The following is a 144,179-nucleotide window of genomic DNA, read 5'->3' as shown; positions in this document are numbered from 1 at the left end:
CAGTTCTCATTGCAGATCCTTATGACCCTGGCTAAGTCTCTTAACTCTCCATTGCCCCAGGTACAAAAGCATCTTAGATTGTGAGCCCATTAGGGACACAGAAAGTACCTGCATATAGGACTGGATTCCATATAAGATGCCGCAAGTAGCATGGCCAATTTATGTTCACTATTCAATTGAATAACAAGCCAATCAGTGATAACTGGCCAATAACTAGTTATCACTAACTGGAAAGAATTAGATTTTATGCACACTTCTTTTTAGGTATATTCTAAAAAGAGGCGCATGTAAATTGTAACACAGATAGCTGAAAAGGGGGCGTGGCCATGGGAGGAGTGTGGGTGTGTCAGGGGCATTTATGCACATTGTTACAGAATTCGGGAGAATGTATCTACATTTAAGGGTATTTACACCAAGTTTTCAGTGGCACAAATGGCCACGTCAAAATGTAGGCACTTTTCCCGGTCCTATGCGCTAGTCTATACACCACACCTAGCTTTATACACATCATAGAGAATAGCGCTAGATATTAATTGGACACTTCTAGATTTTAGATGCCATTTACAGAATCAGGCCCATAATGTGTACAGCGCTGCGTAGGTCTAGTAGCACTATAGAAATGATAAGTAGCAGTAGGAAATGCAGTGCTGTTTGTATTTCTCTTGTATTGCATACAGAGTGTGGTTTCTTGGGGCTGCAGTTTAATTTTTGTCTACATATATCTAATTTTAGTTTGCAGTAATTTATTCTGTACTTCATGAGGGTCTATCTGTGTGAGGTCTATTAGCATAGAGTTTCTAGGCAGGGCTGACCTTATAGAGTGCAACCAAGGCAATTGCCTGCGTGCCTGAAATTCTTCTCCTCTCCGCCGCTGTTTCCATCCAGTGTCTCCCCTTTCCCCATCCATCCAGCATCTCCCCCGCCCCCTTTGTAGCATCTCCCTCATTCATCCCCTTCCATCCAGTGTCTCCCCTTCCCTCCAGCATCTTCCCCTTCTATTGTGTTCCCTTTTCCTTCCAGTGTCTCCCCTCCCCCTTCCATCCAGCATCTTGTCCTCTCTCCCTCTTTACGGCATCTCCCATCACTCTTGTTCATCCCCTTCCATCCAATGTCTCCCCTTTCCTCCAGCATCTTCCCCTCTATCTCCCTGCCATTGCCTCCCTTCTCTCCATCTTCTTCCATTTAATGTCTCTCCCTTCCATCTAGAATCTCCTCTCTCTCTCCCCCTTCCTTGTTACAGTCATCCAGGATTTCTTGTTCCCCGCCTCGCCTCTCGCTCACTTTCTCCAGCCCATTCCCTGCCTCTCACTCACTCTCTCCACCCCCACCCCCCTCATGGGCAGGGGCAAGGACCTTGATGCCCAGCCCAACCACCACTAACTTCTCCTCCTGGCCACTGCTGTGGTGGCCTTGAGGAATCGCGAGCTTCCATGCTCTGCTCTGCCCTTCCCTGCCTCTCTCTCTCCACCACCCCTGCATCCCACCGCAGCTGCAAAAAAAAAAACCCAAAAGGAAAAATGTGCGCGGGGCTGTAACCCTGCATGTTACCCTCAGTATTCTTTTCTTCACCCATCGCCGGCAGCACTGCCATTCATTCACACAGGCAGCTCCGCTCCCCTTTGCCGCGTCCATCCAGCCGTCTCTGATGCACTTCCTGTTTACGTAGGGCCAGATGGACGCAGCAGAGGGCAGCGGAGCTGCCTGTGTGAATGAATGGCAGTGCTGCCGGCGACGGGCGAAGAAAAAACAATGCGGGTACCGATGCAGGGACCGAGGCAGCACCGGCTGGGAGGACATGCGAGGGGATGGTGAGTGGGCGGGCTGGGAAAGCGCGGGGTACAAATGTAAGAAAAAAAAAAAAAGAGGCAGGGGCAGCCTGACCATTAGGCCACCTGAGGTGGGGGCCTCAGGTGGCACTCTTCAGGAGTGGCATCTCGGGGGAGCGGCATTCCCATACACTGCCCTGCCGCCAGCACCTGCCTCTTCCCTTTACTATAGCTGCCTTTCTGATGTAACTTCCTGTTTCATTAGAGGCTCAGGCAGCCGCAGTAAAGGGAAGCGGTGGGTGCCGGTGGCAGGGAAGTGTATGAGAATTGACAGGTTTGGAATGTGATGAATTAAACGCTGCAAACGGGCTACAGGTAGGAAGGGGGGCAGCATCTCAGCCCGGGAGAGGGTGACATCTTGGCCTGGGGGGGTGGGGTGCATCTTAGCTCCGCCTCAGGCAGCATCTTGCCTTGGGCCAGCCCTGTGAGATGTATAATTTTATATAGGTAAGGGAAGTGGTGACGTGTGCCTGAAAAATGGACCACCTAATATTACTAACAGACTTAGAAGCTGAAGGTTTAACAATGTTTGTACAACTTATATTCTATATATTATTGTTGTTATATCTCTCATCCTTAAAATTACAAAAGCAAGAAAAAAGACCTCAAATGTCCCAGTATGGCAGCAAGCTATAAAATCTTTATGCCAGCACATTTTGGACTCCAATCATGTCACTGGTCTTAAAAAAAAACCTCCTTGCAGAATTTCTTATCAATTTTGTGTGTGATTTTTTTAAATTTTCTATTATATATCGTACACTTAATCTTCTTGCAATATATCTTTATCGTATTCTATTTAGATATACAAAGTTTAATATTAAGGCACTTAGCTCTTCATTCTTTCACCGACAGGGCTCTCCGTTTCACTTATAAATAAGCTTCCTCAGGGGACTAAGTGCAAAAATCAAATCAAGTAGACCTATACCTATAAAGATGTAATATAAAATGTATCAGTGCCTTCGATATATATACTGTATATATAGATAATACTATACATGATATACAAACTTACTTATTTAAAGCTGGCGCCAGACTTCAAACATGGTGCTTACTGGCTCCCTCACGCCAATAATTCTCATAACTGGAAAGGGAACTTCACTGTTTAAAGCTCTTTAAAGTGACGTCATTATCATGGATGCCAATGCAAACAAGAAACATTATCCAGAACACTAAACTTGCTATCCATAGCCTCATTCTCTTCAAAAACTATTATGTCGCTGCTGGAGATAAATCTTTGGACTTAGAGAATATATCAGCAATATTGGAACAGACATAGTTTCGTTCGTTTTTGAACAGGACCTTAATGCAATGTTGCGTTTATATTTCCGAAATTCATCTACTCTATTTGCTGGTGCCAAAGTTTGGATGTTTCAGGATGTCACAAAAACTACTCAACAAAGAAGGAAATTGTTTCTAGAGATGAAACAAAAAACTTTGGAAGTGGGAGGAACTTTTCTACTGGCTTATCCCTGTAAATGCATAGTACGGTTAGGATTAACGAAATATGTCTTTTTTTGTACCAGACTATTTGAAAGTCTTTCTAGATTCTAAAAGCTTGAATAGTAATGTATAAGCTTGGGAATGCATGAAGCAGGGGTGTAGCCAGACAGCAGATTTTGGGTGGGCCTAGGCAAGAAGTGGGTGGGCACAAAATGTTCTCTCCACCCCCACATCAAAACAATATCTCAGCTGTTGGGGAAATGCTTCTCTCCAGTCTCCACCTTGGTAGTCTGCAGTGGCATGCGCTGAAAACTGAGCATGCGAAGGTGCCAATATTGTGGAGAGCAGCATTTTCATGACCATGTGCTACTGTTGGATGGGCTTGAGCCCTAAGTGGGTGGGCCCCGGCCCACCCAGGCCCACCTGTGGATACGCCACTGGCATGAAGCCTTACTTTTGAATTAGAATATGTAAGAATTCTTCTCTATTATGTTTGACTACCCCCCCACCCTCCTTTCTCTAATTTTGTGGTCTAAGGAAGCAAGAGACTGTTTGATTATAGGAAAGAATAATAATAATGACAAATTATCTATTCTTCTTTAACTTTTCTTTAAATACTGGAACTAATCATTATTTTATATTTAATGGTTAATATGGTGCTGTTTTGCTTTGACATTGTAATATATTACTTGTCATTTATTTTGAAAAATATAAAAAAAAAAAAAAAACAATTATGTCCATTCAGTGTGTAAGTTCAGTCCCCCCACGGTTCCAGGGATTGAAGAGTATGTATCGCGATAATGTTTTAATATGGTATTCAATCGATATCATATTAAAATACACCTCCCCTGACATAAGGAGGAATCTGATCAGTAGCAAAACATTTAAAGGAATCAAAATCATGGGCTTTAGATATACAGTGTGCTACCAAAGGTGCCCCTAGTTTCTGCCGTTTAATACACAAATGGTGTTCTATAATTCTTGTGTGTAAACTTCTCGTAGTCTTCCCCACATAGAATTTCTGACAGACACACTGCATGGCAAGATGTGTCCTGTTTATAAAATAGACTTATCGTCTCCCACTGAAGCACACCAGTGAAAAGGTTTGTTGTCCATATAATTCTACATGATGTGCATGCACAGAGACATCATTGAAGTGGCCCATTGAGCAAGAAAGCCTAATTTGGGTGTTGCAGACACCCTCCTCCAGGCCCAGTTGATGGTGAGTCAGGAACAAAAAATGCTTCCTACCCAGGGACAGGGCAGGGAACTTAAATTCATGACCCAGCATGGGAGTGCCTGATCTAGTGGTATCAGCCATGCTTCATACTGCAGAAAGGTAAGAGTCTACAAGAAAGTGCACTCAGGAGCCACAGGGTAGCCATAATGAAAGGGGGCCACTGAGGGTGACAATGTGAAAAGCAATGCTATATAGGTTGGGATGCATGTTACTAAGAACCCAGACAAATCCTCTGTCCTCTACAGGCACACAGCTCTCAGGTAGACACTGCCCTTACCACCTAGCTGATGCCTTGGTCATTGGGAATACTAAATAAGGCCCAGTTTTAGACAAGGTGGGCCCCAGGGCAGAAGGGGGCCCCTGATTCCTGATCCCCTGCCCCCCCCCCCCCGATCTCCCCACCTGCATTGCTACTATGTGATCCGGGCATCTCATCCCCTTCTCCCCACCACAGTCCCTCTCCCTCCCTTCCCCTCACCTTGCACTTTTCTTTAAAAGTTTTATTTCCCTCTCAGAGGGGCCCTCGGCACGGCAGCCATCCTGACAAGATGCCTCCAGCTGTCCCGAAGCTTTCCCTCTCTGCTGCAATCTGCCCAGACAGAAACAGGAAATTTAATGTAGTCTTTCTTCTAGTTTTGAAATGTCCCCCAAAACCAAACTTTCATAAGTGTAGATAAGGGGATTAGTGGGGTCCCGTGGTTGCCATCTACTCTCTCTCTCAACAATAGACATAGCTGCACTGTTTGCAGTCTTAGTTGAAAAATAGTCAATTACTTTTGGATAGATTTTAGATAGATTTGTTTTCTTTTGTGTGTTTTCAGTGGAGAGAGAGATAGTTTACTGAACAGAAGTGGCATGTGTGTGTGTATATATATATATATATCCATAGTAAATCATCTGAAACTTTACTGGACCTTATTCTGTTGAACTGAACCTTGGGAGGAGGATGTACATGGTGGGCTGAGGCCCACCAGTAGCCCCGGTGACAGGACGCTAGACACTTGGCCTACACCATCGGGTAGGCGGTGACAAGACCACAGGCACTCGGCCTATACCATTGGGTAGGCGGTGAGACGACTACAGACACTCGGCCCATAACCTTGGGTAGGCAGAGGCATCGCACCTACACGCTAAGGCCACTTTTACCGTGGCTGTGAAAAAGAGCTATTTTCCAATTTGGGTTTTTTTTTTCAATATTTGGCTATGCATTAATGTTGGCATCAGTGTGCAGGAAGGAAGGAACAACCACAAAGGTGGAGGAACACTTAGACTGGGGGACGTATGTGCAACTATAGGTCTTCATTGAAAAATGTGATTTGGAAGGAGCCAGTCTACCCCACTCCTTCTTTCTCTTGAGCATCAGTGTGTAGCCATTTAGAAAAATGACTGCAGGAGCACTTGCCACCACCTACTTAGGAGGAGCTAAGGGCTCTCGTGTTAACTACGTACTCACCAGTTTGCGCTCGGTAAAGCTGATGCTCTAACCAGTTAGTATAGAAAAGCCCACTTTCTGTCCCTGATGTGTCCCATCAAAAAATAATTACTAAAAAAACAACTACACATGCCAAAACTAAAGTGGAACACTTTAGTACATTCCACATTCAATTATTTTTGTTAATTGAAGCACGCGTTAATGTTTAACACAGCTTAGTAAAAGGACCCCTTTGTCACATTCGGACATAATTCTTTGAAATCCTGGTGGATTCTGAGTCATTTTCCATCCCACCCTACTCTTCTTTACCTATCTGCAAGTACATGGCATACAGCTACTCAAAATGAGTTCATGTACATTGATCATCAAAATGTTCACATATACAGTACAATCAAAATATGTGCATAATTCTCATCAATAGAGGAAACATATATATTCCTTTAAGCCTGTTTGAGTTTGGATTATATGTGACTGTTTCTAGCAAAAAAACCCAGATACAAATAAAAGTTAGAAAAAAATGTGTGCATACTGACCTATGCACATTTATAGTTATGCCTGGTTTTATCAAATCACTAGCCGTTGAGCCCGTGAAAACGGGCTACTTTTGGAATGGGAGGTTTCCGAGCCCCCCCCCCCCGAGGTCGGCACCGCCCCGCCGCCCCCGGATTCGCCGCTGCCGCCCCTCCACCTGGCCCAAGCAGCACTGTAAACTTACATCACCACGCAGCAGCAGGCACATCAGCAAAGCTGCCGTCGAGGCGGGCTTCCTTCTCTGCCTGTGTCCCGCCCTCGTGTGACGTAACGTCGGCGAGGGCGAGACAAAGGCAGAGAAGGAAGCCCGATGGCAGCTTTGCTGATGTGCCTGCTGCTGCGTGGTGATGTAAGTTCAAAAGTGCTCGAGCAAGATGGAGGGGCGGCGGTGACTCCGGGGGAGGGGGAGCAGTTCCGACGCCTGCAGCATGCCAGTAGAGACTTCCCTCTCTGTCCCGCCCCCGTCATCACGTATTGACGCGGGGGCAGGGCAGAGAGGGAAGTCTCTACTGCGCATTTGCGAGTGAGTACGGTCACTCGCCGTTTATATGTTTGATGATCAGTAATCCCTGGTTCAAACATTATTTTATTTTTATTACATTTGTACCCCGCACTTTCCCCTCTCATGGCAGGCTCAATGCGGCTTACATGGGGCAATGGAGGGTTAAGTGACTTGCCCAGAGTCACAAGGAGCTGCCTGTGCCTGGCCCTTGCAGATCACCAATGTGGCCGCGCAGGCTTCTACATGGAATGTTGCTAGTGGAATAGCAACATTCCATGTAGAATCTCCAATAGTAGCAACATTCCATGTAGAACCTCCAATAGTATCTATTTTATTTTTGTTACATTTGTACCCTGCGCTTTCCCACTCATGGCAGGCTCAATGCGGCTTACATGGGGCAATGGAGGGTTAAGTGACTTGCCCAGAGTCACAAGGAGCTGCCTGTGCCTGAAGTGGGAATTGAACTCAGTTCCTCAAGACCAAAGTCCACCACTCTAACCACTAGGCCACTCAACGTGGCCACGCAGGCTTCTGTTTCTGTGAGTCTGACGTCCTGCACGTGCAGGACGTCAGACTCACAGAAACAGAAGCCTGCGCGCAGGGCAGGCTTCTACATGGAATGTTGCTAGTGGAATAGCAACATTAACATTCCATGTACAATAGTAGCAACATTGAATCTAGAATCTCCAATAGTAGCAACATTCCATGTTGTTGTTACATTTGTACCCCACGCTTTCCCACTCATGGCAGGCTCAATGCAGCTTACATGGGGCAATGGAGGGTTAAGTGACTTGCCCAGAGTCACAAGGAGCTGCCTGTGCCTGAAGTGGGAATTGAACTCAGTTCCTCAGTTCCCCAGGACCAGAGTCCACCACCCTAACCACTAGGCCACTCCTCCACAGGCAAGGTTTATTGCCCCCCCCCCCCTCCCCAAGAAACAAGAACAAAAATGATTAATTTCCTGGTCGTATTGTGCTCTTTCTGACTCCCGGGCACATGACGCCAGCAGAACACAACAGTGTGAAAAAAATAAACTGCTTTCTCACACCTAGTGAATTCTATCTTGATGGTAAAGATTGAGAGGAACAGATGGATCTGTGTTGGACTTTTTATAGAAGTTCAAGATCTGTGAGCCTATCAGCTGAGTGCCAGAAGGTAAGTGGGGTGGCTGGGGGGGGGGGGGGGGGAGTTTTTTTTTTTAATTATTATTAAGCTCCTGTGTTTGAATATCTGTTCTTACCCCGAACAGGTGCATTGTTTGACAGAGTGATTGTCAACTGCAAGATGCCCCATCAGCACTTCCTCTCACTGACACATTTACAGCTAAGGATTTTGTATAGCCTGGCTCACTCTGAATGAACGCCTTCCTCAGAGGGAAACAGAATGTACAAAACTCTTGTGAACACTGACCCCACTTACCAAATGTACACTATTTTGCTTTCACATGTCAAAGTCAATAATCCCCCTAATTCTATATACAGTGCTCAAATTGTGCATGTGATTTAATCCTTAATGAGACAACTGGTGCTAATAACTGGGCTCTAACAATCAATTACTACTACTTATCATTTCTATAGCGCTACTAGACGTATGAAGCGCTGTACACTTGAACATGAAGAGACAGTCCCTGCTCGACAGAGCTTACAATCTAATTAGGACAGACAAACAGGACAAACAAGAGATAAGGGAATATTAAAGTGAGGATGATGATGAAATAAGGGTTCTGAACAAGGGAGTAAGGGTTAGGAGTTAAAAGCAGCATCAAAAAGGTGGGCTTTTAGCTTAGATTTGAAGACGGCCAGAGGTGGAGCTTGACGTACCGGCTCAGGAAGTCTATTCCAGGCATATGGTGCAGCAGGATAAAAGGAACGGAGTCTGGAGTTAGCAGTGGAGGAGAAGGGTTCAGATAAGAGAGATGTACCTACTTAGCGGAGTTCCTGGGGAGGAATGTAGGGAGAGCTGAGAGTGGAGAGGTACTGAGGAGCTGCAGAGTGAATGCACTTATAGGTCAATAAGAGGAGTTTGAACTGTATGCGGAAACGGATAGGAAGCCAGTGAAGTGACTTGAGGAGAGGGCTAATATGAGCATAACGACACTGGCGGAATATTAGTCGTGCAGCAGACAACAGAGAGGAATGAGAGGAAAGGGTAGCTCCACCTAATCCACTCCAAGGCTTCCCTCAAAAAATGGGTTGCTGACTAGGCCCCTGCAACAGCCAATGAAGTAGCCTAAGTGCTCGTACCTTAAGTTAGGTATGTAAATAAGGACTTATTGCTAGTGTTCTATAATGACAATTCTGTGTGCAATTGCTGATATAGAATTTGTGTTTAGCTCACATCATCCCAGTACCTAACTTTAGGTAATCTATAGAGTACATAAGTATTGCCAGACTGGGACAGATCAAATGTCCATCAAGCCCAGCATCCTGTTTCCAACAGTGGCCAATCCAAGGCACAAATTCCTGGCAAGGTCCTGAAAAAGTTCAATACATTTTATGCTGCTTATCCCAGAAATAAGCAGTGGATTTTCCCCAAGTCCATTTAATAATGGTCTATGGACTTCCTTTAGGAAGCCGTCCAGACCTTTTTAAAACCCCGCTAAGCTAACCGCCTTTACCACATTCTCTGGCAATGAATTCCAGAGTTTAATTACATGTTGAGTGAAGAAACATTTTCTCCGATTCACATTAAATTTACTACTTTGTAGCTCCATCGCATGCCCCCTAGTCCTTGTATTTTTGGAAAGAGTAAACAAACAATTCACATCTACCACTTCATGCCTACCCCTAGAATTACCCCTAAGGTTTTTTCTCTCCTCAACATTGCCCTTTAGACATATCACACACGTCTGCCCAGCCTTCCGCATTCAGGAGACGACTACCACTCTGACGGGTCTCTCCCACACTTTCGCTGGGTAGCCAAGATCTCCCACTCAGCAGCCTCCCCCTCCATTGCAACAGGATATGGATTAATAAGATGTCATCTCCTGCTGCCGTGAGACCAGTCTTGCAATAAGACCTGCAAAACCTCACAGTTATCATGAGATTGGTCTGTGGCAGCAGATGACATTTTATTTAGGTGTCTCCTGCTGCCGCCAGAGAGGGAGGTGGCTAGTTGGTCAGTGACAGCCCTACCATTAGGCTAACTAAGGCGAGGTCCTCAGGCAGCACTCTTCATGGAACATCATCCTCCCACATCTCTCCCCGCCCTTCATTCTTCAACCCCCTTCCCAGAATCTACCTTCTTTTCTTGTTTTCCAAAAGTTGGCTGTGGCAGTGCCCATAGGCTGCCCTGCCGCTGGCACCAGCCTCTTTTTACTTCAGCCTGTCTTTCTGACGTAACTTTCTGCCACAGTAGAGAGAAGAGGCTAGTGCCAGCGGTAGGGCAGTCTATGGGAATCGCTGCCACTGCTGACTTTTGAAAAACAAAAAAGGAAGGTAGATTCAGGGAAGGGGGTTGAGGAAAGAAGGGGGAGATCCCAAGAAACAACAGGGTAAACAGTCTGCAAACTCCAAGGTGCAACAAAGGCTAGCAGACCAGAGGTATGGTTAGCTAAAAATCTTTAATGAGGTATAAACCTAGAAAAACGCCCAACACTGGCCGTGTTTCGCCCACACAAGGGCTGCTTCAGGGGCTAAAGAACAACAAATACATATCAATGTATATAATGATATAAATACATAATAAAAACATTAATACTGAATATTCATTTAAAACATCATGACATGTATAGTGGTATAAATACATGATAAAAACATAAACAATAAGTATTCAAATAAATCATAACATGCATCGTGACTAAAATATAAACATCATTATTGACAGACAAAAGATCATATATAGCTTAATTGACAGTGATAGGATAAAAACAATATCAAGAAAAAAACAGAAGTGCTATATATAACTTACATACAGTGACTAAGCATGCAAATGCTTAGGCAGTGAATAAGTGACTATATATGAAACCATCCAGCGATAAAGCATAGCCAGAGAAACAATAGAACAAGACATCTTACCTATGTGGTATTAACAAAACACATCACCACCTTACTAGACTGAAGAAAAGTACACAGATACTACATCAATACTTGCACTTACAAAAATATAAGTAAAATAAACATAAAAATTGGTTGAATGGAAGGAGACAGAGGGTAGTGGTAAATGGAGCTTGCTCTGAAGATAAGGATGTTATCAGTGGAGTACCACAGGGATTGGTTCTAGGGCTGGCTCTTTTTAACATCTTTGTGAGTGATATTGCGGAAGGGCTGTCTGGTAAGGTTTGTCTCCTTGCAAATGATGCCAAACTCTGCAACAGGGTGGACACTCCGGAGGGTGTGGATGACATAGCAAAGCTTGACGAATGGTCTGATATTTGGCAACTAAGATTTAATGCTACAAAATGCAGGGTCAAGCACTTGGGTCAGAAGAATCCAAGGGAATGGTACATTATAGGGGGTGAACTGCTTCTGTGTACAAATGAAGAGCAGGACTTGGGGTTGATTGTGTCTGATGACCTTAAAGTGGCCAAACAGGTAGAAAATGCAATGGTCCAAGTTAGAAGGATGCTTGGGTGCATAAGGAGAGGGATGACCAGCAGGAAGAAAGAGGTGATGGTGCCCTTGTATAAGTATCTGATGAGGACCCATTTAGAGTACTGTGTGCAATTCTGGAGACTGCACCTATGGAACGATATAAACAGGATGGAGTCGGTCCAGAGGGCGGCTACAAAATTGGTAAGTGGTCTTGGACATAAAACATAAGGACAGGCTTATGAACCTCAACATGTATATGCTGGAAGAAAGGAGGGAAAGAGGAAATATGATAGAAACATTTAAATATCTCAGGGGCATTAGTGTATTTTATTTATTGCATTTGTATACCACATTTTCCCACCTATTTGCAGGCTCAATGTGGCTTACAATACATGATGAGTGGTGGAATATGTTAGAAAATAGACATTTAGTGTTATAGAAGGATCTTGGACAACATGATAATGAAAAAACATAATAGTAGTACAACAAGAAGGATTTGGGGTAACACTCTACCAAAACCCTCATCCACACCCTTGTCACCTCTCGTTTAGACTACTGCAATCTGCTTCTTGCTGGCCTCCCACTTAGTCACCTCTCCCCTCTCCAGTCGGTTCAAAACTCTGCTGCCCGTCTCATCTTCCGCCAGGGTCGCTTTACTCATACTACCCCTCTCCTCAAGACCCTTCACTGGCTCCCTATCCGTTTTCGCATCCTGTTCAAACTTCTTCTACTAACCTATAAATGTACTCATTCTGCTGCTCCCCAGTATCTCTCCACACTCGTCCTTCCCTACACCCTTTCCCGTGCACTCCGCTCCATGGATAAATCCTTCTTATCTGTTCCCTTCTCCACTACTGCCAACTCCAGACTTCGCGCCTTCTGTCTCGCTGCACCCTACGCCTGGAATAAACTTCCTGAGCCCCTACGTCTTGCCCCATCCTTGGCCACCTTTAAATCTAGACTGAAAGCCCACCTCTTTAACATTGCTTTTGACTCGTAACCACTCGCCTCCACCTACCCTCCTCTCTTCCTTCCCGTTCACATTAATTGATTTGATTTGCTTACTTTATTTATTTTTTTGTCTATTAGATTGTAAGCTCTTTGAGCAGGGACTGTCTTTCTTCTATGTTTGTGCAGCGCTGCGTACGCCTTGTAGCGCTATAGAAATGCTAAATAGTAGTATTAGTAGTAGTAGTAGTAATATAACGTGATAGTAGTATAGTAAGCAGATATTGTAAGACAGTTCTGTATGTATGTGGAGGAGTTATGTATATTCACATTGGCTGATCTTTTTGGTATGCCTTGTTAAAGAGATGGGTCTTCAGTAGTTTGCGGAAGTGCGTTAGTTCGTAGATCGTTTTTAGATTGCGCGGCAGTGCGTTCCAAAATTGTGTGCTCAAGTAGGTAAAGTAGGTAAAGTGTACAGGAAGAGAGCCTTTTTCAAATGAAGGAAAACTCTGACATGAGGCATACGATGAAGTTAAGAGGAAATAGGATTAGGAGGAATCTAAGAAAGTATTAATTTACGGAGAGGGTGGTGGAAGCTTGGAATGGCCTCCCAGTGGAGGATGTGGAGAGGAGGACTGTGTCAGAGTTTAAGAAAGCATGGGACAGGAATGTGGGATCCCTGAAGAAAAGGAGTTAAGGGTTATGGAGGATGGGTAGACTGAATGGGCCACTTGGCCTTTATCTGTCGTCATATTTCTCTGCTTCTAAAATGATCAATCTCAAGAAATCTGAAAAGCAGATAGCTTACACGCAAAGCACTCACAGTCCACACGATGGCAGCAAGCACCTAGACAAACAGCATTGATTCAGCAAAAACTAATGCGTAGAACAGCTGAGGCTACTTAACTGGCCGGATGGGGGTCAAAGTTCAAAACGCCAAATGAAGAAAAATCCTACAAACCTCAAAAAGGGGGGGGGGGTTGAGTCTATAATAAACTACTACTCCTAAAATTAAAAAAGTATCCTTACAAAAAAAGAAAAGAAATAGTCCAACAATGGAAGTGAAAAAAGATACAAACATACAATGGAGGATAAAAGAAACTACAAATATATAATAACATCAAATTAATTATAAAATCCAAAATAAATATATGAGAATATCAATCAAAGAAAAGGAAAGAATTAAAAAAGGTGCTCTGAATGACTTCAGTATGTTGTATCGATATCTTTTATGTTTCAATTTTTTTGCGTTCCAATTATCATTTATATCACAAATATAAAAGCACCTCACAGCTGAAACCACGTCATTTAAAAGTTAAAACACAAAATCAATACAAAAAAAAAACCTCATAAAATGATAACTGGAATGCAAAAAGTTCGAACGCAAAGATGTCGATACAACGTACTGACGTCATTCAGAGTGCCTTTTGTAATCCTCCATTTTCCTTTTTTGTAACAATAGTTTTTTATTTTTCAGAGCGATAGTTATCCCCCTTTCTTTATTTTGTAATCATTTTTGGTTTTTTTAGGATTTTTCTTCATTTGGCGTTTTGACCTTTAACCCCCATCAGTTAAGTAGCCTCAGCTGCTCTGTGCATTAGGTTTTTCTGAATCAATACTGTTTGTTTAGGCGTTTGCTGCCATCATGTGGATTTAGTGTGCGTTGCGTGTGAGCTATCTGCTTTTCAGTTTTCTTCAGATTGTTCTTTATATTTATTTTACTTATATATTTTTAAGTGCAAGTACTGATATAGTATCTGTGTACCTTTCTTCAGTCTACTAAGGTTGTGATGTACTTTGTTAACACCACATAGGTAAGATGTCTTTTTCTATTGTTTCCCTAGCCATTGTTTATCGCTGGATGGTTTTCTAAGTAATCATTTATCCATTGCCTAAGCATTTGCATGCTTAGTCACTGAATGTAAGTTATATACAGCACTTCTGGTTTTTTCTTGATTTAGTTTTTATCCTATCACTGTCAATTAAGCTGTATATGATCTTTTGTCACTCAATAATTATTTTTATATTTTAGTCACTATGAATGCTATGATGATTCATTTGAATATGATTTATGTTTTTTTATAATTTATATCACTATACATGTCATGATGTTTTAAATGGATATTCAATAGATATGGGTTTATTATGTATCTATATTATGACATACATTGAGGTATTTGTTGTTCTTAAGCCCCTGATTAGCCCTTGTGTGGGTGAAACAGTTTATACCTCATTAAGAAAGAGGGGAGATGCCAGACTGTGGTGGTGGTGGTGGGGGAGTTGGGAGAGAAAGAAAGAATGCGAACAGAGAGATGTGGGGAGGGGGACAGGGCAGCATCTCACCCCTCACCTCAAGCGGCAGATTCCCTTGGGCCATCTCTGTTGTTGGTGCCAAGCAGGAAGGGTTGGAGGAAGAGCAGGTCATGGAATTGAGGTGTGCCTAGGTTGGAGCCAGGAGATGATGTATGCAGGGCTGAGCAGAGTGAGGTAGGGCTGGAGGTGTGTCCTAAAATTCCTGAAAATTTGAGCCCCCTTGGCAGCTCTGCACATCTCATTCTTTTCTCAGCATATGATCCACGGGGGTTCAGATGCCACTCAAAGTTTGCAGACACCCTTAAGGGAGACAGGATGCCACTTACATACAGGAATCTTAATACTGCACAAGGAAAACTAGTGTGGTGGTGTGTGTGTGGGGGAGTATGGCAATATCCCTACAGCTCTAAGAATTTGTCTGTCTAATTGGTGAATTGGCCAAAAAAGTAACTGCAGTCTAAATTTTGAACTATACCACTCTTCAAAAATAGTCCTATCCAAACCTAAGGTGGTAATCATGCAAATACTGTGCACCTTACTTAATTCTTAAGAATTAAGTAACCACCTTAGGTTCAAAAATGTAACTGCTCATTAATCTGTTGATAATGGTAACCCTACGGGCCGGTCCACACCTAATTTTGATGTAGGCATTTACACCAAGTTTTACTTGGCATAATTGGCCATGACTAAATTTAGCCATGCGGATGGGTGCTAGGCATATTCTGTAAACTGTGCCTAATATTAGACATAGTTTATAGAATATGCCTAGGTATATATTTTTTTCTGTGCCACTTTTTAAGGCGCCATTTATAGAACCTAGCCCTATGGGGGTAATTCTACAGTACAAAGTAGGTGCTAACAGTTATGTGTGGGCTTCTGCCAGGTACTTGTGACCTGGCTTGGCCACTGTTTGGAAAACAGGATATTGGGCTAGATGGACCATTGGTCTGACCCGGTGTGGCTACTCTTATGATATAATAAAAGCAGATCATGGCATGAGTTGGTGAGGGGAAATAGATGGGGCACAGAATGAGTTACCCAAAATTGGTCTAGGTATGACTCTCTTCAATAGAAATATAAACCAATCTCACCCTAGTTTAGCTGGTTTAAGTAAGGTTTGAAAGGGTACTACTGGACTTGATGGGCCATTGGTCTGACCCAGCATGGTACATATGATCCTCAGAGGTCTTGGAGTGTGACAGCTGACTCAGTTATTCACCATTATGTTTATTTTTATTCCAGATTTGATATACCACTTCTGTCGGTTAGGATCTCGGTGATGTACAATAAAATCAAGATCTATTTTTAAAAAAAGGGAAAAGTGTGCCAATAAATAGAAAAGAATATAGCCAGTCACATCAAGACACACACACACACACACATACGAAATAAATAAATAAATAACATATATACATATAAACCAGCTAGATTTCATAAGAAGCAGTCGTGCTACTCCAGACTATGCCCCTCAAATGCGATTCTAAAAATTAGGCTTTTAAGAAAGACTTAATGTACTGCTGCTTCTGCTGCTCAAAGTACCCCATATGCACCTCGCAATCTCCCTGCCTCATTCTGCCTTGGTGTAAAGGAGAGGCGGGAAGGATTTCATGGAAGAATCTCAACAACAATGTTTGTGTGCACAGCACAAAATTAAGCCTGGATGTTTGTGCCCTGCATTCTGCCATTTCCAGAGCTCTAGAGCTCATGCAAAAGCTGGGAGTGATGTACTTATTCATGAATACATGTGCAGCATGCTGACACTAGACACTGCTGAACTGGTAGCTTTCACTGTGCAGTATGTGAAGATCAGCTGCTCTTAGACATCGAAACACAGAATCCAACAGCAGTATATGGAGTCAGCTCAGTCCCATGCAGGGGCGTAGCCAGACCTATCGGTGGGAGGGGGCCAGAGTCCAAGGTGGGGGGGGGGCACATTTTGGTCTGCTACCCCCCTGCCACCTCGCCCCCCCCCGCCTCCAGCCGCCCTGCCACTCCTCACCCACTGCCGCAGCAGAATCAGGGGACCACAGGAAATTTGGGGGGGGGGGGGGCTCAGGCCCCCGTGGCCCCACGTAGCTAGGCCACTGGTTCCATGTACCCCAGATCTTTTCCTTTCAACTCACTTAGGGGTCCTTTTACAAAGCCGTAGTAAAAATTGGCCTGCGGTAGTGTGAGTGCGTCTTTTGGGCATGCACTGGGCCACTTTGTACCACAGCTGGGGGAAAAGGCCATTTTTTAATGGGCCGGGAAATGGGTGTGCGCACCTATTTATGGCTTGAGCCCTTACTGCCAGCCATTGACAGCACACAGGACATCAGGACTCACAGAAACATATCAGCGAAGGCGCCGGAGACCGTTGCTGAAGACTTCAGCTGGTGGGGGTTGGGGACCCCTGCCAGCAAAGGTACCAGGCAGCGGCGGCGGGGGAGGTTCGGTGGCAGTGGGAGGGGGATCGAAAGTGGCGCGGGGTCGGCGGCTGGGGGAGGCGAGCTAAAGTGTGCCCCCTGACCTCGGGCTCTGGACCCCCCTCCTGCCGAGGTCTGGCTACACCCCTGAGCATAATACTAATAAAACATCTAATATGCACACATTAGAACATTCAAATAACAGAGATACGATACTAATTCTACAACAGAGCTTACCAAGTAGCGGAGGGGACATGTGCAGGATGGGTGGTACCAGGGCCGCAGAGAGACTAAGCCGGGCCTGGGGCAAGGCCACCCCCCCCCCCCCCACTGTGCCGCCACCCCCCTGCTCTCAGGCTGCCGGTGCAGCAGTCCCAAGTCTCCACCCGCCCACCCCCAGCCACAGCTCCGTCGACAGCCCCCCTGCGTCCGCCACTGGGCCCCCTGCATTCAAATCGGCAGCGCCTCACCTCCGTATGAAAGCGGCAGATCGCCTCCCTTCGGGCCTTCCCTCACTGTGTCCCACCCGCATCTGATGTAACTTCCAGTTTCCACGAGGGCGGGACACAGGGAGGGCCCGAAGGGAAGCGATCTGCTGCTTTCATATGGAGGTGAAGCGCTGCCGATTTGAATGCAGGGGGCCCAGTGGCGGACGGAGGGGGGCTGTCAACAGAGCCGAGGGCAGGCAGGTGAGACCGGGGACTGCAGCGCTGGTGGCCTGACCCCGGTTCCGGGTCCCCCTTGGAGGTCCAGGCCAGTGGAATCTTGTCCCCCCTGCCCCCCCCTCTTGGCGGCCATGGGTGGTACAGAGTCAGTTGGGATAAATAGATGGGTGGCTGAACTGTAGGCAAGTGCTTTGTAGAATTAGAATTAAACAAGATATAAAAAGAACTGGTTTAAGGTACATTGTGTGTAGCTTATCCAGGTACAGAGTGGTGTGTAATCAGTCAACCTATGTATTAAAGCCTTGGGAGAAGCAACTCGAAATCCTCTGTGCTTATGTCTTGCTTTTTAACATTCCATTACTATTTTTATCTCCACCATCTCTTCTGGAAGTCACTGAGTGCATCCACTACCCTATCTGTGAGGAAATATTTCCTGAGGTTACTCTAGAATCCACCCCCTTGAAGACTCATACTGTGTGATCTCTTATTCTCCTCAAAAGCTTGGTTTCTTGTACATTATTTATATCTTTCAAGTAATTGAATATCTCTACCGTCTCTCCTCTCCTGTAATATGTACAAAAAATTAGGCCCTTAAGTAACGTCCCACATGGCTTTTGGTGTAGACCACGGGTGTACAGAGCAAACATTTTTTCATTCTGTTTAGTTTCCCATATCATTTGTAGGAGTTTTCAGTTGGTTTAGTTTTTATGCCTCTCCTCATCTACTACATTCTATTAATTATATTACACTATAATATTATATTTCCATACCGCTAATACTGTAAAATTCACAGCAGTTTACAAAACTAAAGAGAGTAACAAAAGTCATACACTTGGGAATCACATTGAAACAAACTTCTTTAATGATCAGAGATTGGTTCTTCATGTGCCCAGTACGAACTGACAAGACACAGTGCAATTTTCTTTTTGACTCCCTCTCTCTCTGGAATAATTTACCTCTTGACTTGCGATCAGAATTATAAACAGCTTAGAGGTAGGTTGAAGACCCACTTGTTTAACTTGGCATTTGGTGACTTTGGCGCGCTGATTGATGGGTGACGCCAGCATCCATGGTAGTATTGATGTGAGGTACTTCTTTAATGATACGAGTGCTTTCTGTCTCTTAGAATGATTTGAGTTCTTTCTTTTTATTCACTGGAGTTCCGTTTCCATTTTTTTCTTTTCTTTTTAGTTGTACTACCAAGAGTGGCAATAAAGGAAATATCCTGCCTTTGTAAAATTGAGATTTGGATGTCCATGCAATGTGGCTGTCTACATGCTAGTTTTGAGATATCGAAAATAAGAATTGACCTTCTAAATTAACCACCATAGGCATGCAAGAGGCACATAAATGCAGACATTCACTTATAGAACTGGCCTTCACATGGGTGATTTATACATGGGTTAAAAACTTATTACAGAACATACTGAGGGGCCCTTTCACTAAGGCACGTAGGTACCTACACGCGTCCAACATGTGTCATATTGGAAGTACCGCCCAGCTACCGTGTGCCCTGGGCAGTAATTCAATTTTTGACGCGGGTCCAAAACACGAGGTAGAAAATATTTTCTATTTTCTACCACATGGTGCTTACCCGGCGGTAATCAGCAGTTTATTTGTGCTGATGCTTACTGCCTGAGACCTCACCCCTAAGTCAATGGGTGGCGGTAAGGTCTGAGGCCGAAAATGGACACGCGGCAAAATTTTGCCGCACGTCCATTTTCGGCCACAAAAAAGGGCCTTTTTTCCAGGCATGCTGAAAAATGGACCTGCGCGCGTCCAAAACATGCCTACACCAGCACAGGTCACTTTTCGGTGCACCTTAATAAAAGCCCCCCCTGAAAGAGAGAAAACTGATTTCACATGAAAGCAAGCACAGATATTACACTGTGTGTGCTGGGGTGAAATAGCAAACAGGTTACCAGAAGGTGTGTTGAATATGTACTCTACATTGGGGCTGATACTTCTTTGGCAGTGACTGCAATCCAAAGGGGAAGGGCCCCCCCCCCCCCCCCCAAGTTGTGTGTTCTTCAATTCCTGTTCCCCTTCTGCCTCAGAACAACAGTGGGATATCTGTAATCCAGACACTGAGCCAGTTGAAAGATTTCACCCTGGCCACCATATCTGAGGCTATCCTGAGTTGCTGCAGCAAAACCTCAGTCTATATGGGGAGACAGGGTTCCCTGATGAATGGAAAGGAAGTGGCAAGTGGTTAGAGAACTGGAGAAGCCGGGGTTCAAGTTCTGCTTGCACCCCTGACACTCCTTGTGACCTTGGGCACTGCCTCAAGTACCTATTAGGCTGTAAAAGAGTTTAGACTGTAAACTCTTTTGGACAGGGACATGTTTACCGGAATATTTATCTTCACTGCACAGCACTGTATGAGTCTAGTAGCACTATAACATTTATTCAGTCAGAGTTAATTGAGTAGGAATGGCTCCTGCCGATGGGTCCTGTCGTGGTATTTAGCGACAATTAACCAGATTGCACTTTCGTTTATAACTTTTGAATGTTTTCAAGTCATGGGAATGGTATAAACATATATAAGTAAGTAAATAAATAAATTTGTCTGACCAGTGGCACAAGTGGCAGTCTTACCTTGCCCGGATAGCTATCTGGGTGATGGCTCTGAATTTCGGCGGTACCTGGACAACTTCCAGCAGCTGCCTAAGACCCAGATAATCAGTGCCAGTAGCCAGATATGGCCTAGCACTGAATATTCAGAAGAAACAAACAAACAAACAACGACAACAAAATACTAACTGCCACAGGCTGAATATTGACTGGGATAAGCACTGTTATTACAATTATATAATGACCTATGTAAATTGTGTTCTGAAGTCTGATTAATAATAACCACACCTATGGTTGGAAAGTATTCCTGCTGGTGACCGGCATTGAATATCCAGTTTATTTTTGTCCGGATTAAATTTAATTGGCCAAGCCAATATTTAGCGCTGGCCAGTTAAGTTTATAGTGGCCAAATATGGGCCTGCTATTTGGGTGGCCCAGGTTGGTCGCCAAACTTAGCTGTCGATGCACTGAATATTCACGAATAGCCAGTTATATCTCGTGATATAACCAACTAGCCGCTATCCCCTAGGTTCTATATAGTGTGCCTAGAGATCTCTAACAATGCACTTAGGTGCACAAGTTGCTAAGAGTATTCTGTAACGATGAATGCCAAAGTCTAACGCGTGCAGGCGAAAGGGGCGTGGCTCTGGGTGAGGACACGGACGTTTCATGGTGTTCTGAAATTTACATGCCTAGTGGAGACAAGTGGTGTATTGGATACCACAAACATCATGACAGTTTGAAGAATCGTATGGCTTTATGAGTGCAATGGCGACTTTTTGGAGACACGCTGCTGGCAGAGAATATTCTCCAGCGAGGTGATGAATTGATGTAGCCCCATGCGAGGGATTCAGCGCATGAAGTTTGTGACACCGATCGTGGGACTTTTGAAAACTGCCTGACTGCTTATAAGAGTACAGACAAATAAAAAGGAAGTGGTAACACATTGAATATACTCCAGCGAGCATATTTTTGCATGCTGGACAATTGTTGGACAAACTGCTCTTAATGTGCCCTGAAGAGGACAGGTACAAATCAAGGTAAGGTATACACAAAAAGTAGTACATATGAGTTTTATCTTGTTGGGCAGACTGGATGGACCGTGCAGGTCTTTTTCTGCCGTCATCTACTATGTTACTTTGTAATAGAACATAAGCTTCTTTGTGGTTTGCTGCCAGGTGTGTCTACAATGATATGATTAGTTTTAGTGTTGTTATAGGATTTGTTGATAAAATTTGATGTTGGATGTATGGAAGGTTGTGGAGTGATGTATGAGTGGTGAGAGTGGAATATGTTTGAGTAGCTGTATGGAAGAAGGAGGATAATGTATTTGATAATAGCAGTGGCGTACCAAGGGGGGGACGGGGGGAGCAGTCCGCCCCGGGTGCACGCCGCTGGGGGGTGCCGCGGCGCGCGCCTGTCGGCTGTGAGTTCGAATCGCTATGCTAAATTCTCTCGTTCGCTGCAGCTCCATCCCTCTGCCCCGGAACAGGTTGTTCCCGGGGCAGAGGGAGGGAACTGCAGCGAATGAGAGAATTTAGTGTAGCAATTTGAACTCGCAGCCGCCAGGCGCACACCGCGGCAACCCCGCCTAGCGGCGTACACCCGAGGGGGGCGTGTCATTTTGCGGGGGGGGGGGGGGCACGCTACGCCGAGGGAGGCGCTGCACCCGGGGGGGGGGGGCGCATCGGCGATCCACCCCAGGTGTCGTCGAGTCTAGGAACGCCACTGGATAATTACTACTACTACTACTATTTAGCATTTCTATAGCGCTACAAGGTATACGTTTGTAATTGCCCATAGCTGTGATTGTTGGTATATGTGGCAAGGACTTGTGACTGCCACGTCCCAAACACAGTCTGTAAAGTTTTCTTTCTCACTCTCTCTGGGCCAGCCAGGCCTCAGAACCGGGTTCACAAGTGTTCAGTTGAAAAGGTTGGCTTACCTCAGCCAGTTCATAGTAGCTAGATGTACATAGTGAAGGCGTATGCTGGAGATCACTTCTTCCATCCCAGTTCCTCCTTAACTCCACTCTGGCTCTGCCTTGTATAGTTCCTGTCCTTTCAACTCTACCCCTCCCGTTTCACTTCCTGTATAGGCAAGACTATGGTTTCTAAGGTGGTTTGAATTACCTGAGGGACCATTCTTAAGGGTGAGGGGCAGTGTTCACTTTACACCAGCCTAGTGCTGACTCTGTCCCTGAACACTCCCAAGATAGCCGGTTTAGCATTAGGCGCTAACTGGTCATTTTCAAGGGAACTAACCGGTTAAGTGCCACTGAAAATGAATGGTTAGCCCCGAACAAGCAATTTAACTTGCTAAGACCGTTTTGGGCTTGTTAAATCGCTTTGAATATCGACTCCTAAGTTTGTAGCTGAGGTAATGGAAGGTTAAAATCACAAGAAACAGCACTGGGATTTGAATCAGGCTGCCCTAGCTGTCAGTTGGGTGCTATCACCTAGAAAGTCTAATAAGCGCAGGGATTCATTTCTTCCAGCGGTGTTACATGAGTTCTACATTCCAGTATGCTATAGTTTGTGTTCTGCTCGGGTAGGATGAGTCCTGGGACATAAAAGAAATAAAGAAGAGCCTTGTGATCCATTTGGTCTATGTTTTTTTTTTTTTTTTCCTGCTTCTTTCTTCTGCATGGTGACATCCACATGAAAAAGAAGCTATGTATGTGAGATGAAAACAAGAAAAGGGAAGAGAAAGAAGGCTGGGAGGTTGTTAAATCCAGAGGAGAGGGACACAATCTAATTTTGTGCCTGAGCCAATGGAGGGTTAAGGGGTCCTTTTACAAAGGTGTGCTAGCATTTTTGGCATGTGCTAATGATTAGCACATGCTAAACACTAGAGACGCCAGTAGGAATATACCGTATGAGTGTCTCTTGAATTTAGCATGTGCTTATTTTTTTAGCACGATTTAAAAACGCTAGTGCACTTTTGTAAAAGGACCCCTAAGTGACTTGCCCAAAATGCAGCAGCAATAGGATTTAAACCGGGCACCCCTAGCTGTGAAGCCCAATGCTCTAACCACTAAGCTATTACTTCAGTTAAGGAGCCGAGTTCTAAACCTAGGGGCGTGATATTCAGCTCATGAGAGTCAGCATTTTCTAAAACGCTGGCTATTGTGGGTGAAAAAAACACTGGGTATTCAGCGCTGGTATCCAGTTAGTGGCGATATGCAATCGGCTAACCAGCTAACTTTATACAGTTAGCTATCCAGTTAGTGGTCTGATCATCACTGCTAACTAGGTTACCTTTGTCTCTACCAAAGTACACGGACCATCCTGGCACTGTCCAGATAGTACTGAGGTGGTTAGAGTGAATATTGACGAACATTGTCTGGTTTATGACACTGAAGGTCCTGTTTGGTACCAATGAATATTGGCTGGCTATATCGGGGTAGTTTTTAAGGCCCTAGGCATACGTGCTATTGCTCCCACTCTTCGAAATCCCTGATCCAAGCGAGCTGCTATTTAATGCTTATGCATGATTCAGAGATGTAAATGCCGATGGGGAAATTTTATGAAAGATATGTATTTTTCCCTTGTAAAATGGGAATTACATGTACATAATGTTCCCCCATACCATGCCCAGAATATGTTCCCTTGAGATCTGCATGCTGTGGATATACACCTGTAAACACTACCCAACCCTACTCAGATCATTTCTTCCCTTCCTTTACATTTTTTCATGGTGGCACCAGGCAGGTACTTCAGTAGAATGTGAAAACCCTGCATACTTCCCTAACTGACAGGAGAAAAGAGCAGAATGCCAGAACCTTAATGCATCATTCCAGAGCTGTGACCTCCGCCTGCCTGGATTTGTCTTTTCTTCCACTGGTTCAGGATCATGGTCTCTGGATTTGAATGCAGAAGACAGTATAAATGTAATTATTATTTTTTGTTACATTTGTACCCTGTGTTTTCCCACTCATGGCAGGCTCAATGCAGCAGGCAATGGAGGTTAAGTGACTTGCCCAGAGTCACAAGGAGCTGCCTGTGCCGGGAATTGAACTCAGTTCCTCAGGACCAAAGTCCACCACCCTAACCACTAGGCCACTCCTCCACTGTTGCTACTATTTGAGATTCTACATGGAATGTTGCTATTCCACTAACATTCCATGTAGAAGTCGTCCCTTGCAGATCACCAATGTGGCCACGCAGGCTTCTACATGGAATGTTGCTAGTAGAATGTCCAATAGTATCAACATTCCATGTAGAATCTCCAATAGTATCTATTTTATTTTTGTTACATTTGTACCCTGCGCTTTCCCACTCATGGCAGGCTCAATGCGGCTTACATGGGGCAATGGAGGGTTAAGTGACTTGGCCAGAGTCACAAGGAGCTGCCTTGGCCTGAAGTGGGAATCAAAGTCCACCACCCTAACCACTAGGCCACTCCTCCACTCCACTTATAGCAGTATCCCAAGTTCTTCCTCATTTGGGCCAGCTTCACTTATATATTAAAAAGGAAGAAGGAAACAAAATTGTCATTAGCACAGCTGTTGCTATTAATATAGTCATTTAAGCCCTGATATAAGCAGAAGAAATAATTCCAAAATAATAGTTCATTATGGGCAATTATCACTTCATAACAATTGACAAGAAAAAGAGGAAGAAGTAGGACAGTTACCCCAGTCGTCTTCTTGCCAGAGACACTAACTTTTGGGGTGTGAGCCAGAAATTATTTTGTGATATCTCGTTTCTTGGGTCATTTCCAGGAATACTAGGGGTACTTTTATTAAGAGGCGATAGGCACTAATGCGTGCTTAACGCAAGCTAAAAGGCTGAGGCATCCCACAGTAGTTCTCAGATCAGCATGCGCAAATCCTGTGCTAAAAAATATATATTTGTTAGTGTAGAGAGGCATATTTAGGGAGAAGAGTAGGCGTGTCCTGCGCTAATCAACAAATCACTGTGCACTGCCGACTGGTGCAGGTTTAGCATGGGAGCCCTTACCACCTCATAAATAGGTGGTGATAAGGGCTCTTGCGCTAATGGCCATGAGGTAATTGGGAAATTAGCACATGTCCATTGATGGGGAAAAAAAAGAAATTATTGCTATTTTACAGCCATGCAAAAAGTGGCCTCGGCATGGGAAATCTACAAGCTAAAATTAGCACATTTTAGCACCGCTTAGTAAAAGGGCTCATTACTACTACTGTTACTCTATTTTCCACTCTGTATATATTCCCGGAGTTGGTACTCTCCTCTCTGGAACCTGTAAGCCACATTGAGCCTACTGCAATGCGGGAAAACAAATGTGGGATACAAATGTAATAAATAAATAAATTCGTTTTTCCAAGTTTTTCTTTTATTTTGCCATTGTCGTTAAAGAGTGCATGCTCTTTTAGAAAGAGCAAACATTCTTTCTGAAACTGCGCACTTTTTCAGAAAAATAATTACATAAGTATTGCCATACTGGGACAGAATGAAGTCCATCAAGCCCAATATCCTTTTTCCAACAGTGGCCAATCCAGGTTACAAGTATCTGGCAAGATCTCAAAATTGTACAATACATTTTATGTTGTTTATCCTAGAAATAAGCAGTGGATTTTCCCCAAGTCCATTTTAATAGTGGTCTATGGACTTTTTCCTTTAGGAAGCCAGCCAAACTTTTTTTTAAACCCTGCTAAGCTAACCACTTTCACTACATTCTCTGGCAACAAGTTCCAGAGTTTAATTACATGCTGAGTGAAGAAATATTTTCTCTGATTCATTTTAAATGTACTACTTTGTAGCTTCACTACGTACCCCTTAGTCCTACTATTTTGGAAAGAGTAAACAAACGATTCACGTCTACCCGTTCCACTCCATTATTTTATAGACCTCTTTTATAGACCTCTATCATATCTCCCCTCAGCCGTCTTTTCTCCAAGCTGAAGAAGCCTAGCCACTTTAGCCTTTCCTCATAGGAAGCCATCCCATCCCCTTTATCATTTTCGTCACCCTTCTTTCAAACAAGAACACACTCTGAAATAGGGCATACTCTTTGCAGTGTGTGTTCATCTGGAAGCTTGTGCACTACTGACAGCACACACAAAAAAAAACCCATGTGTTTTTTTGGGGTGGGGAGGGGGGATTTCTGCTTATTTTCATTTGCCAACCACATGGCAAATGTTGCTTCAAATGAATGCACAACTCTACTAACCTTAGGGATTTGGGATGTGTGTTCAATAGTGCGTCTTAACATTTTAGGTAAAATGTAGAACTTTCAATTGACTACAACACCCACAAAATGAGACAAAGAAACTACTCACAAGTATCCAAACTATTAAAGTTTCATTCTATGTGTACACTGCAGATCGCAAATACAAATAATCATGTATACTGCTAACACCCAACAATCTGGTTCTGTGCAGTCACAAATCATAAAGAGGCTAGAACAGTACTAGAAAGAAAATAAGACATATTACATCATTTATAAAAGCTCCTGAGTGCCAGGACATTAAGGGCAGGTTTTTTTTTTTTTTTTGAGGGGGTACGGAGTACCGGCATCTTTTCCACTGTCTGCTAAACTTGACCCATGGTTCTCATATTTTAATGAAAGAGCTCAGGTTCTACATACAAATTCTGCCTTGTCACAGATTCTATGACTGGTTGCAGGGGTCCTGGCTATTGTGTGGTGAGTCCCTCACTGATCACTCCACCCCTGAAGGGTGGCCTGGCATTTGAGTACTGGCACTTTTTTTTGCTAGACAAAATGCACTGATTACGGGGCTCATTTTCGAAAGAGAAAACATTTAAAAAGTGGCATAAAGCAGCATTTGGACGTTTTGCTTGCCAAAATGTTGACATCGCTATTTTCAAAACCTATTTTGCAGACATTTATCTATGCATTTTGTCTGCAGTGCACCCAAATCAGATAGGAGTGTGTCAGGGGCAGGATTAGGGTGTGCCTATCACTTGGACGTTTTTCTGCCGTAATGGAGCAAAACAACATTGTCCAGGACTAAAACAAAGGCCTTGCATTAAAATCTATCTCGTGCATATTTGTTGTGGATATCCTGAAAACCCAATGGGACTAGATGTGCCCTGAGGACCGAGTTGGGAACGGCTGCTTTAGAGAATACTGTAAGATATGAACATATTCACAGAATAACGCTGATGTAGAGTTTTGGTATGTACTGTATGTATGTAGGCCACTGTTCTAGTGATTTATACGTGTACGAGGTGTCTGAAGCAGGTATTCACTTTCTACAATTACTCTGGAGAAGTAGCCTAATATTTAGAGCAGGAGGCTGAAATCCAGGGGACCCTGGTTCATACCCCACTGCTACTTCTTGTGACCTTGAGCAAGTTACTTAACCCTCCATTGCCTTGAGTACAAACACAGATTGTGAGCCCTCCGGGGACAGAAAAATACCTTCTGTATCTCAATGTAGACCACTTCCATAGCTTTCAGGTTGTACAGAAGAAAGCAAATACCTACAAGTGATCAAGATGTCAGTTTACCCATAGCTTCCATCCTCCAGGATCCCTAATACGTACACGTTTACATCCCATCCTAAACCTTTTTACTATGGATCATTTTTCCATATCTGCTTCCCTCCGGACATACCACTAATTATATGTAAAAATGTACCAGTATCCCTATAAACCTTTTCAGCAATCACACTTGGCCCCAGTAAATTTTTCCTTAATTCCGAGCGTCATGTACTTTGAAATACCTGTAAAAAGAAGATATGGGTTGGATTCAGCACTCGTTGTATTTACCAGGAGTTTGAGGCCCTTAAGACATATCAGTCCCTGAAACACCACTTGGCCGAGATAACATCAGGATAAAATATTCCAGCGAATTGCAATATCAACCTATCATCCACCCTTTTCTTTTTCCTTGTTATGTCAGTCTTTTATTTTTAATCTTCCTTTTGGTTATGCAATGTGTTCATGAATAATTTTATTAAAAAAAAATCAATTAGTAGTTAAGCCTACCCAAGTTTTAACCTACTTTCCAGTGGAAGAAATGTAAACGTACGATAGCATCATGTGTACATGACAAAAACCCACACTAGCTGCTTAATGCGAGTAAGAGCATTAAATAGGTGTGACTTAGGTGGCTTGGAGGAGCGGCTGGCTATGACAGCTAGCACCCAGGTCAGTACCTCGTGCTAGCTGTCACACCTGCCGACAACATGGCTGCACTTAGTGCCATCAAAGGGATGTACTACATACAGCCACAATATTAGTGTGATTGCTGGCCAAACTAGTTCCATGGTGGGGCTTCCCCCCTGCACATCCAATGCCCTCTTCTGACACCACCTTGATCCAATCCCTCTGCAGTCAAAACTCTGCCCCCTGGGAATCAGCTCCTCCTCCCATAGCAGTCCCTTATTCCTCCTCCCCTGACACCCCTGGAACTTACCTGGGGATCACCAATGATATTTCTAGTGGGCCTGGGTTTGGGCGGTGTCCGCTCACATCCAGGACTGTGCTGGGATCCAAAATGGTGCCGATGACCCCGACCGGTACTGACTGCTGCCAACTGAATATTGACTGGATTGCTTCCAGACATCCCTTAAAGCAAATAACATCACCATTGAAAAATCCAGTGGCAGAAAAGAGATAAAGGCAGGAATGGGCATGGAAACCTACCCATGCCTCCTGCCTTTCATCTTCTCTTGTGTTAAAGACCAAGACAGGATCGAGGTATGCTAGGGCTGTATGAAGGAAGCACATTCAACACTTGTTCACACTGTACCTGCTCGGAGGATCAGGGCGTAGGGCCCCTTTTACTAAGCTGCTTAGGCGCCTACGCATGCTGAACGCATGCCAAATTTGAGTTACCGCGTGGCCCTTGTGGTAATTTCAATTTTGGTGCGCATCCACTACGCGCATCTGGAAAATATTTATTTTCTGGTGTGCGTAACGAACGTGCGCCAAGTGGCATTTGACATGTGTAGGTCATTACCGCCCAGATTCTTTACTGTTAGGTCTATGGCTGGCTTTAAGGTCTTGGACCCAAAATGGACGTGCATCAATTTTGATTTTGCCACACGTCCATTTTCAGCAAAAAAAAAAAAAGAGGCCTTTTTTACAGGTGTGCTAAAAAATGGATTGGCGTGCGCCCAAAACCTACGCCTACACTACTTCAAGCCATTTTCAGCGTGGCTTTGTAAAAGGACCCCTTAATTGGGGGGGGGGGGGGGGGGGGGGGAGCCTGAAACATAGTTCTGCCACTTCTTTTTCAGACTCTACATCAGCATAAGCATTTACTCCGGGCCTTCTTTTCCACGCAATGAACAGTAGGGGTGGCCTGGAGCAGAGCAGAGAACAATTCCTCAGCTTCCTAATCCAGCCCCTCTTCTCAGGTTGCACTTGCCGTGCCCCCTCTCCTAGCTCAACAGTTCCACTTCCCTTTTTGTAAACAAATTAAGCCCCAATGAAGATAAAATGGGAACGTTATTCAGATATTTTTCATATCATCATTCAATAAAATATCATGTATATATAAACAGATCAAGTTTACACAGGAATCAAAACAGCAGACTACAGAGCTGCCAAGTTACCCATTCCAGGAGGGAGACTGTTTGGCTGGTCCTGGATTTCTGCCAACCTCATCCTGGTGTATTATGGTACCTGCAGCACTGATTTCAATGGATAGAATCATGGACTACAAGTCCCACATTGCTTTGAGATGTAAGTTTAAAACTCTGAGACTAAGCCATGACAACACAATCCAAGGTAAGGGACTACATACAGTGAGACAACATAATAGTGGACTTATTAGGTGTTTCATTGGTATCATACTGGCATTGTATTATATCTATGTTATTTGAATATTTTTTTCGTGCTGTCTATTAATGTATCATTTGTACTGTACTGACATTTATCATATTTTTGCTATATCAGTGTTCTGCAGTGCTGTTAAATGTGTATAATTCTGATACTGTTTCATGTTAGTCCTATTGCTAGGTTTCAATTTGCTGTTTCCAAGTTTATCTCATTGATTGAAATTTATATTTATGTTTAGCCATTTTACTATTGTTATGCTGTTAACAAAATTGTAAGTTTTATGTTAAATTGTACCTGCTGTACACCACCTTGGGTGACTCTCTTTATAACGGCAGTTAATAAATCCCAATAAATAGTCATTCCATAAGGACAAGAGGAGAAAGGGAGGAAAGCTCCACCATGACTCTGAATGGAAGACCATGCTGGAGAAGAAATACCAGAAGGAACAAGGACACCAAAGAGAGGAAATCAATAAGAAAATAGGAGGCTTGCCAGAAAGAATTGATCTGGGCTCTTCAGGACAAAGGTAAGGGAAACTAAATAAAGACTGGTTATGTTGTGACGCCTGCCTTGAATTTATCATGAGAGGACACCACCCTAGAATTCCCAATGGAGGGTGCAAGAGAACTAAAGGCTGCACCACATGCGGCCTCAAATCTTTTCCTGGAAGTGGAGGTGATCACTAGGACCTTCATTGACCAAGGCTATCATTCTGCTGCCTTTTATCATAGTTCACTAAGAAGAAAGATATGAATTATTGGAATTCTCTGCTGAGCAAATGCTGGGTGGCAAAGGGCAAGTACAAAGCTGTCGCTATGGCCATATCGTATCATATCATTTTGTTTGTTACTATAGGGACAGGATTTTCATCTCCTGTACACCATTGAATCCATAAGGTGTTATTATGTCTTTGAGTATTAACATTGCATTCCCTTTCCTATGCTAGTAATTCCACCCAGGTAATTAGGATGTAGTAACTAATAAATGCCTGGTGTGTATCGCTGTGTAATTACAGGCAACCAAAGGGGTGGAGGTAAGAGACATAACAGGGTGCCATGGCTCACTGTATGATGTGCAGTTTAATTTTCAATACCCTTTTTATAACGATATATTAAGGGGGAGGGGCAGGGGTGTGCTGGTAAATTGTTAACAGGGGGCTCTCTCTCGCCAGCAAAGTAAAAGAGAATTCAGGAGGGGCCCAAGCCCACATTTTGGGATCCATTTGTTAAAGTAGCCATGGAGAACTGGCTCCCAAAATTCTTAAAAACTTAACAAACAGCTCTCGAGAGCCTGTGAGAGCCTGCTCCAGCACACCACTGGGGAGGGGAGTTATCAATGTGGGTTGCTGTTAAGTCGGGTTATTTTACTATAAGTTGGGGATATTTTAAGCACAGGGTCTGATTGCATAAAATGGGACCCTTTGCTAAAATAACCCAATTTATGCTAAAATAATCCAGCAACAGTAGTCCATGTTGATAACTTCCCTTCTAAATGTTAACATGGAAAAATGGGTGTTAGCACAGAAAATAGTGAAGGCTGCATTGTGATAGGTTAACACTTTAATACACCATTGTGAATAGTGTGCAAAAGTCCATGAAGTGACATATCAGTATAGACAGCTGTAATCCCATAGTGATACTGCTCTTGGTAAAAGTCAGAATTAGCTTTGTCTAATGTCAGACTTGGTATTCCGCTCTTTTAAAGGGGCCCTTTAACAAAGTGGCAGTAAGCCCAATGTGGGCTTACTTCATGCTAATCTGGAGTTCTCATCAGTCGGTGGTACTTCCAGCCCAGCGTGTGCCATTTCCCTTGCTGGAGAAAAATAGGGCTGTATTTTTTAGCGCAGCACTAACCCAGTGGTGATCGGGCAGCGCCGCGAGCTACCCAGTTACCGCTGGGTTAGCGTGGGAGCCCGGGTGGTGATACGTGCTCCCTTTCACATGGCCGTGCGGTAAGAGCAATCTTACTGCATGGTCATGGCTATTTTTAGCCTTTTCTTTACCAGCTGTGGTAACAGGGGCCTCAGCGTGCAGCAAAAATGGCCCCCACTGCTAGTGCAGGGCCCTTTTTTTTTTTTACCACAGCTTGGTAAAAGGACCCGTAAATAAATATCCCAGAGAGGATCAGAATGCAAACATATATAGAAATAATACAAAATAGATAGATGTATTCTCTGTGGTCTTCCCATGGAATGGTGGTGGATCAAATTTTAAAGACTGCAGCGCAGAGATTACCGCGTAAGAGTTTTACTGCATTTGTAATTGTGCCCTTTGTCAGCATCTTTTTGGGTTATCTGGGATTTGGCATTCTCCATTGAATGTTAGGCATAATGGGACTTTGTGACCACTGTCAGACCTCTGACACAGGTGGTTTCGCTGAAACACGGACCATGTTGGGTACTGTAGCTCTATTATACTGTTTTTTCCCCCCTTCTCCTTTCCTATCCAAATGGAATTCTATTTCTTTTTCTTCTTAATTTATTGTATTGTTAATGTATGTAAACCACTCAGACAAACTTTGAAATAAAGAGACTTGAGATCTGAGACTAGATATACAGCAAAACCTCGGTTTTCGTTGACTTCAGTTATCGTCGGTTTCGGTTTTCGTTGATTTTTTTCCGTGAAAACTTTGTCTCGGATTTTGTCAGCGTGCCCATATGACCTCGCTGCTAATTTTGCAAAAACACGTTCTCCTGCTCAGTGTGGCGGCGTTTCTCGCGTCTAGCCAAACAATTCCATTGCTTTCCAGTGTTTTTTTGTGCTTTTTTTATTCATATGGAAATAATTGCCTCGGTTTTCGTCGGTTTCAGATTTTGCTGATTGTTTTCGGACGGATTATCGACGAAAACCGAGGTATGACTGTATATGCACATATGCATTATTCTAACGCATCCATAAATGTGGGCACCTAGAAATAAAAGAATTGCCCTTTAAATGGACTGGACGAGTTATTCAAATGACAAATAATCTTCTCTACGTACTGACGAAAAGCAGTCCCATTTAACATCAGAAATTATGCCAATTTTTAATTTTTATTTTAATTTAACAAAAATACAATCAAGTAATCCACTTGTATGGGAAAGCAAAAGAAAAGAAAACATGTACTGCACTAATACATGAATGACATTTATCAAGGTAAATCATCTAAATTAAAAAAAAAGAAAAGAGAAAATACTACTATGGTGGGGGTGGACAAGAAGTAGCAAAGTGATTCACGGGCAATAATCCGAACAAATCAAAAATGGCTCAAAAATAGACACGCCAAGCGTCCAACAACTCATTGACTACTAATTCCCAAATTTCCCGTACATTCGGAAGGTTCCATTTGTCCTGACTGATGCGATGTGAGCCCTGGGGTCCCCCAGGAGAGCGTAAGGTATGCCTCAATGTTCCCCCAAAGGACAGCCGCGCACCCCGACTTCACCCGCGGCGACCACCGTTCACCAGAGGTTGAGCCCCCAGCTGCTGGTGGCCAACGGGACTTCTGGAACCGCGGGGGTGGCCAGACTGACCGGACACAAGGGAACCAACCCCAGCAGGGGAGAGGAGCAGGCAAGGAGCAGAGTAGTCCAGGGACCGGCAACAGGTCAAGGCAAGCGGCGAGCAGAGTAGTCCAGGGACAGGCAACAGGTCAAGGCAGGCGGCGAGCAGAGTAGTCCAGGGACAAACAGAAGGTCAAAACAGGCGACACGCAAGTAGTCCAGAAATCACCACTAATCTGGAGCCTCACTGAACAGAAGCCGAAGCAATCTGCCTGCCGGAGATGCAGCTTTAAATACCACTAGCAATCAGTAAGCGAGGCTCAGCTGGCAGGGGCGGAGACTTCGGGGGAGCTCCCTCGAGGAACCCTTCGGAGTGGTTCAAGGCCGGTCTTCCGGTGGAGACTTGGTCTCAACCACCCAATCAGGGTCCTCCAGGGCGGGATCTTGATTCCCGCGTTCACTAGGCGGAAGAGACGCTGGCCCCAAGTTCCTGGCGCCATCTTCCCTGCCGGAGTGAGCGCAACTTCCATAGCCGGCGATGGAGAACCAGAAGTCATAGGAGGCCGGTCTTCGGCCGCAACCTCGGCGGCGGCCGGCCCCCGCTCTTGGCCGGCATCGCCTCGAGACCGGAATGGCCGGCCATCGGGGCGAGGAACCGGCGCATCGCTCGGCGGCGGGATCAAGGCCGGCCATGGCCGCGGGCCGGCCTCGGGGTGAGCACAGACGGAGTTAGCGAGGGATGTGACACCATTACCTTCTTTCTAGTAGACAGGAAAGTAAACACATGAGCAGTATTCATTAATCATTCTGTAATAACACTGCACCAAACAACCTTGCAACTGAAACACATCAATGTAATCATCAATAACTGTTAAATGTAAGCCACATTGAACCAAAACTTGTGTTTGGAAAATTGTGGGATATAAGCATGAATAAACATTAACAGATACGTACTTAGAAGACTGATAGTTCACAATACACTTACATTGAAATTTTAGGAAAAAGGTCACCCCAATTGAAGAATTTCTGAACGGGGTAGCAAAAAAAATTGCTTCCCCCATACTTGTGTTTCCCGAGATACATCTGGATATACCCAAATCGTTTCATTCATTAAAACTTTAGACCTATTTCTAAAATATAAGGAAAGCATTCTATCTCTATCAGCTACATGCAAGACGGTCACAAGAAGTGTAGCCTCAGAACGTTCCATTATATCATCCTGATCTGATTATTTTCCAAAACATCTACTGTGAAACCTCCCTCATTTTCTGAAGAACTCACTTTTTTTTCCCCAGGCAGAAAATAAGCCTTCACTCTAGGTGGAATATCCTCCATAGCTATCTGAAGTATTTCATGAAGGCGTCCTTAGGTGAAAGTTTCAGTTCAAAATTCTAATGTTTGTGCTTCTCAGAGAATTTTAAAAAGCTTCCAGTTTTTAAGCGAATACTGTTAAATCATTTATCATATTAACTTGTGATCGTTTGAGCATTCTTTAAAGCTGGTTCAAAACCCTTGTTCTCTGAGTCTACTTTAGAGGCAGAGATTTGGTTGTGTATATTAAGCACTTTCTACGGAACTGCCCCAGCAAAATTCTGGCTTTTCACCTGCATGTCCAAAGATGGTCAGCCCTATCTGAGGTCAGATTTTGTACAACTTCGGATAATGTTTTTGACTGAGAAGTCAAATACAGAAGAACAAAAGTCCTCCACTTAGGAAAACCACAGCAAACAAACACGGCGGGGGTCACACGCAAGATGATGTGGTCATGCTGTCTGTTTAGCAGCAACTCTGATTGTTTGGCGCATCTGTTACCGACACATAAAGATGAGGTTTACTTTGGCTGCTATTCCTTTAGAACGCTGAGTAACCACATATTTACAGTTCACAGGGACTCCTGAAGCAGGCCTTTGGGACCGAAACACGATTCACGTTGAGTCCATTGCACTTTGAATAAAGCTTCTGATGTGAACTCTTTGAATCCATTGGTGTTTGTTTGCTTTGGCTGAGAAGTTGCACCTTCAATGAAATGATCAAAATAATCTCTTTTTACAAGAGTTACCTTCGGCACCTTCAGTGAAATGATCAAAATAATCTCTTTTTACAAGAGTTACCTTTGCACGATACAAATGCATACACTGATAGTATGAAGCCTAGGTAGTTCCAATGAGACTATTGCACTACCGTCATTCAGATCTCCTTACCTCCTTCTTAGACACTTTTAATTCAGCAGAATACCATAAGGCAGGTTGCCTAGGATTAAAAGAAATATGTTTACGGGGAGCTCCGGTATTCTTCTAAACTGGTCATCCCCCTCCCCCAAATAGATATCAGTGAGACTTGCACAGCGCTATATCAGACCACAATAAAGGGTGAAACATATATCAAGGAAGTTATAATATATGGGGAAACAAGAGGAAAAAATAACTTAGCAGGATAATTTGTCAGTGCTGCCTATGTAACAAAGGTTAAAAAAAGATTGCTCACCTGGGCTGGCAGCCTGATGTTTTGGGGAGCTCAGAAGGCTGTGGCTAGTAATGACAGTGTGTAGGAGTGATTGAGAAGTGTATTTTATTAAGTTCTGGAAAAACAATATTTTTGAGGGAGAATGAATATTTTTATGTGCAAAAGCTGTATGTCTGGCTCTGCAGCTTTTGGAGTTCTGTACTGCACATGTTATCTGAGGAATCTTGGGCAGCACAGCTCTGAGGTAATCAGGAACTACAGTTTACAAAAAGTTCAGTTAGAACAACTAATTCAGAGGTAATGCAGCAGAAGAGGCTGGCTGTGTGTGAGAGGAGAGGCAGGTTTAGGCTGGATTTGTGGAGTTCTTTGAAAATAGTCTTTGGTAAGAGCTTAAACAGAGTGAAAGTGTTATTGGGTTTAAGAATTCTATAGCAGAAAGGGTACGGTCAAAAGCGTAGCCAGGTTGAAGGCTCCGGGGGAGCGGAAAGCGGACTGCTGCCAGCTTGGCGCCTTTTTTACATGCAACAGATTGAGTAAAAAAATAGACGCCAACACTGGCACCCTCCCTAGCTACGCCTCTGGTAATGGGTATGGATGTTTCTGCTTTGTTCCATTATATCTCTGTCCAAGTTTTGGGAACACCCAAATCCTGCCCCCAACATGCCCTCTTGTGATTTGGATGCATTGTAGAGAAAAAGCTTCTCAAAACCAAGCTTCAAAAATCATGATTTGGACAATTTTAGGAGAAAGCCACCCAAATTCCACACTATGCCGCTTTTGAAAGGTTTTTCTCTTTTGAAAATGAGACCCATTACTTTTATATTTTTCCAACAGTGCAAGATTTACATTATAGAAAGCCTTTGGATAGATTGTTTGCATATCAAGCATCTTTGGTTTGGAATAGTCTTCCAAGTATATTTTGCTCCCAAACATCCTACTTGATTTTTCACCGTCAACTGAAAACTTTTTTTATTTTGAAAACTTTTTTCTTCATTTAGATTTTATATATTTTTCTGACTGAGATATTGTAATAATAGAGAAATTTTGTAATTGGTGATATACTCTACTGGTTACATTATTATAATTTGCTTTGGGGTTTGGCAGAATATAAATGAATGGATTAGATTAGATTAGTTTAGATTAAAATTTCCCCTGGTTTGAGTGTTTTTACGTGTCTTGCCACTCTAGCTTAGACCCATAACTGGTTGAATGTGTTGCTGAGTCTGTCTTTTCTAAGCATCCAGTGCTGTTCTTTCTTTTTGTGTAGCATCTCCAGGACTCCCCTGACCCTCCAGAACAAGAGGCAGGAAACATGTGCTTATGTACATCTCTTGAATATACATGCATAACTTGACTTGCAGAGGTGCGACCACTTAAACATTAGGCCTGCTATTTCAGCATGTGGACATTGGTGCATAGTTAATGTGTCCAGCTACTGAATATGGCCATTGTGCATCTAACTTTTAGACCCACCCCTATAAAGCCTCTGAGCCCGCTCCCTTGAACCGCATTCCTTTTATCCATAAATTTGATTTATGCATCCAAAAGTTAGTTGACCTGGGAAATTCAGGTCAAAACACTGATGCAATCATCATCTGCTGCCGATCACATCATTGCTTTCAAACATCAGTCCTTAGATTATTATCAGGTGTATTGATAGATAACAAGTTCCTAGATAAAGACATTGGAACTAATTAGTCCCGGCTTGCAACTCTTCAAGTCTGATCTCATCCATGGCCACAAACCGCAAGAATCCATTTAACTTGTAAATACATGTAAAGTCCATACAAAAGAGAAAACAACATGTAATCCCCTGGGAAAACCAGAATGGGGTTGGGTCTGGGTGAGGGATTACTGGATTATATCTGGCTTCTAATCAGGGGCTGGGAGGGGTGATGACAGATTATTGGCTGGTAGGGGGAGGGTATATCCAGCCAATTGGTATGTGGTGGTGGTGGAAGAGTACAGTTTGGTACATTAATATGACAGAAAAAATGATACTGTAATGATTGTCAGACCAATGTCATGGGGGGGGGGGGGGTAGTATAAAACTATTTGCCATTTGGAGCACAGGGTCTTTGCTCAGACACCCACTGGGACCCATAGAGTGAGGGGGTATCCTACCTGGCACAATATGCAGGAACTGCAGAGATAGAGTAATCTCTGCTGGAAGAGGAGGAGTCGAAGCAAGAAGACTCCGGGGGGGGGGGGGGGGGGGGTGAGAGAGAGAATATCTTCCTCATGAGTGGAACAGGAAGAAGCCTATTTGGGACAGAGGTGGGTGACAGGAACTTCACCTCCGATGAAGAGGGACAGACAAGGAGGTCTGGTCTTGGATACAGTCTGGCAGCTGGGGAAAAGCCCAGTGGGATGCTTGTCTGGCAAAGGAGTGGATGGGCTCAGAGGGTTGAGAACTGAATGGACACTGAAAGAGACAGGTCAAGAGTTTTTCCATCTGACTAGTGCCCCATTATTACCCCCCTGAGGGAATAAAGAGTGGACACTGTTAAACTGACTTGTTGCTGAAAGTTCTTGTTAAAAGTTCTGAAGGTCTGACAGCAAATGTTCAAGAGTTTTAAAAGCCGCTTCTGGAATGAGAGTGCATTTTGTTTTTCTGGGACTGTGTTAAAGGATAAATGTGGTGGCTTGAACCCCTCGGCCTACTGGGATATACTCCGACCCTGGCCTGTGCCCAGCTCAAAAAGAGACTTTATCTTTTGTACACCCTGATCCGGGTGCCTGACACCAATGCAGTGTTTCTTCTTGTGCATTACAACTGTGAGGCCTATGAATGTAGAGTTTGGCCATGAATAGGGAGGAGTAGCCTAATGGTTAGTGCAGCGGCCTGAGAACCAGGAGAACTAGTGTTTACTCCCACTGCAGCTCCTTATGACTTTGGGTAAGTCACTTAACCCTCCATTGCCCCATGTATATAATATGTAAACAGCTTTCATTGTAACCACAGAAACACAGTACAGTACAGTCTCAACTATCCAACATAAACAGGACCAGCCCATTGTGACATAAGTAAAAAGTCTGATAATATAGAAAACACTGTATTAACCCCTCAAACAATGCATAAACAAAGGCATAGAGTTCCCAATTTTCAAAAATTGTTCTAAAACAAAGCTTTTTAATGGACATAAATAAATAAATAAATAAATGAATTGACATCACTGGGGGGGGGGGGGGGGGGGGGGGGGTCTGTTGGTTATGCCAGATGGTTGGATTAGTGAAGATCGGATAATTGAAACTGTACTGTATAATCAAATCCCATCCCTTTTCAACCAGTATATACATATTTAGGTTATTGAGAGGGTAATTTTCAAAACTGCTTCTGTGGGTAAAGCAATGCTTTGCAAGAAGACATTGGATTTATTTATTTATTTGTAGCATTTATATCCCACATTTTCCCACCTATTTGCAGGCTCAGTGTGGCTTACATTGTTCCGTAATGGTAATCACCAATTCCAGAAAGGAGAAAATACATAGTTAAGATGGAGGTGACAGAGTGGATTAGATATTCAGGTAAAGAAAGTTCATTTTATAGAACTGACTTCCTGATAAGAATGTAAAGATATGCATATACTCCTGTAAGCACATCATTTTATCCAGAGCAAATGGAGATATTTTTCAAAGGTGTGGCTGGGGGAATTGCTGTGTCTATGCCTACTTAGAAAATAGATGTGCAAATTAACCAGCATGCATGATCAGGAGAAGGTGTAAATGTCAGCACACAAGACTCCTGGGGTCATTTTCAAAGCAGAAATACACATGTACTTACTTTCTTAAAATATTACTGGTACCCATTATAGAACAGAAGAATAGCCGTACTGGGCCAGACCATTGGTCCATCTAGTCCAGTATCCTGCTTCTAACAGTGGCCAATTAGTAGCAACATTCCATGTTATCAATCCCACGGCAAGCAGTGGCTTCCCCCATGCCCATCTCTATAACACACTACATACTTTTTCTCCAGGATCTTGTCCAAACGTTTTTCTTAAATGCGCTGTTACCACATCCTCTGGCAGCGAGTTCCAGAGCTTAACTATTCTTTGAGTGAAAAAAAAATATTTCCTTCTATTTGTTTTAAAAGTATTTCCATGTTATTTTATTGAGTGTCTCCTAGTCTTTGTACTTTTTGAAAGAGTGAAAAATTGATTTACTTCTACCTGTTCCACACCACTCAGGATTTTATACACCTTAATCATATTCCCCCTCAGCTGTCTCTTTTCCAAGCTGGAGCCCTAATCTCTTTAGCCTTTCCTCATATAGGAGGAGTTCCATCCCCTTTATCATTTTGGTCGCTCTTCTTTGAACCTTTTCTAATTCCACTATATCTTTTTGGAGATATGGCGACCAGAATTGAATGCATCACTCAAGGTAAGGTCACACCTTGGATCAATATAGAGGCATTATAATATTCTTGGTCTTATTTTGCATCCTTCTTCTAATAATTTCTAGCATACTGTTAGCCTTTTTGCTTACCACTGCAAACTGAGCAGAAGATTTCAGCATGTTGTCTACAGTGTCGCCTAGATCCGTTTTCTTGAGTGCTGAATCTTACGGTGGACCATAGCATCAGGTGACTGTGATTCAGATTATTCTTCCCAATGTGCTTTACTTTGCATTTGTCCATATTAAATTTCATCTGCTGTTTGGATGCCCAGTCTTCCAGTTTCCTAAGGTCTTCATGCAAGTTTTCACAATCCACATGCGTTTTGACAACTTTGAACAGTTTTGTGTCATCTGCAAATTTAAAGCTATGCTATTGGAGTTTTCTATACTGCTATTTACCAAATGAATTCAAAGTGGTTAACATTTTAAGAAGATACTCCAATAATAATGAAAGAATAATAAATACAACACAAATTCACCAAAACTTAAAATAAAGTGAAAATTCTAAAATACAAGATTATTATTCAAATAAATGCATTTTTAACATTTTCCTGAAAGAATGATAAGAAGTTGCTAGCCTACTTCCAAAGAACGCTTATTCCATGGTCTAGCCCCTAAAAAAGAGAAAGTGGCCTCTAAGATAAATTTAAACCAAATCTTTTTAAGGAAGAACCCCAACTTCAACGTCTTTGAAAAAACCCAAGGTTCTTTCCACCGATGGAAAAAACAAAAACTCAATTAGACCCTCAGAATTCAAACCAGATAATGACTTAAAAATCAAACAAAATCTTAAAATCAATTAACCAATGGAAATCTCAATAAATATGAGAAACACTATCAAATCACCCAGCCCCACTAATCAATCTAATAGCAGTGTTTTGCATCAACTGCAATCGCTTTAGCTATTTTACTGAGATACAACAATGAAGTGAGTTGCAGTAATCTAATTGTGGCAACAGCCTGAACAATAGATCTAAAATCTTTTACCATTATTATAGATCTTATTGCATGAAGCTGTTGAAGCTTAAAAAAAAGAATAGCACCGGTCCCAGTACAGATCCCACGGCACTCCATTATTCACCCTCCTCCATTGAGAAAAATGACCATTTAACCCTACCCTCTGTTCAATAATCAATTCCTAATCCACAGAAGGAGATTGGGTATGCACGTATTATTTGTGTGTGTGCACAGTCATAAAATGACCTTCTAAATCTCTTGTCATAGGACTGTTGGTGCATACACTTCTTTTCTTGTTTCGTGAACGACTACCTACTAGACAGTGAGAGAAAAACAGTCGATCAGTATAGCTTCAAAAAGAAGCTGTTCTTGCATCATTCCTGTTTGGCGTAATTGTAGTTTGGAAGGCTGACATGCTTCATCTTCTTCCAGGAACCTTTCACCTACTTTCTGGCTTACCGCAAATACTCTTTGGTGATTTTAGATCTCAAATATACTTTGGATTGGCAGCCCAGAACCAGTTCTACAGCCAGCTGATGCCAAAACATGCCGAGCCACAGCATGAAGAAAAAGAAATAAGGTGTGAGTGTCTCATCACGTGTGCAATACTTGTACGGCCCTAGTCTAACCCGGCTTTTATTATTATTATTATTATTATTATGCTTTCAGACTTTTAAAATATTTAATATTGTATTTATTTTTGTTATGTAACAATTTTAGCAAACTTTACAAACATATCTCCCAAATACCCCCTGTCCCACCTGTGCCTCACCCCACCACCCTGCCCCGCCTGCCAAATTCTGCAAACATTGAAGTAAAACTATTCATCCCTCCTCAAATATCTCTCTCCTGGATTGATGGGTTGCTGTGAGTTTTTCCATCGACACAACCTTTAACTGCAGGGCACTATTCTGTGTAAATACATTTTGACTGGGGGCTACAGTTTGATTCATCTGTCATAAAAGGTTTATTCCCTCAAAGCAATGTACCATCTACCTAAATTATTATTTTTTTAATGGAACAGTTCTAACATTAAACAAGATGCACCAAACCACTATTACAGGTGATGAACTACTGAAAGTGTATATTATAACCTGTGTCCTTCCTCTCCTGAAATTCTGTAGCCATGAGAAAAACTACAAGACCTTGCAGAATTCCTTCCTTATTGAAGAACTGCCAGTGGAGACTGATGAGGTACTGGTGGTGGTGCATATGCCAGTCTGAGCTTCCTTAAACTAACAACGCATTGACTTGGGCTGCTTCCCTGTCTTGGGCTACCCTGCTTGCAGTGTCATGCTTTGGAATGTGCAGCACTACACTGCCCCTCCTGATTCAAAGCACAGAGAGGTCTGGTGAGGTGGTGAGAGGGAAGTGAGGGTAGGGATGTTTAGGTTTATGTAGGAGTTGAAACATAAGGATAGAGCTAGGTGGACTTCTATGGTCTATCCCCAGAAACATCAAAGAAAGACCATGATCAAGTATATAATATCACGTTCATTGTTGATTTATTCATGAATTGATAAATGAGTGTGACTGTTGGGCAGACTGGATGGACCGTTCGGGTCTTCATCTGCCATCACTTACTATGTTTATTCCATACTTGAGGGTTGAAACAAGGTAGGGAATTGGTGAAAGGGAGAGGGTGAGAGTGACATGGGAGGTGTTTGTGAATTTAACGGGGCATCATCAGGAGTGTGTGTGTGCTGGGACTGTGTGTGTGTGTGTGTGAGGGAGAAAGAGAGAGAGAGAGAGAGAGAGAGAGAGAGAGAGAGAGAGACAAAGAGAGGGTGTGAGGGGATTAATGGGGGTATGGGGTATGTGAGTGAGAAGAGGGTTCATTTGGGGGTATGGGGTCAGGATGGGAAGCCAGAAAATTCTTGTTTCATGTTGTTGCCTTTGTCATTTCAGTGAATGTTTGTCTTGATTGTTTTCATTGGCCAGTGACTGAGTGTGCACTGTTTTGAAAGAAGACACACTATTTGGATAAAGGGCACAATCTCTTTGAGACAGTATGTGCACTCATCTCCTGCACATCTGCAATGTTCACACATGTGCAATAGTGCAGTATCAGGAAAGTGTGCACACTGTCGGAAAGAGTGTGCCTTCTTTCAAAAGAGCGTGCACAAATATCAGCCAATGAAAAACTTACATTTTTTTTCTATTCGTTTTTGGGTTTTAATGACATGGGATATGTCATTGATATTGCCAATGCAGCAAATGACAGCCCATCCCTAGTATAGTTTATGTTTGTGAACGAGCAGAAGAGGTGTGAAGGTATTTGTCAGCTGGCATGAGAGCCCCACCTTTTTCCTTGGCACAGCCCTGCTGAAAGGGACCCACCCCTTTACCCCCACACTTAAGGAGCAGAACTCCCCTCCTGTTTCTGCAATACTGATCTCATTCATCTTTGCAGAAATTTTTCCAAAGCATTTAACATGTGTGTCTGCCACTGTTCTTCAATAAAGTACTGACCTTGCTGTGTTAGTCTATTTTCAAGGTAAGAAACAGAAATGAAACAAACCAAACAAACAAAAAAATAGGATCATACCTTTTTGTTTTTTTAATTGGACTAACTTAGGGGCCTTTTTACTAAACAGCGGTAAACCCACCACAGGCTTACTGCGCATGAATCCAGAATGACCACTAGGCTACCACAGGAACTTAACCGGTGGTTAGAACGGGAGCCCTTACCCCCATCTCAATGGGTGGCGGAAAGGGCTCCCCCCCTGAAATGGCCACGCGTAAGTGTTTCACTTACTGCACAGCCGTTTCTTTTCCTCAAAAAAAAAAAAAAAAGACAACCTTTTACCTGCTGCGGTAAAAGGGTGCCTTAGCGCATGTCAAAAACACGTACTGACGCTAGTGCAGGCCCCCTTTTACCTCAGCTTAGCAAAAAGGCCCCTTAATACATTTTTGGACAAGCTTGTGAAGGCAGATGTCTGACCTGAAGAAGGGGACTTTGCCTTGGAAAGCTTGTCCAACAATGCATTGCTTGTCCAATAAAAAAAGGTATCACCTCATTCTCTTTTTGTTTGTTTTGTTTTATTGCTATTGATTACTGTTCTTTAAGTGTAAGAGCAGAACAGGGAGCTGGTTTCCAAAGACTAGGGGCCAGTCCTGACTGTTAGGTTTCCCTGCCTTTTCTGATAAATGCCAGTGCCTGTGGCATCGAGTTCAAATGCAAAACTAAGGTCTCAACAACCTTGCAGTTCATGAGGGGGCTGATGCAGCTACCTGAGTTAGGGTCATGTGCTAATACTTAGCACATAGCTTCCTAATGCAAAGCAAAGATTTTCTCCCCAGTGCAGTAAACAAGCAGTATGCAAATAGCCTGCAAAAAATAGGCACTAATTCAGGTGAGTGCATTGAACACATGTGAACACAGGGATGCGCCAGAAAATGCATCGGTATCTGGAGTTGCATGCACGTACATCTGTTCATATGCTCACACCTCCTTCTCAGTTGTACCTTTTTTTAAAAATTACTTACGTTCAGGGGCGTAGCTATGGGGGGGCCACAGGGGCCTCGGACTCCACAAATTTCATCTGGGCCCCTGGTTTGGCTGGCGGGGATCCCCAACCTCCGCCCGCTGAAGCCTTCTTCAGCGCCAGTCTCCGGCGCAGCTGCGTTCGCTGCCTGCCCCCTGCTCTTCTTTCTTCTTGCTCCTCCTGTGCACGCAGGATGTCAGACTCACAGAAGCAGAAGCCTTGCAGATCAGCAATGCAGCCGCGCCAGAGAAGAGGATTTCGGCTGGCGGGGGTTGGGACCCCTGCCAGCAAAGGTATCCAACGATGATGGCAGCGGCAGGGGAGGGTTGTTGGCGGGAAGGGGCGATCGAAAGGGTTGGCACCCGGGGGGGGGGGGTCAAAGGTGGTGGTGGTAGCGGGGGGGGGGGGGGTCAAAAATGGCGGGGGGGGGGGGGGGTCGGCGTCCCCTCACCTCTGGCTCTGGACCCCTCCCACTGAAGTCTGGCTATGCCCCTGAGGTTTACATATTATATAGAGAGGTACAGTCTTTGTCACAATTTAAAAGCCCAATTTTCAATATATTCCTATGGGTGTCTCTAGAGTTAGTACATGCTAATTTTTAGTGCCCACTAAAAAGTTCGTACACCTACAGCTTGGCTTAGTAAACAGGGCCCCAAGTTTCTCTACCTGGGGCAATGTAGAGTTACGTGCAGGAGCGTAGCCAGGTTAAGCAGAGAGGCAGACGTACGCAATGCATAGGTGCGACAGACTGCCAGAGGTTTGTTTAGGGGAGCAGTCACTTGCTCCCCCAGAGTGACAAGAAGCTGCAGTGGGAATTGAACCCAGTTACCCAGCTTCTTAGTCCACTGCACTAACCATTAGGTTACTCCTCTAACTACTAACTTGATGTGAATTATGGAGTACACCTGCTATTAGAAGTTAATCTAGACTACAATGAAATTGAGTTAGGGCACCCCGTGAGAATATTTTCTGCACACTGAGTCCAGCACCGCCAAACAAATGTTATGTTTTCCAAAGAGGCCACAAAGCCACTCCTGAGCGTTACAGCACAGCCTGGATTTAGGCATCAGTAACCTAGGCGATTGCCTAGGGCACCAATGTTTGAAGGCACCAAATACCTGGACTAAACAGGAGTTTCTTTCCACTTGCTTTAGGACCAGCTCTATGATCTCAGGGTATAAACCTGCTCTCCAGTCCTGTCTATATTGCCAAAATGTTAAGTCCAGCCCTGGTTGCCTTTACTCCACCATCAATGTGGGTACTGTATATATGTGTGTGTATATATATATATATATATATATACAGAGAGAGAGAGAGAGATTTGGTAACTGTCATAAAGAAAATCGGCAATTGTTTTTGGTTCTCTACCTCAGATTTAGCTGAGTCTACCACATTAATCCCCAACAGCTCCACTGAAAGGCCGGACAGCCAAAAGCTAAACTTTAGCTCAGTTGTGACTCTACAATACGAAATGTCTGTGTAAAGTTAAAAGGGAGGTGAAAGGCGTTTGAGAATGCAATCTGTGCCTGGCAGCATTACATAAAATCTTTTGTGGGTAAAAAGAGAGAAGAAAACAATGCTGCAATGAAGTTCTGGGATGTTTGGCTTGTAGCTAAACCAGCTACTTATTGTCACTCATACAGAGGAAGATCAGGCAGCCAGAACTCGCTCAGACCAGTCCAAGAAGGAGACAATTTATAGCTTCTCTTTTACAAGCTGCTCAAACTTTCTTTCCACAAGCACAAACCAGCCAATGACCTCAGCCGCACTTTCCTCTGCCTCTGTCCTGGCTACCCATCATTACCTGGGAAGGGAAAGGATAAATTTGTACCCAGGAGGAAACTCATACAGAAGTCGAGTCCTTGAGGGTCACAAACTGACTCTGGCTTTTAGAATAGCCCAAATTGGTGAAAGATGAGGGATAGATAGGCAGCCAGAAAATGTTTATTTTGTGTCATTTCCCCAAGTCTTTTTCTGGAAGTTTCATTTGACAAAATGGCCAGAAAAATCCTAATAAACTTCTAACAATGTGCTCACTATGTAGAACGAGGGAGCACTGTTTCAGAAAGAGGGTGCCCTCTTTTCCTGAGTTTGGGGCGTAGCCAGACCGGCGGGAGGGGGGTCCAGAGCCCGAGGTGAGGGGGCACATTTTAGCCCCTCCTGGCGCCATTGACCCCCCCCCCCCCCACCACGTAGCTACGGCCCTGCTGTTCTAACATTTGGGATCAGCACTGTCTGCATTTATAATGTTAAAAATGTAATACATTGCTAATAACCTGTGCAGCATCAGCACTGAACAGTCCCTGTATTTAATGCACGCAGACTTAAGAGCGCCACTGGGCGCATTGGCAGAACATGTGTCCTACGACACAAGCGAGTTGCTCACCTCGGGGAAGGCTCCTTTAGCGTAGACCATGAGCAGAGGCATTTTCCCGCAGCCCCTGTCGCCCACAATCACAACCTTGACTTCTCAGCCACCGGCTCTGGGCTTTCTGCCACCGTCCCGTTGCTTTCCGTCATGGCTTGGCTGCAGTGAGCCTCTGCTTCGCTCTTCCCCAACCTCATCACTCACAACCTCCGCCGGGTCCTGAGCTTGCTGGCGGCGCTCTGGAAGCTCCGGGGGGGGGTGTCAGTCGGCTGCAACAGAACCACCCGGGAAGAACCTGCAGCAAGTCCGGTGGAGAGCGGGGGCTGTAGCCACCATGCCCACATTAGCCCCGTTTCTAAGGCTTTACCAAACTGCAAACAATTTTCCATTTTCCTCAAGTCCTCTGGCAACTGATTCCATAAAGAGGGGCCAAAATAATAAAAAGCCCGCTTCATGGCGGTTGTCAGCTTAACCAAAGACAAAAAGGGGAGCTCTAATATAGTTTTCTGTAAAGATCGCAACTGTCTTGATGGAAGATATCTGTTACTAAGAACATCAAGATAACCAGGAACCTTCAGGCTGAACTTTTGACATTTATCCTCGCAGACACTGGTAACCAGTGCAATTTGGCCAGCACTGGTGTTATATGATCAACTTTCTTCATACCCATAATCAAGTGGGCTGCTGTATTGTGTACTAACTGTAATCTCTTTAAGCTGACTTGGGGTCAAACCCTGAAAAAGCGAATTACAGTAGTCCATTCTACTGGTTACCAGTGCATGCATAACTTTCACCAAATTTGCTTTGGTGCCAAGATTCCATTATAGAATACCAGCCTAAGTTGGCATTGGCACACCTATATTTAGTCATGCCCACTTACACCAGATTTATGGCTGTTGTAAGTTGGCACGCCTGTGTGGCATGCAGTGCCATACTCTATGCGTGTAAGTAGGAGACTCACCCACATCTCACCTACAAGTGGAGGAGTAGCTTAATGGTAAGTGCAGCACCCTCACAACAACCAGGGAAACTGGGTTCAATTCCCAATACACCTCCTTGTGACTCTGGACAAGTTACCTAATCCTCTATGGGTCTAGGTACAAATTAAGTACGTGAATATAATATGTAAATATAACCACAGAAAAACAGTATGTCAAATCCCATCCCCTTTCCTTTCTTTTTATGTACTAGCCGTTGAGCCCGTAAAAACGGGCTGGTATTGGGGTTTTCCTTCCTTCCCCCCCCCCCCCCATGAGGTCGCCACCGCTACCGTTCCCCCCCCCCCCCGGAGTCGCCGCCGCCGCCGCCATCCCTCCACCCGGCCCGGGCCCTCTCTCTCTCCGCTACTAAACTTACACATCCATTCGCTGGAACGCAGCACGCACATCAGCTGAGCTGCCGTCGGCCCTTCCTTCTCTGCCTGTGTCCCGCCCTCCTGTGACGTAACGTCAGCGAGGGCGGGACACAGGCAGGGAAGGAAGGCCGACGGCAGCTCAGCTGATGTGCGTGCTGCGTTCCGGCAAATGGATGTGTAAGTTTAGCAGCGGAGAGAGGGCCCGGGCCGGGTGTGGGTGTGTGGGTGTGTGTGTGTGTGTGTGTGTGTGGGGGGGGGGGTTGGGGTAACGGTAGCGGCGACCTCGGGTGGGCGGGTGGGGGGGAGCAGTATCAACCTTGGCGGCGCAGTTTCCCTCTCTGTCCCGCCCTCGTCATCACGTATTGACGCGGGGGCGGGACAGAGAGGGAAGTCTCTACTGCGCATTTGCGAGTGAGTCGGTCAGTCGCCGTTTATATGTTTGATATGCCCCCATAGCACTTACATGCTCCCTTACAAACTAGCAAGTTAAGTGCTAGTTAAGATGCCACTTATGCATGCCTTCTCACACCCAGTTATAGAATTGCCCTTCACAAAGGTAATCTTATAATTGCACATGGGCCTATGAAGTACTTGCATATTTTTCCCTACCCAGGATACAGTGAATTTTCAAAACAAAACTATGTACATACTTTTGCTTTGAAAATTGCCCCAAGGAATTGACCCGCTGCTTACATTTGTACATGCCCTTTGGCATGAACTATATTTATAGTTTCATTTACATGTCTATGCATGTATTTTCAAACTTCTGTGCACAAGTGCAAACTCCTCAGTTCCATCCTTGGTACACATGCAGCTTTGCCAGCATATTGCATAGGCAATTTATAAAAGGCAATTTATAAAGTAAGTATTGCTTTACTCCCGGAAATAATTTGCAAATTACCTTCTAAGAATGTGTAAGGGAAAGTAAAAGGAGACAAGTGTCTGCTAACAACCAACAAGAGAGAAAGGTTAATGAATGGCAAAGCACTAAACATGGCAATCATCTCTCTAAGCTTTAATCGTTTCTTCAGTTGGTTTAAAGATTTCGGTTTACTTTGATCTTACCATTTTTTGAAAGCTTCTTTTCAACACAGGTCACACAAATGGACAGACCTGTATGATTTTAGGGAAAGGCTGTGAGCCCATGTGTGCTTTTTAAATATGCTCATTAGGGGGCAGTGTGTGATTTTTTTTTTTAGCAAGGGCTGTTCCAGCAGCTCCTGCATAATTCTCAACCAACACTCAAGATAAATCAGAACACCTAAGGCAAGAAAGAGGGACAGCAAAATTTCCAGCCTACACCCCTCCCCCCCCCTTAAAAATACAATGGATATATTCTGCAGTTTTAAAGAAAAGACTTCTGCTGGTCAGTGTATTTGCCTGAGGTAAAGAGAAACCAGGGATCTTAAGGCTGGTGTCCCTTGGCACCAGTTCTGTGGATGCTTGAGCATTCCCTAGTATCAGATCTGTCTCCCATATCACCTCTCCAATCTCTGCTCACCTTTCAGCTGTCAAGGGAGGCAGATCTGATATTGACAGTGCTTAAGGATTCAAAGAACCAGCATCTGTGAGTTTACCATGAAATTCATTTTATCCCCACCCTGATACTTGAGTACAGTCTACTCTCTGGGACGTCAGCTATTCTTTGTTTTTAAACAGGCCTGGAAGTTCTAGAAGCCATATCACAAAAGTTAAAAAGCAGTGTAGCTGTCATGTTACTCCATTTGAAATACAGAAATAAAGGTTAATGAATAAAAATGTAAAAGGTCAGGACCAGCTGAACATCAAGAAAGAGAAATTGACTTCTATGGTAATTGGTCCCTTCCTGTCAAAAAGATTCTTTATAGGCTGTGATACCTGTGGTGGACAAAATATAAGCAAACAAACGATGCTGTATATGAGCTTTAAAGACCACCTAGGTCCTCTATCTCTCATTCTTTCATGGATATACTGTAAGGTGTTCTCTCTCCAGTGGTAGCCTGGGACAGTCTAGACTTATCTTGCAAGATTCTCAAATTTGGAGATTTTTCTAATTTTGGAGCAGTGTCTCTGACTTGACAGCAGCCTCCTGTCTGTGGTTCCAGTGGGATAGAGGCACAGTGGTCCCCGTTCCTCAACCTCCAGTAGTATAGGGAGGAATTTATCTGGGGGAGGATGGGGCAAAGTAATATTGTGCATTACCCAACAGAGCTTTCTATGGAGCATGTAGTAATAGGAAGGTTGATGCTGATGAGAAACTATATGGGGGGGGGGGGAGGGGGTTGGGAATGCCTCTCTTCCCCCTTCTCTACACCCACATGTACCTCTGTGATCTGGTATAAGTAATCAATAGTTTTATTAACCCATGGTACCGTGTTGGTGATCTTCCCTTCAAATGGTTGTGTAGCAGCATTTCTTTCCTTCTTCATCTGCAGTGAGTAGCCAGTCTCTGGGGGTAGGCGCATAGAAGACGTGCCTGCTGCAGGACAAGGAAGGCACATTAGAAAGCAAGGCTATTCCATGTGTCTCTACTGCTTGTGCTTATAAGCTGTCACCAGCATTGTTTGTTCTTGTTCAGACCCCTGATCCCTCCAGCTTTGTCTTATGGTTCCCCACTGCCACCATATTGTTTGTCTTTCTGAAAGACCACAGCACCACTGTGTCCTTCATGGAAGACCCCTGAAACCATTCCCCTGAAATTCCTATTGCTGTCAGTATATCGAGTCTACATACTCCTTGAAATCTGGAATCTTTGCATTCCTTTTTATCAAAGATCTCATACAGTTTGTGCCAGAGGTTCGTCCTTTCTACTCAATGCACTCTATATGAAGATCCCATTCTGGGAAGTCTCAGCAGTTCACCCTTAAAGCTGGTTAGCCAAAATGCAACTGTGTTGAGTACGTTTGTTTGGGATGAGTACGTTTATCTGGGACTTGTGCATACTAGTGATCAATAAAAAGGACTGGTTTTACTACTTTGGATCAACTCGATGTTTTTTAGTTCTTCCACTCCTGAGATTTTTCTGCATGTGCTCTTCTGTGGAAGTTCTTGGCTTTCTCCTTCTTTGGGAAACAAGAAAAGATTACAGAAGGAAAACTGCAGGGGAGAGGTTAAGTGCATCAGGGGAAGCAAGTCCTGGTAAACAAAGGAGGGGGAAGGGAGGAGGAAGATGAGTGGCAGCATGTTGACATATACTCTATCATCCTCTGTCCAGATTCTCTTGTCTTTGGCTGCTCAGAATGGGAACAGCCTCCGTGGGGCATGATTAAAATGATACGAAAAATGTAACAAAGAAAATGTTCCATGTAATGTGGAAACTGAAAAGAGTTAAACTTTTCTTCCCAAGGGAGGTATTCCAGAACTTGGTGCAATCAATGGTGCTGAGCCATTTAGACTACTGCAATTCCATCTACGCAGGATGCAAAGCACAAATCTTCAAGAAACTCCAAACTGCCCAAAACACTGCAGCTAGACTCATATTTGGAAAATCGAAATTCGAATGCGCCAAACCCCTAAGAGAAAAATTACATTGGCTCCCATTAAAAGATGGTTTATAAAATTATTCATGGTGAGGCCCCGTTATACATGTCAGACCTCGTAGACCTACCAGCAAAAGATCATCACGCACTTTCTTGAACCTCCATTACCCCAACTGCATCTAGTTTCTCCTACATCAGCACACAACTGTGGAATGCTCTACCAACTACCGTAAAAACTATGCATGTTTTGACAAGACTTCCGTAAATTACTAAAGACTAACTTGTTCAAAGAGACTTACCTAAAGGATCCTTCATAATCGACCAGACATCAAAACTTACCAAAATAAGTCAACATTGAACTCTTTTTGTTTACTTTACTCACATTATTAATGTTGAAGGTTTTACATTTACCCTTGATCTTTAATGCCTGAATTGAATTGTATATTTACTTCTTATGACTTATTTTATTTTCTGTACTTTAATTGCAATAATACTCTGTATCTCTTATTCCGGAATGGCGATCGCCATTACGGCATAATGTAAGCCACATTGAGCCTGCAAGTACAGTGGTGGAAATAAGTATTTGATCCCTTGCTGATTTTGTAAGTGTGCCCACTGACAAAGACATGAGCAGCCCATAATTGAAGGGTAGGTTATTGGTAACAGTGAGAGATAGCACATCACAAATTAAATCCGGAAAATCACATTGTGGAAAGTATATGAATTTATTTGCATTCTGCAGAGGGAAATAAGTATTTGATCCCCCACCAACCAGTAAGAGATCTGGCCCCTACAGACCAGGTAGATGCTCCAAATCAACTCGTTACCTGCATGACAGACAGCTGTCGGCAATGGTCACCTGTATGAAAGACACCTGTCCACAGACTCAGTGAATCAGTCAGACTCTAACCTCTACAAAATGGCCAAGAGCAAGGAGCTGTCTAAGGATGTCAGGGACAAGATCATACACCTGCACAAGGCTGGAATGGGCTACAAAACCATCAGTAAGACGCTGGGCGAGAAGGAGACAACTGTTGGTGCCATAGTAAGAAAATGGAAGAAGTACAAAATGACTGTCAATCGACAAAGATCTGGGGCTCCACGCAAAATCTCACCTCGTGGGGTATCCTTGATCATGAGGAAGGTTAGAAATCAGCCTACAACTACAAGGGGGGAACTTGTCAATGATCTCAAGGCAGCTGGGACCACTGTCACCACGAAAACCATTGGTAACACATTACGACATAACGGATTGCAATCCTGCAGTGCCCGCAAGGTCCCCCTGCTCCGGAAGGCACATGTGACGGCCCGTCTGAAGTTTGCCAGTGAACACCTGGATGATGCCGAGAGTGATTGGGAGAAGGTGCTGTGGTCAGATGAGACAAAAATTGAGCTCTTTGGCATGAACTCAACTCGCCGTGTTTGGAGGAAGAGAAATGCTGCCTATGACCCAAAGAACACCGTCCCCACTGTCAAGCATGGAGGTGGAAATGTTATGTTTTGGGGGTGTTTCTCTGCTAAGGGCACAGGACTACTTCACCGCATCAATGGGAGAATGGATGGGGCCATGTACCGTACAATTCTGAGTGACAACCTCCTTCCCTCCGCCAGGGCCTTAAAAATGGGTCGTGGCTGGGTCTTCCAGCACGACAATGACCCAAAACATACAGCCAAGGCAACAAAGGAGTGGCTCAGGAAGAAGCACATTAGGGTCATGGAGTGGCCTAGCCAGTCACCAGACCTTAATCCCATTGAAAACTTATGGAGGGAGCTGAAGCTGCGAGTTGCCAAGCGACAGCCCAGAACTCTTAATGATTTAGAGATGATCTGCAAAGAGGAGTGGACCAAAATTCCTCCTGACATGTGTGCAAACCTCATCATCAACTACAGAAGACGTCTGACCGCTGTGCTTGCCAACAAGGGTTTTGCCACCAAGTATTAGGTCTTGTTTGCCAGAGGGATTAAATACTTATTTCCCTCTGCAGAATGCAAATAAATTCATATACTTTCCACAATGTGATTTTCCGGATTTAATTTGTGATGTGCTATCTCTCACTGTTACCAATAACCTACCCTTCAATTATGGGCTGCTCATGTCTTTGTCAGTGGGCAAACTTACAAAATCAGCAAGGGATCAAATACTTATTTCCACCACTGTAGGTGGGAAAATATGGGCTACAAATGCTGCAAAATAAATAAATATAGTACATAAGATTGGATGGATTTCTTCCAGAGGTGTTCATGGAAGATTATTGAGTTTTTGTCACTATATTCAGAAAAGGCGCGAAAGGGAAACATGTCGATTGCTTTACCATGTCACATGTGAACAGTGGTGTAGCCAGGAATTTTCAACAGGGGGTGTGTCTCTAGCTGAGTCAGGGTTGTTGCACAGTTTCTAATCATTAGACTTTTGCACTCGCACACAGCACTATTATTCTCATTGTTCTCAAGATCCAAAATTATGGAATGCATTGCCCATTGAAGTTCGTTCATTACGGAATATGGACCAGTTTAAAAATGCTTTAAAAACTCATTTATTTCTTTAGGCTTTTGGTTCCTCTGATGTATGATATTATTTTAATACCATGTAAATTTAATTTGCTGTATGTTTTATTTTAAGAGTAACATAGCAATTTTTGTATAGTTTGTTAAGCAAAGAAATAATTTTTATTGTTCTGTCCTTTTATATTTTGTATGACTTGTTCCCCGCTTAGATGTTTATAGATATAGCGGGTTAATAAATAAAGTTTTATTATTATTACTTTACAGGCTACGGATGTAAGGAATACAAAACAAACTGTCCTTCTTCCCCTTATGGCACGATCTACTTGTTGTGCCTGGCCACCTGTCCCTCACACCCTCTCCCTGCACTTACAATTACTTATCCTGTGGGCTCAGCTGCCAGTGCATGGCCAGTGAAAAGCCAAAGAGGCTCCTTCCGGATGCTCTTGCTTGTGTTCAGGTTAAAAGTCAAGATCAAGCCTTGGGTGCATTGCCTGCCGATTGGAGCATCCAGCACGGGAAAAAGGAGTGCTTGAGCTCTAAGTACTGCTGACAGGGAGTTGCGGGTGCAACGAATGCACCGTATATGGCTAGGCCACTGCCCACAGTCCTTTGGAACAGTAAATATAGAACATGTGACGGGCTTTGGTGGAACTGTGTCTTTGTGTTCATGACTTTGGGAAAATGGTGATTGTCACAAGTTGTCACATTGAAAGTAAAAGGAACAGTGGCTTTGGTGTACCCTCCAGCCAATGGATGCCTCAGAAATAGGAATGGGAATCAAGTCCATGTTTGCGGGCTGCTATTCTTTTTCAGAATGGCTTACCTTCACCATCATATTAATATCACAAGCAGCTTACTCAGTTGGGTTATAATGGATTGCATTCAGGGCTGGTGCCTTAGGTGAATTTTTAGCCGTGCGACTCCCCCCCCCCCCAAAGGGCAGCTTAGGGATCTTCATGGCTAGCATCTTCCCTTCCATACCTTATTCACTTCCCTACCCTACACCCTCATGTCCAGCAACTCCCTTTTCTCTACTCTCACCAGGTATCCAAGCATCACGCCTTCTCTTCCTCCCCCATACAAGGTATCCAGCATCACCACCCCTACTGAGGTATCTAGTATATCCCTTCACTACCCCCAGGCAGGGCCAGCAGTAGGGTGTGGCAAACAGGGCAGTTGCCCTTGGCCCCCATGCCACAGGGGGCCCCAGCCTGCCTCAAGGAGGTATAGCTTGCAGACAGGCTCTTACTTACCCCACAAGTGTTCAGTCTCTCCCTTTCCCTACCCTCCAGCATTGCCTCTTCTTTTGCCTAGTGGAACTGCACTGTTGCCGTCACCACCACACTTCAGCAAGCCAGCCCTAAAGTAACCTGTTTAAAAAGGCATACCCTACCAGTCCAACACAAATGCCTGATCTCTGCAACACAACAAAACTAAAGAACGTAATGGACATAACACAACTCTTCTGTTGTACGATTCCCTAGTGTGGCTGTGCCACATGAACTTTATCTTACCACAACATCACTATGTATTTGTTCACACCGGAGTCTGCAAAGGCCTCTCCGGTACTATGTAAGCCACATTGAGCCTACAAAATAGGTGGGAAAATGTGGGATATAAATGTAACAAATAAATAAATAAAGCAACAGCAACTAGCACAGGGCACAAAACCTAACGAGCCCACAACTTGCATTTTAAACTGGTTCCAGCCAGTTTAAAACGCAAGTAGTTCACCCCGGGCATGCACTAAGGGCATTTTCCCTGCCACGGTAGCAGGCAACGAAAACGGAATGCAAATGATTGAAAAGCTATTATAATGAGCTGCACTACCGTTGCAGCCCATTATAATGAGATGCACTACCGTTTTTCCGATTCCCTTACCGTAGGAACCCTAATGAGATGTCTGACCTCTCGTTAGGGCTCCTGTGAGGGAATCGGAAAGGAAAAGGGCCCCCAAAAAAGGTAAAAAAGAAAAAAAAAAAGCAGGGAGCGCATGTGAGGGGCGTCCTTTAAGGACGTACTCTCCCTGCGCTTCTGAGAGACGTCTTTTTTTTGCATTTTTTTTAGCTCTGCCGGCGCTGGTGTTTTTTCCCCCCTTCTATTTTGTCTTCGCCGCCCCTCCACAGCAAAACTTTTATATTTTCCTGGTTGCCGGAGAATCGGGATGTCCCTTTAGATTAGGCTCCTCTTCCTGGTCTCTTCAGCCAATCAGAGCGCGTTTCGCTAACAACAGCCAGCTAAGGCCGCTTTGATTGGCTGAAGAGACCAGGAAGAGGAGCCTAATCAAAAGGGACGTCCCGATTCTCCGACTCAGGTACCGAAGGAATAGAGAATGCAAGTGAGCTACAACGAGTAGTTCATTTGCATTCCCCATCGTTGATGCATTCCCGTTCCCTACCGATTCGCTATGGAATCGGTAGGGAACGGGAATTACCAACGTCTTTAATGCATCTGGGCCTGAAGGCCTTGAGGTCTCACATTGGCCGCTCTAATTTTGTTTTAGAGCTGCTGCTGCTGCTGTTGACTTCTGCGCCAGCACTGCCCTCAGATTTGTGCCATCCTAGATGGATGCCTAGTGATAGAGCCAGCCCTGTTTGCATTCATACTGCAGTTTGAAAAAGCTGTAGGCTGGTTTAATGTTTGGTGGCAAATGAGTGGTATAAACATGTTCAATTCAATGAGGTCAGTATTCAGAGGTTGGCACCCAGTTTAACTTTTAAATGTGTAAAGGGCATACAGATTCTGCCTGTGATCTCTTGGCTGTAATTTTTATTGAACTGTTGACTTGGAAATTTCTTGCAGTTTCTAGAACCAGGGCTGACTTTACTGCTTGAGTGGCAGTGGTAGGAGGAGGCACCCCTTTGGAGGGAAACTGAAAGGGTTTTTGCTCCCATGGCCACTACACCTTGAGTATTGTGTTCAGCTCTGGTCGCCGTATCTCAAAAAAAGATATAGCAGAATTAAGAAAGATTCAAAGAAGAGCAACCAAAATAATAAAATTACTGGGGGAGGAAAATGTGCTAAATGAGTATCTTTGTGGTGCAACCAGATAAAAAGAAGTCACCGTGGTTCAATCAAGATTAATTAACTGCTAAACGGAACTGTAGGAAACTTGAAAGAAAATGGCATAAAGATCGAACAGAGATAAGAGTAAGGGGAAAACTGCTATAAAAAAAAACAAAATTGTGGAGGAGTGGCCTATTGGTTAGTGTGGTGGGCTTTGGTCCTGAGGAACTGAGTTCAATTCCCACTTCAGGCACAGGCAGCTCCTTGTGACTCTGGGCAAGCCACTTAACCCTCCATTGCCCCATGTAAGCCACATTGAGCCTGCCATGAGTGGGAAAGTGCAGGGTACAAATGTAACACAAAAGAAATTGTTAATATACAGAAACAGTTGCTGCAATCACCTTCTGACCCATCGGACTATTTCAGTACCTTATTTGTTTTACAGAAACAAATAAAAGCTGATAGATCTTGGTCGTGTTTTGCATCTCCATCAGTTAAGTTTGTGAAGACTTGTTTATTAAAATATTCTTCAGCCTCTTGCATGTTGGATGTTTGTCCTAGTTATTTGCCGAGAGAGGTTTCTTCAGACCTTATTACACTGTTCACTCAATATATTACTAATATGTTATCTTGAGGATTATTCCCTAGTGAAAGAGGGGATGCAGAATGCTTCATCCAGTCTCTCTCTCTCTGAATGTCTCTCTTTCCCATCTAATATCTCTCTCTCGCTCCCCATCTAGCATCACCCCATCTCTTGTCTCTCTTCCCCCATCCAGCAACACCCCATCATTGCTATAGTGTTACTAGACATACGCAGCGCTGTACACATTATATGGAGGAACTTTTTCTGTCCCTAGTGAGCTCCCAATCTAAGATGTTTTTGACCTGCCCATGCACGCTATGAAATGTAGGCACGGAGTTTATAGAATAGGGCGTAAGGCAGGTGTGTGCATAACTCCTATTTATTTATTTGTTGCATTTGTATGCCGCCTTCAAATCTGGGCTAAAGGCCTACCTGTTTGATGCTGCTTTTAATTCCTAACTTGTCACCTGCTCGTAATCTTATCTTGTCGTCCTCTCTTCAATAGTCCCTTTTCCCTATGTGTCCTATCTGTCTGTCCTACCCTTATCCCTTATTTGTCCTGTCTGTCTGTCCTGATTGAGTTTGTAAGCTCTTTTGAGCAGGGACTGTCTTTACTTCATGCTCAAGTGTGAAGCGCTGCGTACGACTGGTAGCGCTGTAGAAATGATTTGTAGTAGTAGTAGAAGCCTGCCCTTGCAGATCAGCAACGCAGCCGCGCAGGCTTCTGTTTCTGTGAGTCTGACGTCCTGCACGTACGTGCAGGACGTCAGACTCACAGAAACAGAAGCCTGCGCGGCCGCGTTGCTGATCTGCAAGGGCAGGCTTCTACATGGAATGCTGCTAGCGGATTAGCAACATTAACATTCCATGTAGAATCTCAAATAGTAGCAACATTCCATTTAGAATCATTCCTATGTGTCCTATCTGTCTGTCCTACCCTTATCCTTATTGGTCCTGTCTGTCTGTCCTGATTTAGATTGTAAGCTCTTTGGAGCAGGGACTGTCTTTTCTTCATGTTCATTTGTGAAGCGCTGCGTACGACTGGTAGCGCTATAGAAATGATTTATATTAGTAGTAGTTGTTGTTGTTGTATCCCACATTTTCCCACCTATTTGCAGGCTCAATGTGGCTTACAATTTTCCATCATGGCTTTCGCCGTTCCAGAGTAAAAGATACAATTGGTATTATATGGAGAACATGGGTGACATAATAAAATAAACAATCAGGTGAGAAGAGAAAACATTCAACTGATATTACACATAGAACATGGGTGACATAATAAAATTAAAGAGCAAATTAACTCCAATAACTGATTGTAAGCACCTAATTGACTTGTTTGTGTGCGCATTTGCGATCCATGCCCAAATATGGGTGACCTATACAGAATCTTGGGGGGGTTTGTCTCACTTCCTTTCTCATCACTTTTATTTTGGGGAAAGGGAAAGATTAATTCAGTGGCAGGATTCTCATCTCCATGTTGTCATTCAGATTCTTATGTCCCTTCTTCTCTCACAAGCAGGACTGGTCATAGGGGATAGCAAGAGGACCGCCCACTTCAGGTCCTACACTGAACTAGCTCCAGGTCCTACACCCCCTCAAGACCTGTCTTTTCCAAAAAGGAGAGAGGTTAACTTTGTTTGAACGCAAGTAAAACCGAGCATCTCTATGGGTCCCTAACACAAGTGAATACATACCTGACATCAGAATCTATTTTTGGAAGCACAAACTCCCCCTCAAATCACATGTCAGGAACCTTGGAATACAGTTAGATTCAGCATTTACTCTGATTCCCCAAATCCAAGCAACCATCAAGAGCTGCTTCTACTATTTACGACAGCTACGCTGCCTCTCTCCTTGCATCGAGAAGGTAAATCTTATTCCAGTTGTGCATGAAATGATAACATCAAGACTGGATTACTGTAATGCACTCTACAACAGTCTGATTACAAAGGGCCTGCACCAGCTCCAATTGATTCAGAATGCTACAGCAAGACTAATAGAAGGTTGAAAGCGACATGACCACATTACACCATTTTTGCAAAAACTTCACTGGTTACCAGTACAATACAGGGCTAAATTTAAAACTCTATGAGTCAGATGCACAAAACCTAACGAGCCCACAACTTGCGTTTTAAACTGGTTCAAGCCAGTTTAAAACGCAAGTAGTTCACCCCGGGCATGCACTAAGGGCATTTTCCCTGCCACGGTAGCAGGCAACGAAAACGGAATGCAAATGATTGAAAAGCTATTATAATGAGCTGCACTACCGTTGCAGCCCATTATAATGAGATGCACTACCGTTTTTCTGATTCCCTTACCGTAGGAACCCTAACGAGAGGTCTGCACCTCTCGTTAGGGCTCCTGTGAGGGAATCGGAAAGGAAAAGGGCCCCCAAAAAAGGTAAAAAAGAAAAAAAAAAGCAGGGAGCGCATGTGAGGACGTCCTTTAAGGACGTACTCTCCCTGCGCTTCTGAGAGACGTCTTTTTTCGCATTTTTTTTAGATCTGCCGGCGCTCATGTTTTTTCCCCCCTTCTATTTTGTCTTCGCCGCCCACTTACCCCTCCACAGCAAAACTTTTATATTTTCCTGGTTGCTGGAGCATCGGGACATCCCTTTAGATTAGGCTCCTCTTCCTGGTCTCTTCAGCCAATCAGAGCGCGTTTCGCTGACAACAGCCAGCTAAACCCGCTTTGATTGGCTGAAGAGACCAGGAAGAGGAGCCTAATCAAAAGGGACGTCCAGATTCTCTGACTCAGGTACCGAAGGAATAGAGAATGCAAGTGAGCTACAACGAGTAGCTCATTTGCATTCCCTATCGTTGATGCATTCCCGTTCCCTACTGATTCGCTATGGAATCCATAGAGAACGGGAATTACCGACGTCTTTAATGCATCTGGGCCTATGTCTGATCTTCAAGGCCCTCAAAGGAAATGACCCTGAGTACCTGAAGAATAGGATGATCCTCTATACACCCCCAAGGACACTAAGGTCCTCTCAAGGACTATCATTAACCATACCCTTTCCAAAAGACATTACACAATGTGATACCTGCAAGTGAGCCTTCTCCGGAGTAGCCCCCACACTTTAGAATGCAGTCACTGAAGGCTCCACTTAACATGACTATCTCTACTTCAGAAAGCAGGTAAAGGCTTGGCTCTTCAACCAGGCCTTTAATGGAAGAGGTAACTAACTTGTTAGTCTCAGTCACACACACAAGGAGTGACATGGGCTGCACATACTGCAGCAGGACATGTTTATCCACTCCTACCCTAGCTGTGATAATATTTAACCATCTCTCTGATCTCATGTGTACCTTTCTTTAAATTAGTCACCTAACTTTATTACTCTCTTACCTATCTATATGTTCCATCTTTGCTTATACCCTACACTGTCAACTGAAATGTTCTATTACGCATTGTGTTGACATTGTAAGTAGTATAATATGCCATACTTTGTATTGTTATTTGAATATTTTTACTGCTGTAATTGTCTATTGCTCATGTTTGATTTATTCTTACTGTACACTGCCTTGAGTGAATTCCTTCAGAAAGGTGGGAAATAAATAAGTAACCCAATCTTATAGCCTTCCATTTGAATAGCTTGTGGTGCAGCCCTTGCCATAGCATAGATACAAGTGTAGAGAAAGATTCTGCAGTATCACATTTAGAAGACGCTGCTAAAAACAGGATTAAGACACTGGCCGATGCTCATAGGTTCATGGTAGAATAAAATTTTACTGCGAACCTAGCACAGCAAAATTGCTGCAGCCTGCTCAGAATAATGAGCATGCAAATTAATGCCACATTAAAATCATGGTATTAGCTGCTTACTGTTTTGCTAAAAATCAGCTGGTGCTAAACGCTGAGACGCCCATTATATTTGTATGGATGTCTCAGTGTTTAGTGACTGCTGATTTTTAGCATGAGCATATAACAGTAGCACACCTTAATAAAAGAGCCCCTAATTTTCCTGTCAGTGCCTGAGTGCTGATTGGCTCAGGCACTGACAGGAAAGTTGATGTTTCTTTAAAAAATGTTTCCCTTACCCCAACCCCATCCCTATTCATAAATTAAAAAAAAAACTTGGCCCATCCCCTCCCCTCCCATGCTGTACCCCCTCCCGAGCATTGGCAAAAATCTTTGATGGTCCAGTGGACCCTTGATCTCTCTCCCCCCAAATTAGAAAAAGCCCTGTTGTTTGGTGGACCCCTGACCTCCCTTTCTATAAATCTTGAAAAAGCGCTGGTGGTCTAGACGGACCCCAGCCCAGCCATGCCAGGATCACCCCAAAGTCTACCCTGGTAGGTGGGGCCCATACCATATAAGGGAGTTTTCCTTATATGTAGTTGTCCCACCCAGCGTACATCCATTTTGATAACATACCCCAAAGCAGGAGGGGAGGAGGCATCCCTCTGTCCTCCCTCCTGCCTCCTATCAGGTACAGAGAGGTTGGGGGGGGTCCACTTAACAGGGTAGACTTCAGGACTCCCATCCTGGCCTAGCTGGACTAGGTTGGGGTCCAACCAGATCACCAGGGCTTTTTCAAAGTTAATGGAAAGGGAGGGTCAGGGGTCCACCGGACTACCAAAGTTTTTTTTTAGAGGATGGGCTGATGCTGGGGGTGGGGGGGGCACCTCATGGTGGGAGAAGGGCGGGGGGCACAGCACGATGGCAGGGAAGCAAATTCGGGGCAGGATGGTTGGGTTGGTGAGAGAGAGGAGGTGTCCTTAGACACCCTTTCTCTCAACCAACCCTCCTAATGCTGCCCCAGACCTGGCATTATTTTTTCTGGCGGTAAATGCTTTCTAGAGCTTTTTGTTTTTTTTAAAGAATTCCAGCAGGGTACTAAATGACCACATTTAATGGAGACATGATGCTGCCTGGAATGGGGTAGAGGAAGGAGGGGTGGTATGGGGGGAGGAGGGAGAACTTTAGAAGGGTAAGGCGGGGTTGGGAGGGAGGATGGGGGTAAGGGGGGAGGTAGGGGGGGAGTTATTGTGGGGGGAAAAAGTGACAATCAATGTTTTGTCATGGTTATCGGTCATTTATCTGTTCATGTTGTGTTCTGTATATGACTTACGCATATTGTATTGTTTACACTGAGTCATTAATAAAATTGTTAAAAAGTAAATGCATTTAAATGCAGTCTACACTAATGGTTTAAGTGCCCATGGTAGAGGAGTGTGGTAGCCGTGTTAGTCCACTCTTAAGGTTATCAATTGAAATCAAACAAAATAAAACATGGAAAAGAAAATAAGATGATACCTTTTTTATTGGACATAGCCCATGGTGAAACCATTAGAGCATTGGGTGGCATACTAATGCCAGCGCTATTCGTCTTTAGTGCTAGAATTAGGTTTTGAGCATAGAGGGCCACAAAAGGACCTGTTGGCACCTTGTTTGCTCATCCACCCAGAATGGTGGAGAACAAAGAGACAAGACAACGAAACTGAGTTGGATAAGGAGTGAGACTAGAACAGCTGTCAGTTGGGAGATATCCTTAACGACTGGGCAGATTGGTTGAGCTAATTGGTTTTCATGTACTATGCTAATATGTTTCTATGTTAGGTTTGTGGAACTGTAGCTCTTCCAAGGCTCTTCACAGCTCCCCAGAGATGAGGAACACCATGCAGCAAAACTGGTTCGGCCAGAAGTTCTGGAAGGTATGGTGTCTACAAATATCGAAGAGACGCTATACAGAATGTGAGTTCCATTCTCTATTTTTATAGGCAAACACCAGGGCTAAAGATAACATCTGCAAGTTTCTCCTTCACTGCACATTAGCATATTGGACATATTTTTGTCATGTCATTTTACTGTCACTTTTTCACCTAATGGATCTGGAAGATACTGTTTATAATTTGGGGAATCTGAAAATGCTAAATGCTGGCTGAAGATGTGCAAATCAGGCAGTGCAGGGTCATTGGTTACATGGGTCCAATGAGTCATGGATCTAAGTGTCATTAACACACATTCCCCCCCCTGTTTACTAAGCCAAGCTAGCGGCCGCCACGCAGCAATGCCGACACAGCCCGTTCAAAGTGAACGGGCTATGTCGGCATTAGTGCCCGGCAGCTGCTAGAGCGGCTTTATAAATAGGGGGAATTATTAATAACTAAGACCCATTGCATAAAATGGAACCTGTGGCAAAATAGCACGTGTGGATGGCATTAACAAGAGCTAATGCATTAATGCACAGGACTATCTGTGGCGAATATACATTATATTGAGACTGAGTCTGCTTTTTCATTTGCTGGCCCTTTAATGTGACAAGAATTGCCTGGGTATCTATGAATGTATGATAATGTATTTCAGTGTAAAAAAAATATGTGAAGACTAGGGCCAGCTCAAGGGACTGTGGCATCACGGGACAACTTTTGCAATGGTGCCCATCCCCCCACACCTGAGATCCGTTAGCCCCCTTTTCTCTGAAGATCCTCCCCCCCCCCACACACACACACGCACATACAGTGATAAAGGTCTGGCATCTTTCCCTCTCCTCTCCTCCACCTGCAGAGGGAAGCAAAGAGAGAGATGGGATTTTGGTGCCTTTTGTCATTGGTGTCCTGAGCCAGTACCTGGTCCATAGGTTGTTCTATAGGTTGAGCCAGTAGTAGTGTATAGTTAGGTACAATACGTTTTAGGTGGGTTTTGGAGCACTCTCTATACAATATAAGGGGGTAAGGATGAGATGTATACCTGAGAGCTGTTAGGTAAAGGCCATTGCAGTGCCCCACTGCTCTGCGGGGATGTCTGTGTGGCCAGTCTACTAAGATTTCTGGCTCCTCCTATATCGCAATGGCTTGATTTTGTGCGTTTTTTTACTTGGACCTTTTTTTTTTTTTTTTTAAACGGTCCAAAAAGATAAACACATTGAGTACAACAATGTGTAGAAAAAGGCCATGTTCAAAACAAAAAGATAAATGTTTTGTTTTCAAAAATCGCTATATTCATCACTTGAATTTTAGATGTTTTGAGCAAAACACCCAAAGTCAGATTTAAACATCATATTGAAAATTCCTCTCCACATTACCTTAAAGTTTGCAGTTTTATTACTCAGGAAGGTGTGGGTTTTATTTTTGTTGTTTTAAGGATATATATTTTATACTTTGTTGATTTTATGCATGTTTTATTGTAACCCACTAGGCATAGGCAGGCTATAAATGTATAAAATAAAAAAACAGAAAGTCAGGCGGTCTGCCAAATCCAATATGGAAGACAAAACAACAAGGCAGAAAACACAGTCTTTATTAATAGATTAAAAGCTCCCAGAATTTCAACCTTCTGGCATCCAGAAGCGAAACTACTCGTAACACTCACTAACAGTCTTTTTAAAGACCCATCACTGAAGACAAAATAATAGCAATTGTCTGACACATTTATTTAGTGACCTGTTGCCCCTGACGCTCCCATTTGTATTGGCGAAACATGACCATTTTGGGCATTTTATGTTGAAATTCTGGGAACTTTTAATCTATTAATGAAGACTGTTTCTTACAAGGTCTGCCTTGTTTGCCTTGTTTTATTTATTTATGACATTTTTACCCCACGTTAGCCCGAGAGTGACTCAGGTTCAATGTGACTTACATAACAAACAATTAAATGAATGGTACATATTAAAAATTACATAAACATTATAAAGTACAATAATTAATGCTATAACATTGGCTTTGTAAAACAAATATATGTAGTGAATTAACCTGGATGCAACTTTTCTTAAGGGCACATGGATAGAGAAGAAGATTAAATTAAAATTAAGTTTGTAAACAAAGAATTGAAGATGAGTAAATATGGGTACAATTAGGGCTAGATTGGATTAGGATTGTTGTTTTATCTTCCATATAAATGTATAAATAGATAAAAACTATAGTCCTAAATCAAGTGACTGAAAATTTCCCTCTTTTACTACTAGTGCTATTTATAATTTCTGAAGTGCTATGAGACGCACACAGTGCTGTACACAAACACATAAGAGATGGACCCTACTTAACAGAGCTTGCAATCTATTTAAGACAGACAAAAAGGACATAAGAGATTAGTAAATTTAATTTCTTATAAGAATGATTAAAAACAACAGGGGTATTAAACAGGGGAATAACTGCTGGGAATAGTTTAAAAGCAGCCTCAAAAAGGCAGATTTGACTAGGGCTAGAGGAAGCATGACATACTGATTCAGGAAGTTAATTCCAGACTTAAGGCACAGCAAGATAGAAAGAATGAAGTCTGGAGATGGTAAAAAATGCATGCCTTAAGAAGAGAAGTTCCTTGGATCCTGTTTAGGTCAGGGGAGAAGAGGTACATATGTACACACATATGCTCTAATTCTATAAATTTGCATGCCCAAATTCGTACACACAATTTATATAAGGTTGGTTGCACGTGCAACATAATCTAATAATTTGCTTTTAAGGTACAGGGCTGGAAAGGTTATAAATGGAACACTGTGCTGTATTATTGTAAAATTTGTGTCATGTTTCAGTGGTGAACTTCTGAATTTTTGGTTGCATTTGCTTCATGTTGGAGTTAATGAAAAAGATTGAAACATAATTTGCTTTTAATTGGAGTTAACAACCAATTATTGGCTTACATTAGTGTTAATTGACACTGATTGGCACCAATTAGGAGTTGTACACCCAATGGCCCTTAGTCACTATTCTAGAAATTGCATGCGCAAAGGGGCATGAGTGGGTCAGGGACCTGCCTAGGAGTTAAGCTTGGTTATAGGCACCTAACTGCAGACAGGTGCCAGTACTTACACCAGCCTTTGCTCATGCCTAAAATTAGCTGTGAAACTGTGGATTTATACTAGTACAGTGATACCTCGGTTTTCGTCGATAATCTGTCCGAAAACAATCGGCGAAATCCGAAACCGACGAAGACCGAGGCAATTATTTCCATATGAATCAACACTGGAAAGCAATTGAATTGTTTGGCTAGATGCGCAGGGTGATGCTCACACAACGAGAAACAATGCCACGCTGAGCAGGAGAACGCGTGGGTCGCCCTTTGTTTTCGCAAAATTAGCAGCAAGGTCACGTGGACACGTCGATAAATCCGAGGCAACCAACGAAATCCGAGACAAATTTTTCACGGAAAAAATCAACGAAAACCGAAACCGACGATAACCGAAGTCAACGAAAACCGAGGTATTACTGTATTCTATAAGGGCAGTTCCACATTATTGAATGCATGCTTATCGCCTATATTTTGGTGCTGTTTCTTGAATCTACCTCACGCTTTCCAAGCAAAATTCTGCCTGCACAAAGAGCCAGTGTAGGTGGACCATCTGAAGCAAAAACATCAAAGCAAAATCAAGCGCCTAGTTTTCTTTAACCCACACCTGTACCGTTTTCCTCCCTACAAGGACAGTTTGAAAATTCCCCTAGATACCAACCGGTTCTAACTTTATCGTTTCTTTGTTTTCCTAAGCAAGTCGTATCTTTTACACCCGTTTCTGCTTGACTTTCAGAATATTTTACAAGTTAATTACCCCTGGGTAAAAGGAAAACTTTTAATTGGTGTTCTGTAGGTTGTTCAGAGATAAAGATACATCGTAGAAATCTTGAAACTCTAACAAGTTATGCCCTAAAGGCTCCTGGCAGCCTACCTTCCTCTGCTTCTTCAGATAAATATAGGGTGTCTATGGGTTTGGAAGAAACTATTTACACTATAGCAAGAGAGTGAAAGCTTTACTATTCCGGGTGTGTGTGGTCGTTATACTGAGGGACAGCCTGCCCTTGTGTTTATTTATTAAGATTACGTTCATTCATTATTTATGTGAATTTTAAAAAAAAACTTTTTTCATTGTATTTGTGTGTTCATTTTATACTCTGCTTCCTACACTGCTTTGGACGATTCTTTTCAATGAGTTAGGGGTTGTCTATCACCCGAAAAAAAAAAAAATCCCCATCCGAGCCAGCCACTACAAGGAAAGAGTCCAAAGTTCTTCAAAACCAAACTCATTTCATAATTTCTCTGCCCAGATAATTCCATGAGATGCCCTGCAGAATTCTTAGAAATCGTTCTGCTGTGTTTTCTTTTTCCCTGCATGACATACGTGATATGGCCTCTCGTGACAGTAGGATCCCAAGAACTGCAGATCAGTTATTAAGCAGCCAAGCGGGGTGGTTGGGTTCCTGGGACGAGAGGTAATTACAAAGTCCCTGAAGTACATCCTCATTTCTTTGGTATTTTTCTACCTGCCCAGATGGAGAAATGGGTTGGACTTCACAGGTGTTTCAGCAAGGGGAGGAGTAGCCCTGGACTACTTATAGGGCCAGTGAGCAGTGCTGTCTCTGCACAGGGCTCAGGAGAGGCTTACCTGTCCTGCCTGAAGATGACCAAGTGTGGGGAAGACTGCAGCTAACATTGGCTTTCCTGTTGGGACACAGCCACAATCTCTGCGAGCTCTTGCACTTGTAAAATCAAACCTTGACGTTTCTCTGCCCGGCTCAATATTTTCAAGTTCTGCATCTCGGAAGACTCCCCTCGGACCCGCTTGAGAGCACCACAAGAAACTTGCACCCATGGGACCCGAGGTAAATGATTCCAGCCTGAATTTACAGTGAGTTAGGAGATTTGCCTCTTGGCACTCATTCTGTGAAGATCAGAATAGAGCTTTGTTTGTTTGCTTTCCCGTTATCAGGTTGGTTAGCTAGATGGCTACCTGCACTTAAGACAGAAATGCTCAATGATACCTGCTGGTTCATTTCTGCACCTACCTGTCTAGAGGTTATATTTTATTGTTAAAACTGGGCCTTGATACAAAGTAAAGTATCCACTCATGTGATCTACGTGGGCCCTGCAAATGATTCTGTCATGCCCTCTATTTCTCTATTGAAAATTATTTCATAGGTACTTGCAAGAAGTATAAAATGCATCAATTCCGGGCGATGTTACAGATGCTGGATTGCTTATAGACAGTTCTCTTTTTTTCTAACAGTATTTAGGGCTGTTGCCTGGACATAAATATTTAGGTTTTCACACTTGAAACAAATCCATATTTCGGACCTTCTTAGTTGCCTAACAGAGTTTTCTCCTGGAATTTGCTGTCTTGTGCTTTGTGTTTTAACCATCACCACCTTTTTAAATAATCTAATTCCTTCCTTCTCCCTTCCTTCTTTATGTGTCTAAAATTGCTTTAGTGTTTCCTTGCTTACTATTGATGTTTTCAAGGCTACAATGTAATTTATCATACCTTGACAGACTAAAACATTTTCCATAGATGTTCAGTAATTGGTGTCTGCTGGATAGCTATTAACAAGGAAGATTTGTGGAAGGCAAGATTAAAGCCATTATGGATCTGCATATCTTGCTATGTGGTTAAGATCCTTCACTTACAGAATTGCAATTATGGCCAGTGAAAGACTATGATGTCATAAGCAGAGGATAATAACTTTTGTTATATAGGACTAGATTCTATATACCATTCCTAAATATTTGGCACTGAAATTCACCTAAGGGGAAGGGAAATGGGACTTGATATACCGCCTTTCTGAGGTTTTTGCAACTACATTCAAAGCAGTTTATATATATTCAGGTACTTATTTTGTACCAGGGGCAATGGAGGATGTCAGACTCACAGAATCAGAAGCCTGCGCGGCCGCGTTGCTGATGTGCAAGGGCAGGCTTCTAGATGGAATGTTGTTAGTGGAATAGCAACACTCCATGTAGAATCTCAAATAGTAGCAACAGAATCTCAATAGTAGCAACATTCCATCTAGAATCTCCAATAGTAGCAACATTCCATGTAGATTCTCAAATAGGGAAAGGGAAATGGGACTTGATATACCGCCTTTCTGAGGTTTTTGCAACTACATTCAAAGCGGTTTACATATATTCAGGTACTTATTTTGTACCAGAGGCAATGGAAGGTTAAGTGACTTGCCCAGAGTCACAAGGAGCTGCAGTGGGAATTGAACTCAGTTCCCCAGGATCAGCACATTCTATAAAGTATGCCTCAATTTAGGCGTACTTTATAAGTCTCAATTTCTGTGCAGTTTATAGAGCGCCTGCACACTTGACTAAATTTAGTGACGGACAGTTATGCCAAGTAAAACCTGGTGTAAATTCCAACACCTAAATTAGGTGCAGACCTGATGTATTCTGTAGCAGTGTGCATAGATCTTAGAAACTCCCATGACCTGCCCATTTCACAACCATATCCACGCCCCTTTTCAACTATGCGACTAAGAATTTACACAGTAGACAGTTCTGTGCCAACTAGTGTCAATTGCTTAATTGGTAATTATCAGTGACGATTGGCTTGTTAACCAATTAGGTTATGCACATTGTTATGGAATATGCTTTGATTTCTGCATGGAATCTCAGCATGATATATAGAATCTGGGGATAATGGTTATCCATAATCTTTGAATTTTAGCCTTCCTTTGCAAATAATGTTCAAGGCAGCTTACAGTATGATTGTGTTCAGGTACAAAAAACCTCTTCTCCAAGTGGATACCTGAGGCAGCTGGAGAGAAAGTGACTTGCCCAAGGTCACATGGAGTGTCTGTGGGGGAAGTGGAATTTGCACCCTGGTTTTCTTGCTTCTCAGCCCATTGCTTCAATCATGAAGCCACTCCTGAGACATGTGAATGTTGACTGTTCTTTAATAAAAGAGCAAGAAATTCCCCACGCATACAGACTAGATACAGGTCACTGGCCAAACACTAGTTCTTTGAGTTTTCCTTATGCTTTTGTTAGCAATTTAACGCCAAGAAAGTGTGCTTAGGGTCCTCCTCAGTATTTCTAAAGCCAGTGGGTTGGCATGGGAGGGGGGGGGGGGGGGGAGGAAGAACTATGAGTGGGGAACTCTGTCCAGCTCGCTCAGGGGCCCTTTTACTAAAAGGTTGCCATGCGGCAACCTGGAACTACCACTGGCCCAACATGTTTTTCCCGTGATTCAGGGCCCTTTTTTCTGCTGCGGGTAAAATGCCCCCCCCCCCTCCAAAAAATGGTCATGCAGTAAGATAACTCTTACCGTGTAGCCTTGCTGCGGGAAGCACTTACCGCTATCCATTGAAGTGGCAGTAAGGGCTCCCGGCAGTAACCCGGCAATGTGAGACGATGCCCAATTACTGCTGGGTTAACGCCATGCTATTATATTAAAAAAACATTTGACACACCAGACATGGCATGCATGCATGAAAGAGATTTGCATATAATGGAGGCAGTATATGCAAATCAAGTTCATGCATATTCATTGTGGATACCCTAAAACCTGACTGGTAAGGGGTACTCTGGAACTGGACTCGGGGAAACACTGTAGTACACTATACATATACAGATTTCCAAATACTGTTAAACACTTTTGACAGCAGACACTTCCATGGGAGCCCCACAGGAACTGCTTCCATCCCGGCGGGAACCCCACAGGTTCTGCAGAATTCCCATGATCCCCATTTCCGTGCAGGTCTCTACTTTATAGTCAACTTAAATCCTCCACATTGTTGATGGTCACACCCCTACGAATAACTTGTTGCTGACTTTTTTCCTCTTTTCTTTTTTGCTTTTCTCTTGGCTTATTCTTTTCTATTAATATATTAGTCATATTTCCACAGTATAGCTTTATTTCATGGAATGATTGCTCTTTGCAAAAAAATAAATGAAAGGCAAGCTGATTAATTCTGACCCTTTATCTTAAGGAAACTTTTCAGCTGACCATAACCAGATTGACTTTCTGCTGAAAAGATGCCTGAATCTAACTGGGTAAAACCTGACTGGCTAGACTTGGGCCTCCTATTTCTGGGGGTAGTTTTGCAAGAGACTTGAGCATGTAGTCAAGCAGGCTCTGGGAACACATAGTACTTGTTTTTATGTGATAGGCACTTGATAAAATATATGCCTACATTTATTTATTTATTAGGATCTATTTGCCACTTTCTTGAAGAAATTCTCTCAAAGTGGTGTACAGCGAGAACAAATCAAATATAGGCAATAGACAATTACAACACTAAAAATATTCAAATAACTGGATATAGTATGTCTTCATATGCTACTTATGGAGGAGTGGCCTAGTGGTTAGGGTGGTGGACTTTGGTCCTGAGGAACTGAGTTCAATTCCCACTGCAGGCACAGGCAGCTCCTTGTGACTCTGGGCAAGTCACTTAACCCTCCATTGCCCCAGGTACAAATAAGTACCTAAGCCACATTGAGCCTGCCATGAGTGGGAAAGTGCGGGGTACAAATAAAAAAAACATAATACACATTAAAACATTTGAATAGGCAGTATAGGGTGTAAGTGAAGGTGGAACATGCAGACAGATAAGATAGAGTAAAAATAGACAAAATAGGGGACTAATTTAAAGATGGTTGCACATGAGGTCAGAAAGGTACATGAATATGATCTCAGTTAGGATATGGATCGATAAGCAGTCTATATGCAAATTTGTGCACAGGTAATCTTGCCTCGAAACAGGTTAAACTTTGTACGGCAGCTTTTGAGGAGATAATTTCATGAGGCACATTGGATCATATGTTGATTTTGTGAAATAGGTATAACATATTTGTCTATATGACTTTTCTGCCTAGGCATCCTGGCATAGAATTACCCTCTGCATGGTTATGATTGAGCAGCTGTCACAAGGCTGTCCTGGGAAAGCCTCCTTTCCTGCCATGCTAAGAATTAAATTCAACTGCTTAGGCTGTAGGGGGACATTTTTTAAAAGTAGAGCTTTAACAAGGTAACTCCTAAATGTAATGGGATAAACATTTCGAAAATGGACCCTTTGTATGTTTGTAATGCATTATGAGTTCTTGGAACTATTCCTGAGAAATTAATAAAATTAATTACAGAATTGCATTGTACTTGTACAGAGGACGATAATATTTGTTAACTAGATAGCTCTAATGGGTGCCATGCTGGTTAGAAATGGTGCTACTGTTTGCATGACAGTGGCAGGGATGCCGAGAGGGGGGGGGCGGGGGGGGGGGGACAAAATTCCCCGGGCCTGGGCCACCAGGGGGGGGGGGGGCCGGTGCCGCAGTCCCACCCGCCCGCCCTCAGCTCTGTCGTCGACCATCTGCCACCGGGCCGGGCCCCCTGCATTGAAATCACAGCGCTTCTCACCTCCGTGTGAAAGCGCTGCAGGCAGCAGCAGATCGCCTCCCTTCAGGCCTCCTTCCCTCCCTGTGTCCCGCCCTCGTCTGATGTAACTTCCGCGAGAGCAGGACACAGGTAGGGAAAGAGGCTTGAAGGGAGGCAATCTGCTGCTGCCTGCAGCGCTTTCACATGGAGGTGAGAGGCGCTGTGATTTCAATGCAGGGGGCCCAGCCTGGTGGCAGATGGAGGGGGGCAGTGGCCTCGAGGGGGTGGAGTGACAGTGGCGGTCACCTCGGGGGGGGGGGGGGGGGGGGGGTCAGCCTTGCCCCGGGCCTGGCCCAGTCTCTTGGCAGCCCTGGACAGTGGAAAGCAGTGTTGATTAACAGTTAGTGCAAAACAGCCCAAGATGAAACAACCACAGTATTGGTAGTTTTGGATTTAGCACATGCTAATCCTGCATCAAAAAGTATTTTTTTATTTTTTGGCGCAAGAGGTGAGGTGTGTCTGGGGTAGAGAGCAGGCGTACCTGTGCTAATTGGATCGTGCAGGCACATTACTGTGCATTACCCGATTAGTGCAGGAGCCCTTACCGCGGTAAGTGCTCCCAATGATATTGGCCATTACAAAAATAACAACAACAACAACAAAAAAAAGATCATTTTACCGCCATGCTAAAAGTGGCCAGTGCACATGGGAAACCGACGTGCTAATTGCAATGGCAGCCACTTCTTAGCATGGTTTAGTAAAAGGACCCCTTAATCACGGGTGCTATAGAATCTCTCCCATTTTCTGACTGTGGTAAAAATGTTTAGTGTTTCTAGCCCATTGTTTCACCAAAGCAGCAAAACCAAAACTTGCAATATATGTCTACATTCAGGAACCTCTGCCTTTTTTTCTTACTAGAGAAACCCCGACATATATTCTGTAGAAATGAATGGGACGCAGGATCTAGAGAAGCCGGAAAAGGGAAATGATGACCCAGGAAACTATAAGGACCTCAAAAAGAAGTCACCAAAGAAGAAGAAGAAAGGCAAGAAAGTGGATGCTCTTAAACAAGAACTTGAACTGGTGAGTGCTGGTTTTGATAGAGGGAGAAATCCACCGTGATCTACACCAGTGGTTCCCGGATCTGTCCTGAGGGCCCCCCTCCACCCCATTCACCCAGGTTTCCAGGACATCCACAATGAATATACATGAGAGCAGGGGCGTATCTGGACTCTGGCAGTAGGGGGGGCCAGGGCCAGAGGGAGGGGGCACATTTAGCCCCCCCCCCCGCCATTGCCAGAGCCCCCCTGCCACCAACGACTCCCCCCGCCATTGCCAGAGCCCCCCCCTGCCACCAACGACTCTCTCCACCTCCTCTCCCGCCGCCAACCCTCCCCCGCTGACGTTGTTTACCTTTGCTGGCGGGGACCCCAACCCCCGCCAGCCAAGGTCTGCTTCCGCCTGCTTTTAAAAATAATTCTTCAGCTGGCGGGGGACCCCAACTCCCGCCAGCCGCCGAGGTCTTCAAAGTTCTTGTTCGTCGTCCTCCGTGGCCATGCTGTACGCTGCTGATTCGGAGTCTGTCTGACGTCGCACCATGCCAGCTGAAGAATTATTTTTAAAAGCAGGCTGAAGCGGACCTCGGCTGGCGGGGGTTGGGGCTCCCCGCCAGCAAAGGTAAACAACATTAGCGGGGGAGGGTTGGCCAGGGCGAAATCTGCGGGGGCCCAGGCCCCTGTGGCCCCACGCAGATACACCCCTGCATGAGAGACATTTGTGGCCTAGTGGTTAGGGTGGTGGACTTTGGTCCTGGGAAACTGAGGAACTGAGTTCAATTCCCTGCACAGGCTGCTCCTTGTGACTCTGGGCAAGTCACTTAACCCTCCATTGCCCCATGTAAGCCGCATTGAGCCTGCCATGAGTGGGAAAGTGCGGGGTACAAATGTAACAAAAAAATATATATATATTCATTATGGATGTCCTGGAAACCTGATTTGCCTGGGGAACCCCCAGGAGAGATTGGGGAACCTCTGATGGTCGCATTATTTTTCCTCAGGAGGTTTTTTAATGTGATGGCATCATTTTGTCTCTAGTGAGGGTCAGGTGCCAGTCTTTAAATGTCATTCACCAGTCCCCTTCGAACTGTGAGGGTCTCAATCTCAGTCCAGGAGGAGGGACCACCCTCAGTTCATACCTCACACCCTGTGCTTGGACCTTAGTTAAAAACTGCTTAGAAGGGATGTGGTCTGTGGACAAGTCATTCTCTCCCACAAAAAGTCTTTTTTCATTCCTTCTCTGGTCTGGTTGGGAGGAGCATTTAGTACATGATGGCTTTTCATTCTTTCCTCAAATAGCCATTGACTCTTGTTGTTTTACTGAAAACGTAAGGACACTCATTTATTTCTCTATAGACTATGCAAAGTAGCAGCTGCCTTTGTCATTCGGGTTTGATCATTCTATTGCTAGAGGCAAATCTCCATCTATTATTCAGTGGGCGACACTGAAAGCCTATCTTTAATTCCATGGCCAGATAAAACTGGTGCAAACTTCTTCCCAGCTGCATCTAGAAAAGGCTCAAAGCCAAAATGCCCACTTTGTACAATGATTTAAAAAAAAAAAAAAGCACTTGCATTCTAAAATGCAAATTTACACTAGCAGCAAAGTAAAGGAAGAAAAAAAGGGAGAATTAACACATATAGAGGTTGATATTTAAAGTGATTTAACTAGCCAGAAACGGCTCCTGGTCTGTTAAATTGCTAATTTTCAGCTGCACAACCGGTTAGCGCAGAACTGAAAATCAGCTATTTTGGAGGTGTTGGCACTTGGTTGGTTAACTGCTGATATTCAAACACAGCAAACAGAAGTATCTCCATAACTACAAACTACACAGTGTATAAAAAAAAGAAGTAGGGAGTAGACCAGATGTGTATTCAAGCATAAAATTCAAAGACTGATATTCAGCACTTAACTTGCCAAGGTAACTGCGTAAATAGGACCACATAAAAGCAGCGGTGTAGCTACGTGGGGCCAGGGGGTCCTGGGCTCCCGGTAGATTGGGCCCTGGACCCCCCTGCCGATGACCCTCTCGACCTCCCCTTCCGCAGCCAACCCACCGTCGCCTGCCTTTGCTGGCGGGGGACCCCAAGCCCCGCTAGCCGAGGTCCTCTTCTTCTCGCAAAAGGCTTCCTTCTGTTTCTGACATTGCACGTACAATGTGCAGGATGTCAGAAACAGAAGGTTGGGGTCCCCCGCCAGCAACAATAGGCGACGGCGGGTTGGCGGCAGGAGGGGGGTCAAGAGGGTTGTCAGCGGGGGGGGGGGGGGGGCAAAGTTGGCGGCCATATTATTGAAACGAAAGATGGACGCCCATCTTGTTTTGATAATACAGGTTTCCCCGCCTCTTCGCTGGGACGTCCTCAAGAAAACTTGGGCGCCCCTTTCGATTATGCCCCTCCATGTGTCCAACGTGTGTCAAATTGGAACTACTGCCTGGCTACCACATGCCCCGTGCAGTAATTCCATTTTTGACGTGTGCCCAAAACACGCAGTAGAAAATATTTTCTATTTTCTACCACGTGGCATTTACCCGTCGGTAATCAGCAGTTTACATGTGCTGGCTGTTTACAGCCTGGTTAGCACATGATACCTTACGCTAAGTCAATGGATGGCAGTAAGATCTCAGGCCAAAAATGGACATGCGCTGGTTTTAATTTTGCCGCACATCCATTTTTGGCCACAAAAATAGCGCCTTTTTTTCAAGGTGTGCTGAAAAATGGGCCTGCACACCTTAGTAAAAGGGCCTCTTAATGCTGAAGTTCTGGGTTTAACACCGGCGGAATATCGAGCCAATAACTGTTAGTGTGAAGGAATAAATTTATAAACATATTAATATGGTTTATGTAATGGGTACAGTATTTATTTCTGATCTTGATAATATGCACGTTAAAACATTTGTTTTAGGTCTGTTCTTAATCTCAGGCAAGTTACAAAATTTGTCATCTTAATTTGTGCAACAATGCACAAAGGAACCCTTTTACGAAACTGTGGTAAACTTTGTAGATCACAAAAGGGTGGTGGCCATGGTAGGGGCATGGGCCAGTCATAGGCGTTCCTGAAAATTATTTGCACTGTTACAGAACATGCCTGAGTCGCGCCTAAATAAGATGTTGGCATTTACAACAGGTTTCAGTTGTCGTAAATGGCTGCGGCTAAATTTTAGTTATGGGACAGCCACTACACGCATTCTTTAAACCACACCTAAGTTTAGGTGAGTTTTATATAATAGAATTCACTGAGGGGGTTTTGCATTGCCTATTTGGAGTGGCCTGGTGGTTAGAGCACCGGTCTTGCAATTGAGAGGTGGCTAGTTCAAATCCTGCTGTTGCTCCTTGTGATCTTGGGCAAGTCACTTAACCCCCCCCCCCCCCCCCCCCGGTACAAACTTAGATAGTGAGCCCTCCTGGGACAGAGAAATATCCAGAGTACCTGAATGTAACTCACCTTGAGCTACTACTGAAAAAGGTGTGAGCAAAATCTAAATAAATTAATTTTGTGCCATATATAGAATCTGGCTCTTAGTGTGTATGTGTACTAAAAGGTGTTAAGCCCTAATGTGAAAATGCTTACTTGCAAGATGTGTTAACCTGCTTAAGGTGTTATTTACATTTCTGATTTATTTGTTGCTGCAGGTGTGTCATTGGCAGGGAAGCATTAACCGGATAGCGTACATTAATATGGACACAATAACTGGTTAATGCTGGCTTAACACATGAGCCCTTAGTGTCTCCTAATTTTTTTTTTCAAGTAATGCAAACTAATGCAAACATTAGCACACAAACTGAAAAAAAATTGAAAAATGGATTTAGCATGCGGAAAAGTCCTGCGTTAGCATGCGCTTAGCCTTTTTCATAGCGTCCTATAGTAGACATACCCCCAGTATGTGATAAGTGCGGAGCGCAGGCTGCTTAACCCTTGCACACCCATTCTCCGCCCATGCCGCACATCCTAACACGAAAGGCACTTAACACACGGTTTACCATGTGGTAACTGCTGTAATAACATGAAACCCTGTAGTGTGGTTGTGCGCTTGCAGTTACCCTGCAGTTTACCATGTAGTAGGTGCTGCATCACTTTAGTAAAAGGGCCCCTTTAATTTTAGCTGCATTAGAGGGGTAGGGACAGAAATAGCACTTGTACGTTTCTGTGTTCAAAAGTGGCGTCTTCAGCTGCTCAAAAAGGTTGTGCAACTATGCAGTTTTCAAAGCGAATGGATGCACATGCTTTTGTGCTTTCAAAATTGCTGCAAAGTCTCTGGGTAAACGGGCTTTCTTTTTTTTAGGAGGACCACAAACTGAGTACAGAAGAATTGGAAGAAAAGTTCTCTACCAGTATCCTCAAAGTAAGTCAGAACGAAGGGAGGTGCTAATTGTAATGCTGGGGAGTCAGAACAATTTGTGGAGTGGAGGAGTTGTGGAAAGCTGTTTCTGACCCTTGTCTAAAGTAAGCTTGTGTACTCCCAACACCTACGGCCGAGAATCTCTATAGGCATTCATATATTGCACTTTTGGCAGGATTTCCTGGTGAGATCGGGTTAAATTTGGGCCAAGGAATACCATACCATACCACACCATTTCTGCGTTTGCATCCCGTCTATTTGTACATAAGAATTGAAGCGGGTTAGAAAATTAAGCCAAAAAAACGAACAATTAAAACATATATCTAAAATCACTCAAAATGATTGTTAAAACAAATAGGTCTTCAATGATTTGCAGAACCACAAATAATTAGTCATTGTCCATATAAATACTGGAATAGTGTTTCATAAACTGCTAGATTGGTAATTAAATGAACTTTCATGACATTTTTTAAGTAACACATGCTTAACTGTAGGAAAACCATGGAGACGAAGATCTGAAATGCATAAATTAACCATGCTGGACTGGGAATCTCAAAGTATAATGGCTTTAAATATAAATAAACCTTATTAAAATGACAGAAAATTATATGGAGCCACCCCGGCAGTGGCAGTCAAAACAAAGGCCGCACACTCACACCTACACCCACAATTGCATTTCAAGCAACTATTTGGCCAAGGCAGACTAGTTTGTAGCCAAACATAATTTAAATATTGTTCTCTTAAAGCTGTATGCCTGTATTCTTTATATGGTTCCCAAAATTATATGTCAATCAGGGATTCGCATGCAAATTAATTGGCTTATGAACGCATTAATGGTAATAAATTGATGTTAACCAACAATTAAGTTAATTGATATTATTAAACATTTGCACACGCATTTTCCTGGGCACTATTTTATAACTCTATGCACCTAAATCCTCTAGTGTGCAACTGAAAAGGGGGTGTGAATAGCGAAGGGGAAAGGGCATTCCAAAAACCTTTGCAAGAGAGTTTTAGAAGAGTGCCATTCCCGCACATGACAAGAGTTGGGCACTTGCATTTATACCAGGTTCAGCTTGTGTAAATATCGACACCCAAATTTTGGATGCAGGAATGGAGCTCTGTTTATAGACTAGAGCTCCACACTGATTTTTTTTTTCCAGCACCAAAATTTGGGCACCATTTATTGAATCTGGTCCATAGTTCAATGGAAAAAGCTCAGATAAACATAAACTTCAGAATTAAACCAAGGAACTAATATGCATAGATCATTCATTAATGCATGCCATGAAGTCACATTTCAATATATAATAAAGTGTTCTACCTTCTACCAAAATATTCTTTTTTTCAGTACTGCATGCAGCTGCCTTTGTAATGCAAAGTATATATAGAAGCTTACATGTTGCCATAAAGGATGTGTAATGCTTTTCTATTCTTTAACCCTCCTGAGGATTCTCATAACGCTTATTACTTAGTCATCTCGGCTCAATTTCCAGAAAATGAAAACTGTCCACCATCTTCCAAGATAATTTATTTAGCCTGCTCTATCAATAACGCCCAGAACGGGTTACAAATTTACATACATAATCAATAACAAACATTTTAAAATAACATAATATAATCTCAAACTGCCAGGTGGTAAACCCTTAAACCTTGCATTAAATAAAAAACAAACTGCCTTGAGCACTTGAATCACACAAATATCAAATGTTGGCCTTAAAACCTGTATTGTATTCTTTTACACAGGGTCTCACCAGTGCAAGAGCCGCAGAGATTTTGGCTCGAGATGGTCCCAACGCTCTTACACCTCCTAAAGGCACACCTGAAATTGTCAAGTTCCTCAAGCAGATGGTGGGAGGCTTCTCCATCCTCCTATGGGCTGGTGCTATCCTGTGCTGGATCGCATTTGGGATTCAGTATGGTCAGGACAACACAGTTGCAAAAGATAATGTAAGTATCACATCGCTGAAATTACAAATTGAACAGCTGTTAAATCATCAGTTAGTAGGTGTGTCAACCAGTGGCGTAGCTATGTGGGGCCATGGGGGCCTGGGCCCCTGTAGATTTGGCCTTGGACCCCCCCTGCCGACGACCCTCTCGACCCCTCCCTCCTGCCGCCGCCTACCTTTCCTGACGGGGGACCCCAACCCCCGCCAGCCGAGGTCCTCGTACAATGTGCAGGACGTCAGACTCAGAAACTGAACGAAGCCTTGCGTCAGAAGAAGAGGACCTTGGCTGGCAGGGGTTGGGGTCCCCCGCCAGCAAAGTTAGGCGGCGGCGGTGGAGGGTTGGTGGCGGGAGGGGGGTCAAGAGATTCGTCGGCAGGGGAGGGTCAAAGTTGTTGTTGTTGGTGGCGGCGGCGGCAGCGGGGGGGGGGGGGGGGGCTAAAATGTGCCCCCTCACCTCGGGCTGTGGACCCCCCTTCCGCCGAAGTCTGGCTACACCCCTGGTGTGAACTACTTGTAAGCATTAAAGAGGAATGCAATCAATGGTGCTGAAAAATGGGTGTCAGAAAAAAAAGTACACTAAGTCCGAATCTATAAAGGATGCACAGTCTGTATAGAATAATGCTTAGCACTGATTGCCATGCCTACTGTAAGCGCCAGACTTGCAGTTGCTGAAACCTGGTATAAAAAAGCCCTAAACACTAAAGTGGAGGGTATAACATTGGCTCAACAGCAGAGGGATTGGATAAATGTGATTCAAAGGTGGGGTTAGCGTTAGCAGGAGAGAATGAAGGACAGTGGGCTGGAAGGAAAAGATGTGTGAGGAGAAGAGTGGGTGGGAAGGAAAAGTTGTGAGAGGAGAGGAGAGGGAGGGTATCTGTATGGGTGAAATTTGTCTACCCTGGTGAAAATTGGTTTTTTGGTGTTTTGGCATCAGGGAGGTTGGGGGGGGGGGGGTGTTGCAGCTAGGTTGCGGGGTATTAAGTTTATTTCTGTAAATTTGGGCAGGATTTCAAATCATAGGGCCTAAGTTAGGCCTAGCAATGTTGGTCTTATGTGCATCACCGCCACAGGATGGGGCACGACCCTGTGGTACCATGGGTCATGGAATGGGTAATGGGGAAAGTATGACGGGAGGAAGTTAAATGGTGAAGCTAGTACATTACCATCTAGCTACATGGGTAGTGAAAAAAATTTATGATAATATATCTGAAAAAAGTTAAGTTCGTAAAGTTGATGTTTAGCAAATAAAGATGTGGCCAGTGTTTTGCCAATTTGAGAAATATAATTGCCTCATATGTGTCACTGGACGTCTGTGAAGTGGCGAATGAAGCTTGTAAATGCCAGTATTAATGTTGACTCTCAAGTTAGGGAGTGAAGATTTGAAATTTATTGCCATTGAGTATTTGACAAATTAAGATATACATTGCCTTTCGTAAAGCTCTTAAGACATTTCAATCGTATTATCTGTAAAATGGGTATGCAATATTATTTTTCTTATCTATATTAGATGCTGTTATATTGTGATTTCCTGTTATGCAGGTTTTATACTGTGTGATCCACTTAGTAAATCCTTTTTGGGAAATTAGTGGAATAGAAGAACTATATAGCATAGCATAAGACAGTATTCTGTAACCACGCGCACAACTTTTCAGAATGACCCTGACACGCCTATGCCCTTACGTGCTATTGGAGTTAGGCGCCCTACCTTATAGAATATAGCGCAGTTAGATGTCTGAACAAATCCGATGTGGTGCCAATTAATTTCAATAATTGGTAGTTAGCACTCAATTATTGATAGCTCATTACTCTATTATTTTGCATGCGCGCAAGCAACTCTGGGCACCATATATTGAATCTGGGGGGGAATAGTATAAACATAGCAAACAGTGTATGACCAGGCCTATTCGATTTGCTCGTTTCCTAATCTAATCTGGAGTTTATATATTACATTGTTTTTTTTTGGTCTGAAAGATGATGACTGATTATCTATGATATTTTAATTGAGTATGACAGCAGTTCTATAAATTGTTGCCTCATTTTAGGTGACACAAAGGGATGTGCATAGCGTCAGTTATATAATGGCTTAAGGGCGCATCTAAGTCATTATAGAATACTACCGCAAAGCCATATTGGACATTCAGGAACTGGTTCAAAACTCTTTTTAAATCCGGATACGCTAACTGCTGTTAACACATCCGCCAGCAAAGAGTTCCAGAGTTTAACTATTTGCTGAGTGAAAAAAAATATTTCCTCCTATTTGTTTTAAAATTGTTTCCATGTATATTCATTGAGTGCACACTCTTCTGAACGAAGGAGCCCTATTCACGAATACTGTGCACTCTGTCCAAACATTGTGTGCTAGTTATGATATTGTCCCTGAAATGAGAAAGTAACAAAATGAAAATACCTTTAAGATGATACAGGAAACTAACAATAATGAAAATATTTTGGCTGCCCAGCTCTGTTCAATAATGGGAATATTTTCTTACTTTTCAGTTGTATCTGGGTGTGGTCCTGGCAGTGGTCGTCATCCTCACTGGCTGCTTTGCTTATTTCCAAGAAGCCAAAAGTACAAACATCATGGCTAGCTTCAGAAACATGGTCCCCCAGGTAGGTAGTTAGAATCATTATTTAAACTTACTTGGGACACCTTCATTCAAGTCCCCTCCCTCGTTCCTTATCCTTTCTATGTACACCTTCTGAAGGTGAGAGAGATTGTCAGGGGAAAGTTGAACCATTCATCAATTGCTTGATCAGGTCTCTGAAAAAGGCACCAGATTGGGTTCCCCTTACTTGCAATGAGAAAAATTCTCTTCTGGAATCTCTATGTATCTGGGGCTTCTTGATATTTGAAGACCCTCAAGTGTGATATAATCATGCCTTGAAGGTAGCACCATATCCTCTAATGAGATTCTGCATATATTGTCTAGAGCATTTTGCTCTTTCTCGTTGTGTTTAGGGAATCCCTTCGCATGAGTGAAAAATGTATTTTACTACTACTACTACTTAACATTTCTAGAGCGCTACTAGGGTTACGCAGCGCTGTACAAATTAACGAATAAGGACGGTCCCTGCTCAGAAGAGCTTACAATCTAAAGGACAAAATGTCAAGTTGGGGTAGATGAGATTTCCTGAGAAGAGATGTAGTGATTAGGTGCCGAAGGCGATATTGAAGAGGTGGGCTTTGAGCAATGATTTGAAGATGGGTAGGGAGGGGGCCCGGCGTATGGGCTCAGGGAGTTTGTTCCAAGCATGGGGAGAGGTGAGGCAGAAGGGGCGAAGCCTAGAGTTGGCGGTGGTGGAGAAGGGTACTGAAAGGAGGATGAGGGTAGAGAGGTAAGGAGGGGCTGCAGATCGAGTGCATTTGTAGGTGAGTAGGAGAAGCTTGAACTGAATTTTAATACACCACAGCAAAAACATGTGAAATAAAAAAAAAAATAGAATTGCAGAAATGACGCTAAAACTGCTAAAAAATGAGCTTCGGAAGTGATACATCTGGTCTGAAAGAAACTCAGTCATTGAAAAGCTTCAAGTCACTGAAGAACCAGCAGTTGTGATTCTGAAAGGAAGCTAAATTCAAATTGAAAAAAAAAAATAACACCTGCTATTACATTTTCTTCAGGTTGCCCTTACCACTCGAGATGGTGAGAAGAAGGAGGTCCCAGCAACAGAACTAGTGGTTGGAGACCTGGTAGAGATTAAAGGAGGAGATCGCATTCCAGCTGATCTCCGACTGATCTTTGCACAGGGATGCAAGGTAAGAGCAAGATTATGAAATCTGTCTTCATAGATGCCAAACACAGAATATTGCATGGTTTTTCAAAGCAGCTTGTATGCAATAGATATAGAATAGTACGATAGCAAATCAACACCTAAGGGTCATGAGGACAAAAACATTAGCAATGTAATGTCTTGCTGTCCTTTCCCAGTGAGAAATCATTTCTGACCATTAGGGGGCCATAGAAAATATTCAGCTCAGAGTGCTTTTTTTTTTTTTGTAATATGCTTCCTTATCTGGTAAGCCTTCTACAAATGGAATCTTGCACTTAATCTTTGCAGATGGCAGCCTTAGGTGGCTCAAGGCCCTTCCCCCCTGTAGTCTAGTATCTCCCCTTCCTTTCTGTGATTTCCCCCCTCCCCCAATGGTCCAGCATCCCATTTCTCATAACTACCCTCCATTCCAAGTGGCCAGCTTCACCCCTTCTACTCCTTTCTCATAACTACCCTCCATTCCAAGTGGCCAGCTTCACCCCTTCTACTCCCTATCTCCCCAGATTACAAGTACATCCCCCTTTCCACTCCCTACTGTCCCCATTCAGCATCTCCTTTCCCTTTCCTTACCCCTCATTTCAAGTTCAGCATCTCCCCCTCTTCCCTGCCCCTGCTACTGCCCTAATTGGAGATTCAGCACTGGCATGCAGCCTAAAAACCTCAAACCCATTCTCAAGCACTGTTGGATTATGCCCCTCCCCCCCACCGTCACTGGAGTTCTGTCAGGGGAATGGCAGGATATGTGTTTAAAGGCTCTGCTGTGGCACTGATTCTGCTTTTAACTTCAGGATAGGTCTGGGAAGAGGTGTGACAGGAGCAGGGATGAGGGATCGATGCTGGAAACGGGATAGGTGGCTAGGGAAGGGAGAAAGGAGATACTGTTGCTCCCTCCCCCAAATGCTGTCACCCTAAGCAGACACCTAGTTTGCCTAGTGCCGGGTTGGCCCTGTGTGGCAGATTCTTTCAAGCACTCCTTTTCTGTGATAAAGATCACCCAGACTATACAAAGTGACAAAGGCATGTCCCTTCAGCCTCCTGATTATCTATTATACGCATCTATTTAATATGTGTGGAATTAAGCAGGGTTCATTGCAAATGCATTTTGTGTCTTGATGCCAGGTGGACAATTCCTCCCTTACGGGGGAATCTGAAGCTCAGCCTCGATCACATGAGTTCACACATGAAAATCCACTTGAAACAAAAAATATTGCTTTTTACTCCACAACCTGCTTGGAAGGTATGTTTAGCATTAATTTGGCTGTTTATTTCTTAATTTCTTGAAGACAGAATTGATGATCAGGACAGAAGTAGGTAGTAGAAAGCTCCCCCATGGTCTTTGTGTCAAGTTTCAAAGGGGAAATATATACATGCGTAAAGGGCTCTGAAAATTGTTCATACAGATCTTTTGGCATTCATTGAATTCTGGCTCCCAGAACAACTCACTATGAATACAGAGATGAACTTGGAGGCTGATATTGATAAAATTTGTCCAGTTAAAAGTGGGAGTTAGCCAGACAAATATTTGGGGTTGAAAATCCTCCCCCCCCTACACATACTCACTGAGGCTATTTTGTAAAGGTAACATATGTTTTATATTTGCCTTATTGTATTTGATATACACCTTACAATCTGATAAAATTATACAAACTTAACATCAATATCAAATACAATAAAATAGACTTTCCTTTTAAGAATGGAGTTCCTATCTTAGGCATGCAAGATCAAGTATACTACCCATTCGCCAATAATGTCTGTTGTTTATTACATCATAGACACCTATGAGCCTTTATGTACTAGCCTGCCCAAAAGCTCTGAGGCAGGAATGTATTTATTTAACATATTTATATCCCGCACCATCTACAGTTCTGGGTGGGTTACAAGAGAACATAAGTAATTAGTAAAAACAAACATACAAATACAATCAATATTACATCAAGACTAACAGTAAATAAAAAAACATGAAACATATATAAAAGAAACAAACTGATTGACCAATCTATTTTAATTACCATAAACTTCAATAGAATAACTCTGTGCAAGAACCAATGGAAACCATGGTGCTCATTTTCAGAGTACATAGACTTCCAAAGTTACATAGAGGTGTATTTTCGAAGCACTTAGACTTAAGTTACATGGTAATATATGTAACTTTGGAAGTCTATGTGATTTTAAAATGAACCTCCATACCTTCAAAAAGATATTAGCAGGATAGAGTTGGTCCAGAGGGCGGTTACTAAGATGGTCAGTGGTCTTCATTATAAAGCGAATGGGGACAGACTTGAAAATCTGAATATGTAAACTTTGGAAGAAAAGTGAGAGAGGAAAGATTTGATAGACATTTAAATACCTCTGAGGTATAAATGCACAGGAAGCAAGTCTCTTTCAATTGAGAGAAAGCTCTGGAATGATGAGGCAGAAAGGGATAGACCTGGAAGGAATCTAAGGATGTACATCTTTGCGGAAAGGTTGGTGGATGCGCGGAATGGCCTCCTGGTGGAGGTAATGGAGATGAGGACTGTATCTGAATTCAGAAAAGCATGGAACAAGCACACAGTATCTCTAACAGAGAAAAGGGATAGTAAATGGTAGAATTGGCAGATTGGATAGGCCACTTTATCCATGCTACTCAATTGAGTAATGAGCCAATTGATGATGTTTGCCTGCTAACAACCAACTGTCATCAATGGCAATAATCGGAATTTATGCACGCTTCTTTTTAGGTTCTAATGAGCATAGCTGAAAAGGGAGCACAGCCATGGGAGGAGTGTGGGTGTGTTTGGGACATTACTCAAATTTATGCATGTTGTGTTAGAATTCGGGGGAATATGCCTACGTTTAGGTGCCGGTGTTTACATTAGGTTTTCAGTGGCATAAATGGCCACACCTAAATATAGACATGTTCCCCGGTCCTATGAGTTATTCTATATACTGCGCCTAACTTTAGGCATGTTATATAGAATAGCACTAGGTGTGTTAATTGGATGCGTCTGCATTTTAGATGCCATTTACAGAATCTGGCCCTATGGCATTTAGCCACTACCTTATAGAATAGTGCACTGGTTCCCAAACCTTGTCCTGGAGGCACCCCAGCTAGTCAAGTTTTTGGGATATCGACAATGAATATTCATGAGAGAGATTTGCATACAGTGGAGGTAGTGTATGCAAATATCTCTAATGAATATTCATTGTGGGTATCCCAAAAACCTGACTGGCTGGGGTGCCTCCAGGACCAGGTTTTGGAACCGGAATAGTGCCTAATGCACATAGAAGGGCATTTTCGAAAGGGACGTTCAAGTTTCGATTTGGACGTCCTTGCAAAACGGCAAAATCTAGGGGCAGGGAAACCTGTCTTTTCGAAACAAGATGGACGTCCATCTTTTGTTTCAAAAATACCATCAGGGACGTCCAAATCCTTAAATTTTGACGTCCCTAGACATGGACGTTTGTGATTTTCAGCGATTTTCGAAACCAAAGACGTCCATGTCAGAAACAACCAAGTGCAAGCCATTTGGTCATGGGAGGAGCCAGCATTTGTAGTGCACTGGTCCCCCTGACATGCCAGGACACCAACTGGGCACCCTAGGGGGCACTGCAGTGGACTTCATAAATTGCTGCCAAGAACATAGCTCCCTTACCTTTTGTGCTGAGCCCCCCAACCCCCACTAAAACCCACTACCCCCAACCGTACACCACTACCATAGCCCTTACGGGTGAAGGGGGGCACCTATATGTGGGTACAGTGGGTTTCTGGTGGGTTTTGGAGGGCTTGCTGTTTCCTCCACAAACGTAACAGGTGGGGGAGGAGCGGATGGGGATGGGTCCACCTGTCTGAAGTGCACTGCACCCACTAAAACTGCTCGAGGGACCTGCATATTGCTGTCATGGACCTGAGTATGACATCTGAGGCTGGCACGACATATTTTTAAATATGTTTTTTGAGGGTGGGAGGGGGTTAGTGACCACTGGGGAATAAGGGGAGGTCATCCCCGATTTCATCCGGTGGTCATCTGGTCATTTTGGGCACCTTTTATGCCTTATTTGTAACAAACATGTCCGGGTGAAAATGTCCAAGTGTTCATCAGGGATGTCCTTGCTTTTTTTGATTATGGGTCAAGGATGTCCAAGTGTTAGGCATGCCCAAGTCCTGCTTTCGCTACGCCTCCAACACGCCCCCTTGAACTTTGGCTGTCCCTTCAATGGACTGCAGTTGGGGACATCCAAAATCTGGTTTCGATTATACTGATTTGGACATTTCTGAGAGAAGGACGTTCATCTTCCGATTTATGTCGAAAGATGGGCGTCCTTCTCTTTCAAAAATGAGCCCAATACTCACCTAACTGCACTTTATGGCATCTTTGCACACAAGTGGTGTCTACAGTTATTCAAAATAGCTTTTATTAACATAGGAACAGATATTCAAAAGCAAATATCCAGATAATGGCTGCTGTTATCCAGGTATTTGCGCTGACAAGATCTATACTTGATTGTTCAAAGGCACTACACGGACTCAATATAGCCACTATCTGGATAGCACAGCCAGTTGCTGCTCTATCCGGACATTCAACATTGTTTACAGATGTGAAGTGTCTGTTCACGCTTTCCAAAAATACTAGGACTAGGGGGCATGCGATGAAACTACAGTTTAGCAAATTTAAAAGAAATCGGAGAAAATCTTTCTTCACCCAACGCATAACTAAACTCTGGAATTCGTTGCAGGAGAACGTGGTGAAGGCTGTTAGCTTGGCAGAGTTTAAAATTGGTTAGACGGTTTCCTAAAGGACAAGTCCATAAACCACTACTAAATGAACTTGGGAAAAATCCACAATTCCAGGAATAACATGTATAGAATGTTTGCACGTTTGGGAAGCTTGCCAGGTGCCCTTGGCCTGGATTGGCCGCTGTCGTGGACAGAATGCTGGGCTCGATGGACCCTTGGTCTTTTCCCAGTATGGCATTACTTATGTACTTATGTAATATTTTTAAACAGTGACCGTAGTATTTCAGTACCAACCCGATGATCTTCATAACTTTCAAGATTACACTTTAGGACACAGCCATTAATCTTGAGATTATTTTTCTGGAGGCTTGCCAAATATTGTTTATTCAGTGCATTAAGAATACCCAGTATGCATGCATTATCGGATTACTTCTCTTAACAAGGTATTATATTACATAAACTATGTATTGCGCATACTTCATTTAAAAATGGACATGCATCCCTATTTTAAGATCTTTAAAACCCTGCAGAGCTAGAGCCAAAACCTTTATGTTCTGTATTTCTCACTCACCATGATTCCATACTGATATTTCTGCCATTGTGGCTGCCCCATGACCTGATTCATTATCTTCCTAAAACCTTTCTCATCCTTCTCTCCATTCTCTATTACCAGTACACGTTATACAAGTGGGATTAGATGGTTCACCTTTGTTTTTCTTTACAGGAACTGCAAGAGGCATTGTAATCAACACAGGTGACAACACCATCATTGGACGGATCGCAACCCTGGCATCTGGAGTAGGCAATGAGAAAACACCCATTGCTGTTGAAATCGAGCACTTTGTCCACATCGTAGCAGGTGTAGCTGTTTCTGTTGGAGTTATCTTCTTCATAATTGCTGTCTGCATGGGGTATAAGATCCTGGACTCTATTATCTTCCTCATTGGAATTATCGTCGCCAACGTGCCTGAAGGACTGCTAGCCACTGTCACTGTAAGTCTGCACACCTTTTGCCAACAACCAGTCTACCTGGTGAATTAATGATCTTTAGAGCCCCATTTCCATAGGCCATCTAGCTCAGAAAAGGGATGCCCAAGTAGGGACATTAAAGACATTTGCTGAACACAGAGCCTGCTGTAGAATACATATAGGACCAGATTCAGGAAATTTGGATGCTAGAAAAAGGTTGGCATGGAGCGCTATTCTATACAGGGAGTGCTCTTTAGAGAATAGCGCTTAAGAGTCCATTCCCTCACCCAAATTTGGGCACCAGTATTTATGCCACGTGAGTCCTGGTGTAAATGCCCAACTCTTGGTATTTGGGCACAAGATGCGAGCAATTCCATAACTCTGTGCACAATCTTTTGGAATGCCCCTGCCCCACCACTAGCCACGCCCCTTTCTGAATTGGATTTAGGCTTGCAGGGTTATAGTATAATGCTCAGGAAGTCGTCCTTGCACATTTTTGATAATGGCAATTAACTGCAATAATTGATAACTTCAGTTTATTGCAGTGAATTGGCTTCTAAGCCAATTAATTTGTGCGTGCATCTTTGATCGGTGCCATATGTAGAATCTGGGAGACAAAGACATACAAGAGCACATACGTATTTGTGGACATATTCAACAAGGAACAGTCATGTTAAATAAAAGACAAGAAAAAAAGAGTGGCTTCCTGTGGGACATTACTCGTATTTGCCAACATTTAGACATTTGAGGGCACATTTTGTAACTTGCATGTGTAACTGCCAGACAAATGCAAAAGCTACATATATAAGAGGAGATAATTAAAGAAATGCATTCCACCAGGTGTGGACTGACAGTGATCTGGGCCCTCGGGCAATTAGGATCATTATGTCCCCCCCCCCCCCCCAGTCCTGCTGCCTCTCTCTCCCCCTGCCTACAGTGCCACTGACCTTTTCATTTAGGCCGGCCACTGATGTCAGACCTTCCCTCTGTCTTGGCCCACCTTTTTGGGAGAAGGAAGTAGTCAGAAGGGGGTGGGCCATGGGAGAGGGAAATTTCAGCAGCAGACAGCCAGTGTACCTGCCGCTGCTCCTGCCTGGATGGACGAAAGGGGGGGGGGGGGTCCTGAGATGAGAGCATAGGAGGGGGAGAGAGGTGGTGTCCTGATCCTGGGGACAGAGAGGAGAGAGGGATGTTGGGCATGTGGGATGGAAGTATTGGGTCCACGCCACTGCCCTATGCCCTCAGGTACTGCCAGGTTGCTCATATAGTCAGTTCATCCCTGCAGCCCACACTTAAGGCCAGTTCTATAACTGGGAGCCTGCACTTATGCGCCACTTGAAAGTGTAAATGTACAGAATATACCAGCCTTTTGGCACGTAAGTACACATATATCTGCTTAAGTTGCAGAAAATCACCTAAGTGGCACAGGGCATAAATGCAAGGGGGGGGGGGGGCATTCACGTGGATGGAGCATGGGAGGGGCTGCTGCTGACATGCACATGGGGGAATTCTATAAATAGTACACAAAAATGGATGCAGAAAAAAATCACCACTAAGCACTATTCTGTAAAGGTGTTCGTCCTTTATAGAATGGCGTTTAGCACTGATTTCTACACCTAACTTTGGGTGCCAGACTTAGCCTGTTGTAAATGCTAGCGCCCAAAGTTAGGCATGCTTACCCAGTATTCTATGTACGTTGTTATAGAATACACCCGCTTTGCATCTAATTTAGGCATTGGGATTTACACCAGGTTTTAATTGGCGTAATTGACTGCGACTAAATTTAGTTGTGTGGACTGGCGCTTGGCCTATTCTATATACCATATGGAAATGTAAACCTATTCTATAAAATGTAGGCGTACATTAGAGAATACACCTAGGCGTATTTTTTTTTCTGCGTGGAATTTTCAGGCATCATATATAGAATCTAGCCCTCCTTCTGAAATCCGTGGTCAGGGCGCTAAAACATTATGTAACCAGCCAGAAGCCGCTCCTGTCCAGTTAAATAGTTCTGAATATCGGCCAGATTATTAATGGCTACCTATACTTGCTGAAAACCAAGAAAATGCATGACGTTAGGATTCTCTTTCTGTACATTTTCCATATCAATGAGGCAGAGAGATAATGAGAGCAATTCTTAAGGGATTTAGCCAGAGTTTATTTATTTACTCCTCCCCCCCACCCCAGATATTGAGCCTGCAGTGGTCAGCAGTTTTTTTTTTTTTAAACACCTGTGCCACAGACAAAAATCTGGGTAGAGCACTGAACTGGCAGCAGCATCCAAATAGCAGTGATGTTCAGCCATTACCCACAAAGATTTTGTTCTGCTGCTTTTGGTTATACAGATATTTATCCAGGTAATGGCACTGAATATTCAACGCTGCGTATGCCTTGTAGCGCTATAGAAATGATAAGTAGATAGATAGAATATTGCCTAAGCGGAAAACCTCTGGCTCTATTCAAGGACCACCCATGGACCACCCCATAAATATCTCAGTGGTGTCATGCTGGACAGCAGAAATATTCATTGGCTTTATCCAGTTACTGGCACTAAATATTCCTCTCACTGGCACTTAGTCTAGAAACTGCTCCATCCCTGATAAATGCCTTTGAATACTGATCCGTTAATTTATTATTTTCCACCTATTTATGTTGACTCTGGGTAGCTAGATTGCTTTGCTGGAGAGTTGTTAGAACAACTGGAAGTGCATTCGGGCTTTTACAAAATGCCCACTTTTAAGAAGAAGCATTCCCAGGGAGGTGTTTAGGTTGCAGGAGGAAACAACAGGTGTGTGTTTGTGTGTTAAAATATATGCACACTCTTCCCCCCCCCCCCCCCCCATTCCTTCCCTTTCAGAAGTAGCAACTGCAAAAGGTGCTTTGAACAACTTGTTGCCACTGGATTTTACAACTCTGGGGCGTACTAGAAAATCACAAGTGTTATCTGGCTAACAGTGGGTGTATATGTCCACTGTTCTAGGTAACCCTCTCTCTGACAGCAAAACGAATGGCAAAGAAGAACTGCCTGGTGAAGAACCTGGAAGCAGTGGAGACACTTGGCTCCACCTCCATTATCTGCTCTGACAAGACAGGAACTCTCACCCAAAACAGGATGACTGTAGCCCATCTTTGGTTTGACAACCAGATACATTCAGCTGACACCAGTGAAGATCAAACATGTAAATATACTAGCGTCGGCATAACCCTAGACAACCAGAGATGGGCAGCATAGCCTCATTGCTGTTTTCACCTTTTCCTTCTGTATTTTCTCCAGAGTTAAAATGGTTTGTTATCATGAAATTAATATTCCATTGTTTTATTTTATTTTAGCTCAGTCATTTGACCAACATTCTGAAACCTGGAATGCCTTGATAAAGATTGTAACCCTTTGCAACCGAGCTGAATTCAGACCTGGACAAGAAAATGCCCCAATATTGAAGGTACACAGAGATAATCGAATCCTCTTTCCTCTGAGAAAGTTTCGTAGACCAGTTGGGCTTCCTTAGTTGCTTGTTTTGTTCTGAAGGCATCTGCAGGGTTTTTCCAGTCCCTTTCTTTCATGTTTTATTCAGACTTCCAGGAAGTCAACAGACCCAAAGAACTTACCCTTACTGCAGTCTCTCTGTCCCTGTCTTCCACTGGTTCTTCTCAATTGCTTGTTTACTGGAATACAGTTTCCCTTTGTTTGCAGAGAGTTGTGGTGGGAGATGCCTCAGAAACGGCCCTGTTGAAGTTTTCTGAAGTCATCACAGGAAATGTAATGGGCATTAGGGACCAAAACAGAAAAGTGAGTGAAGTACCGTTCAACTCCACAAACAAATTTCAGGTGTGTATTTATTTATTTTTTAAAATTTTGTCCTGAAAACAATATCATGCATACCCTACCAGATCCATATCTTTCTGAATTCAAGGACAAACTGATATGATGTAAAGCCATTAATGACCTGCAGTACTTGAACTGCCTTTCAATTTTATGGCCCTGCTCCTCGTGGTTTCCAGCTTTGTGTTTTGGCGAAAGTGGTGGCAAAATTAGAGGTGTATCAACTAGTGGATTTTATTGAAGGGTCAGGGGTGTTGCATCCTAGGCACATGGCATTTCAGTATGGTTATAGTACTGAAACTACCTTGGTGGGATTGCTTAGTGAGTTACGTTTGATTTTAGATCGAGGTGAGATAGCTTTGGTTATTTCCCTAGACCTGGCATCTGCTTTTAATGTAATTGACCGTGAGCAGCTGCTTTGTTGGTTGCAGATGACTGGACTTCGAGGTGTGGTTCTTGCATGGTTTGAAAATTTGTTTTCGAATTGTACCTTTTCAGTAGCTGTGGGACAAGAGATGTCAGCTGTTAGTCAATTGGATAGTTGGGGATAATTCGATTGTTAGGGAGGTTGCGTAGATTTGATCACGTCACCCTGTTATATGTGCATCATAACTGGATACCAGTAAAGTATAGGATTTATTTGAAGTTGATGGTATTGAGTATATTATGAAAATATTCATCAGTGACAGTTAGGGCTCTGCGTTCTTTGATTGTTTAATGCTGACTGTCCCTCCAGTAACCGAGACTCGTTTATTGGTTACATGAAGAGAGGCATATTTTTTATTTGGTGCCTCTTCTATGCAGCCCACTCCCTTTAGAGGTTCAAGCACAGAGATTGATACATCGGTTTAAGCCTATGCTTAAAGCCCGTTATTTTACCTTGGCTTTTGGTGTTGATGTTCCTGAAACCTGAGTGGGTTGAGCCCTTGGTTATCTGCAGATTTGTTATTTTTAATATGTTATTATTTTAAATGTTTTTATTATTGTACACCGCTTTGATCCTTTATTTTGAAGTGGTATAATCAAATATTAGTTGCACATTACCACCTAATTCAGCTTAGTAAAAGGTCCCCTATGACTTGTTGAGATTTATTTTGCATGCTGTGCACAATTCACTATAACGAGCTGATTTGTATTCATTAATACTTTGTGAGAATGCCTTTGCCTTTACAAAATTGCATGTGCCAAAGTAACAAAAAGTGCACATTATGTGGTACTGGGCCAAAATTTTTCAAAAGGAGAGATTACCCTTAAAGATCAAACAATATATCCCTCATTTATTATATTAGCCAATCATCATATTCTTTATAGGTCTATGTAAAATTTCAATTTAGTCCTTATGAAAATGAATTTTCAATTTAATCCTTGTGAAATCTACTAGTGAAAATGTCTACTTTGACTTCATTAACTTCATAAAAAATGCGCTGAATGCGAAAAATGCACTCATCATAAGAAATTTAAGCAGGGGAGATTTAAACTGCCTATACAATATTTTCCACTGGAATGTTTTTCTTCCCAGATGTAGCAATAAAACTGAAAGCCTTGAGCAAAACATGTACTCCTTTCAAACACTGTAACTTGTAGGCTTTTTGCTGCCTCAGAGTTAAACTTGGACCCTAAGCTCCTTGCCTTGGTCCTTGAGAGAAAGAGCTTGCATGGAGTAGAATTAAGGTACAAAGCAGCAGTAAGCCCAATGTGGGCTTACCGCTCTCTAAAAAGGAAGTCTCCCCGGGCTACCACTGCAGCCCAGCGGCACTTCCCACTCCCAGCATGCCATCATATCTGGTGCTACAAAAATATATTTATTTTTCTAGTACCGGTGTGTACCCGGCAGTAATTGGGCAGTGTCACATGCTGCCCGGTTACCGCTGGGTTAGGGCAGGAGTCCTTACTGCCACCTCAATGGGTGGCAGTAAGGGCTCCCCCTAAAATGGCCACGTGGCAAATGCTTTAATTACCAAACATCCATTTCCTAGAGAAAAGCAGGACCCACCTTTTACCTACTGCGGTAAAAAGGGACCTCGGCCCAGATGCCAGCGCAGGCCCCCTTTTGTCATAGCTTGGTAAAAGTGGCTCATCCTATATAATAATTCTCACCTCCAACGTTCTGACTTGCTGCCTCGGACCATGGCTCATTCCGAGTTGGTCTGCTAGGCTCCGAAGATCAGGCTGACATCACCGTAGCCATTATGATGGCAACTTCAGAACCCAGGGGGAAAAAAAAAACATGCCTCACAGCTGATCCATGTCCAGAGGAGGGTCGCTGGACATGGGTGGCTGGAGGTGGGGGCAGGGGAGAGAGGAGGGTCGCTGGACATGGGTGGCTGGAGGGGGAGCAGGGGAGAGAGGAGGGTCGCTGGACATGGGTGACTGTGGGGGGGCAGGGGAGAGAGGAGGGTTGCTGGACATGGGTAGCTGCAGGGGGGCAGGGGGTCGCTGGACATGGGTGGCTAGAGGGGGCAGGGGAGAGAGGAGGGTCGCTGGACATGGGTGGCAGGAGAGGGAGCAGGGGAGAGAGGAGGGTTGCTGGACATGGGTGACTGTGGGGGGGCAGGGGGAGAGGAGGGTCGCTGGACATGGGTGGCTGCAGGGGAGCTGAGGAAAACCTTGCTAGCGCCCATTTCATTTGTGTCAGAAACGGGCCTTTTTTTACTAGTAGTATGATATAACAACATTTTCTACTGAAACAGTCATCTCTACATGATAATAACCTAGTAGCTAATAATGATGAATCATAAGGTCTTTTGCACTTGTCATTCACAGCTATCAATACATGAAACAGATGACCCCAATGATAAGAGGTTCCTGTTGGTGATGAAAGGCGCACCAGAGAGGATACTGGATCGATGTAGTACCATCATGATTGGAGGCAAAGAACAGACACTGGATGAAGAGATGAAGGATGCTTTTCAAACCGCATATATGGAACTAGGGGGGCTGGGAGAGAGAGTACTGGGTAAGTAACGTGGAGGGATCCGATGCTTCTGGGGGGATTTGAGGGTAAAAGCTAGCTATTCAGTCTAAGTGGCCACTAGATAAAATTTGCTGGGAGACACTGAACAAATAAAATTTAGATTTTGTAAGATTAAATTGAGAGATGAGGAAAGGTTTGTCACTGCAATGGAAGTAGGATAAATAGCTGGATGTAATTCAACAAGTAGTTTCAATGCAATGTTCATGACATTAGTCACAAGTGAGGCGTAGCAAAGACAGGACTTGGGCGTGCCTAACACTTGGACACCCTTGACCCATAATCGAAAAAAGCAAGGACATTCCTGACGAACACTTGGACGTTTTCACCTGGACATGTTTGTTACAAATAAGGCACAAAAAGGTGCCCAAAATGACCAGATGACCACCGAATGGAATTGGGGTCACTAACCCCCTCCCACCCTCAAAAAACATCTTTAAAAATGTTGTGCAAGCCTCTATGCCAGCCTCAGATGTCATACTCAGGTCCATGACAGCAGTATGCAGGTCCCTGGAGCAGTTTTAGTGGGTGCAGTGCACTTCAGGCAGGCAGACCCATCCCCATCCCCCCTACCTGTTACGTTTGTGGAGGAAACAGCGAGCCCTCCAAAACCCACCAGAAACCCACTGTACCCACTTGTAGGTGCCCCCCTTCACCCGTAAGGGCGAAGGTACTGGTGTACAGTTGGGGGTAGGTGTTTTAGGTGGGGGTTTGGGGGACTCAGCACACAAGGTAAGGGAGCTATGTACCTGGGAGCAATTTATGAAGTCCACTGCAGTGCCCCCTAGGGTGCCCGGTTGGTGTCCTGGCATATCAGGGGGCCAGTGCACTACGAATGCTGGCTCCTCTCATGACCAAATGGCTTGGATTTGGTCATTTCTGAGATGGATGCCCTTGGTTTCCATTATCGCCGAAAATCAGAAATGACCAAGTCTAGGGATGACCAAATCTAGGGACGACCAAATTTCAGGATTTGGACGTCTTTAACCGTATTATCGAAACAAAAGATGGACGTCCATCTTGTTTTGAAAATACGGGTTTCCCTGCCCCTGGTTGGGGATGTTCTGTGAGGATGTCCTCATGAAAACTTGGACGTCCCTTTTGATTATGCCCCTCCACGTGACATAAATGCACAGGAGGAGAGTATCTTTCAGTTGAAAGGAAGCTCTGCAATGATAGGGTATAGGATGAAGGTGAAAGGGGATAGACTCAGAAGTAACCTGAGAAAATAGTTCTTCATGGAAAGGGTGGCGAATTTGTGGAACGACCTCCCAGTGGAAGTAGTGGAGATGAAAATAGTATCTGAATTCAAGAGAACTTGAGATAAGTACATAGGATCTCTAAGGGAGCGATAGGGAGAGTAGATGGCATGAATAGACAGACTGGATAGGCCATATGGTCTTTATCTGCCTACATTTCCCTCTGTTTCTGTTACTAAATATATATGTACAGGACAATTCTGCCCCTGCTCCACCCAGACTGTATCCCTGGGAATGGTTATGCACAAGCCCCTGGATTCTGTATAGGTCGCCTAAAGTTGGTCTCGCCTAAATTAATTGTGTAATTAAGCAATAACAACCAATTATTGGCATTATTTTGAAACAATTATGAGTGTCTTATGCATGTGCCCTGCACCCTATTCTATGTTATGCATATGCATAATATAGAATGCAAAGGGGGTGTGGCCATAGGAGGAACATGGGTGGGTCAGGCGCATTCCAAGAAGTTAGGTGCGATGTTATAGAATACTGTTGTTTGCCCACCTAATTTTACACCAGCTTTTGGCAGGCATAATTGCTGGTATCGAAAGTTAGGAGCGAAATGCACACTGGGGGGGGGGGGGGGGTCCTTTTACAGAGTGGCAGTAAGCCGAATGCAGGCTTACTGCTCGCTCTTCCGACTACCTCCAGCCCAACGCAGCCACTGGCAGTAGTCCTGCCCTGAGCACATGCCATTTCCGGGGGAAAAAAAAGAAAACCTCCAGAAATGGCTTGTGCAGAGGTAACCTGGCGGTAATCGGGCATCACCACATGCTGCCCAGTTACCACCGGGTTAGCACCAGGGCCCTTATCGGCACCTCAATGGTTGGCGGTAAGGGCTCCCCGCCTCATGGCACTCTCACCGCGTGGCCATTTTTGGGGGGGGGGTTACTGGCTGCGGGGAAAAAGGACCCTGGCACACAGTAAAAACAGCCCCCACCACTAGCACAGGGCCATTTTTCCCGCAGCTTAGTACAAGGACCCCTAGGTTGGTATTTTGAAAAGGGTGCTTTGTGCAGAGCAGCCTTTACAGGACACTAGCTTAGTATGGATCGTCTTCCTGCCTAACTTTGGGTGCCATTAACTGAATTCCCTCCAAAGTGCATATTAAGAGCATGACATCTTTTTCAGTGCATGTATTTATACACGCATATAGAGCTGCACAATTTCCTAAAAACCTTTTTTCCGCATGTAAGATAGCTTTACAAAATTACCTCTTTATAGTGTTGCTTTCCACATAGAAATGGGTTCTACAGTAATTCTTCCAGAGTATAGAATGTAGTTGTGGGGAAAAGCCAGAAGACTCAGACAGTTTCTAGTGGTCTAAGCTACGATACCAGTGGCATAGGAAGGGGGGGCGGGAGGGTGGTCCGCCCCGGGTGCACGCGCTTGGAGGGGTGCCGGCCCCGCTGGTTCCCTGCTCCCTCTGCCCCGGAAAAGGTTACTTCCTGTTCCGGGGCAGAGAGAGAGCAGGGAACCAGCGGGGCTGAATCAGCTCCGAGTGACGTGCACTCGGGGCGGATCGGCCCTCCCGCAGGTAAGAATGTGGTCCGGGGGGGGGGGGGGTTCGCTCTGAAGGGGGGGTGCACCGCAGAGGGAGGGGGGTCGCGCCGTGCTGCACCCGGGGGGGGGGGGGGTGCGCAGCGGTGACCCGCCCAGGGTGTCATTAGCCCTCGCTACGGCACTGTACGGTACTATGTTAAAGTGTGTTAGATTGTAAGGTGCTGCCATCCCCAGGGTAGGTTAAGAGGGCTACTTGTGACCCATGTCTAGCAATGATAAGGCAATAAATGGTTACATTTCAATGCGTTTCTCTTCCCTTTGGTCTCTAATGTTTCTGACTAGGCTTTCTTGTTTCATTAAAGGTTTCTGTCATCTATACCTGCCAGAGGATGAGTTTTCTGAATCCTATCCATTTGATACTGAAGCTATGAACTTTCCTACCTCGAACCTTTGCTTTGTGGGGCTCATGTCTATGATTGACCCACCTCGTTCCACTGTGCCAGACGCAGTCACCAAGTGCCGCAGTGCTGGAATTAAGGTAGATTTTCCACCGTCTGAATGCTATAGCATCAGAGTTCTTCTGATAACCCATGTAGGAAAATATTTGGAAAGGCATTTCTGTGCATAAAAGAGCACAAAGGGAGAAGGGGTTGCAGTACGATGCCTGAGAATGAGATATTGGCCAGTGGAGTCATCCAGGCAGGGCCCTGTGTGCTCATTCCTAGGAAATCCCTGAGAAATTGTGCCATCCTGAGCAATTGCCTAGTTCATCTAATAGGAGACAGTGTGGAAAATAGTTCAGGAAGCTCAGGCAGATGTACATCAACAGACAAAAATGTAAATGATTTCCAGTTATTTGAACTGACTGCTAATTATACATGGGTTATGAGTAGGAATAAAAAGAACTGGGCCAATTTTCAGTCATCACAGTTTAAAATGCTGATCATAGTGGTTAAGTTACATGTAACCTTACTGCATTTAGGTGCACTTAAATATGCCAGCTCTAAGGCTGCTGTAACTGCGGGGTGCCTAAATGTAAAGTGTACTGGGTTGTGCTAGTGTTCTAGCATGGAATCTGGGTGCCCAGATGCCATTGTAGAATAGATGCTGCCTGTGTAGCATCAAGGCACCTACTCATTTATAGAACTGCTACCATTTGGGAACTCACCCCAAGGGGGTAATTGGATCAACTAATTTTGCACTGAAACAACAAGGAAGGATCCCCTACAGAAACAGTATATATGCCAAAAAAAGTAGGGAAGGGATGTTGGCCAACCAATAGTAGGACTCCAGATGTAGGTGAACAAAAGTCTTTATTGCCAGAAGGCAGATACAATGGACTCGATATGGTGCCGTGTTTCAGCAACAATATGCCTGCATCAGGACTCAAAGTATCTGTAAAGCTGTCACCAACATCTTTCTACAAAAAGAAAAAAAAATAAAGTCTCGTGGTGAGACTTTCAGGCTCATTTTCGAAAGAGATGGACGTCCAAAAAGTGACATAAATCGGCACTTGGACGTCCATCTCACAGAAACGTCCAAATCGGTATAATCGAAACCGCATTTTGGACGTCTTTCTCGGAAGTCCATCGGAAGGACGTCCAAATCTCAAGGGGGCGTATTGGAGGCATGTTCAAGGTGGGACTTGAACGTTCCTAAGACTTGGACGTCTTTGAGCCAAAATGGAACAAAGCAAAAACGTCCAGCACTAAATCTTGGCTGTTTTGAGCTGGACCCATTTTTGTTACAAATAAGGCATAAAAAGGTGCCCCAAATGACCAGATGACCACTGGAGGGAATCAGGGATGACCTCCCTTTACTCCTCTAGTGGTCACTAACCCCGTCCCACCCCCAAAACGTGTGGTGAAGAACAAACATCCAAGTCTAATTTGGGACGTTCTGCTAAAAATTTCCAAAACTCCAGTGGGAACATAGCCATTTTTGAACCTGAAAAGTCTATCTTTTTGGTTCAAGAATCACCTTTTTCTAGATTTTTTATGCTCAGTGCATTTTTCTTTTGGGACCATTTTGGAAAATGTCCCAAGAGAAAAATGCACAAAAAACAGCCATGGGGATGTCTGGGGGGTGGGGGTGGGGGGCATCATTCTTAGTAGATTGGCCACACAGACAACCCATCAGGGCAATCTAGGGGGCGCTTCAGTAGACTTCACATGAAAAGGTCCCAGGTACATATCTTACCGTAACCCCCTTATATTGTATGGGGAACCCTCCAAAATCCATCACACCTACTGAAACTCACTGTAGAATAGCTTTCAAGCTTGCAGGTTTCACCTATATGTAGGTAGGTATTTAGTGTTTTTTTTTTGGAGGGCTCTCATATTTCACCAAAAGTTTACCAGTTAAAGTGAGATATGGGCCTGGGTGCCCTTCTCTACAGTCCACTGCATTGACGTCTAGGCCACTCCTCGACCTGTTTGCTGTTCAAATCGGAATGGCCATGATATCTGAAGCTGTCATAGATCCTGGTATGTACTATCACTATCACATCTAAAGTGGCTGGGAGGCAGTCAGTGACCACTAGGGGAATTAGGGGAGGGTTGTGCCTTAATCCCTCCAGTGGTCATGTAGGGCATCTTTTGGTCACTTAGTTGTGATTGAAACAGGTCTAGCTAAAAATGTCTTTACTTTGGCCCTAGATGTTTTAATTTTTTCCATTATTGCAGAAAAACATCTATCTTTTGGTGCCGCCCATGTCCCACCCAAAACATGCATCGTTGAAATTTGGACAAAACTGTGGAGCAAAACGTCTAAAATCAGGGTGCCAAACATCACAATTTGGATGTTTTTGAGAGAAAAACATTTTTCTGCCACCTTATAATGTTTTTTTTTGGATATTTTTATATTTTGAAAATGAGCCCTTTAATCTATTTGCACTGTTATAAAATTACCCTTCAGTAATATGAGAGGACTGTATCCACTGGAGTATCAGGTCTGATGTGAAGATTTTGTAGGTTCAAGCTTCTATTTTCAACTGGTTTCCTTTCACTACTTAAGGTTATTATGGTCACTGGTGATCATCCTATCACAGCAAAGGCAATTGCCAAGAGTGTTGGTATCATCTCAGCTGGCAGTGAGACCATCGATGACGTTGCCAAGCGCCTGAATATTCCTGTTGAGCAAGTCAATAAGCGGTAAGTATTGATGTTGCTCCCATGAACCTTCCAGACTTACCTTGCACCCCATTCACATCTTGTCTAGAGCTAAGCCAATCCCCTATTGCTCCTGATGTACTGCTGCTATTTCTCAAAATGGCACTGGCTGACCTGAGGCTGAAAGTTTTGCATTTTGCACATTTCTTTTAACACATTGTGGCCTTCCACAACAACAACAAGAGTGATATATTTTGGCCTGCCTATGTAGTAAGTTTTTGCACATGAAGGCCGATATTGCATAGGTCATCTAGGTTGGAAAAGAGGCATCCAAGTCAGGACATGCATAATTTCCTGAGCATTTTACAAAAGGCTCACAGAACACAGAATAGTTTCTAAATGCCTATTAAGACACTCAAAATGCATGAGTAGTTTGCAACAGATACAGTCGAAACAGCCATTTTACAAGGAAATAGTCAAAAACTGAGCGGCACCATTCAGGGTTTTGAATGTGTAAATGCCAGTACTTAGGTATTGGGAGCAATTTTGTAGCCCATGTCTGTAACTGTTGGCACATAAATACTGAGTTTTACAAAGCTGGACATCAAAGAGGAGCCAATTAAGGAGCTTAGCTCAAACTCTAGGGCCCGATATTTAGTGGAACTGGGAGTTATCCAGGTTGGAGTGGCTCCTATCTGGATAAGTCCTGCTCATCAGTTACCTAGATTTTCAGCAGCACTTACTTAGATTGTATCAAATTCAGGCAGATTGCATTAGCCCTATCTAGGCAGTGCTGGTTGGACAGGGGTAAAATCTGGGCGGAACTGGGAGTTATCTGGTTAGCGACAATGTTCAGTCTGCCAACTCTGTATCTGGATAAAGTTAGGACAGCATTAAGCCAAAACTGTTTTTTCATTTGCCAATGATAGGAGACTGCCTGCAACCTCACAATGCAACCAAGGCCGATATTGAGCCAGTCATGTAGGTAGCTAGGGCATGGGAAGCTGAATAGCAGTCTTGGCTTCATAAGCCATTTCTGAGATCTAGGCAACCCCCCCCCCCCCCCCCCACCCTCAAGCTCAAACCTTCACCTTAGGATTCACAGCCCTGTCCTGACTAGAAAATCTCTACCCCCTGTGCCTCACCCCATAGGCCCTGGACCTGAATATCACTGGTGGTCTAGTGAGGTCTGTTAGAGCAGGAGTGATGCCCATTCACTCCTGCCCATGGCCACTCCAAATCCAATATGGTAGCCATGACCTCTTGCCACTGTCTCACAATCAAGACTGATTCACATGTATAATGGGCTACTGGTGGGACTCTCCCCTTTGGGTTTAGTGTGAGTGTTAGTTGTCTTCTTGTTGGAGTGCGTGTGTTCTTTCTTTCCTATTGTTGATGGTGTTCTTTCTGATTGCAGTTTTTATATACTTGTACACCACTTTGACCTGGTTTGTAAAGGTGATATATGAAAACCCAATAAACCATATCTCAGAGCAAATTTTCTTTTGATAGTTTTCTACCCAACTCATTTACCTGGACATTAAACTTTAGGGTAGAGGCTGCTAACCCATGGAAACTCCCATGGCCTCTTAGTCCACAAGAGTTGTGACATAAGAAGCTATTTCTTTGTATGATGTCTGCAGGGATGCAAAGGCAGCAGTAGTAAATGGTGGAGAGCTGAAGGATTTGAACCAGGAAGATTTGGATGAAATCTTGATCCATCATTCTGAGATTGTCTTTGCTCGTACCTCCCCTCAGCAAAAATTGATTATAGTGGAAGGCTGTCAGAGACAAGTGAGTTGAATACCAAAGTAGATAACTTTTTATTTATGACATTTCTTTTTAAACTCTGCATGTACGTGTATTCAAAGACTCTACATTGGATGTCAGAAGGCATTTGCTTCTATACATATCATAGCTCTTCTTTCTAATTAAAATAGCATTATTGCAATATCATTCCCTCTCTCTCACCTGGAAAGATTGAAAGGTGATTATCAATCATATCTTTAAATACATGGGACATTGTTGCTATTTCGGAACTCAGCTCACCTAAAGAATTCAGGAAAAAAGTTTAGATTGTTTCTGCAAATTCCTTTCTCATTCATTATTTCACCTTTCCTTGAATTGTCCATGTTGGAATACTTTGCTTAAATACCTTGCTGAAAACTACATGACAAACTCCTAATCAGATATGTCACTTGAAAAAAATAAGGAGAATACTTCAAGTTAGTCTCTCGATTTTCATCTTTTTAGATTGGTTAGCGCATTCTGTCTTAACTTCATTCTGTTTACATCTATTGAGTTTAATTTTCCGTATTTCACAAAGACTGTTGTGTAGGGCCCCTTGAGTATCTCAGTTCCCCAATTTTGAACGCAGGTGTTTATTGTCCTCTCCCTGCATCAGCTGGTTCCTGAGATGGGTGAATTTTTGTTTTCCTTGTGTCACGTGTATTCCTTTGCATGTCACCCTCAGAATGCTATTGTTGCTGTGACTGGTGATGGGGTCAATGACTCCCCAGCGCTGAAGAAGGCAGATATTGGAATTGCAATGGGAATTGCAGGATCTGATGCAGCTAAAAATGCAGCCGATATGATTTTGCTCGATGATAATTTTGCCTCCATAGTCACTGGAGTGGAAGAAGGTAGTATACTAACTAATACTGGCTGCAAATACCATAGCAGGACTTACTTATCTACTCCTACTATAGTTGAGATCATCTTCATACACCTTTTCTAAATCCATGTGCAATCTTTCCTTTAAGTTAGTCCCCTTAATTCTAATTTCTGTGACCCTATCTTATCTATCTACATGTTCTACCGCTGCTTATACCCTAAGCTATTAAGATGTTGTATAGGTATTGTGTTGACGTTGCAAGCAGCATACTGTACCATGCAATGTACTGTTTGAATATTTTTACAATTGTAATTGCCTATTTCCTATGTCTGGCTTATTCTTGCTGTATGCTACCTTGGGTAAATTCCTTCAAAAAGTGGTAAATAAATCCTAATAAACAAATTGATTAATTAACTGGTAAATATATTACAACATTTTCCAATGCTAAAAATGTTATGTTAAATAGTTCTTATAATCTGTCAAGTCCCTTAAAAAGGCCCAAATCGGGTTACAGTAAATTGCAGCAGAGCAGCTATAAATAATGACGACAAATAAAAAGGGCAACACAGCAATAAAAATACACGGTATGGGCATTGTTTTACAATCCTGGGTGAGCCACCTTTTAATCAGGTTCAGAGTACCCATAGAGGGGCATAATTGAACGAAAACGCCTATCTCCATGGGCGTTTATCTCCAAGAACGGGTCCGTGAAGGGGGCGGACCGAACCGTATTTTGGGAAAAAATAGACGCCCATGTTTTATTCAACAATGTGTGAGCTGGGCGTTTTTGTTTTTCAGCGATAATGGAAAATGAAAGCGCCCAGCTCAAAAACAAATAAATCCAAGGCATTTGTTCGTGGGAGGGGCCAGGATTCGTAGTGCACTGGTCCCCCTCACATGCCAGGACATCAACCGGGCACCCTAGGGGGCACTTTTACAAAACCAAACAAAAAGGTAAAAGAGCTCCCAGGTGCATAGCACCCTTCCCTTGTGTGTTGAGCCCCCCAAATCCCCCTCAAAACCCACTGCCCACAAGTCTACACCATTACTATAGCCCTAAGGGGTGAAGGGGGGCACCTACATGTGGGTACAGTGGGTTTGGGGGGGGTTGGACGACTAATAAGCATTAAGCAGCACAATTGTAACAGGTAGGGGGGATGGGCCTGGGTCCACCTGCCTGAAGTCCACTGCACCCCCTAACAACTCCTCCAGTGACCTGCATACTGCTGTCAGAGAGCTGGGTATGACATTTGAGGGTGAAAATAAAAAGTTGAGAAACTTCATTTTTTGTGGTGGGAGGGGGTTAGTGACCACTGGGGGAGTCAGGGGAGGTCATCCCCGATTCCCTCCAGTGGTCATCTGGTCATTTAGGGCACTTTTTGGGGCCTTATTCGTGAAAAAACAGGGTCCAGGAAAAGTGTCCTAAATTCTAGCTAAAAACGCATACTTTTTTCCCATTATCGGTGAAATGCGCCCATCTCTGTTCGGCAGATAACCACGCCCCAGTTCCGCCTTCGCCACACCTCTGACACGCCCCCATCAACTTTGTCCGCATCCGCGACGGATTGCAGTTGAAAACGTCCAAAAATCGGCTTTCGATTATACCGCTTTATTTGGTTTTGTGAGATAAACGTCCATCTCCCGATTTAGGTCGGAACTTGGGCGTTTTTCTTGTTCGATTATAAGCAGGCTGGTGTTACTTCTGTCTGAGTGAGGACAATTATTAGGCAGCCAGATTACCCATGTAAATCATTATTTTCCTTGATAGGTGGCTCTGAAAATTGCCCTCATATTGTTCTGATCTACAAAATTAAGGACTTCTTTTACAAAGATGCACTAGCGACTCCCATGTGGCAAATGAGAAGAAACCCATAGGACCTGAATAGGCTTCCTCTCATTTACCACACAGGAATCTCTAGCTTGGCTTTGTAAAAGAAGCCCTAAATTTTAATTTGCAATTTATAGTCTAACCAGCAAATCACTACAAGACGGATTCAAATCATTCAGCAATTAAGATAATGTCACAATAAACTTTATAATCAAAACAATAACCCCCCCCCAAAATAACAAAAAATAAAACCCAGATTATAGTTTAAATTATAATAAAATGGTTAGATAGTGTAACTGTATACCAAATCTGAAACAAGGATAAAAATGATCTGTCTTGCAATCTGTTACATCCGCTATGTAAATTGGTCTGCTGGGATACCTTTCCAAGGGATCATCAGGGAATCAAAGCGGGTTACAAAACCATGCATTAAGATCATCAAACTTACTAATCCAACCCCAAATATTTACTAAAAAAATAAATCTTCAGGCGCCCAGTTAGTAAAACAATACACTTGTAAAATGTTTTCACTCATATATGGCTCAAACATAACAACTGAATCTTCCTTCTCCCTCCTTTGCAGGTCGCTTGATTTTTGATAATATTAAGAAATCCATTGGCTACACTCTGACCAAGAATATTGCCGAGCTGTGTCCTTTCCTGATCTACATTATAGCCAGTGTTCCCCTGCCAATTGGTACCATAACCATCCTCTTCATAGATCTGGGCACTGATATTGTAAGTAGTTCATTCAGTGGTTGGTTGGTATAAATAACTATTGGATATGTGCTCCCAGACTTTGGTCCATTTCTGATCAGCTAACAGTAGCAGTCTAGTTATCAAGGTGTGGTAAAAAAAAAATCACCTTTTACCATACCTTGCTATGGAATTCAGCAGTTACGCAGGTTATTGAATCTCATGGTGAAAGAACTTCACCTCACAAACAGCATTATTCCAGTGGCTCCCAGAGCATTGGGTCGCAAAACTGTGGCCCGATGCTCCTGGGCAGGCAGAGCAAGCCCCCTTCAGCTTACCACCAACCCCCGAAAGGCCTTACTCATCCCCCCTGGCTCCAGACCCTCTTCAAGGCCCCCAACCAACCCCACCTCTCACATGGCCCTAGCTCCCCTAAAAGGCATTGGTGGTCTGGGGTCCGGGGGGGGGGGGGGGGGCTAGGAGCAATGCCCAGTTGCTCCTGCCCATTCCAATGCCTCTGCAAAAATTTCACCTCTAGTGGTAGTCATGCAAGCGGGATAAAGTTCAGGTAGTCTTTTTCTTTTCTTTGTGTGTGGTCTAATTTTATCCAATTAGCAGTCTAAACATGGCCACCAACCAGATAGCTTCTGGCTCTATCACTCTGCCTACTGACTACACTGGCACTGTCTGGATAGTGTTGGTTGTCAGGACAATTTAGTGGCAGACAGTATCTGGGTAGTGCTGCTGACTATCCCTCATGACAGCACTTATGCGATTAACCGTACCTGCTAATCAGATAATCACCTTTGACTATCAGCTCACCTGTTGACACTAAAATTTTGGAATTAAAAGGGAGCAACTTTCAAGTGTCTGCAAGTAGTGGCAGTCTTACTTTGCCCTATGAGCTTTACACTGGTTTTTCACAAGTAAAAGTATGCAGGTGCTTTCCCTTTCAAAACTGTCTTGGGAAAAAAATATCCCAGATCATTCTACACTTGCTTTATCTGCGAGTAATGCTTTTCTTCAAAAATGTACAGTGGTGGAAATAAGTATTTGATCCCTTGCTGATTTTGTAAGTTTGCCCACTGACAAAGACATGAGCAGCCCATAATTGAAGGGTAGGTTATTGGTAACAGTGAGAGATAGCACATCACAAATTAAATCCGGAAAATCACATTGTGGAAAGTATATGAATTTATTTGCATTCTGCAGAGGGAAATAAGTATTTAATCCCTCTGGCAAACAAGACCTAATACTTGGTGGCAAAACCCTTGTTGGCAAGCACAGCGGTCAGACGTCTTCTGTAGTTGATGATGAGGTTTGCACACATGTCAGGAGGAATTTTGGTCCACTCCTCTTTGCAGATCATCTCTAAATCATTAAGAGTTCTGGGCTGTCGCTTGGCAACTCGCAGCTTCAGCTCCCTCCATAAGTTTTCAATGGGATTAAGGTCTGGTGACTGGCTAGGCCACTCCATGACCCTAATGTGCTTCTTCCTGAGCCACTCCTTTGTTGCCTTGGCTGTATGTTTTGGGTCATTGTCGTGCTGGAAGACCCAGCCACGACCCATTTTTAAGGCCCTGGCGGAGGGAAGGAGGTTGTCACTCAGAATTGTACGGTACATGGCCCCATCCATTCTCCCATTGATGCGGTGAAGTAGTCCTGTGCCCTTAGCAGAGAAACACCCCCAAAACATAACATTTCCACCTCCATGCTTGACAGTGGGGACGGTGTTCTTTGGGTCATAGGCAGCATTTCTCTTCCTCCAAACACGGCGAGTTGAGTTCATGCCAAAGAGCTCAATTTTTGTCTCATCTGACCACAGCACCTTCTCCCAATCACTCTCGGCATCATCCAGGTGTTCACTGGCAAACTTCAGACGGGCCGTCACATGTGCCTTCCGGAGCAGGGGGACCTTGCGGGCACTGCAGGATTGCAATCCGTTATGTCGTAATGTGTTACCAATGGTTTTCGTGGTGACAGTGGTCCCAGCTGCCTTGAGATCATTGACAAGTTCCCCCCTTGTAGTTGTAGGCTGATTTCTAACCTTCCTCATGATCAAGGATACCCCACGAGGTGAGATTTTGCGTGGAGCCCCAGATCTTTGTCGATTGACAGTCATTTTGTACTTCTTCCATTTTCTTACTATGGCACCAACAGTTGTCTCCTTCTCGCCCAGCGTCTTACTGATGGTTTTGTAGCCCATTCCAGCCTTGTGCAGGTGTATGATCTTGTCCCTGACATCCTTAGACAGCTCCTTGCTCTTGGCCATTTTGTAGAGGTTAGAGTCTGACTGATTCACTGAGTCTGTGGACAGGTGTCTTTCATACAGGTGACCATTGCCGACAGCTGTCTGTCATGCAGGTAACGAGTTGATTTGGAGCATCTACCTGGTCTGTAGGGGCCAGATCTCTTACTGGTTGGTGGGGGATCAAATACTTATTTCCCTCTGCAGAATGCAAATAAATTCATATACTTTCCACAATGTGATTTTCCGGATTTAATTTGTGATGTGCTATCTCTCACTGTTACCAATAACCTACCCTTCAATTATGGGCTGCTCATGTCTTTGTCAGTGGGCAAACTTACAAAATCAGCAAGGGATCAAATACTTATTTCCACCACTGTATCTATTGTTGCATTCCCCACAATTGTGGTACAGTGTAGGGCTGCACATTTGTTAGCAATCATACAGTTTGTTTGGGTGCCTTAAAAAAATTTTAGGAGTCCTTTTACTAAACTGTGGGAAAAAGGGCCCTGCGGTAACAGAAAGGGCCTTTTTTCTCATGAGCCAGGGCTCTTTTTACTGCAGCGGGCAAAAAGCCCCACCTCCCCCCTCAGGAAATGGTGATGTGGCAAGATAACTCTTACTGCGTGGCCATGCGGTGGGGAGCATTTACCGCCACTCATTGAGGTGGCAGTAAGGGCTTCCACGGTAACCCAGCTGTAACTGGGCAGTGCGCAGCGATGCCTGATTAGCGCCGGGTTAGTGCCACTTGCGGCCACATTGGGCTGGTGGTAATTCCAATTTAGCATGCAGTAAGCCCACGTTGGGCTTACTGGCGCTTTGTAAAAGGGCCCCTTGGTGCATGCAAAATCAACGTTATAAACACTAACTTTCGAATTAAGATCTGTACAATCGATTTGCATGTATAAAAAGTTCTAATACACATAAAGTTATTAAAATAAATATGTGAAATAAACCAAAAAAACTCTGAATAATCAGTATATAAAAAAGCAAATAACCTCAAGGTTTTTGTCCATGTACATCCCTAGTACAATACCTTTGTCTTGTAGATTCCGTCTGTTGGATTTGCATATGAGAAAGCCGAACGTGACATCATGAACAGGAAACCTCGACGTAAGAACATAGACCGACTGGTCAATCAGCAGCTTGCCTTGTATGCCTACCTACAGATTGGTGAGTTGGACACTTACTATAAATGGTGCTCAAGTTTTGGTACAGAAACACATTCTAATGGATGAAATGCACCGAAAAGGCAGCTTTTTTTGTGTTCAGATATTTAGTTTAGAATGTTTTATATTCTTTTAGTGTATGTTGTTTTGTAATTCCATTTGATTGCGACGTCTCTTTATTGTAATCTGCAATGAATCCTTGTGGAGATATAGTGGAATATAAACTGATTGGATTGGATTGGATCAGTGCAAAGCACACTTACACATCCAGTTATAAGATAGTGCCTAATCCCCAAATTCTATATATGGTGCCTTAAGTTGTGTGCAAAAATTTGGACACATGGCCGAATTGTGTGCACAACTTAATTGATTAATAAAGCCAATCGGTGCCGATAACTGGTACTTTACAACCAATTAGCAAAACTAATTGGCTTTAATTAGAATTTTACGCGCTCAACTTTCTAGGCGTATTCTATAACAAGGTGTGCATAAATTGTAATGTGCAAGTCAAAAAGGGGGCATGGCCATGGGCATGGAGTAAGCAAGTTGTGGGCGTTTTAAAAAAAACTATGCGCACTATTATAGAATACACTCGAGGCCTGGTTTTAGATGGCCTAAATGGGTGCACCTAAATTTTAGGCACAAGAATAGCACTTGAGTGTATTTTATAAACTATGCCTAACTTTAGGCATAGTTTATAGAATCACGCTAACCGTGTGCTTTTACGACTCCGATTTTTAAGGTTCCATATATAAAATTTTCCCCTAAATGTATTCGTGTGTAACTGCAAAGGGGAGGTGAATACGGGAGGGGCATAGGTAGGTCAGGAGCAATCCGGAAAATTGTGCACAGGTTTATACAATATCGCAGATGCACGACTAACTGCGCACCAGGATTCATACCAGGTTTCAGCTTGTGCTAGTCCTCACACCCAAAGTTGGGCATGGAATTTACCACCAATATCATTCTATAAAAAGTGCTCATCCCGGAGAACCCTTCATAGACTATTATCAGATGCCGATTTTTTTATGGCATTCATATTTGGGTTATATTCAGTTTCTTTAACTGACAACACGCCACTTCCAAAGGAGCAGAGACCAAAGAAGTTTTTGATTTTTCTAACTGTGCATAAATTCTCATCGGTGTATAACATTACATTACAACACTTGAGATTGATCAAGACCCCTGAGGTAGGCCTTAGGGCCGAAACACGGCAGTGTCGGGGTCGTTTTTAGAAACCCAATAAAAGTTTTTGGTATCCTTCTTGTTTTTTTCCTCACTTCTTTGTTTTACATCTCACGGCACTGTGAGGTTTTTTACCTACTTTTTCTTGTTTATTTAGTTTGTTTGTTTATTTGGTTGTTTATTTAGTTCATATTTGGGTGCCATTTATGAATCTGGGCCTCAATGTGGAATGGGTAGCTAGCAGTATGAAGCTTTCTACCGTCCCAGGTCTTTCTCTTTAGTGAAATATTAAAGGAATTCTATTAATTTTTCTCTTTCCCACTAAAGAAAATTAGCAGCGATAGTACAACAGATTGAGTTATTTTGATAATTAAGTGTTAGGTACTGTACAAGTATGCAGTGGTTTGCAGGAAGGGGGTATCAAGGTAGGGGTGCAGCTTTCTTAGGAGCACCCAAGATAAATTATTTTGAGGGCCTGAATTTCAAAACTATTTAACCAACCTGGAACGGCATTTTAGTGCCTAACCATGGATATTCAGCAGTAGGAAATGCAAAAGTTCAAACTGAGCATCAGGGGCGTAGCCAGGCCTTGTGGTGGGAGGGGGCCAGAGTCTGAGGTAGGGGAGCAATTTTGGTCTGCTGCCTCGCTGCCCCCCCCCCCCGCCGCCTTGCACCTTCCTCCCCAACCCCCGCCAGCTGAAGTTTTCTCCAGCGCCGGTCTCCAGCGCCACCGCATTGCCTGTTCTGCTCTCTCTTCCCCCTCACGTCCTGTACGCTCCTTTTAGTAATTTCACTAAAAGGAGCATGCAGGACGTGAGGGGGAAGAATGGGCAGGCAACACGGCAACACCAGAGACCAGCGCTGGACCGGGGCCCAGAGGAAATTTGAGGGGGCCTAGGCCTCCGTGGCCCCACGTAGCTACGCCACTGCTGAGCATATTCTATATACCGCACCTAAATCTTATAGAATATGCCTAGGCAGAAATGTTTTCCGTGCAGATTTTTTAAGCACCACATATAGAATCTGGCCCTTAATGACAATGTCTGTCAGCAAAACACTGCTGCCAGCTGAAATCGGGCCCAACCTTTCCAGAATTATTTTAATTCATAATTAAGGAAAATAGAGAACAAAAATCTGCAACTTGATATTCGAAGGCATTTATCAGCATAATGGCAGCCATTATCCAGATAAATGCCTTAGGGGTATGTTTACTAAGGCACGTTAGCATTAAAGTTAAGGCGCATTAAACGCTAACACTCTTCTACATTCCTATGGATGTATTAGCGTTTAACCCGCGTTCACCATTTACGTGCGTTAAAACCGCTAATGCGTCTATAGCACATCTTAGTAAACATAGGCATTAGTAGGCCCTAACTGTGAATATTCAACAGCAGTATCTAGATTGTTTTGAGGGCAGTCCAGGGGCAGAGAGGGTGTGCAAAGGCAGTTATCCAGAGTGCTGATAGTCAGACCCCTGTTAGGAAAACTCACCAGATAAAGTTAAGACAAAAAATTGCTCTCCTAACTTTATCCAATTAGCTATCTGGCTAGTGGATTCATGATGGCAGAACATCCATGAATAAATGCCACAGCCAGCATTAAAAAAAAAAAAAAAAATATATATATATATATATATATACTGACTGTAAAGTTTAAATATTTCAAACCATAACTCCTGTGGTATATTGCATGGGAAAACTGCAGTGCTTTGGCCTGACATCTAAAGCCACGCATAAATGCTGACCTTTTATATCCACTAATGCAAAATTAAATTCATCAGAGGTGACTTCCAATCCCTCTGTGTATTTATAATAACTATGATCTCCAGACTGATCATGTTATGTTGAGCATGCAGTTAATATATGAGCCCTGATTAAAGTATTTTTTTCTTCTTCTTCTCCTAGGGATTATACAGTCTGTTGGAGCGTTCCTGAATTATTTTACTGTCATGGCACAACAGGGTTTTCTGCCATACACGCTATTAGGTATTCGTGTCCGCTGGGAAAATATCTATAATCAAGAACTTGAAGACAGTTATGGACAGGAATGGGTAAGGAAAGGGTCCATATAGTAGCCTACTCTGGAGAGATTGGAGAAATTTTGGAATTCACTAAGGATGTGCATTCCTCACTACACATTAGGGGGCCCTGTTTAATAAAATATGCTGGAGACACCCATATATTCCTACAGGTGTGTCTAGTGCTAGCGCATGCTACGCTAAAAACGCTAGCGCACCTTTAGCGTGGCTGAGTAAACAGGGCCCTTGGTTTGTCAGTGTACTTTAAACATAAGGCCCAATATCATCAATATCTCCAAACCACAGGATCTTAGAATTTTGTTTATTTAATTTCAAAAAAGTGATCGGACGCCCATTTGTCTACGAGTGAGATAATTTATTACTTTGGTCAACATATCAGTAAATTTTTCAGAGACAGGGCATAGAAGAAATATGTCACCTGCATATGACAGAACAAACAGAAGTATAGAATGGTTAATAGCATCAAAAGCTACTGAAAATATTGAACTTTTTATCTCTGTAGTGAGAAGCAGTGTTGTTGTGCCGTGTCGGGGTCTAAATCCATGCTGGATCTTATGCAAGATGTCATATGATTCAATAAAACTCTGTAGTTGTTCATTTACTGAAAATTCTAGTAATGTTGCCATCCAAGGGATACTTGCTACAGGGAGATAATTCTCGGGTAGAGTCAAATCAGCATCAGTAGATTTTGGAAGGGGAGTCAGTATAATGTCTGATAAACTATTGGGATAGTGCCCTGACTGTAGGGTTACATTAATAAATTTAGTAAGCCAACATAATATTTATACTTAGGAATTTTTCCTCTCCTGACCTTCATTGATTATTCACCAGTAATCCAGGAATCATGTCCACTTAATCCAAATATTGGCTGTTGCCATTACACAATTACTATGACACCCTCTGTCCACTTCACTTCAGGCACTGGGCAGAATTAAGTAAGTGGTGCCCAATGTTAGAATACTAAAAGCACCCTTCCACTGCCAAAATCTGGTGTAAATACTGGTGGCCATCTTATGGCAGTTGGACACACAATTGATAGTATTTTATAACAGTGCACATAACTTCTGGGAATGCCCCCTCCCCATGACTACACCCCTTTGGAGTTGCACGCTATGAAACTTACCAAGAGTTCAAAAAGAAGCTCTTTATTAACAGTTCACACAGGATGTATAGGACTCGACAAGGACCATGTTTCGGTACAACTGTTTTCCTCAGGAGTCCACAGAAGCGCAAAACCAATGCTCATATCCTGCTCTGAACTGACAAAGCTTAGACAGAAATGAAGCCCTCTGATGTGGTGGTTTACAAGTTTTTCCCTATGCCAAATTTGGTCCCGTGAACATGTCAAAGGTTATTTTGCCCCCAGACAAGACAATAATACATGTGCCAATCTTATGCCAGTACCAAAGATTGGCACATGTGTGTTATTGTCTTGTTCTGGGGCATTAGTGTTGCACTTTTGTAGACTCCTGAGGAAGGCAGTTGTGCCGAAACACGGCCCGTGTCAAGTCCTATGCATCAATTGATCCTACGTGAACTCTTGGTTCATTTGGCCTGGTGGTTCCCACTGTTATTTTGTTGCTGTTCGCAGGTTTGTTTTATTTTTTGTTTTGTTCTGCGGAATCTGCTATGAAACCTAGGCATGAATTTTATAGAATAGTGCCTAGGGCAGAGGTGCATGCAACTCCAATGCTCCCAAATTATTGCCAATTAACATCAATTATTGATGATACTTAATTATCTAACCTGCATGCCCAACTTTGGGCAACTTATATAGAATACAGGGGAGAGAGCGTTGTGTTTGCAGTATTCCTAGCCAACCTGAAAAATGGAAAACCTGAACTGGGAACTGAACACAAGTCCCTCCACAGTACGATGTGCTCTGTTACTGAGTTACCAGGCCAAGCCTTAAACAGGATGTCTAAGGAATGCATGTCAGTAATGGTTGATTGGGTTCTAATTCTTCACAGACATATTTTCAGCGCCAGTATTTGGAATGGACTGGTTATACAGCCTTTTTCGCCAGTATTGTAGTAGAACAAATGGCAGATCTGCTCATGAGAAGAACTCGCAGGAACTCCATCTTCCATCAGGGACTTTTCAAGTGAGTACTAATGCTTAAACTATGTATTTCAGCAAAGATGTCTTTCGAGAGTTTTGCTTCAATGAGGCATATTTTCAAAGCACATAGACTTAAAATGTTACGTGGAGGGTCATTTTTGATATGACGTCTATGTCCAACTTTGGACGTTTTGCAAAAAATGTCCAAAATCCAAATAGAAAAGAAGGCCATTTTCAAAAAAGAAAAACATCTATCTTTTGTTTTTAAAAATACTGTTCTGAACAGTTTTGTGATTTGGACATTTTGTTTTTTGGATCCATTTTTGACCCCCCCCCCCAAAAAAAAAACCCGTCCAAGTGCAAAACACACAAAATCAAGCCATTGGGATGCAGGAGGAGCTAGCATTTTTAGTAGACTGGTCCCCCTGACATCCCAGGATAGCAATACGGCACTCTAGGGGGCACTGCAGTAGACTTCATAAAATGCTCCCAGGTACACATCTCACCATTGCTCCCTTACCTTGTGTGCTGAGCCCCCCAAAACCTACCCAAATCCCACTACCCCCAACTGTACACCACTACCATAGTCCTTACAGGTGAAGGGGGCAAGTATATATGGGTACAGTGGGTTTCTGGTGAGATTTGGAGGGCTCACAGTTTCCTCCACAAGTGTAACAGGTAGGGGGGAGGTATGGGCCTGGGTCCACCTGTCTGCAGTTCACTGCACCCAACACTAGACTACTCCAGGGGCCTGCATGCTGTTCTAATGGACCCGAGTATAACATCTGAGGCTGGTAAGTAATGTTTTTCATCACATTTTTTGGGGGGTGGTAGGGGGTTAGCGACCACTGGGGGAATAAGAGGAGGTCATTCCTAATTCCCTCCAGTGGTCAACTGGTTATTTAGGGCATCTTTTTGTGCCTTATTTGTAATAAAAACAGGTCTACCTCAAAATGTCTTAGTCCTGGATGGTTTTGTTTTGTTCCATTATGGCTGAAAAACGTCTTAAGTCTTAGTAATGCCCAAGTTCTGTCCTGAACACGCCCCTGGTACTCCCCCTTGAGATTTGGATGCACTTCTGGTGGACTTCAGGGAAAAGCATGTAAAAATAGGTTTCAAAAATGCTGATTTGGACGTTTCTGTGAGAAAAAAACGTACAAATGCAGACATGCCACATTTTGAACGTTTTTCTCTTTTGAAAAAGAGCCCAATAGTAACCTATGGAACTTTGTAAGTCTAAGTGCTTTGAAAATGAGCCACTTGGTCTCTTTGCAGATGCCTTTGCTATGGCAAAGCAGCTAGACCTTACATTTTCTCTTTGACCTATCTGCCATAGCCCTTCCTTGCTAAAGGGCCCTTTTACTAAAGTGCAGTAAGATCTGAGCTTAACACTTGGTAATGCAGGATCTTACTGTGCACTAAGCCCAGATTTACCGCAGCATCTTTTTAAAGGGCTTTTCCCTTTTTTGTTATTTGCAGGTCATGTATTTAAAAAATGTAAAACCCGCTACACCTACCATTCTGGGTGGTTCACAAAATAACATTCGCGATAATTCAAACATAATAACTGAAACAGACACATCAACAGTACATAATAAATAAAATAATTACAAAGCAAAATTAAAAACCACCAAAAGCCTGTTGGTTAAAAAAAAAAAGAGACTTTTAACTGCTTCCTGAAGGAGAGCATAGGCTGAAAATGATGCAAATTGCATTGGGAGTGAATCCCACAGTTTAGGAGCTGCAACCATGAATATCTTCTCCCTTATTCCAATTTCACATACTGAAATGATGGAACTTCAAGCAAATTCTGACTCTGTGACATTTTTATGTCGTATATTCATGCCCATTTGTGATTATTTACTCAATAAAGGAAATTATCCTGGGAATATTTTCAGCCACTCTTATATATATTGTTGGAGGAATAACCTTCATGGTTGCCATGTCTTGTTTAAAGTCTTGGTCATAAATAGGAGCAAAAGACACTAGTGGGATATTCAGCTCATTGACTCTTTTAATTATTTTCTCATCTATTTCTGTGATCCCCATCAACATGATCACGATGTACCCAAAGCCCTTGGTTAGAAGTCTTATTATATTTAGATTTGGATTTTGGCTCACACCTTTCTCAGTAGTAGCTCAAGGTGAGTTACATTCAGGTACACTGGGTATTTCTCTGTCCCTGGAGGGCTCACAATCTGATTTTGTACTTGAGGCAATGGAGGGTTAAGGAGGTCTTTTACTAAAGCTTAGCTCGAGTTATCTGCAGCAGGGCCCATAGGAATAAAATGGGCGCCGCTGCAGATAACTCGAGTTAAGCTTTAGTAAAAGACCCCCTCAGTGACTTGCCCAAGATCACAAGGAGTAGTAGTGGGATTTGAACCAGCCACCTCTGGATGTCAAAACTGGTGCTCTAACCACTAGACCACTCCTCCATGGCATTATATCAAATCTAATGTAGGAACAATCATGCCCCAGGTGTCCATGCTCATAAACTGTTGGTCCAGAGCTATACCAGGTTGCCTCTCCTTTATTAGACTATTATATATCTGTTCTACAGTCTCATGGCCCATAGGTGGGATTCATATTTTCCCCAGCTCTGCAGAGTCAGAACCCAAAGCTGCCACCATGCCCCTAGCCAAAACCCTGCACCATGCCCAAAGAACCGGTGGCGCAACACCACAACAAACATGGCACGCAAGCAGGAGGCAGACAAAGTTTCACCTGGGAGTTATGGCGCATTATCAACCACGACAGACAGTGACTAGTGCCAGAGCACCATTTGCATCCCTCATGAGCTACTGTTCCCAGAAAGTTAGCGCAGGAGCACCTACTGCCTCAACGCACTTAACTGGGTAACACGTCCACACCCACTGTGCCCATGACATGCCCCTTCCCAAAAATATATATTTTAAAATTGGTAACGTGCGGGTTAGAGTGTGCAAACAGTTTAATGCGTTTCTGTGGTAGCCTGTTTGTGCATGCTAAGTGCGTATTAAGGACTTAAGGCATTTAGTAAAAGGGCCCTTAAATTCTTTACTCTCCTGGCAGTGAAGGTTCTTCATGGCCGTAAATGATGGAATATAATCATTTCCTCTCTGTTTTCTTCCAGCAACAAGGTCGTTTTATTTGGTCTAGCATCACAAATAATTATTGCTGCATTTCTCTCTTACTGTCCCGGGATGCCCTACGCCTTAAAGTTTACACCACTTCGGTGAGTTCAGCTTTTTATTCAGGGAATAGGTGCTCTGAATTTTTGAAATAACAAGCAAAAAATTTCAGACAGTACGTCTGACATGCGGTGGGAGAAGAGAACAAGAGATACAGTGGAAAGGGTCAGTGGGAGACAAACACCACAGCAGGGATTCCCAGACCTGGCCTGGGAGAACAACAGCCAGTCAGGTTTTCAGGATATTCACAATGAATAATGCATCAAATTGGTTTGCATACTGAGGAGGCAGTGTATGCAAATCAATTTCCTGCATATTTATTGTGGATATCCTGAAAACTTGACTGGTTGGGGTTCCCCCAGGACAGATTTGGGAATCACTGCACCAGAGGAAAGGCAGCATGAAAGGGATGTTAAACAATCATTACTTAAAGGGATGGAAGAGAAAAGGTTCAACAGAACAAATGCTGGGCGTTAGAGCTCCTGGATGACTTAAGCTTTGATTAGGGAATAAAGAGTTCCAGCAACAAAAGTCTACCAGGAGTAAAGATGAAGTTAAAGTGCTCATACTTCATAGAGAAAAAAATTACTAGTTGCTAGCAAACTGTTGTAGTACTAGGAGGAACGTGTCCACTGTTCCCTCTAAGCTGAGCGGGAGTCCTCCACCTACAACCCTGCCAGTGGGGGAGCTGTTTCACTATCACATTTTCCATAAGGTGGGACAAGCAAGCTCTGCAGGATTGCAGGGAACCTGCCTGTCCCTAGTGATTGAAAACACAATATTGTAGCACCCCCCCCCCCCCCCCACTAGCAGCAATGCAGTTGGAGATTCTCCCCTAAGTTTAGAGGGAACAGTGAGCACATCACGCTGATAGAGCAGCAAACCAAAAAGTGTAAGCTCATTAAGAGTGTGTTAAACTGAAATTTTAGATAGAAGAAATTCAGAGGGCAGAAAGGCAAGTAGCTGGACTGGAATCAAAAGAAAATGAACTTGAGCAATTATTTTTTCTAATTAACTGGTTCTTGCTTTCTTTGTTCAGTTTTCAGTATTGGTTTGTTGCTGCACCTTACGCCATTTTGCTCCTGTTTTATGATGAAATGCGGAAGCTGTTCATCAGACGATACCCAGGAAGTAAGTAGTTCATGCCTGTGATGTACACAATAAAAAAATATCACTTTTTGCTGTTCATTTACAAAAACACTCTTTGCATTAAGATCTTCAAAGAAAATGAAAAATGCATGGTATAGTGGGACACCTGCTTTTCAGGTTGGAAGGGGCTGGGGAGGCTGTTATCACAGCCCCTAAGAATGAAGGGTATCAAGTAGCATGTTTATTTGTTAGATGGCTAAAACAATGGTTTACAATGTTATAAGGGAATACAAGTGACAACACAACAGGGGACCTATGTTATAAACATCAGTCCACAATGCGATACCTACTGGTCAGGCTCAAGATGCAAGTCTAGTATGATCTGGTCAGAGCCATGATCTGCTGCCCCAATGGCCAAATGACCTCTACTGTACTGACTGAAAACAAGAGCAGGGCAGGATTAAGGCACAGGCAGACTAGATATAAGAACATAAGAATAGCCATACTGGGTCAGACCAGTGGTCCATCTAGCCCAGTACCCTGGTTCTAACAGTGGCCAATCCAGCTCACAAGTACCTGTTTAGTTAGTTTTGCATATGCCATGGCAGCATTAAACCCTATTGCTAGGTCAGGATATGTGGAATTTGATTTCATTCTCTCTCAATTTACTGCTAATACTTGCTGTAGTATTTGCATTGTACCGAGGACTGCTCTATTCTGCAGTTCATAGGATGTAATGGCAGCAATTCTACACACTCACGCCACTTATGTACATCGAAGATGCCTTTAATTGACAGTTTTGTGCATAAGTGCACCGGGCGCTATTCTGTAAAGTAGCGCCTAAAGTGTTATGGGGGAAATTCTATATACAGCACCGAACGTTAGGCCCTAAAAAGATCAGCGCTAAGTCCCTATTCTATAAAGGAAACCTGACATTTAGAACACAGGCATAGTGTGCAGGTCTCGCCTAACTTTGGGTGCCAGACTTAAGCCTGATAGAAACAGGTGTAAATGCTGTGCCCAAATTCAGGCGCAGATCAGCACTATTCTATAACTACAACTTCAATTAGGCACCAATTAGCATCAATTAAGTAGCCACTTGTTCCCCATTATCTCATTAAGTTGCAGGCGGATCTCAGACCTGCACTCAAATTCCAGTGCCCAACTTTGGGTGACCTATAAAGAATCCTGGGGATAGTTCATAACTCCAGGGTGGGCATATATGTGGGAGGAGCATGAGTGGATCATGGGTGTGGTGCCAAGTAATATGCGTAAGTTATAGAATACTGTTAAGTTATGCGCAACATGTGGTGCATGTATGCAACACCAGCCATTGACATGGCTTGTGTTGTCACATCTAAGGTAAAGCACACCAATGCCAACTTGCATGAACATTCTATAATGGTTTTGGTGTCCATATACCATTATAAAATTAATGCTTAGCATTGGGGCACCTAAATGAGACAACAAGTTATAGAATTGCCTCCAATATATATAAGCAACCAGAACCACCCAGGGCCTCATTTGTGGGAGTTTTAAAAGGTTTCTATATTATGATAGTCAACAACACAGTGGAAGTGACACAAAGCACAAACTTGCACAATTGATGCTGAAAACTCTTTATAGATAACTGGATTCGATATGGGCCACGTTTCAGCCACTAGGCCTGCATCAGGAGTCTTAGTATATTTCAAAAGATATGAATGGTAAAAGATTATTCATGCACCAAGAGAAACTTGCAAACGATAACTCATAATTGTAAATCTTCGATACGGAAGCACCCAAGTACACTCTTCAGATAGACATCAAACTGCTGGATCTAAATTATATATACTGCAACATGGCCTGTGTTGAGTCAGTTGTTATCTATAATAAAGACTTTTCAGCACCAACTGGACAAGTTTGTGCTTTATGTCACTTCCGTTGTGTTGTTGATTCTGATAGAGATCTATGGAGGATTGTTCTTCTGTCTCCTTTTTTTCGCTCCTATATTATGGTGCCAGGGTCCGATGTGTTTGTGTGCGCCTAGGGCCCACCAAAGGCTTGGTCCTTCCCTGACCAGGAAGGGAGATCTCTAGGATAAAAAAGAATAACAAGGGAATAAGGTTTTCACCTCAGCCTCTAACGTTGCCTTTCCTCTGCATTTACATTTCAGGTTGGTGGGATAAGAACATGTATTACTGAAGCAACAATTTCCTCTGTGTGTATTCCACGTTGGCTGAAACCTTTCACCCTTGCTGCTTTCAGAAGCTTCTCCATTCAGTGTCTACAAAATTGAACCAAGAACAAAGACAAGGAGAAGTCTGTCAAAGTTCTACTTATACAGCTTAGAACTAGAGGAACATGCCTGTAAATGCCTTAAAAATGTGCCTTTAGGAAAATATGATCCTTTGCTGGGTGTACAGTTTAACTTCAAAAGGAATTACTATTTCTTTTTTTCCGTAGTTTGAAACATGTGTGAATAGTGTAAAGCAATGACATGCACTAATTTTTGTTAAAACTATTCCGGTAGTATTGAACTGTGTACACAGCTGTAAATTGTATAATTACTGGCATGATTGTATATGCTAATTGGAACAAAGAACATTTTTTTTATTCAGTAAACTGTGGTTGGTATTTTTCCTATTAGACTGTTTTACTTGTGGTAATTGATTGTAGGGTCCTGAAATCTAGAAAGCTAAACATTTTCAGCTTTTAACACTTCAACACATCTGAATAGTGTTTATGTGGTCTCTCAATATTTTAGTTTATCTGTCTCTCCAGAGGTAGGAAAATGTTTGTTAAAGTGGACCAATTGAGTATGAACTTTGGGTGAAACCCAACCGCAGTCCTGGTGTCTTTTCTGTTTAAGTTCAGTTGAACTTGATTAGTGATAAAATGATAAGTACTTGCAAGGTTCAGCACTAGGGATGGTTAGCAGGATCTTGTGCTTTTTTCAAGTTCAGCACATAGAACAGAGGACATTTAGGATTTTCAGAAAGTAGAATAGCTACAACAGATCGGAAGATGAACCACTGTGAACGTCAACAGTTAATGGCCACATATTTGAACAGAAAAAAGACCCATGCAGGTATTAGATGTTCTAGTAGACACACACAAAAGTGTTGAAAGAGCTCAAGTCAGAAATTCATGAGCAGGAGTACCCATTCATCATCTCATGAACATGCAGGGCCGCCGAGAGACTGGGCCGGACCCAGGGCAAGGCCGCCCCTGGGACCTTGCCCCCCCATCCACCACGGGGCCAGGCCCCCTGAATTCAAATCATAGGACCTCACCTCGCTCTGTGTGAAAGCTCAGCAGCGGCAGTCTGCAGCTCGCCTCCCTTCGGGCCTTCCCTCCCTGTGTCCCCCCCTCGCAGAAGTTACGTTAGATGAGGGCGGGACACAGGGAGGGAAGGCCCGAAGGGAGGCGATCTGCAGACTGCCGCTGCCGCGCTTTCACATGGAGCAAGGTGGTGAGGCGCTGTGATTTGAATGGAGGGGGCCCGGCCTGGTGGCGGACGGTCAACAAAGCCAAGGGCGGGCTGGTGGGGCTGTGATGCCGGGCCTCAGGTGGAGGGCTGGGCCTGGGGAATATTGTCCCCCCTGCCCCCCTCTCGGCAGCCCTGTGATCATGCATATTACAAGTACTTAAATATTGTTGTCAAAAGTTAAAATCTCTCATTCACTCATCTCTTACTTAAGTCAGTTAGCAGAGTTAAGCATAGGTTTTGAGCTCCTTGAGGGCTCGCAATAGGAAAATTTAAATAACAGGAAAAGGATTTAGTAGAGCAATTTGATTGTCTTTAATATAAGTAAGTTTCTTTAACAAAATAAACCCACAAAATATCATATATACAGCAGTATCCGCCCCATATCATCTCAACATTTCATATTTAAGCTGATATGACTGAAATTCTTAAGTCACTCAACAGCGGCTAGGCATGAGATAGAGCTACATGCACTGTTCCTATTACATGTTAATCTATCTCTTGCATATTCATTCTGGAAATCCTGAAAATCTGACTGATGTGTTCCAAGGACTAGGCTGTGAACCACTTGAGCACTACATTGTCACAAACATCAAACTTTTTGAAGTTTCAAGCTCAAAGCTCCCAATCAAAGAACGGATCAGCTTCAAAATCTGCACTCTAGTCCACAAAATCATATAAGGCATAGTCCCAGGATACATGATAGACCTCATAGACCTACCAATAAGAAACAGAGTCGGGTCTGCAAGACCATACCTAAACCTGCACTACCCAAATTGCAAAGGATTGAAATACAAAACAACCTACGCATCCGGCTTCTCCTACATAAGCGCACAACTGTGGAATGGCCTACCAAAAGCTGTGAAAACAATCCATGACCACCTGAATTTAGGAAATCACTAAAAACCAACCTCTTCAAAAAGGCCTACCCCAACGATCCTACGTAACACACCTCTTCACCCAAAACACAGCATGCCTAATGATCGTACTGGACAACACACAGTCTTCATCCCTTCCGACCCTCCACACATACCTAATTCGATCACTATACAACCTTATATTTGTTAACAACCGACTGGGCAAACGCCTTAACGGTACTATTTAAGCCACATTGAGCCTGCAAATAGGTGGGGAAATGTGGGATACAAATGAAACAAATAAATAAAGCTCAAAGGTCAGGGCAGGACAGAGGAGCCAACTTTTCAAAATTATTGGGGGTGCTAAACCCAATGAAAATAATCCCTCCCTGGACACATACAAGGAATTTTCTTAATATTTGGGGTGCTCAAGCACCCACAGAGTCAGCTCCAATGGGACAGATTTGGATTTTGTAAATCTTTTTATGCGTTCTACATGTTTCTAAATCTGGGATTTAGTGAAAAGTTTTCTCAAGAAAAGCAATGGAAATTGTTGCTTTGAATTAAATTGATGCTTTTTTGGTACATGCTTCTATCTGCCCTTTCTATCATTCTTCCTCCCATGATGTCTACATCTACAGAAAATAACTATCAAACTACTCCCTTCCTACCTTTTTTCCAACTCTCTGTTATCAGTGATTCTCAACCCAATCCTCAGGAAACACCTAGTAGGTTTAATTTTCAGAAATGGCATGATATTGGCATGATATTGGCATGATATTGGCATTGAAGGAAGTGAAACTAGGAAATCAAGTACGCTAGCGTTTAACTATAGAAAAGGTGATTACGACAAAATGAGAAAAATGGTGAAAAAAAGACTGAAAGGAGCAGCTCGCAGAGTAAAAAACTTGCATCAGGCGTGGATGCTGTTTAAAAACACCCTCCTGGAGGTTCAGGACAAATATATTCCACGTATTAGAAAAAAGGGAAAAAAGACTAAACGTCAGCCGGCGTGGCTAAACAGTAAGATAAAGGAAATCATTAGAGCCAAAAAACAATCCTTCAGAAAGTGGAGAAGAGAACCAACTGAAAGTAACAGGATAGATCATAAGGAATGCCAAGCCAAATGCAAAGCGGAGATAAGGAGGGCAAAAAAGGACTTTGAGAAGAAATTAGCGTTGGAAGCAAAAATACATAGTAAAAATTTTTTTAGATACATTAAAAGCAGGAAACCGGCCAAACAGTCGGTTGGGCCGCTGGACGAAAATGGTGTTAAAGGGGCGATCAAGGAGGACAAAGCCGTAGCGGAGAAATTAAATGAATTCTTTGCTTCGGTCTTCACCGAGGAGGATTTGGGGGGGACACCGGTGCCGGAAAGAATATTTGAAGCGGGGGAGTCGGAGAAACTAAACAAATTCTCTGTAACCTTGGAGGATGTAATGGGTCAGTTCAGCAAGCTGAAGAGTAGTAAATCACCGGGACCTGATGGTATTCATCCCAGAGTATTAATAGAACTAAAAAATGAACTTGCGGAGCTACTGTTAGAAATATGCAATCTGTCCCTAAAATCGAGTGTAGTACCGGAAGACTGGAGGGTAGCCAATGTTACTCCGATTTTTAAGAAGGGTTCCAGAGGAGATCCGGGAAATTATAGACCGGTGAGTCTGACGTCGGTGCCGGGCAAGATGGTGGAGGCTATTATTAAGAATAAAATTGCAGAGCATATACAAAAACATGGACTGATGAGACAAAGTCAGCACGGATTTAGTGAAGGGAAGTCTTGCCTCACCAATCTAATGCATTTTTTTGAGGGGGTAAGCAAACATGTGGACAATGGGGAGCCGGTTGATATTGTATATCTGGATTTTCAGAAGGCGTTTGACAAAGTGCCGCACGAAAGACTCCTGAAGAAATTGCAGAGTCATGGAATCGGAGGTAGGGTATTATTATGGATTAAGAACTGGTTGAAAGATAGGAAGCAGAGAGTAGGATTGCGTGGCCAGTATTCTCAGTGGAGGAGGGTAGTTAGTGGGGTCCCGCAGGGGTCTGTGCTGGGTCCGTTGCTTTTTAATGTATTTATAAATGACCTAGAGATGGGAATAACTAGTGAGGTAATTAAATTCGCCGATGACACAAAATTATTCAGGGTCGTCAAGTCGCAGGAGGAATGTGAACGATTACAGGAGGACCTTGCGAGACTGGGAGAATGGGCGTGCAAGTGGCAGATGAAGTTCAATGTTAACAAGTGCAAAGTGATGCATGTGGGTAAGAGGAACCCGAATTATAGCTACGTCTTGCAAGGTTCCGCGTTAGGAGTTACGGATCAAGAAAGGGATCTGGGTGTCGTCGTCGATGATACGCTGAAACCTTCTGCTCAGTGTGCTGCTGCGGCTAGGAAAGCGAATAGAATGTTGGGTGTTATTAGGAAGGGTATGGAGTCCAGGTGCGCGGATGTTATAATGCCGTTGTATCGCTCCATGGTGCGACCGCACCTGGAATATTGTGTTCAGTACTGGTCTCCGTATCTCAAAAAAGATATAGTAGAATTGGAAAAGGTACAGCGAAGGGCGACGAAAATGATAGTGGGGATGGGACGACTTTCCTATGAAGAGAGGCTGAGAAGGCTAGGGCTTTTCAGCTTGGAGAAGAGACGGCTGAGGGGAGATATGATAGAAGTGTATAAAATAATGAGTGGAATGGATCGGGTGGATGTGAAGCGACTGTTCACGCTATCCAAAAATACTAGGACTAGAGGGCATGAGTTGAAGCTACAGTGTGGTAAATTTAAAACGAATCGGAGAAAAGTTTTCTTCACCCAACGTGTAATTAGACTCTGGAATTCGTTGCCGGAGAACGTGGTACGGGCGGTTAGCTTGACGGAGTTTAAAAAGGGGTTAGATAGATTCCTAAAGGACAAGTCCATAGACCGCTATTAAATGGACTTGGAAAAATTCCGCATTTTTAGGTATAACTTGTCTGGAATGTTTTTACGTTTGGGGAGCGTGCCAGGTGCCCTTGACCTGGATTGGCCACTGTCGGTGACAGGATGCTGGGCTAGATGGACCTTTGGTCTTTCCCAGTATGGCACTACTTATGTACTTATGTACTAATGGAGGCAGTGTATGTAAATCTAGTTCATATGTATGTATTGAAGATATCCCGAAAACCCAACTGGCTTGGTGTGTATAGTGAAGAGGGTTGGGAAAAATTACTCTGTATACACAGTAAAAACTACTCACCCGCTCTCTCATTCCATACCCCAAGCACTCTACACCCATTGTAGTAATCATCAGTGTATCCTTCTATAACATCTCACACCATACCCTCTACACTCACAATAATAACCATGTGGTCCCCTTTATAGTATTCCTCACACACAAACCCTCTACATCCATTGTAATAGTCATCAAATTGCTACCTCCTACCATTCCTCACCGTATGTCTTCCTTGTCTACAATAATAACCATCAATCTGGGTGCTGTCATTCTTCAGCCCGAGTCCTCTCTACCTACAGTGATAACTATTATATTATCACCTTCTACTATGTTCATTACATACACAGTAAAACAGTGAAAAGGAGTTTAAGCATTTGAAAACAACCCTGCTTTCACCAAAGCAACTATGCAAACATAAGCCCTACATATATATATATATATATATATATATATATATATATGTAGTCCTATTTGGAGCTAAAGTAGCTTCTATATTCAGCAAAACTATTCTTTCATCCCATAACAGGAACAAGTCTAACCATATTTCATCACCTTTTTAAAAGCAGGATAAACAAAGAAGCCAAAAAATTATATCACACAAAGCAAAATCTAGCATAGAAAGAGTGGTAACCTAATGTAGAGACCTTTTGCCCCAAATCCACCCAATCCAATGTGGTTCCCAACTGAAGCCCTCTCTTTGAAGACTATTTCCACCAAGGCAGTCTCCCTCACCCCTCCGAAGAAGCATATTTTATTTATTTATTTATTTAGTGCATTTTTACCCCCACCTTTTCCCACAGAATGCGGGCTCAAAGTGGCTTACATTAGACTGGAATGGCATTTTCTGTGCACATAGTATTAAACCCCCACCCCTGAAAGGCTTTCTTTACCAAAAGCCTCCATCTCCCTTCACGTAGAAAAATAGAAGGATCCCCCCATTCTTCCCATTGGAACCAATATGTGTGTATCTTGCATTGTGCATATTTTACAGGTAGACACACACGGTATATCAAGAATCTCATAAACATAAACATAGGTGGAGTCTGAAAGGAGTGTGGGCAGGACTCACACTTGTGCACAGGAGGAGTAGGGAATCACACTTATGCACGTAATGTACAGAATGCTATAATTTACAGGCCTGATATTCAAAAGAGTTTAGCCAGGTCGGAGAGACTCTGCCCAGTTAAACACCTCTGAGCTGGCCATGTGGCAATATTGAGGGGCACTTAAACAGTTGGTACTGTTGAATATTGCCTTTGAGCACCCAGGCACTGTCTGGTTAGTGTCGGGATGGTCCAGGGATAGAGCCAGAACTTAACTGGTTAGCAGCAATATTCAGTCTGCTAACTGGCTAAGTAAGTATATACAAGGGTGGAAACCAGGAGTAGAGACTGAGAGCTAAAAGGCAATCCTAACTTTATCCACATAGCTAACCAGGCACCGGTCTGAATATTTACCAGTGCCCAGTTAACATCTGGGTGACTGCATATACCTTTATGGACATAGGCGTTCCTTTCTCTTCTGCAATGGGGTATGAACATCTACATTCATAGCCTGCCCAAGTCCTGCCCCAAAACACAACCAGACGTTCTGCAGTTATAGATGTTCATATCCTGGCCTTGTAAAATCAGGATTTGGAGGTTTATGCAATTTGGACTTCTAAGTGCCAAATTAAGAAGGTCTAAAATAAGGATCATAGTTGTGATATTACACTACACTCAGTATTCTATTAGTCACATCATTTTACTACTACTACTGGTAAACACAACCCTGTTGTCATATTGCAATACACCTTAATCATCTGTTGCTTTGTTTTGAAGGATTTATCACTAAAAGAGTAAAAAGAGAGTCTAGAGAAGAACAATCAAAATGGTGTAGGGATGGGCTCGGCCAAACAAGTTCCTTTCTTGCTTATTTTAAAAGAATTTTTGCAAATTTGTTGTCATTTATTGTGCCATTTCATCTGTTCATTCTTTGTGGATGAATTATTTGTATGCTAGAATTTTAAGTCTGTAATTGATTGTATATACATTAATTCATAGGTATAGGTGCATATGTGTAACTTGTACATATTTTCAATTTATAGCTGCTCAAATGAACCAAATATGCAGTCATAAATGCACACATCTGGGAGAAATTATATAAAGGGCCCAAAAAGTAGATGCCAATAAAAATTGGCACTCAACATTATTCTATAACGGATGCTCTCGAATAAGCGCTCTTTATACGGTAGTGTTGAGAGCCAAATTCTGCGCTCAACTTTGGGCATGAGGATTTAGACCAGCTAAAATTTGGTGTAAATCCTGACTTACCACTCTGATTTGTTAAGCAAAAAGGGCAATGTACCAAGTTGAATAAACAATAAATGATAAGCTGGACGCAGATCCCCGCTATTCTCTAGCACTGCACGCATCTTTTGTGAATGCCCATGACCTCAACATGCCACTCCCATAGCTATGCCCTCTTTTGAGTGGTGCATGATCCAATTTAGGCAGCCCTTGTTACAGAATAGTGTGCAGCTGGATCGGCACTCAAATCATGATTAGTGTCAATTCAGTGGTTGTTAACTCCAATAATTAAATCATTACAGCCCATTAACTAATTATTTTGGGCGCCAACTCTAAGCCCAAATTTGGACACCCTTTGTAGAATCCAGAGACTAATGCACAGTCTGCACCAAAAGTCCTAATAGATGAGATTTAAGGACATAAATATCTCTACTCAATAGAAAAGGAGAGGAAGAAGGAATAGGACAGAGACTTCAAATACAAGTATAAATAATGAACAAGAAGCAAAACTCTTCCAGGAGAAAGGAAATTTGGTTATGACGTAAGGACCCAAGAGTGCAGACCATCAATTTATTTATTTGTTACATTTGTGTCCCACATTTTCTCACCTATTTGCAGGCTCAATGTGGCTTACATAGTACTGTAAAGGTGATCGCCAAGTCCGGTACGGAAACAAATACAATTTGATGTTAGGTCGGGTAAGTTGGTATATTCAGGTACATAGGGAACGAGGGTAGGAAGGAATATATAGGTGTCCAGTACAGTCTAAGGTTTTGCTGTGTTGCAGAGTTGATGCATCTAATTTATGTCGGTGGGGAATGCTTTTCTGAATAAGTGGGTCTTTAATGATCTCCTAAAGTTTAGATGGTTGTAGATTGTTTTCACAGCATTTGGCAGTGCATTCCATAATTGTGTGCTTATGTAGGAGAAGTTGGATGCATGAGTTAGTTTGCATCTGAGTCCTTTGCAGCTTGGGTAGTGGAGATTCAAGTAGGTATGTGATACTTTGGTTCTGTTTCTGGTTGGGAGATCGATCAGGTCGACCATATATCCTGGGACTACACCGTGGATAATCTTGTGGACCAAGGTGCAGATTTTGAAGGTGATACATTCCTTGTTTAGGAGCCAGTGCAGTTTTTCTCTGAGGGGTTTAGCACTTTCAAAACGTGTTTTACCAAATATCAGCCTGGCTGCTGTGACATATTGAAAATATTTCTTTGTTGAAAAGGTGCTGGATGCTTGAACAGACTCCCAATGATGGAGCAATGAAATTCAAGAAAGCACAAAGCATCCCCAGTTGAGGAGAAAACCAGAGACCAAATGAGGTCAATGTTAATGCAAAAGGCAAGAACATTGGATAGATTGAATTGTCAAAATCTGTCGTCATTTCCTGTTCTATGATTCAGACTGAGAACATGAAGAGGTAGATTTTCAAAGAGATCTAGGTAGCTAAAGAAGGAGTTAGCTCTCTGGATCAGACCCTGTGAAAATAGACCAGTACTAAGAGGGTAATTCATAACTGTACACTAAAAATGACTAAAAATATGTATGTTCATTCCCCATTGCAGAAGAGAAAGGAATGTCCATGTCCATAAAGGTGGATGTCAAGAGTTAGCCCTGCTGCCTGGAATGTTCAGGGGAGCTTTGTTGAAAGGGTCAGTAACTGTTTGCAATTACGCTGTGTTAACTGTAAAATGCAATACAAAGTAAGTGCATAGCCTGTGATACATGCAGGAAGTATATGTGTATATGTCGTTGTAACATTTTGTAAGCCACATTGAGCCTGTAAATAGGTGGGAAAATGTGGGATACAAGTGCAGCAAATAAATAAATAAATAAATAAAAAAGTATGCTCAGCATCTGCCCTGCATGAACTGTACAGGCATGTAGCGCCCCATACTCACACACACTGTTGTGGTGCACCCCTAAACCTATGTCCTTCCTTCCACCCCTGGAAGGTCAAAGGTCTGTGCCCTTCTCAGCAGTTCTGATTCCCCTTCTTGTCCCCCACCCCACACATTGAATCCAGATCCCCTACACAAAATCCCACCCAGGACAAACAAGGTGCACCGCTCCTGAGCCCTACCCTCACCCACCCAGGATGTAGATAGCAGATGACAATCTTCCCAGGCCCCAGCTGTCTCCCTATGCTGCTTGGGACAGCGTCAGGACCAAAGATGCTGCCTCTGCAGGTACCACCTTGGATCCTGGTGTCTCTGTCTATGCAGCAGAAGAGGGAAACCACTGCAGACCAGGACCACTGTCATCCACAATCTACATCCTGAGTAGGTACCAGTTGGTTGAGGGTAGGGCTTGGGAGTGCCATGCTTCTTTTGTCTGGGGCAGGATTTTGTGTAGGGGATCTAAATTCAATGGGGGGGGGGGCAAGAGGGAGACCAGAACATGGGGGAGGATCAGGAGGGGGACTGCAACACATTGGAAGGGGATCAAAACTCTTAGTTGGGTGAGATGGGAGGGGGATCAGGTACTTTTGGTGGTTGGGTTGGGTTATGAATGTCTATGTGGTTTCTGGTCATCCATATGTTGTACTGTTTTTTCTCTACAATGGACAAACCTGCCACTTGCATCTGGCATTGACATTCATTTTGCCATGTATTTTAGAACAGGCTAGAAGTTGGCAGATCGTGTTCCAAAATACTATTGGAACTTTAGATGTCCTGACCTGGATGTATGATTTCCGATTTAAATATCCTTTCTAAAATATTGCTCCATATCACTTATTTATAGGAACTTTGCATTACATTACATTACATTATACTTCTATACTGCTGATACCTTCCATGATGTACATGGAACTGGAGGTGGTGGAGATGAAAACGGTAATGGAGTTCAAACATGCGTGGGATATGCATAGAGGAATCCTGTGCAGAAGGAATGGATCCTCAGAAGCTTAGCTGAAATTGGGTGGCGGAGCAGTTGGGGGGAAGAGGGGGTGGTGGTTGGGAGGCGAGGATAGGGGAGGGCAGACTTATACGGTCTGTACCAGAGCCGGTGATGGGAGGCGGGACTGGTGGTTGGAAGGCGGGAAATACAGCTGGGCAGACTTATATGGTCTGTGCCCTGAAAAGGACAGGTACAAATTCAAGGTAAGGTATACACATATGAGTTTATCTTGTTGGGCAGACTGGATGGACCATGCAGGTCTTTTTCTGCCGTCATCTACTATGTTACTATGTTACTATGAACTAAAAGAATGGGTGTATAATTCATAACATGTACCCTGACTTCAAGTTTAGTATTTAGTACTCCTGGAGTTAAATCCATAACTAGGAGGAAACCCAACTCCTTTAAGAAAAAAAAAAAAAAACCTTAAAGGATGCTGCCTTGCTCCGGTCACAGCCAAACCTGTTTGTTCCTGATCCACAAACTGAACTGCAAAGATGACATTCTCGTGTTCTCTCTGCCACCTACTTTCCGCCACTCTTGTTTTAATTTTGTTCTTCACATTCCTATTTCTAGTTTGGGCCAGTCTTACCTCACTATTTTTATGCAAGGATCTTGGACTAGTATGGGTAACACAGAAGAGCATGCGAGGCACACCTCAGTATTATTCCATGTCCTTTGGCTGATCAGTAAGTTTCAAGGCTGCTAGCAAAGGTTGAGCCTGCGAGTTTCAGCATGTTTCCTACCCAGTTTCAAAGGCAGAAGGTGTGTCCTGGCACTGGAGTTTTCCACCATTCAGACTGGGAGTGTGAATCTTGGCACTACCCTAGTTCCACCTTACTTTTAGAGAATACTGTGAGGGTCAGTCTATAATATTTATGTGCCTAGATGGTGTCTATTCTATAAAGGGAAGTAGTCACCTACTTTCTTTTATAGAAAACTAACGGTACTGCAAAAATGCGCACCTATAATTTAGGCGTGAGCACTTATACTAGTCCTAGAGCGCAAAACATGGCACAGAAAAAAAAATCCATGCTGGGTGCTACACTCCGAGTTCCATGCCATTTATAGACTAGTGTTTAGAGATGACTTCCATGCCAAATTTTGGGCATGAGGATTTATACCCACTGAAATCTGATATAAATCCTGGTTCATAAGTTATAAGCAGATCCCCAGTATTCAGCACATCTTTAGTGAACACCCCTGACCTACCCATGCCCGTCCCATGGCCATGTCCCCTTTCGAGTTGCACGCTATAAGATTTGCGCACAGATCTTTATAGAATAGTGCCTAATAAGATGTGTGCAAAACCAAAATTGTTACCAAATAACACCAAAAATTGATTGCTGGCAGCAATTATTGGCACTAATTGGCTCATTAGCCAATTTAGTTGCACGCATATCTCAGGACAGCATGCAATTTTGCACGTGGAAATTTGCATGCCATTTATAGAATCTGGCCATAGGGTGCACTGCCCATGATCTGCCTAAACTCCACTCATGTTCAACATGTATAAAATAGTGGTTAGGCAGAATTTTGACAGTTATACAAATATGTGTGCACATAGATGTGTATATACCATTAGTGAATATTTTGCTGAATAAATGGAATTGCCCCAACCTTTCCTGGCAAAAAGGATGTGAGACTTTGTATAGAAGCTAGCTCTTGATAATGATAGCAAATTAAAAATTGTACACACTCATTTTTAAGCACCCTTTGCTCCCTGCATCTAAACATCCAATTTTCTATCTAGCTGCATGCATGGCTTTGCACTGTGCAAACAAACCCATGCGTAATGTGGTGAGAAGCAGGAGAAGATCCAGCGGTACCACCAGAATTCCAAGCTCCATGGCAGCTAAGGCATAATCCAACCCCTGCTAGCTGAAACAGTGACATTTCCTTGGTGGCACAATGTGCATCAGCTGCCCGCAGGGACTTAACTGAAATGGAGGACAGCTGCGTGGATCCTACAGGAAATAGGACAGAGCTGTGAGGAGGATTTGGAGTAGGGTAGTGGTAGGAAAGAGGAGGAAGATTGACTTCCCAATGCTCCTTGCACCTGGATGAAGAGGAGGAGTCAGCCTAAGCAGTAGTGGAGGAGCTGGTTGCCACACACAAGGCGAGAGAGGGAGAGAGAGAGAGAGTGAGAGAGAGAGAGAGAGAGAGAGAGAGAGAGAGAGAGATAATATCTGGGGTAAGAGGGAATGGCTGCAAGTGAGACAGGGAGGAGCATAGACAGTTGGTGGTTCAGCTGTTAATGGGAAGCTAAAGTGAGCGGGGCTGGGGGTGGGGCTTGAGTCTATAAATATGTATCAAATGTCAAAGAATAAAGTGGCAAAAAAAAAAATAAACAGTGTAAACATACATTATCCTCTTTGGTCTGGTATTAGGTGGTTTGTGGCCTGACTCATTCTGCTGGCCCGACTTTAGATTTATGGTTTTTTTTAGGTAAGGAGTTCCTTCCTTGTTCTGATTTCTCAGTTTTGAAAGAGACAGTACCTTGGTCAGATCTTTATGTTATTACTTTGCAGTGGCTTGTGATCTTTTCTTGCTGTACCTTTTCTTCCGATCAGATGTTTGTGTCTCCTGACACATTTGATGCTGTTAAAATTAAAGGATATTTGGTGTCTGCATTTGATGAGTTTGGATGCTTATTCAGCTACTGAAGTTGTTGAACATTGGCATAATACGTTATTGAATACGCATGGTATAAGTTCCACAGTGAAGACCGTCAGTAAGCAGGGATCTAATTCTGCTCCTTGGTTCTCTGATGTTATTAGGCAGGTTAGGCAGCAATTAAGAAAGAAGGAACGATTCTGGAGGAAAGATAGCTCTGATGCTAGGTTGCATGGATATCGCTTATGTCAGCTAAGTAAAAGGAACTCTGTCAGCAAAAAAAAGATTATTATGATAAAGTTATTTCTTCTGCTCCATCTTCTCCAATTGAACTGTTTGCTGTTGTTCGGAAGTTAACCACTAGGCCAATCGATCAATCGTGTTTGATGCTTATGCCACTAGATTTTGCCAAGGCCTTTAGCAGCAAGGTCTCTAACATCTTGGATTCTTTTGTGACTATCCCCTGGCCTGCAAGGGAAAGTCCTGTAGGTCTAGCTGTTTGGGAGGAATTCTCCTTAGTATCTCCTAAACAGATTTCAACTATTACAAGCTTGAGTGTTTCTCTTTGTCTGTTGGACATATGTTCGCCCTCATTGATCACGTTTTTGAAATCAGAAACGCTTGATGCAATTGTCCTTTTGGTTAATAAGTCTCTTACTGAGGTTTCAGTTTCTCTCTGTTTAAAAAGAGACGCTGTGCGTCTGCTTTTGAAAAATGTAAGTTTAGATCCTAATGACCCTGGTAATTATCGTCCAATATCATTTCTTGATTTTCTTGCTAAAATCTTTTAGGAAGTTGTATTATTCCAGCTTCAGGAGTTATTGGATACATATAGGGGCCATCTTACAAAGCCATTGGAGAGCTAATGCGCAGGTAGATCATGCCAAATTGGCAGTACCGCCGGGTTAGCGTGTGCACCCAGAGGTAATTCCTAGTTTTGCACACACTGAATCCTGCAATAGAAAATATTTTTTATTTTATACATGGGGGGGGGGGGGGGGGTTCCTGGTGGTAATCTGTAGCGTAGCCATGCTGGCATGCGCTGCATGCTTGCGTAGCCAGAGTTTAATTTTTAGATGGGCCTGGAGGTGGACTGGGTGGGCACAGGCAGTGGCGTACCAAGGGGGGGCGGTGGGGGCGGTCCGCCCCGGGTGTATGCCGCTGTGGGGTGCCGCGGCGCGTGCCTGTGGGCTCCGAGTTTGCTACGCTAACTTCGCTGGTTCGCTGCAGCTCCCTCCCTCTGCCCTGGAACAGGTTACTTCCTGTTCCGGGGCAGAGGGAGGTGCAGCGAACCAGCGAAGTTAGCGTAGCGAACTTGGAGCCGAGAGGCGCACTCTGCAGCACCCCCCCCAGTGGTGTGCACCCGGGGGGGTGTCATTTCGTCGGGGGGGGGAGGTGTCATTTTGCGGGGGGGCGCATCGGCGATCCGCCCCGGGTGTCATCGAGGCTAGGAACGCCACTGGGCACAGGCCTTGCATTTCCTCTCCACCCACTATCACCCCCCCCCCCCCCCCCGTGACAGCCCCCTGCACATGGTCAGTTCTGGTCATTTTTACTGACCTGAAGCGCCGTTCTCCCTCCAGCACCGACGATTCCCATAGCCAGCCTTCTGCCAGCGCGCGTCGTCGGAGCCTCTTCTCAGGTGCGTCCCGCCTACTCTGCAACTTCCTGTTTTCTGCAAAGGTGGGACGCAGGAAGTTGCAGAGTAGGCGGGACGTGCCTGAGAAGAGGCTCCGACGACGCGCGCTGGCAGAAGGCTGGCTATGGGAATTGCCGGTGCTGGAGGGAGAACGGCACTTAAGGGCAGTAAAAGTGAGCAGACTACGCGGACAGGGAGAGTGGGCAGAAGAGGCTGGGCGGGCCTGGAGCAAAAGTGGCTGGGCCTGGGCCCGTCCAGGCCCACCCGTGGCTACGCCCCTGGCTTGCAATGCAGGTAGCGTGTGAGCCCTTACCGCTAGGTCAATGGCTGGTGGTAAGGTCTAAGGCCATAAATAGGCACATGCTAGTTTTAATTTTGCACACGCCCATTTCCCGGCCCATTAAAAATGGCCTTTTTCCCAACTGCAGTAAAAAGTTGGCCCAGCGTGTGCCAACAGAATGTGCTCACACTACCACGGGCCACTTTTTACCAGCTTTGTAAAAAGACCCCATAAGTGTATTAGATGTTTCTCATTTAAGCCAAAATATTCAGCTGAGATGCTTCTGATTTCTGTGTTAGGTTCTATTCGGGCTGGTTATGACAGACGAATTGAGTATCTCATGGTGACTCTCGATATTTCTGCTACATTTGATACTCTGCACCATGGAATCCTGTTGAATCGCTTAAATGACTTGGGCATTTGTGGTAAAATGCTGCTTTGGTTTGAGTCTTTCTTTTCTGAGAGACAGATTTTGGTTCATCAGGTGTTCAGAATGGGTTGATTTAGCCTCAGGTGTACAACAAGGCTCAGCTTTATTAGCTATATTATTCAATATTTACATGAGACCTATTTGTCAGGTCCTTCAATGTCTAGATGTTCAGTTTAGGGTTTACGTAGATGATATTCAGTTTGTCTTCCCTATGTCTGATACTGTTAAGAAAAGCTTTCAATTTTAGCTACTTGTTTGCAGTCCGTGAAGCTTGGATGGATGCTAATAGTTTTCAGTTGAATTTTTCTAAATCACAGATTTTATTTTTGTCTGATAAGACTTTCTTTCGTTTTTGCTGGGTTCTTGAGGCCTACATTGGCCACTGTCGGAGACAGGATGCTGGGCTTGATGGACCCTTGGTCTTTTCCCAGTATGGCAGTGCTTATGTTCTTATGTATTCAATTCTTTCAAATTCCCATTGTGCAGAGCTTAAAGTATCTTGAGGTTTGATTGGATTCTAATTTGTCATTTTCAACTCATGTATTTGCTTCTGTTCAGAACGTTTTTCTCAAATTACGTCTGATTAGGCGGCTGAAGCAGTTGCTGTCGCTCACTAAATTTAGTTCTGTACTACAGTGTTGATCACTTCCTTGCTTGATTACTATAACACATTGTATCTTGGGTTTCCTCTAGGTAAAATCCATCCTTTACCAATTGCTCAAAATGCCGCTTACCATATCTCTCGCTAGGATCATATTACGTCAGTAGTTAAAGAGTTGTACTGCTTACCCATCCAGTAGAGAATCAGGTTTAAAATGTTGTTGCTAATTTTTAAGGCTTTATGCAACGATGTACCAGGTTCTATGGCTAGTTCTTTGAAGTTCTATCAATGCTTGTGCATTGCGTTCTTCAAGCTTTTGCTTCATATTTCTTCCATTCTTCATATTAGACTAACTGAGTACCATTTGACTATTTTTTTTATATTGAGGGTGCAAGGCACTGGAACTTGTTGCCCTTTAATTTAAGAGGTATGACTTCACTGTCTCAGCTCCGTAAACATTTGAAGGCTTTCCTTTTTGCCCAAGCTTTTATGGTGGTTTAAAGCTTGGTATTTAAGCTCCTTATTGTTTTACTGATGGATGTTTTAGTCAAGAATCTTTTATTGCATGTGTGTGTGTGTATGTCTTTGTTTAAATTTATATTATGTATGTTATGCTGTGATCTGCCGAGAGTTGTAGGATTGTGTGGAATAGGAATTTTTTTTAATAAATAAATATTCAGATGATCTCTCTGGGGAACTTTGGAATATTGCCAGTATCTTAAGAGAATTAACAAATTTCCCCTCCACAGTGAGTATGGGAGGAATATAGGTGATGACACTCTCCAAGGGATGGGGGGGGGGGGGGGGGGGGAGAAATTAGAAAAAAAACCCAAACAAACACAAGGCTGTGTGTGTTCTATTGTCCTTTTCTCTAGAAGGATTTATGGCTTGGGAGAAGGAACATCAAGAATCTAATGGAGAATCCTATGGTGCTGAAATTGTTTTACAATAATTCCTTGTTCTATCGGAGGAGGAAAAGACAGAAGGAGGAGTTGGGTTAGACTATTGGAGACATTGGTCTGGTATCTGGGAGAACCAATTGGGATATCCCATGATCTGTGACAACAGTAGATTGGGATGTTTCAGAGAAGAAAAAAAATTAGAGGATCCAGTATCTCACCTGCTATCTGAGCTGTTTCCTTCAGACTCAAGAGCTCAAACTGGAACAGTATCCAGACCAATAAGGACTGAATTGTGTGGTCTTCTATTAGATTTTGTTTTCTCCCTAGTTCTTCAGCAAAGACAATTTTGCTTTAAGCCCCCAAGCAAAGTCTTTGGATTTTTTCTGCTCCCTGGCTAACTGTTCAGGAACCCTGGGGAGCATTCTTCCTCTCATCCCTCCATTAAGCAATGGCCACCTATACCTCATCCAGACCCAGTGTCTTGGAAACAGCTGCCCCAAAGGTACAATAAAAAAAATAATAAGGATAAAATAACCTTTGAAAGATAAGCAGCTATTCTTGACGCAGTCTTGCTTTGTAAAAGAAAAGGTTGACAGATAAGGTGCAGGTGCTACCCGTCTACTGACTTAATAACAAAAATGTAATGGTTGGTTTTAACCTTCTCAATATAAAACAGCTGAATCAGGCCCTAAAGCAATGCAGTGTAATCATTTTGTCATTCTAAAATCAATGGGGCCAATATTCTGCAACCTGGGCACCATGTAAAGATAAACTGAAAAGTTATCTAGTTATCTTTATTGCTAATGTTCAACAGCCCACAACTCAAATGGATACACTTACTTATTTAAGTTATGGCTACCATCTTGTGCAGTTCTGCTAAACAGATAAAGTTATCCAGATAGTGGCTACCTATTGCTTCTATCTGCACTACTTTTAGCCCTATCTCGGGAAAGTTCCAGGCCCCTCCTTTTCTGTACAGATAAACTTTTGGCAGTATGCCAAAATTTATCCATTAGTTGGCAAAGAATTGGAAAAAAAGGAGCTTCACAGATAAGTACATAAGTATTGCCATACTGGGAAAGACCAAAGGTCCATCAAGCCCAGCATCCTGTTTCCAACAGTGGCCAATCCAGGTCACAAATACCTGGCAAGATCCCAAAAAAGTACAAAACATTTTATACTGCTTATCTTCAAAATAGTGGATTTCCCCCGTCCATTTAATAATCGTCTATGGACTTTTCTTTAGGAAGCCGTCCAAACCTTTTTTAAATTCTGCTAAGCTAACCGCCTTTACCACATTCTCTGGCAATGAATTTCAGAATTTAATTACACGTTGAGTGAAGAAACATTTTCTCCGATTCGTTTTAAATTTACTACATTGTAGCTTCATCACATGCCCCCTAGTCTTAGTATTTTTGGAAAGTGTAAACAGACGCTTCACATCTACCCGTTCCACTCCACTCATTATTTTATAGACCGCTATCATATCTTCCCTCAGCCGCCTTTTCTCCAAGCTGAAAAGCCCTAGCTGCTTTAGCCTTTCCTCATAGGAAAGTCATCCCATCCCCTTTATCATTTTCGTCGCCCTTCTCTGCACCTTTTCTAATTCCACTATATCTTTTTTGAGATACGGCGACCAGAATTGAACATAATATTCAAGGTGTGGTCGCACTATGGTGCGATACAAAGGCATTATAACATCCTCATTTTTGTTTTCCATTCCTTTCCTAATAATACCTAACATTCTACTTGCTTTCTTAGCCGCAGTAGCACACTGAGCAGAAGGTTTCAACTATCATCGACAACAACACCTAGATCCCTTTCTTGGTCTGTGACTCTTAACATGGAACCTTGCATGATGTAGCTATAATTCGGGTTCCTCTTTCCCACATGCATCACTTTGCACTTGCTCACATTAAACGTCATCTGCCATTTAGATGCCCAGTCTCCCAGTCTCATAAGGTTCTCTTGTAATTTTTCCACAATCCTCCCGCGATTTAACGACTTTGAATAACTTTGTGTCATCAGCAAATTTAATTACCTCACTAGTTACTCCCATCTCTAGATCATTTATGAATATGTTAAAAAGCAGTGGTCCCAGCACAAACCCTTGGGGAAGCCCATTAACTACCCTTCTCCATTGAGAATACTGACCATTTAACCCTACTCTCTGTTTTCTATCTTTTAACCAGTTTTTATTCCACAATAAAACACTACCTCCTATCCCATGACTCTCCAATTTCCTCTGGAGTCTTTCATGAGGTACTTTGTCAAACACCTTCTGAAAATCCAGATACACTATGAGGCATATTTTCAAAGCACTTTGGGAGGCTAAGTTCCATAGGTTTCTATGGAACTTTGGGAGGCTAAGTGCTTTGAAAATGAGCTTGCAAATCAACCGGCTCACCTTTATCCACATGTTTGTTCACCCCTTCAAAGAAATGTAGTAGATTGGTGAGGCAAGATTTCCCTTCACTAAACCCATGTTGAGTTTGTCTCATTAATCCATGCTTTTGAATATGCTCTGTAATTTTGTTCTTTATAATAGTCTCTACCATTTTGCCCGGCACCGACATCAGACTCACCGGTCTATAATTTCCTGGATCTCCTCTGGAACCTTTTTAAAAAATCGGTGTTACATTGGCCACCCTCCAATCTTCCGGTACCATGCTTGATTTTATGGATAAATTACATATTACTAACAATAATTCCGCAAGTTCATTTTTCAGTTCTATCAGTACTCTGGGATGAATACCATCCGGTCCAGGAGATTTGCTACTCTTCAGTTTGTAGAACTGCCCCATTACATCCTCCAGGTTTACAGAGAATTCATTAAGTTTCTCCGACTCGTCAGCTTCGAATACCATTTCTTGGCACTGGTATCCCACCCAAATCTTCCTCAGTGAAGACCGAAGCAAAGAATTCATTTAATCTCTCTGCTACGGCTTTGTCTTCCCTGATCGCCCCTTTTACTCCTCAGTCATCTAGCGGTCCAACCGATTCTTTTGTCGGCTTCCTGCTGTTAATATACCTAAAAAAATTTGTTACTATAAGTTTTTGCCTCCAACGCAATCTTTTTTTCGAAGTCCCTCTTAGCTTTCCTTATCAGCGCTTTGCATTTGACTTGACATTCCTTATGCCGTTTCTTATTGTTTTCTGTCGGTTCCATTTTCTGAAGGATTTTGTTTTAGCTCTAATAGCTTCCTTCACCTCACTTTTTAACCACGCCGTCTGTCGTTTGGTCTTCCGTCCTCCTTTTTTAATACGCGGAATATATTTGGCCTGGGCTTCCAGGATGGTGTTTTTGAACAGCATCCAAGCCTGATGTAAATTTTTGACCCTCACAGCCGCTCTTCTAAGTTTTTTTTCAACCGTTCTTCTCATTTTATCATAGTCTCCTTTTTTAAAGTTAAACGCTAACATATTTGATTTCCTATGTATACTTACTTCAAATCTAATATAAAATCTGATCATATTATGATCACTGTTATCAAGCGGCCCCAGCATCATTACCTCCCGCAGCAGATCATGCGCTCGACTAAGGACTAGGTCTAGAATTTTTCCTTCTCTCGTCGGCTCCTGTACCAGCTGCTCCATAAAGCAGTCCTTGATTTCATCAAGGAATTTTACCTCCCTAGCGTTTCCCGATGTTACATTTACCCAGTCAATATCGAGGTAATTGAAATCACCCATTATTATTGTGTTCCCCAGTTTGTTTGCGTCCCTGATGCTAACCACATAAGTGCTTTTGAATATTAAAGCCAGGTGGAAATATGTACCAGACGCACACCTACATCCTGTCTGCTACATCTGCAGAAAAAAAGCCCTTGTTTATGAGCAGGCTACCTCCATGCACTGATTTAGTCAGTTTACAGCCGAGTCACTGTTCAGTAACTCTGGCAGACTCTCTAATAATCAGTTTATTAATCTAAAAACTCAATCACAGTACAATAAGATACAATGTAATTTGCATCTTAATGAAACCTGGTTTAATTTTTAAATGGTAAGTGAATTCCATTTCAATAGCCTGCAGGCTATACTGTCACTCAGCATAGGAAACTTCCAGAACAAGCTTGGAGACTAAATTCTCAACATTCTCATGCTCGTCTCTCTTAGAAGGCCTCTTAGATTTTTATTCAGGGCGGTTATTCAACTCAACTGTTTGGTTTTTTTTTCCTT

The 144,179-nt window shown here is 43.3% G+C and overlaps 1 protein-coding gene across 2 annotated transcripts; it reads left to right on the top strand.

Moving 5' to 3' along the window:
* Positions 1–68,524: 68,524 nt before the first annotated feature.
* ATP12A (ATPase H+/K+ transporting non-gastric alpha2 subunit) lies at positions 68,525–123,407 on the top strand. 2 transcript variants are annotated; one of them, XM_030221153.1, is made up of 23 exons: positions 68,525–68,747; positions 74,156–74,320; positions 78,576–78,635; positions 80,379–80,582; positions 83,078–83,191; positions 84,204–84,338; positions 85,472–85,589; positions 89,794–90,062; positions 93,019–93,217; positions 93,369–93,478; positions 93,730–93,864; positions 96,622–96,814; positions 99,954–100,129; positions 102,607–102,743; positions 104,345–104,495; positions 105,175–105,343; positions 107,727–107,881; positions 111,137–111,260; positions 114,346–114,491; positions 116,450–116,583; positions 119,653–119,754; positions 120,750–120,841; positions 122,955–123,407. In XM_030221153.1, exons 1-23 carry the CDS (start codon positions 68,736–68,738, stop codon positions 122,981–122,983), a joined length of 3,129 nt encoding a protein of 1,042 aa, XP_030077013.1. In that variant the 5' UTR covers positions 68,525–68,735; the 3' UTR covers positions 122,984–123,407. The 2 variants fall into 2 exon arrangements, with proteins under 2 accessions (XP_030077013.1, XP_030077014.1); XM_030221154.1 differs by lacking the exon at positions 83,078–83,191.
* The last annotated feature ends 20,772 nt before the right edge of the window (positions 123,408–144,179 follow it).

Source organism: Microcaecilia unicolor, chromosome 12 (genome assembly GCF_901765095.1).
Source record: "Microcaecilia unicolor chromosome 12, aMicUni1.1, whole genome shotgun sequence".
In the NCBI taxonomy this organism is placed as follows: domain Eukaryota; kingdom Metazoa; phylum Chordata; class Amphibia; order Gymnophiona; family Siphonopidae; genus Microcaecilia; species Microcaecilia unicolor.
The sequence above is the reverse complement of the archived record's forward strand: the minus strand, read 5'-3'. Positions and strand labels throughout refer to the sequence as shown.

Bases quoted from the DNA above. Each gene is read 5' to 3' on its own strand.
- ATP12A (XM_030221153.1), top strand. The intron at 93,865-96,621 runs GTGTGTATTTAT...TGTCATTCACAG, and splicing joins ACTCCACAAACAAATTTCAG to CTATCAATACATGAAACAGA. The intron at 111,261-114,345 runs GTGAGTTGGACA...TTCTTCTCCTAG, and splicing joins GTATGCCTACCTACAGATTG to GGATTATACAGTCTGTTGGA.